A 121,896-nucleotide genomic window follows, 5' to 3' on the forward strand; every position below is an offset into this window, starting at 1 on the left:
AAATGTAATGAAATTAATTTTTTAAAAGAATTAAATAACAAAAGATTAATTAAATAAAAATGGTAAATAAAATAAAAAGACGAATTGAATAAAAAGGACAAATAAAATAAAATAAAAAAGATAAATACAAAAAATTAAATAGATGAAATAGATAAAAAAGATGGATTCAATAAAAATAAACTAATTTAATACAAATAGATGAATCAATAAAAAATAGTTGAATTAAATAGATATAGATTAATTAAATAAAAAGAGTTAAATAAAATTTTAAAAGATGAGTAAAACATAAATGGATATATAAAATCAAAATTGATCAATTAAATACAAATAGATACAAAAAATACCAATAGATTAACTAAATACAAATAGATAAATAAAGTAAAAATAGATAAACAAATCATAAATAAATCCTATATATGGAAAACATATCTGACAAGGCCTGTTGAGTGCTGTTTAAATCAACTAAAGAAATGTAAGACAAGAGGACTGTAACTTAGATATTAAAACAAACTATCTTAGTTTAGGTACAGAGCAGCCCCCCTAAACCCAGTCTGTCTTACAGAACAAGATGTTGAGAGTGCGCAGTATAACTATACTTAACCCTAACCCAGTTCAGGATTGAAACAAGTACCTCTTTCAGACCACAGGTCATACAACTCCAAATGACTCACAACATACTACAAGGGAAGCTGTAGGGATGAGAGGCCCAGCGATCCAGGTGATGGTTCTGGGCAGGCTTTAGAGCTGCTCTGGAAGGGGTCTCTTCTGATTGGGTGATCGTTTCATTGCAGCTGTGCACCAATCAGGTTTCCCTAGCCCAGGTGAATGGACTTAGGCTTAGAGGACTCACCACACACAAACACACACACTCGCAGAACGTTTCAAAATAGATTAAACCACACAGGAGGGGGGGGCGTGGATGTGGCTGTAACAGAAGGCTATTGTGGATTTGGGTTTCTTGTGGCTTATTCCTTTCTTTCTTTTCTTTTTTTACTCACTGTACGGAAGGAATTAATGGCTTTCTGATTTTTAGTTTCAGGAAAGAATGTTAACTCTGGCCTGATTAATCCTACTCACGTTATTAAGACAAATCTTCTTACTTTAGGAAAGGAAAGTTCCCCAAAAATATTTAAAGTAATTAAAGTTGTGACGCTTTCACAGTCTGTAAGAAACATGCCTTTAATATTAAGATGTCTCATAATGATGATGTGTTCTCTTTTAGGTACTTTGTTTGATCCCAGTGGCCTTTATGACGACGAGGTCCGTTCACCTGAAAGTTTACAAAAGTAAGTCTCATGCACACACACACACACACACACACACACACACACACACACACGCACGCACGCACGCACGCACGCACGCACACACACACACACGCACACACACACACACACACATTACATGGAGGTTTAACAGGAAGTGATAACATTCATTCTGTAATGTTTGTATGACTTGTATCACCCATGTTTGGACCCTGTGTGTCCTGTAAGCTGATCCTCATACCACTCCTGTGCCTCTCTTCCAGAGTGATGGAGAATGAGGAGGCAAGGAAGGAGTACCTGGTGTTCCCTCCCAGTAAAAGCCAGTGTCCTGCCAGCAGTCAGAAAGGGAGGAAGATCCCGCTGAAGGGTAACGGACGTAGGATCGACTACATCCTCTACAGTGACGAGCACCTGCAGCAGGACTGGAAGCAGGTATGGTTCAGTTGAGGACTGTGTCCTGCCAAAATTATCCCAAGTTACAACCACAACTTTAAATCTATTTACATTAACACCGGATTCCATGAGACAGCTCCAAACCGTGGGAAACATACTTGTGGCCGCAACATGCCTCAGGACAATGATTTGCTTGTTGAAAGGATTTAAAAAGAATTGAAATGTGATAAAAAAAATTATCCATAAACCAAAACAAAGAAGCAAAGAAGGAGGAGAATAGGGGCAGTACAGTCGAGGCATTTGTGTGTGTGATGGGCTGGTGAGGATGGAAAACCAAATCACATTATTTACAGAGCGTCTCTCCCTCAGCTCTGCCTGACTCGCTCAATCTGAAACTAAGCTATCTGATGCTCCCTTGTGCCAGAATACAGTTACTGCAATAACACTTTATTTCACTTGATGAGAGCAGACTCTCTTCAAACATTTATTTCACCATAATTCTCTGTGTTTAAACTTTTGACACACAGACGATAATGTACGCTGAGAGGTGATGATTATAAACAGTATCTTGACAGAGTTAGATGAGACGCCTCCTCTTGTGTGTGTGGATGGTTGGTACTCATTATTAATAACCATATTAACAGGGTTTAGACCAATCAGAATCAAGTGTTGAACACAGCCAGGGGATTTTGATTTTTGATGTCTTTATTTCAAACAAGTAAAAAATAAGAAATAACAAAAACACAAAATCGGTGAATTCCATCAGCTAGCACTGGAGCATTTTAATTTACATGTGCAGAGTTTATCTAATCCTACTCCTTTAGATTAGTAAGAAACTTGGTAATTATCTGGTTTTGTTGACAGTGTGATAATGCTGCCTGAGTAATGTTGGTTTTAAAACTATTTAACAATCACAATTTAATTTGATCATTTTTTGGTGTTAAAAAAAGTCATATTAAATTCAAGACGGACAATATACACTACCAGTCAAAGGTTTGGAAACACCTTCTCATTCAAGGGTTTGTATTTATTTTAATTATTGTAAACACTGTAGATTAATACTGAAGACATCAAACTATGAAAGAACATATTTGGAATTATTTAATGAATAAAAGTGTTAAACAAAGCAGAATATGTTTTATATTTTAGATTCTGTAAAGTAGCCCCCTTTTTCCTTCATGACAGCTTTGCACACTCTTGGTATTCTCTCAGTCTGCTTCATGAAGTGGTCTCCTGGAATGGTTTCTAATTAACATTCATTTGTAGAATGACTTGCCTTCTTAATGTGTTTGAGACCATCAGTTGTGTTGTTCAGAGGTAGGGTTAGTACACAATGGATAGCCCTATTTGACTACTATTGTAATCCAGATTATGACAACACCAGATTATTTCATAGTTTTGATGTCTTCAGTATTAATCTACAATGTTGAAAATAATTAAAATAAATAAAAACCATTGAATGAGAAGGTGTGTCCAAACTTTTGACTGGTAGTGTATCTTTACCTGCTTCAGCTGTAGTAGACGTGATGACAGAGGTCAGAGTAATACCAGTGTGTGTTTTTAATCATGAAGCCATGTAACGGGGACTGAGGTGTGTTATGTCTTTACACAGCTAATACACATTTCTTTAAGTTTAATGTTAACTTTCTTTTGCTGCTTCTTAGTTAAGATTGTAGTAGTAGTAGATAGTTAGATTATAACGTATCTTATTGTTGACGTTCCAGTCATCACTGCCATCTTCTGGTAAACACTGATAAATATAAACTGCCTGGTTGTTTGAGGCGTACAACCTCAGGTGGTTTCTGTGGTTGAAATTGGTTTTAAAAAGTCCCGTGGGTTCTAACAAAGGAGGATGTTAATTCCACAGAAAAGCCAGACAGAGTGAAAGACAACAGTGTGCTTGTTTCTTTTGTGGCCACAGTTTGTGGAAAGCCCTCTCCTGTGTTCACATGAAAATGCCCTGGAACTCCACTTCAGTGTGAAAATAACTTCCCCATAATAATCCACATTTCCATATAATTTAGAGGCAGTGAAGCAGCTGTCTGAGTGACAAGGAGACACTTATTGTCTGGATCACCTGTCTGCATATCTGGAGGCTTAAATTATCTATGAAGTTACTGCATAAATAAGCATAGCGCCTCTTTAAGGGAGAGTTATTCATCCAGTCTGCTGCAGTCAGATCACAGCAGGGGTCTAACAAATCCTAAATTACCTCCAACCCAGCCACTATCAATCAGGATCTTATGTTTGTGTCAAACATCTTGAGACATGACGCTTAGCTACTTACTTACTCCTTCTGTCCGAGGTGCATCCTAAACAGATGTCTGTTACAGTTTAAGCTACGCATCATCTTGTTCTCGATGGTTGTTTTAAATATCTTTGCATTTACCTTAAAGTCAAAGATTCATGGCGTGTCTTTAGGCACCATGACAGTAGCTGTAGCTTTAAGAGACTGCATGTAAACACAGGGGAACACGAGTCCCCACCTTACCTGGAAAGTGAAAAAATTATTAGGTCTCGTACAAAAAGATCGTCCAAAACAATAAAACAATCTTTATAATTAAGTAATTTAGGGCCTCCTCTCTGTCTTTGTTCGAATGCAGTTAATACTCAAGTCCAAGTTGAGACAAGAGTCCTGAAAAATAGGACTTGAGTCAGACTCAAATCCAAGTCCTGGACTACAGACCTAAAACACTGGTACACAACAGAAAACAACTAGATGACTCTAGAATCTAGAGTCTAGATGAATAAATATCAAGAACTGCAACAATTTAAAATAATTTAATGTTGACTTTCAGATGAAGACCATCATCAAGATACACTATTTGAATGTTTTTGGAGCAAGGACATCACACAACAACAACAAAAAACGAATGGCTCATCAAATTCATGACAACCAAGAAGGAGATTAAGAGAGAGAGAAATGACACTAGTAGTTGTAGCAGATGGAGTTTGGCACGTCCACAGCAGCAGAGATCCAGAGGAACCTACGAGACAAGGGAGCTCAGGGACTCCAGAAAGGTCTATGGTTAGTAACTTTAATGGGACAGGAAGAGTTAAAGTAAGAGACAGGCAGACAGGGGAGAGAGAGGAAAAGACAGGATCCCTGTGTGTCAGATCCACCGTCACTCTAAGCCTATAGCAGCATAACTAGGAGCTGGTCCAAGCCTGAGCCAGCTCTAACTATAAGCTTTATCAAAAAGGGAAGTTTGAAGCCTGCTCTTAAAAGTAGAGAGGGCTGTCTGCCTCCTGGACCCTGATCTAAAGATCTAATGACTGTTCTCCCTGCAGGAAGTCGAGGAGTTCAGCTTCGTCACCCAGCTGGCTGGCATCACTGACCACCTCTCTGTGGCCATGCGACTGGCCGTCTGCACCGGGGAAGAGGAGCCTTAGAGTGACACCCAGAGCTTTGTTTTTAAATACTGCCATGGAGGAATGACAGGGAACCAGGAGGAGAAGAAGGGATCAACTGTTTACAGATCGGGAGCTGCATGGGACGGACAAAATGCAGATCTGCAAGGAGACTGAAGGGTCAGCGAAATGGAGAGATGAATCATGGGAGGAGGGCTTTGTGGACTAATGAATATAAAGAAGGTAAAGGAGAGCAGCAGAGGAGGAGTGATGTGAAAGAGACAGACTCTGAGGGGAGAGATACGTTTAAAGAGCCAGACAGGTATTCAATGTGATGGGTAAACCAACCCAACACACACAGACACACACACAACCTAACACACAAACACAATCTATGGACAGTTTGACTGTTGAACGTGGCCTCTCCTCGCTCCTCCTCACACACTGCTGGACTGACTCCAGAGGGTTTATTTACAGTGAATTGTTTCATGTAGCCGTTTCACACTCACTCCTTTCATTGAGTTTGTTTTTTGTCATAGTAGAGTTAGTTTGATTTTTTATGATTCTACCTTCAGGGACAGTTGACCCCTCATTCTTCGATGTAGACCAAGGATCATCTAAATGAGGAGAGTGACGCAGACACGCCGGTGGACAGGCCTTTAAACTGGCCTTTACACTGACCACACGTGTCCTTGTGTTGTGCTCCTCCCTGAAAGGCCATCAGTCAGCTCTGCCGTCAGTCACTCACCTTGCTACGCTCACATCAGTCCCAGGAATCTCAACAAGTGTCTTTTTTTCTAAAGAAAATCAAACAGACTTTCTAAAGGAGAAAATAATATGATACAATTTCTATTGTTGCCACACCACTTTTTCTAAGGAGTTGAAATGCCTGTTTAATATTATATGTAGTATGTTTCTAATAATAGCTATTGTATAAAGAGATATGAAGTTGGAGAAAAGTTGTTTGTTTGATGCAATGCAATGCTTATAGCATGTTTTTCAGCCATGACTGTTGTTAATTAGTGACGTCCTTGGTGAACTAGAGGGAACGGAAGATTTGCTGATGCATGATGGGATACGGTACCAGTTTACAACATTAATATAGCAGCTTAATACTCCTTCTTGCTTGAGTCTGGCTGCCTTTTGCCCTAAAACACACACACACTGACTATTTGCCAGTGACACAACTGTGCATGTGAGACTTTACCATGCTACTCACACTAAACACACATTCAGAAACATGCAGAGGGTTTAAACAGAGCAGCATTTACACACCAGGTGATGTATGATCATACTGGAGGAGCTCTTATAAGAGAACTGGACTAACTCTGAGGGAGAAGTATTGATAGCTTGTGAGTGAACAAGCCACTGTAGCTTAATGGTTAGCAAGTAGTCACTGTCTTGTCAGCATGTCAGATTAGCGCACACTCTCTATGACATGCCAAGTTCTCAACACATTAGAAGCAGCAGGTAATAAGTTCAGACACCCTGAGTGAACTAACAAGACTGACAGGGGGCTTCACAGCTGCAGGTGTCAGACTGGAAACACAAACCAAATATAAGACGTGGGGAACAAATTCACTCCCCCATGAAGCACACAACATGTGGTACAGAGCATCCGCCTCAGTAATATAGATCCAGACATTAAAATGACGAACACAAGAAAAGACAAAGAAGAAGATCTGTAGGAGTTTAAAGGAAAACAAACCTGGGTGATGTTTTGGGATACATTATGTACTGTAAACCTTTTGCTAGATAGAGCTAATGCCCCTGCAGTTTCTTTGTATTCAATATAAACACAACTTTTGAGAGTGTGCTTCACTTCTTTGTAGACCTAAAGCATGGTGACAACAAGCCAACAATAAGTCACTTAAAGGCAGATAACTCATGAAGCAATGGACAGAAGATCTTTGAAAACGTGTTTACTTTGTCTCATTTTCAGACTTCAACAGATTCATTTAGAGACACACAGGTACACAGATATGCATCCTGCTCATTTTTAGTGCTAGCGTTTTCTAAAAACACAGATCGGCCTAACTCTGCTCTGAATGATAACATCAACAAACTCTCTGACCGACTGCAATTATGGAAGCACCAAGTGCACATGCAGCCATACATTTATTTAACTGTGTTGTACTGTGATTATTTAACGTGATATTTCGAGATAACACCATCAGTTCTCCCATGATCAGGAGTTAAATTCAGTTCAGATGTTTTCTGGAGATCTTGACTTATTTCCCTTGTTATCTTATCCAGCTTGTGTTTTTTATTTTTTATTAAATGGTATCATTTTCTGGTGACCTAGATCAGCGGCTCCCAAAGTCAGGGTTGCGAGACACAGATGGGGGGATGCAAAGTGCCTTCCAAAAAAACAGTAAAAACTCAGAATGAACTGAAGTTGCATATTTCACCCTGTGCTGTAAAAATAGGAACATAAGTTGTCCCTAAATTTGAGGTAAAAGCATGTAAATAAAAGACATCATCAATTTTCCTCTGGACTTTGTTGCTACATGACCCCTGAGGAAGCTGCTCTACCTTTACAAAGAAATATGTCAGTGTTTGGATTGGCCTGATTGGAGAGCGACGTGTAACCACCCAAGGACAGTCAGGGTCTCCAGTCTCTGGCGCTGTTATTTCAGGGGCCACCGGCTGAAATGTTTGGGAGCCTGTGAGCTAGATAACAAAAGGAATGGTTGACCCCACAAGCCATGTTGGTTAACGTTTTAAAAAAGTGCACGTAAATTAAAATGTATTGATGCATGTCTGCTTCGGGCCTCTGTTTTAAAAACTTTTAAAAAATGTTGCCCATCAACAAGTCAACACCTCTGTTGATTTACAACCAGGGCGTCTGCCTATCGGCCTCGGTGCTTCACAGTCACGTCAGCACAGTAATACTCCTCCTGAATCAGAGCTCAGCACAGATGAGAATCTATCAAAACCCAAATCCCATTCTCCTCTCTGTTGTTACTCAGCATGAGAATACACAACAACACACACACTGTTCTACTTTTAAACCCTCCTGTCCATGTTTGACCATAACGTGACATGTATAGGATGCAGGGTTTATGTTAACCGTAAATCTGATTTGTCCACTTTACTTCTGTTTGCTCCTGGGCAACAGTAGAAGCTGTGGATGCACAATTATCTAGTAAATCATGTAATTTACTTAAAATTGAATGACCAGTCTGCAACAGACCCGATTCAGACCCTGGTGTAAAACAGGCTCTGCTGAAACGTTCCTGGTGTCCCCTGCTGATCGTTGGCCGCGTTGCTCACTGTGATGCTATTATAAGTGACAGGCCATTACCTCAAATTTAGAAAGAAACATGCAGGCAGGTCTGAATCCAAACTCTCAGTGATTCTAAATGAGAAACAGCCAGGTATAGTTCTGTTTTGAAACAGTAGGTACAGTGACTTTGTTGGCTTGTGTTTTTTGCTTTAAGCGGTCATACAAAACAGCAACTAAGGTGACAGACGTCAAGTTTATTTCTACTGACTTCAACTGTAATGATTCATTTCAGGAAATGAGTTGGGTTTTTTATACTAATGTGTCACCAGGAACTCCAGATAGATCACTTGCCGAGCTGGAAACATGCGGAACTTGCTCGTGTACTCACAGTCAACATTGGATTACTACCTAAACAAGCTTTACATGAATTCAGGTGACTTGTGTAAAATCCCCAAATGAAGAAGCCTGTCTGTCTGGATGAAACATGCAGGAGTCGGGCTAACTTTTAAATCCTGTTTGATTTCCACAGTCTGCACACAAAACAATGTTTACAACCGTTTACATCTGACGGCCAGTTTAATCTCATTCTGTATACGTTTGTATGTTTGGGCAACTCACTATGTGATGTGTTTTTAATTACATGTGTGCTGTTTGGTGTTCCTCTAAACACACAGTAAGGTAACACGATGGATGGTACTGATGGGTCTGTTTCAGGAGGTATGGCTGAGTGAGTGCAGGACGTACACACTGTTATAATGTTTACCTGTCTCACCTGCTGCTTGAAGCTGCTCTGTCTCTGACACACACACATTTTCTTCTGGCTCAAACATTCTTCATTTTACCAAGAGGTGTATCTGTCATGATTAAACAAATTACAAGTACTTTGTGTTTTTTTGGAAACTCACCTCTTATTCATGAAAATTTGAATCAAGATGATTTGACGTTACGCTACATTTCATGCTTGGTCTATAAGTTATGTAAATACACGTAAGGTTCAAAGTGAGTTTGGAAAGTACCACAGTGTCCCTGAGATTCTGCTCTGAGTCATGGTTTTCAGAGGCCCGATGTGAACATGTATTTATACCACTACATTTATCAACTGTCCTCTCCTAACCTGTCATAACAGTTCATCAATAGGCGATGTGAGTCAGTGTGGCAGCATCCAAACACTTCAGTCATGCTACATCCACATGATGGGACGACACTTGCTTTTTAAACCTGGATATGTAGCTGAGTCTCTGTATTTGAAATATGTTTTTGGCCTTTTTCTTTTTCTGCTTTTTGTTATGTGTTTGTATATCTTTCTCATATTTTTCATGAATAGTTTAAGGACAGTGGTGAAGAAAGAAGCTTATTGTTTGATTCAAAGTAAAGGTGTAAAGTCAAAGATTTACTTTGTGTTGGTGTTGTATTTGCACGGTGAGCCCTTCGCTAAATAAAGGGAGATTGATGCTTTACATTATTCTTTAAGATTTTTTAAGATAAAAGAAAAGTGTGTGTTGTGGGAGCAGGTAACAGAACCCAGTTAACATGTTTCCATTAAAGCTGCTGTAACCTTTGTCTTGACTGAACGTGTAGCTCTCTATGGGGCGCTGTTTGTAAAGTTGTGTGCACTGAAAATAACAGCTACAAATCTAAAAAAAATGTGGTGTGAATTTTCAAAAGTCACTTTTTTTATTATATTTAGAGGAATATTTGTGATCTTCTTCACATTTAATTTTGTTGTGAAAAATATATTTAAGTTATAATCAATATTAAATATAAATGTTAAATATAAATATAAATGTTAAATATAATATAAATGTATACATTTTAAATAGATATGTTGAATATAAATGTTAAATGAGAAATATAAATGTTAAATATACATTTTAATTGTAAAATTTAACTGTTAAACGTTAAATATAAATATCGATTGTTAAATCTAAATATTAAATCTAAATATTTAATGTTAACTGTTGCTGCTAGGCGGCAGTGTGAATTTGCATATTAGCTAAATAGTTAGGATCGCAGAGCAACATTTAAAAATTTAGATTTAAAAATTTAACATTTATATTTAGCATTTGGAATTAACAGTGATTGTAACTTTATATATTTTTCACAACAAAATGAAATGTGAAGAAGATCACAAATACTCTTCTAAATGTAATTGAAAAAAAAAGGTTACTTTTAAAAATTAAAATGACCTTTATTGACGTTTGGAGCTAAATGTGGAGAATTGTACCTGTTATTTTCAGTGTGCACAACTTTACAAATGGTGCCCCATAGCTCTCTGCTCATAGCTGCTCAGGGTTCACTCAGTTCATTCAGTGACTACCTGCTAACTTAGTTGGGTTTTTCTGGCAGATTTCATGCTTAAAGTTTCTGTCTCCTGTGATACTTGACAGAATCTATAAAGTTAAGGGTCAAATCTATGTGCTTAGAAATGCTAAAAGATGCTAGAACACTCCTAAAAAATAGTGAACTTCAGATGCACCTAATTCCTTGTGTCACTCTTTATACAATACACGTTCACTCTTACACACAGTCTTAAAAAACGTTGATCAGTGCAGCTTTGATGAAGTACAAACTATGTCACATCGTTAACTATGTATAAAAAGTAAATGTAGTCCACCATGGTTTTTGGAACTTCTGCACAGGTTTCTATTCTAGTCAATGTGTTAACTTCCACTGGATCAGATACGCAAGACTTCTATTTTTTGCTGGATGCCGGAGCACGGCGCATCAATCTCAACAGAGCAGATGGAGCGGGACAGGAAGTCAGGTTTCACCAAAACAAAATGAAAACATCCGGTTAATTTTCAGAATAAAACACTCACTGTTATCACCAGATCGTATTTCACTTAACTACAACAACAAACGGTCATGATGAGCGGAGCCAGGCCTGGAGTCAACAGGTCAGAGGTTTTCAGAGGACCAGAAAGACAACATGGATGAGGAGAGGAGGAGGAGAATCCTTGATTCAGTGATTACCACGGGAAAACCTGGGTCCAATGACTTCAGCTGTCCGGTAGTCCTGATCCGTGCTGTATTCTTAAAACACAACCGGCGGGTGTTGATGGATGAGAGCCCATGGAGCAAAGACACGGTGTTAAACACGTGACTGGTCCACTTGACGGCATTGTATTTCCTGCATTTACAGCACTTCCGGAATCACCGTCCATCAGCCGTGTATTTCATCTCCTCCTCTCTATTCTTCATGTAATCATGTCTATATGATAAACATCAACATGTATCAGCTCTAAATCAACAGAACACGTTCTGAATCACTGTGAAAAAGACTATAAAAGAGTCTTTTATATCTACATAAGGAGCAGGTCCCCTTCTATGGAGGCCACTAGCTTGCACCGCCATGTTTCTAGAGTAACACGAAACAGACAAACTGGGAACATGCACGTATTTGTATTAAGTGGACAGAAGAGAGTGGTTGTAGGGGGCAAAATCATTTGTATTTATAGATGTTTTTGTTGATAAAAACTTGTCATATAGAGGATCATACTTATAATACATCACAGGAGCTTCTTGTCCCCGAAGGCCACCATAGCTTTACTGAAGAGAGGGATGAGCAAGGGAGCGTTTCGATCTAGATTCTGACATCTCTGAATATTTACATTTCTGCACACTGTGTCTTCAGCAAACCCTGCTTTATCTTCTGTTTCAGACTAAGAGGACTGTCATTTCAAAATGACCATTACGTCACATCAATCATTCAAGCTTTATTTATAGAACACCTTTCATACAAATCAAATGCAATTCAAAGAGCTTTACGGTGATTGAAAACAAAAATATCCATAACATAAAACGGAAATGGATTTAGAATTAGAGACTAATGCACAACAACTGCAATAAAATGTATTTAAATGAACGACAAAGGGAAATATTTAAGAGATAAGTAAATAAAAGATCAAACATAAATAGTTAAGACAATAAATAACGGTAAATTAAAGCACTGAAAATAGCAATAAAATGTGTGATAATAATACAAATTGAATAGTTAAGTAGGTATGGTGTTCTTGGAATGCAACTCAGCATTCTTCTTCCTCCAAACACGACGAGTTGAGTTTTTACCAAAAAGTTCTATTTTGGTTTCATCTGACCACATGATATTCTCCCAATCCTCTTCTGGATCATCTATATGCTCTCTGGCAAACTTCAGATGGGCCTGGACATGTACTGGCTTAAGCAGGGGGACACGCCTGGCGCTGCAGGATTTGAGTCCCTCTCGGCGTAGTGTGTTACTGATGGTAGCCTTTGTTACTTTGGTCCCAGCTCTCTGCAGGTCATTTACCAGGTCCCTCCATGTATTCCTGTACAGACGGTGGCAACAAATCTCCTTATTAATAGGACAAATAAAGATCTATCTATCTATCTATCTATCTATCTATCTATCTATCTATCTATCTATCTAGTTCTGGGCTTTTTGCTCACCGTTCTCATGATCATTTTGACCCCACGGGTTGAGATCTTGCGTGGGGCCCCAGATCGAGGGAGATAATCAATGGTCTTGTATGTCTTCCATTTTCTTACAATTGCTCCCACAGTTGATGAATTCACAACAACCTGCTTGCCTATTGTAGATTCACTCTTCCCAGCCTGGTGCAGGTCCACAATTTTCTTCCTGGTGTCCTTGGACAGCTCTTTGGTCTTGGCCATGGTTGAGTTTGGAGTCTGAGTGTTTGAGGCTGTGGACAGGTGTCTTTTATACAGATAACCAGTTCAAACAGGTGCCATTAATACAGGTAACGAGTGGAGGACAGAAGAGCTTCTTAAAGAAGAAGTTACAGGTCTGTGAGAGACAGAAATCTTGCTTTTTGTGGGTGACCAAATACTTATTTTCCACCATAATTTACACATAAATTCTTTAAAAATCCTACAATGTGATTTCCTGGATTTTTTTTCTCATTTTGTCTCTCATAGTTGAAGTGTACCTCAGACGAAAATTACAGACCTCTCTCATCTTTCTAAGTGGGAGAACTTGCAAAATCAGTGGCTGACTAAATATTTTTTTGCCCCACTGTATATGCAGTATATATATATATAAAAAAAAATATGTAAGTGCCCCTGCATACCCATGTAGTTCATTATGTTATGTTGATTTTGTAATATAATCAATAATATTGAAATAATAAGTTTTGTGTTTTCCTTTTTCAAAATTCAATTTCCAGCACAAATAGTCATATAAATATTCACCAGAATGCAGGAAATTAAGTGTTGGATTCTCAAAGTTTTCAAATCAATAGATTTTCACTCTTCACTTTGTTCTGATTTTTTTAAATAAGATTCTCTCTCTCTCTATCTCTCTCTCTCTCTCTCTCTCTCTCTCTCTCTATATATATCTCTCTCACTATATCTCTATCTCTCTCTCACTCTCTCTCTCTCTATCTCTCTCTCTCTCTCTCTCTCTCTCTCTCTCTCTAATTTATCTAAACTCTGTAGTTTCAGCAGATTATTATCACTAAAGCAGCTTCAGAGGGAGAGGGTTAGAGAGTTCATTTGGACAGGTGAGAGCGAGAGAGCGCTCCATTACACAAAGACAAGAAGCAAAGTCGATGTCTATAAATCTGCGTGTAAATCCTTTATGAAATGACTGTATCCCCACCCTGTCAATTATAAAACTATGAATCTGTCACAGACCACATGGGTATGGACCGTGGGATTTCTTTTGCTGGAAAAATGGTATGAATTGCTATTAAAAATTGAGACATATTGTAATAAGAAAAAATAAATCTGTGCTGCAAAAAGTATTTAATGCCACCACATAGACAGACTTTCTCTGAGCATCCCGAACTTTGACTGAAAAAAACCCAGCATCAACAGGCTAACTTCAGTAGAGCTGTCAGGATGACATTTCACACTCCCAGTGATTTGCAATGAATACTAGAGCCAATAAACTAAAATAAAACAAACTGAATTAAACTAAACCAAAATACGAAAAAAAAACAAAAACAAATGAAACTTAACTCAACTCAACTCAACTTAAATAAACTAAAATAAACCAAACTAAGAAAAAAACAGAAATTTATCTAAATTTAATAAATTAAATAAAACAAAATAAAATAAATCAAAATTAAATTAAATTCAAGTTATATTCTAAGCTGAGTAGTTTGGAAAAAGTGTGACTAAAAAAACTTTAAAAAAAACTTGGATTAGGATAATGGACAAGTAACCAATGAATAAAGTTTGCCATTTAGAAAGCAACCATAAAATAAACTGCTTATTATACGGTCCAACAAACACACAAACACACAGTCTCTTTCTCTCTCCCTCACACACACACGTACAGCCACGCACACTCACACACACACTCTCTCTCTCTCTTTGTCTCTCTCTCTCTCTCTCTCTCTCTCTCTCTCTCCCTCTCTCTCTCTCTCTCTCTCTCTCTCTCTCTCATGTTGTTATTTAAGCTGTGGGTTATCAGGGTCATTCACTTTGGCAAATGAAGTAAATAGAAGAAAATATCAACCCAGAGAATCAAAGCTCACACTAATGTTAGAACTACTGAGAGTGTGATGCAGTCTTTTTCAATCTACTCATGGAACATGATGTTACTCAAGTCTGGTTGGTATTCGATCCATTACGTCAAAAAAAGGGAAACAGTTTTTTATCTCTTAAAGGACACACAATGAAGAAGTGAAAGCAGCGTTTGGGTGTCTTTCTACTTTCGATGAACAAAGGGAGAAGTCTAAGACTAAACATGGACATAAGGTACTTTGTGAAGACACAGAACCTCCCCCTGAGACTAAAGTCAGATCCGCCTCACCAGCCACACACCAGATCATTCAGCCGAAACCTGACAGGGGGCTTTGAGAAGTTTCTGAAGAATCCCCATCATGTGCATTTGCATCTTTTAAATCTTCAATAACATCATGTACAGACAAAAATATGTCGACATCATTTGAACTGTACTCAAGTAAATATTTCTACATCAGGTATTATATTTCAGAAGTGAAATAGTTAAAGGACTGTGTTTATATAACACCTTCTCTCATCTTGTGATCACCTCAAAGTGCTTTTACATTACACCTCACATTCACCCATTCACACCACATTCACACACTGATGGCAGAAGCTGCTGTGTGAAACGATGTTTAGTTTTAACCAAGCTGTAACCTACGGTCCTAAAATATGAAGCCCATGCAGAAGTGTTAAAAACTTGCAGTTCATCGATTGGCACTTGAGGCTGAATGCAGAAACACCGGAAACCACATACACACACATTCAAAGAAGACGATCTTCACAGCAGAAATAAACATGTTTACAGTCTGGTACAAAAAACAGTGTATGTCTGGAGAGCTCATTTCTCTATCGGCTCACACTGTACGGGTGGTTAATGTTTTCATAACGCAGCAGCTCAGAAGATATTAAGATTACGAGTTTACCAAAATTAGAGGCACAGCTGACTTGATGGACAGGCGAGAACACCGTTGGCGAGGAGGCTCAAAGCCCGGCTCTGTACCTCACACTAGCTAACAGACGTTACATTCAGAAATATTTCCAAAATGGCAACCCGTGGGTGATCGGCTTCAAAACAGCGCTTCAGAAACAGATGGGCGCCGTCACATATTCTACGTCCATTCATTATACGGACTATGGATTTTACTAATTCCACACATAGATGACAAACACAAATGGCACAGCACTGGGGGCAGTTTTTGGGTTAAGTGTCTCACCCAAGGACACTTCGGAAGAGCATGAGCAGAGATCAAACCAACGACCTTCCGCTAGAGACACGACCGACTCCACCACTGAGCCACAGCCGCACCGTTTTGGTCATTTGTTTTTGGCATGTCACTATCCTACTGTCATACTCTAACCAAATTCAAGGAACCTGTTGACATGTCATTTATTTCAGATCTCAGTTTGAAACAACAGTGAAACAAATCAACTTGAGTTAAAAAGGATGTTTTTTAAATAACTGTAGTTGTTTTAAACCAGCAGGATCCACTTGTTAAGGTATTCTCAAACCCTGGGGTCATCATCCATCTTCATGAGGATGAAAGCCACAACATATAATCAATGAAGATAATATTTTCATATGAGAATGGTAATGCAGTCTCTGTGTTAACAGTGCAGCCTATTGATCTCCAGGTTCTCTCCCGTCTCGACTCTTTGCTCCTCACATTTCCTTTCTCTCCTCAGCGTCTAAAAAGACGGAACTCACAAAAAATGACACAAGAAACACTCAGCTTTCTTATTCTATCTACAGACCATTTTCCATTGAAGAAAGAATTATCAGGACTGCTTGGCTTTCGCTCACAACACTGACTGAATATTTCAGATCATCTCCTCACATCAGCTCTCTCAGGCTGCGAGACATGTTCACACATGGCTGGTCTGAACGTGGCTGGAGGAGTACAATGATGAGTAAATGATGACAGATACAGAGCGCTTTTATGACTCAGACCTACAGTAAGTCTCATACAGATAGTATTCTCACACAAAGCACACCTGTTACAGGTCAATTCATACACTCACAATGCATAGTGTGTTCACTGTTTGAAACTAAACTTAAAACACATCATCTCAGTCTTATTATTTGACTGTTTTCTACATAGGATGCAAATAAGGAAAGGATTAAGAACATGCTTCACAGGTTATGGCCTCAGTGTTACCTTGGATGGAGGATTGCACCTGCCAGGATAACTTATTCTTTATTTCTCACAGTGGTAAATTAACTTGTACTTCTATATCTCTTTTCTAGTCTTTCTGAGCACTCAAAGCTCTTTTACACTACTCGCCATATTCACCCTTTCACACCACATTCACTCACTAATGGTAGAGGCTGTTCTAGTCAGGGACCATCGATGTTAGCTGATCTCATTCATACACTCTGTCTCAGCAGATGTGTGTCCAACATGAGTTCCTGCTGGAGGTTTCTACCTGTTAAAGGAAGTTTGTCCTTGCCACTGTAACTTGCTAATTGCTGCAAAGTGCTCTGATCATGGTGGATTAAGATGAGATCAGACTGAGTCCTGTCTGTAAGATGGGACTGGATCTGATCCTGTCTTGATGTTGGGTCTTTGTTAATAATAGAACATAGAGTATGGTGTAGACCTGCTCTGTTTGGAAAGAGTCCTCAGACAATATTGTTGTGATTTGGCATTATATAAATAAAGATTAATTGATACACATTTATGTCTGTGAAGGTTCTCACTCATCCAGGTCATGGTATTTAAAAGCTTGATCTGAAAAGGGAAATGGTTTCGGACTCGATACCAGCTGAAGGGTATTTCCCCTACAGCGTGAAGCAACATGTGGCTTTTATTTTCAAGCTCTTCAGAATAGTTTCGGAGGAAAGGCGAAACAAACGTATTCAAGAATTTCTACCAAGTCCAGTTGCCTTTCTAGATAACATACATTTACACACTGCTTACCATGTCACTGGAGCAATTTGGGTTCAGCGTCTTGCCCAAGGAGACAAGTGACTGCAGGAGCTGGGATAGAACCCCTGACCTTCCGATAGATAATTGACTGACTCTACCCACTGAGCCGCAGCAGCCAGATGGCACTGCTTAAAATGTTTCTCTTATCCTTTTAAAGGGTCACCCCAAAGAGGTCACTGACTTGAGGTAAACTAAGGTCAGTTTATAATAGAAGCACTCATCATTTAAAACACCAGGTCATGTCTTTAATAACGTCTTTTGGAGTTTATGATTATAAATAAAATGAAACTAAATACCCTCTATGAAGATAAACGTTGTTGGTAAAAAAAATCATGTACCAGAATCTTGATAGGGCTTCTTTAAAGCTAGGGTTGGTAGTCACGGAAAATTAGCATGAATTTGAATGTAGCATTTTCTCAGGACTCTGTCTAACCCCCCCCTCCCCTCGGAGCTCCTCCAAAACGACGCCCCCGCTCACATGCACTAGCGCCGCTGATTCACAACCATGTGATGGTGACTGATTCAAAACCGGTCCTCAGCACATCGGTTGTGTTTTGCACTACGTCAACTCATGTCTCACTCAGCGGTAAGAAAACACCAAAACATTCTCATAGCGAAAGTTAAAAACACAAACAAACATGAAATGTACGCTTTGCAGGAGGCGGGCAGAACGGCAGGACGGGATTTGATTGGTTTCATCATTTGGCTCCTGATGGCAGGGATTGGTTGGTGTTTTCCCAGGTTTACTCCGGCTGTAGATAGCAGCTTTTTTTTACCTCTTTTTTAAGAACACATTATTTATTGTTTGCCATACATTAAACCTAAGTTATGAGAAGTGTCGTAAAGGACATGATTGAATCAGCTAGCATCAAATGATAGCAGCGACTTCACTGCTAAGGTGACCCTGACTGTAAAAGCATTAAGTCTGTCTGACCTGTTATTGTACAGCTGAGCTCAACCTGCTTTAAGGGGATCAGTAAACTCTTGTGACTGTAAAGAAGGGATTAAATATGGATCTTTAAGAGATACATTTTAGGCCATTATTGCTAAATCTGTACTTTTGCTAACGACAAAGCTTAAACTAGCTCAGTGGGACTTTTCCCTGATCAACATCAAACATTACAGATCTGTAGCAGCTTAAGCGTCAACCAATCACAGCAGGCAGACAAGCCTTTTAAAACTCCCAGGTGTTTCACCAAATTTCCCAAAGGAGGAAAGTACAATTGAACAAAGGTTTTGACTGTTAATAGTAGTTTCAGGGCTTTGGTGAATTTGAATGTTGGTCCAGGTTTGAAATGTAAGATGTTGAGCTCTGACCTTGTCAAAATCCCACTACAGATAAAGATCTACATATCCTGGCTGATTTATAACCATGAACAAAGGTTGTTCATGCCTGTTAAAGACCGGTTTTGTAAGGTTCCTGGCTGCGTGTTTCATATTTGTTGACAGGGAGCCAGTCGTTGCTTTGTGACAGAGAGATTGCCAAGATGCCGAATTTCAACATAAAAGTCTGTGTCATCTGCATAACAAATGTTTTGAGTTATTGTTACCATATAGACATTAAGATCTGGGTTTTTGCACCCCCATAAAAACAACTGTCTCTCTTTATTAAGTGAAATATGGACTGGTTGTTGCCACATCACACTGATAAACTTGCTCTCAAAGAATTATTATAGTCTCTTCTGTTTCGTCTGTCTGCGCAGACTTATCGTTGAATATTACCTTGAATATTAATGCAGTTTATGCACACAGACACTTATGATCAATCAAACACTGTGGTAAGCAGTAAGTACAGAGCTATTGCATTAGGCTGCTGCACCCACAAAGTGCACCTAATAGCTATAAGGGTCTGTGGTGCTTAGAAAAATACCCTGAGGCTGTGAGAGAGAGCGCGCTGTTGTCGTCATCATGAAAGTCTAATGCACTTGGAAACTACATTTTGCACACTTCCTCATAATAGCATTCAAAAGAGAATGTCAATCTATTTGAGGAAGTGTCACGTGAAAGACGAGTCTTGTTTGTAAACCCCCTATAGCCCCTGATAACACTGAAACGTCATCATCGAAAAAGCCCAATCTCAGGATCTCCCTGATGCTCCTGAACTGTATAAAAGTGAAGGAGGCTGGAGCTCAGACAGCAGAGTGCACAGGCTGATAACAGTTCACAGACTTCATCACACTGCTACACTGCAAGGGAAACCTACTCACTCACACACATCAGGATGGCTGCTCCTCGTCTCGCTCTGTCTGTGGTCGTGCTGCTGCTGGCTGTCATCACTCTGAGTGAAGGTAAGACTTATTACTCAACAATAATACACACAGTCAGGGAGTGACAAAGATTGTATAAGAAATGGATGTAGCAACTGGTTATAAAAGTCAATGCAGCTATGCCTTTAACCTGTTTTCTCAGCAAAGACCAGCAGGGGGTGAAACAGAGTCATACTGTGTAGGGTTCGAACAGAAAATGACCCTTCTTATTTAGTTAATATTTTCCCCCTTAAACATGTTCCTAAGGAGTTTATGGACTTAAGTGCTAGATTTAAGTCTTCAGTACAGCGTGATGTTCATATTGTTTCAATTAGAGCTAAATTGACAGTAACGCAGGGGATGTATTAAGACATGGCACCATTACCAAGTCATTACAACAGCCACCAGAATAGTGATGTGTGGAAGTGGCAATAGTGGCAAAGGGTAAAGTTATCCTCAGTAGGTTGATTCAGCATATAATCTCAACCTGTTTAATGTTTTATCACATTTTTTCCAAACATTTTTGTGAAAGGAACTTTAATTAAATATTAAAATAAACTTTCTGTCTGTAATGGAACAGCTGAACAGTGTCACAAACTAAAATAAGAAGTGTATCAGACTTGACCTCATGATGCAGGCCGACAGGACATGGAAAGGGGAACAGAAAAGGAACAATCAGATGATGTTTGTGAGCCTGAGTGTTTGTTGTATTCACTGTTCTTGTGGTTGGCAGGTATGCGTGGTGTTGGACCAAGTAAGTGCTGCTTCCTCTTTAAGGAGACCCCTATGGCTAAAGACAAAGTGGTGGACTATGTGAAGACCAGCCAGCGCTGCTCCAACCCTGCCATCCTGTGAGTAAACAAATCTAAAAAGTGACATCAGCAGCTTTAGTGTATCCACTCTAAAAGCTCTGAACCTGACCGTCTCTCTTTATGATTAGCCTGAAGACAATCCGAGGCCATCGGGTGTGTGTCAGACCTTCAGCCCCCTGGGTGAAGGAGCTCATCACCTACCTGGATGCCAAAGCAGTCCCAGGAGCTTCATCCCACCTGTAACTCTACAGCACCTTGTCCAAAACCTGAGCGTTCAGAGAACAAAAGCTGGCCAGTCATTCGTCATTTTGCTGCAACACTTTAACCTTTAACTTCTGAAAGTAGGCGATGCTTTCACCACAAATATGTTACATTCTTTTCTGCAGGGGGGGACCTTCAGCTGAAAGGCAGCTCTCTTTCTAGCATTGTCCAAAAAAGATTCAATATATAGAAAGAATGTAATGTTATGAATGTTTATGTGAATGTAACTTACAGAAAGGTTCAACAGTATAGTTCTGAGCTGACATTTGATACATATTTAACATTTTCTTTAAGTTTTTAAGATTGAAATGTTTGATTTTAGTCCATGTAACAGCATGGTATATATTTCTTTGTTTTGTCTGATCGGCATCACTGTGAACTATTGTTGCACTGTAATCAGCTGATTCAGAGAAACTACATTTAAAGAGCTATGTCTCCCAACTCCACTTGTTGTCATGAGTACAGTATAAGCTAAAGATGACCAGACTGTTTCTACACTGTCAGCTCTTTGTCTTATTTAAATATTAATTGACTTTTTTTTAATTCAAAAGTTATTTTTCAACCTGGTTACTATAGGGTTAATGATGTAATTTGATACAAATGTTTCTGTATGCTTCTATGACTAATCTGATTCTCCTGAATAAAAGCGAGACTACATAACAACGTCTGGTTGTGTTTTAGTTTTACTCTTGTCAGTTTCAGTGTAAATCAATCACAGGTTTCACTAATAAGAGTGAAACTTCTTGATCACATTCTTGAGCTGCTTCTTATCTCCTTCACCCCTCCTTCTCCTTCATGTGAGGTTCCTAGTCTCCTTCCCTCCCTTTTCCTCCTCTGCATCCCTTTCCCTGTGTGTTTGGCTGTTTTCGAAAACCGCCTACTATACTAGCAGTCTGTGCTGATTTGGCCAAATTCAGTAGTATGTGAACAAGAGATAAATCTGCAGTGTGCCAAAACTACCTATAACTATCCAGGAACGTTTCTCAGTATGCAGTATGTGAAAAAGAGCAAAATCTGCAGTACGCCATATTTACTGGAAGTAAATCAGTCTCATCAGATTTAGAGTTTTTTGAGCCTTTGAATTCCTAGCACTGAATTTTTTTGCATTGAAATAGATTTTTATTGCGTTGAAATTATGTATCTGAATTTTCTGTCATTGAATTTCGGTCTTCAAATTTTCAACAAGTATTTTTCAATCTAATTTTTCAATCTTCACAAATTCAGAGTTAAAAATTCAATGTATAAAAATTCAATGTATAAAAATTCAATGTATAAAAATTCAATGTATAAAAATTCAATGTATAAAAATTCTATTGATTTCAAATTAAAATCTATTTGCATCAAAGACTGGGGGCCTGGAACTTGGTTATACTGCACCCTCAGTCCCTTGGCTTGCAGAAGTGCCTTCACCATCTGATATCCAGAGTGAGGCTGCCTGGATTTAATCTCTCTCACACATTGGTCTAACTTCTCATCTATAATGGCACTGTACAGTGCCTTTACTGAGAAATTAGTCTCAGCCATGCGTCGGTACACTGTGTTTCTGGACATCCCCAAGAGTTTAGCTATGTATGGGACAGACAGATCAAGTTCCAGTAGGCTGCAAAGGTTGTCACAGTTATCACCTGCCACACCTGCTCAGCCTCTCAGCCCACTACATTTCCACTTCCCTTCGTTTCCTGAACCCCACTCTCCTCATTAAGCCAACACAAATCCCCTGTTTCTCATTACCTGCTGCCAGTATTTAAGTCCCGGTTTCAGCTCACTCAGTGCCAGATTGTTCTCTCTGCAAATGCAAGACTCTCCAGCACTTTTCCTCGGACTGATCTCCCGGTTTCGACCCTGCCTGTCCCCGACCTTCCTTCCTCGTTTCCAGCCTGATCCTCCACACAGCGAAACCAGCTTCTCAACAGACATTGTGTGACTGGGTTAGTAAAGACTGTTACCTGCTGTTTCCTCCGGGCTCCAGTGTGCTGCTTTTGGGTTCACCCTCACACCCGTAACAAAGGTAGTCTGAAGATATGGCATTCGTTGTCGCCCAGCTGGTCATTGTTCAAACTGCACAACTGCAGTGTGTTGCTTCCCTTTGTCTTTTTCTAAGTTGATAAGACTTAGTAGCTGTGTTAGTACATCTAAAATCTCTGGACAAACAGCTACATGACTGGAGACAGCATTTAAAAATACAAGTTCTTGTGTGCAAGCAAACTCCATGAAGTCAAGATCCATAGGCATGCGTCCTAGAATATGTTCCAATCGAGAGCGATACTCCAGAAATATTATCGAGCAATAGATCCTTGACAGAAAAAAAGTAATGATGTAAAACCTTCAACTAGAATTGCACATGAATGTAAAAACACTGAAATTGCAATAATAAAGCAAAAATGCAAAAAAAAAAAATTGTAAGGGAAGCTGAAGAGAGACAGGAAACGTAAGGGTCTTGAGGAAACTTGAGGAAACCTCTACTCACCAATGTAAAGTGGTTTGACCACTTTACATTAAAATAAAATCGCCAAACGGTCTCTGAATAGTCTGCTGCATGAACTCAGTCTGTGCAGTGTCGCCTCAGTTGCTCTCAGCTCCGGTGCTGCAGGCTGTCAGAGCGGCCCACCTGAGCTAGTCCTCGGCCCACTGGGTTCCGTATGGGGCAGTAGATGAAAAAGGAACGAACCATCGTGCTGACAGCAACCCGATTCTACTGACAATTTCAGAGTCGGGTGATGGCAACTTGTCAGATCGGGCCACTTTGATGAAAGCCTGTTCGCTAAAAGTTTTGCATAGATGTTGTCCAATAAATCTTGCTAAAGCACTACCTGTTACTGAATCTTACAAGCAAACCACACAAAAGCCAAATAAAAGAGTTAATACACTCACCGAAGCATTTCCATCTTGGCTAGCTGATGCCATTGTCGGCGCAGTGTGGCGCTACTCCTCCTTCTTCTTTGAGTCATTGGCATCACATGACCATTGGAGCGCGACTTCATTGGCCAGCGGTAGGGTTCAATGTGAGATGATCGATTGCTTTTCCATCGGTAAATCAGCTGTTTACATTGAATTTTTTAACACTGAATTTTTAACTCTGAATTTGTGAACATTGAAAAACAAAATTGAAAAATATTTGAAGTCTTAAATTCAACGACAGAAAAATTCAGATACATAATTTCAATGCAAAAAAATTCAGTGCTAGGAATTCAGAGGCATAAAAAATTCTAAATCTGATGAGACTGTTTTACTTCAATACCAAAGCTCCCTGGATGTCTGACTGATTCGGGAAAATTCCTCTGTATGCATGGGACTAGTCTCCCTTGCGTACTGTTTCCCATAATCCACTGCGCTGATTCCGCTTTTTCTTTTTCTTCTCTTTTCTTCTATTTTGACGGGGGGCACTCAGTTTTTAGGTGCTGTGAAAATCATTAAATTCCATATAAAACCCTTCTAAACTTTAAAATCATAAGTGATGCTAAAGAAGCAGTTTATCTATCAGCTTGGCCGTTGTTTACTTCAAAGACCATAGCCAGTCACTCACCATCCATAACGCACTCTGGAAACCTGAACTCTACCTGTAGCAAGTTATCTCATTAAAACCCTGTTTTCAAGACTTCATCCTGGCCTCCATTTGTGTCTGTACTGTGGTTCCTAACCTGGATTCGTTGCACCGGCTCAAGGTCTTCTCATGTGCCTTATCAGTTTTTCTGAAAGGGCTGCAAGCACTGAATGTGCATGATTCTGTATCTGTCAGATTACTCTGTATACCTCGGATAAAGTTGTGAGATTTTGCTTTTTGCACCAAAAGCTAATTTTCCTGAGGTTTAACTTTAACTTTGGAAGGAGAAATCAAACATTCCTCACTCACTTCTCTGGCATGAAAGCATAAACCACCTGGTTTTCTTCTTTGGGTTCTGGGCTTGTTTGGTCACTTGCAAATGTTGCAGATTTTGGCAAACTTTAGACATACCTGAGCAGTATAGGTTAGAGAGACAACAGAACCTGTTTAAAGACAATACTTCTGAAATAGTCCACTGATGTCAGCTGCTTCATTAACCACTAGAGAGCGCCAGTCAACCTTTGTGTATCTGAGCCAATGTACAGACCTACCCTGGGTTCAGAAGCACTTTGCTGCAGCCTCCTCGAGCCTCTGCCAAACTGGGAGTACAAACGGACCCGCCACGCAAAGTGGCGTTCCAACATGATGGTTCTTAGCTGCTGGAGGGCTGAGGATCGAGGAGAGAGGAGGAAATTGGAGGAGCGATGAGAGATGATACACTAGAACAGGGGTTCCCAAAGTGTGGGTCGGGACCCCCAGGAGGGGGGGGGACAAAACAGTAACCATCAACAAAAACATACAGCAAACATTTAAAACATTTTATAATATTTACATTTTTATATGCAGCCAGTTATCTCTCTCTCTCTCTCTCTCTCTCTCTCTCTCTCTCTCTCTCTCTCTCTCTCTCTCTCTCTCTCTCTCTCTCTCTCAAAAATTTGCTTTATTGGCATGAACAACGAGATATTATTGCCAAAGCACATAAATTCGCACAGTACATTATATATATTCACAACACACTACACTCACCATATATACATTAATCACACACCATATTCATTCCCTCTCCCTCTCTAGTAAATAGTGTTGGGTCTTATTTAAATCAGGAGGGATTATTTGAAGTAATCAGCCCCCCCTCACTGCTCTGAAGTCCATAACTTGCAGTCTTACTATCCCGCCGGACACAGAATCACAACTGATCTTGTCTTCACAGAAATGATCAATAATCGATTCATCTCAGAACTTCTTCCCAAGGATTAAGACTCACACAATGACCTCTTGACACCCCCACAGGGTGCCCGTATGCCCAACATCTAATAGATCCAATATCAGTTTAATTCCATAACGACATACCATGTCAGAAAATAACCAATTTAAAATGAGACATTAAACAAACACAAGCATTAAAACATAAAATATTTTAAAATCTAAAAGAAAGAGAGAAAGTAAAATTAGTTAAAATATTTCATTAAATCAGTTTGTTAAAATAAATTAAAAGAAAATCCTTAAAGTTTATAAAAAATGTAAAAAAAAAAATTTAGTTAAAGAAATAAAAAACAAGGTTTCAAAATGACTGCATCCATTATTGAGCAGTGTACAGTCATGGCCAAAAGTTGAGAACGACACAAATATTACATTTTCACAAAGTCTGCTGCTTCAGGGTTTTTAGGTGTTTTTGTCAGATGTTTCTATTGTATAATGAAATACAATTAGAAGCATTTCATAAGTATCAAAAGCTTTTATTGAGAATTACACAGAATTCATGCAATAAGTCAATATTTGCAGTGTTGACCCTTCTTTTTCAAGACCTCTGCAATTCTCCCTGGCATGCTGTCAATCAACTTCTGGACCAAATCCTGACTGATGGCAGTCCATTCTTGCATAATCAATGCTTGGAGTTTGTCAGAATTTGTGGGTTTTTGATTGTCCACCTGCCTCTTGAGGATTGACCACAAGTTCTCAATGGGATTAAGATCTGGGGAGTTTCCTGGCCAAGGGCCCAAAAGCTTAATGTTTTGTTCCCCGAGCCATTTTGTTATGACTTTTGCTTTATGGCAAGGTGCTCCATCATGCTGGAAAAGGCATTCTTCATCACCAAACTGCCCTTGGATGGTTGGGAGAAGTTGCTCTCGAAGGACGTTCTGGTACCATTCTTTATTCATGGCTGTGTTTTTAGGCAAGATTGTGAGAGAGCCCACTCCCTTGACCGAAAAGCAACCCCACACATGAATGGTGTCAGGATGCTACACTGTTGGCAAGAGACAGGACTGATGGTAGCGCTCACCTCGTCTTCTCCGAACAAGCCTTCCTCCAGATGCCCCAAACAATCGGAAAGGGGATTCATCAGAGAAAATGACTTTACCCCAGTCCTCAGCAGTCCAGTCCCTGTACCTTCTGCAGAATATCAGTCTGTCCCTGATGTTTTTACTGGAGAGAAGTGGCTTCTTTGCTGCCCTCCTTGACACCAGGCCTTCCTCCAAAAGTCTTTGCCTCACTGTGCGTGCAGATGCACTCACACCTGCCTGCTGCCATTCCTGAGCAAGCTCTCCACTGGTGGTGGCCCGATCCCGCAGCTGTAACACCTTCAGGAGACGGTCCTGGCGCTTGCTGGACTTTCTTGGGCGCCCTGGAGCCTGTTTGGCAACAATTGAACCTCTCCCCTTGAAGTTCTTGATAATTCGATAGACTGTTGACTGAGGTGCAATCTTACTCGCTGCTATAAACTTCCCTGTTAGGCCCTTTTTGTGCAATGCAATGATGGCTGCACATGTTTCCTTGCAGGTAACCATGGCTAACAGATGAGGAACAATGGTGTCATGCACCATCTTCCTTTTAAAGTGTCCAGTCACTCAATCATGACAGATTGATCGCCAGCCTTGTCCTCATCAACACCCACACCTGTGTTAATGTGTGTGACACCTGTGTGTCATTGAAATGATGTTAGCTGGTCCTTTTGTGGCAGGGCTGAAATGCAGTGGAAACGTGTTTTTGGTGATAAAGTTCATTTTCAAGGCAAAGAGGGACTTTGCAATTAATTGCAGTTAAGCTGATCACTCCTCATAACATTCTGGAGTATATGCAAATTGCCATTATAAAAACTGAAACAGTAGACTTTGTGAAAATTAATAGTTGTGTCATTCTCAAAACTTTTGGCCATGACTGTAAGCAGTAGTGTAAACAGAGTATCACTACTGAGGAGTAGAGTCTGTTTATCTGTTTGTTTGTTTTTTCAGATTCACCATAAAACGAAATATACTTATTATAATAATATAGCCTACTATAATAAACTGCTATCAGATAGAAGAGAAATTTTCATGATCAGTGTCTCCTTTCTTTATGAAGAGAGTAAGAGTCTGACGGAGTAGTCTCTGTTATCAAATAACACTTACTGTCCTGTGAATAAAGTTTCAAGACTCAGTATTCATGAGAGTCAGGTTTGAAAGTTGTTGCATGATTTCTACTTTCCCTTTTACTCCTAGTAAAGAACTAATATCCAGTGTTCCTGAGACATCATTAAAGTAGGCTATATTAATAAGATAAAGAGTTCAATGATTATAAATGGAAGTAATTAATAAATATTTAGTAATGAGACATTTAACAAGTCCAACAAACTGCTGGTGTTTCAAACTTTGTAGAATTATTACAGTGAACATGTTTGCAGACACAAACAGCTGCCATACCAGACTGATCCAGCAGTGATCAGTCACCTCGCACTCATCCCTTCAAGTGGCTCTCCGGAGGAAAGGATGTCTCATATCTCTTACAAATGTCCTCGTTCCTTCTCTCTCTCTCTTCATTTCCTTACATCTCTCCATGCATCTCTGGTGGGAGGGACTTAGACACAAGAGGGGGTGCAGGTGTGAAATAATGGGATTTGGGAAGCAGCCTTTAATAAATATGTCCTCTTCATTAGTTTGCTTACTGATTGATGGGCTTAAAGCTGCTGTTAGTAGTCATTATATAAACATCAGTTCGGAGAGAGATTTGGAATGTCAACACTACCCTCCCCTCTCTGCTCCCGTAACCCCGCCCACAAAAAAACGTTGTGCGTGTTCTATGCATAGACTGTATAAAATATGGACGTAGTATCCGTGACGTCACCCATCTGTTCCTGAGAGCTGTTTTGAAGCAAATTGACGGCAGCAGCCATATTGGTAATGCGGAACTCAACCAGGCAGAGTGTGACGTAGTGTATGCCTCTTAGCCAATGGCTGTGTGTTCCCGACCGGGAGTCACGTCAGTCATGTCCTTATTTGGGCAAAACTCGTAATCCTAATATCTTCTGAACCGTCACGTTAGAAAAAAATTCACTCCCCGTACAGTGTGTGCCATTAGAGGGATTAGCTTCATAGGGCCAAGCCGTTTTTTGAACCAGGCTGTAAACATGTTTATTAATGCTGCAAAGATCGTCTTTTTCCCATTCATATCTATGTAGTTTCCGGTGTTTCTGCAGCCAGCCTCAAGCGGATTCTCGATGTACTGCAGTTTATAGCACTTCCGCATTGGCTTCATCGTTTGAGACCGGAGTTTGCCGCTTGGTTCTATGAGGAAGTAGTGGCTTCCCAGCTAATCAGGGCGACGTAGAGGAGCCGCCACTCGACCAATCAGGACGGAGGATTGGAGATTAGCTATGATTGGTCCGTCATAACGGAAACGAGGGGAATAATAACATTGCTTGATACAAAGGCATTGGAAAACACAGAATTTTCGTGATAGTCTCAAATTACTCCACTTACCGATGAGTACTGATGGGCATTATGACCTTGTCTCCAAACCCAGCAGAAAAAAGTACAGTTTCTGACACCATTCATACCAGCAGCAGCTTTAAGAACAAGAAAAGTTAGCCAGCAGGTACTTTCATGGTGTTTCCTCTGACAACTTGTAGATCACCTCCAGGATAATCCTTCCCTCTCTTGAGATTTCCAGATCCTGACTTCAGCAGAAATCATCTTTTAAATACTTTACTGTTAGATGTGTTAAAGAAATACCCCCTTTGTCTTAAATGAACCCCAAATGTTATAACCAATCATTTTTCTCCAGTAAAAGTTTCCTTTTATTTGCCTTTTTTCAGAACATGTGTCACTTGGTTCAGTCAGAGTTACTGTCAAACATCATTACGTCTACCATGTAGTCATGTCGGTAACTGTTGAGTGACGCTCCTGAAAGGTACTGAAGTCTGTGAAGATAGTTGAAGTTTAGCCTCCAGCACATGAAGGCCTCACACGCACTTGCGTTCATACAAACACACGCGCACACAGGATGACGGACCAATAGGAAGGGGGATGCTGCTTGGCTACGGAGGCATCAAGCCAGCCAGACACAGGTAGAAGCAGACAGGAAACAGGTCATTCTTTCTAAATAAAAGCCCTAATTCCATACTGTTATTGTGACTTCAACTACATGATAATTCATAATCAATTCATGATAGGTGAATTCAGGTATATAACATACACCCAGGAGGCTGAAAAGCAATTATAACAGCAGCAGGTAGATAACAATAAGAAAGAGCCTCACTGCAGAGAACCATGAACACACATAATTACAGTCAAAAGCTCTTAAACTGGACCTCTTCTGACAATGTCCCAGAGCCCACTCAGACCCCAGTCAAAGTCTTTTAACAAACTAGCAGCTCTCTTCATATTGAGCAAGTCAAGGTAATCCCCCAGACATGCAGATTTAAACAAATACATCCATGCAAAACTTCCTGCTGCATTCTCAGCCTGAACTTATACAGCTTACTCTTCAAGTGTTAAAATTGATCTTTATATATCTTCTTGGTTTATTAACATGCCAATAGGCCGTAGTTGGTTTTCCCATTATTACAGATCTCATATCATCATATCATGATATTATCATCATTATGAGATATCATGATCATTTTACTTTCTATCCCTTTTTATTTTCCTTTAATTATTTTGCTCTCCTTATATCTAATTTACTGCCTTTATAGCTTTTATTCATCTTGATATTTTTATTTATTTTACTGCCCTTATCTGCTCATCCTTTTGTGATCAATTGGTTATTGGTTGTTTTACAGTGGCTTTGACATTGCAAAACAGAGACACTGAACTGTATGGCAGTGAACATAGGGTAGTAATAAAAGAGAACAGGGTCATATACACCTAAAGAAAAGAAGAAAAGGACCTTAACAGATAGTAAAATAATAATAATAACAATAATAATCATATTTAAAGAAAAGTATAGGTACAAGTATAAACATAATAGTAACAATAACAATCTATTATTAATCATGATGACATTGATAATAAACAGAAAAATAAAATATTAATAAAATTCCTATCCCTCCACCATCTGCATATCCTTAAATGCTTTACCTTTATTGATGATTTTATCTCTACTTTGCTTTTATTTGACTTAATTGCTTTGACCCCTCATTTAATGCTTTATTCATTTTTACTGCTTGTAGACCTTTTTATTCTTTCCTTTATTTTATATTTTAAATTGTCTTACTTTTTTGAGTTTTTATACATTTGAGGGGCATCCAGTGTGCACTTTTTCATGCATTTTTCATTGGAAGAACAACAGACAAGGCATTTTTTAAAATGTTTTATCTCCTAAAGTGTAATAGAAGAGGGCACTTTAGCACAGTTTTAGTGCGGTGGTCCCCCCCTTCCCCCCCTCTGAGTGCACCACTGCAGAAGACTACATTTTGATTTAGTTCCATAAAGCTTTGACTTGCTGTAACTAACTTGAAGCACAGTGACACTTTTCTTATTTATAAATGAAATCATCCATCTGTTCTTTATTTTTGGGCACCTTTTATTTACTTTTTTATCAGATTTGTTTTGATGCATTCCGTCTTATTTTGCAAGTCCTGACCGGAAGCTCGTCCACAATCCTAGCTGTCTGGTCGTGAAGAGATCCCGTTGAAGCGTTTTCTTCTTCCCTGAGCTACATCTGGTCGTAGTATCCGCGGCCATATGTAATTTAACCTCATTCATTCCAGCCGCTCTGTGCTCCTTCACTCTCGGTGACAGAGGACTGCATGTTCTGAGGGAGGAGAGCTGCCTGTGTCTCTCAGGGTCGTCGTGTTGTGGACGTGTGTTCGGAGTAGGCTCGGTGACTGTGTGGGCTGGGTGCTGACAGCACGATGATCGAACGACCAGAGACTGTGGTTCCCAGCATCGCTGTAAGTCCACCTATCTTTGAAATAAACACGGGCTAACTCTGTTTAATATTCCATACATGTATGTTTGACATCATCCTTTGAATTATCAGTTGAACGGTCTGAAGTGTAGCGGCTAGCTGCTGGTCCTTCTCGTTTAGCTGCACCAGAGAGCCGCACACAGAGCTCCGCGCTCAGGCTCTCTCCTGAGGACTGTTTGGATCCTCTCAAAGATTCAGGATTCAGTAAAACATCACTAATACCTTCCACTAATCCATGCTGAATCTGGCTTTAATTTATTGACTTAACTACATATATATAAGTAGATATTATTGGATGTATAATAAATCATGAATGAGCTATTTAAAGACATGATAAACAGTGAATTCAGGTTTTAATCTGTTTCCTCAGTGATCATGTTTGTTCATAGTGAAAGTATGCAGCTGACTCAAACTAGCTATTATAATCTGGATTAATGATTTAAGTATCAAGAGTCCAGATTAGATTTGCTCTGCTGTGGCTAATTCTTTAAACTAATCTCAAATTAATTAATTAAAACATTGCTGGGTGAGCTTTTAGTAAACATGACAATAGCTGCTGAAGTCCCCACCAGGTAAGCCCTGAGTGAACTGCATTATAACGGACTTCAGCGTGACTCTCCACAGGAGTCCACTCAACGTGAAGGACCCTGTTAGTTAACCACATCTGGCCTGCTTCATAATCAATAAATCAATCAATCAACCAATCAATCCTAAGGTTAAGAACACAATATATTCAAAAATAATAATAATGAAATAATAATAATAATACCAGTAATACAAATAATATAAATACATAATAATAATGATAATTATAATAATAATATAATAATAATAATTATTATTATAAATAAATAAATGATAAATAAAAAAGTATTTGCTGAATGAACTGAGGTGATGCTGTCATGATATCTTAATGAGGAAACACTGGAGGTAAAATAAGATGTTAAAACTCAACACAGGAAATTAAACTTAACAAAATAAAATAAATTACTAAGATAATAAAACACAAAAATATTAAACCACTAAAATGAGGTGTCTAAACTTACAAAAATAAAATATATTACTAAGATAGTAAAACACTTGAACATATTAAACCAGTAAAAGAAAATAAGAGGCTACGCTCTAAAAAAGTGACTACATCTGAACTAAATAATAAATATGTAAATAAAGTAAGATGGAATAAAACTCGTAAGAAGTGAGACTAAAAGGTCGGTCTTGAGTTTGCTTTTAAAAATGTTGATGCTCTGTGCAGCCCTCAGACCTTCAGGTAGGGTGTTCCACAAGCGCGGGCCGTGATGATAAAATGCTGCCTCACTGTAGGTCTTTCTTTTATTTTATGGTACCATTAAAGTTCACTACCTGAAGACCTGAGGGCTCTCACTGGCTCATGACTATTCTGATAAATAGGAAGGAGCAGGACCATTAAGAGATTTTAAAACCATAAAATAATCTTAAAATCTAAAAGATACTGGGAGATAGAAGTGTGTTTATGCTCTGACACTTACATTAACTCATCATTACAGCACATATAGCGTCTGTGTTGTATAGTGATGCAGTCTGAGCTGACTGACAGTAAGAGAGCATCAGCTGCTGTATGCATGAGGTGGGAGGACTTGGCGATCCAGATGATGTCAGTGAACCAGGCAGCTGCGTAGAGGGGGGGAGGGGTTAACTTTAACAGTATGAGTCAACTCGCCTTCCTTCTTCTCATCCCGGTCATGTCCTTTAAGTGCCCTGCTTATGGTCCCTCGGTTTGCCCAGTTATAAGCTACAGACACAAGGTCCCTGTTCACATCAGGGCTCTTCATCTGTGCCTACATGAAGCCATTACCTGATCCACACAGTCCCACCTACACAGCCTCACACAGCTGAACAGTGGACTCCTGCACTAATGGTTTTCAGTCTTCTATCACCTGCACCTCCTCCATCACAGCCGCTGGAGGATCCACGGACCACCAGAGTCTGCGTCTTATGTAACACATGCACATAAAGTAGTGTGTGGGTGGATCAAAGATGGAAACGGTGGAAAGTGCTTCAGGCTTGTTCAGAGTAGTTCTGCCTGCTGCGGAGCTGCATACATCAGAGTATTGACGAGGCAGATAGATCGTTTCCCTTTGTTTTCCAGCAATGTGTACGTCTGTTATTTCACCGCTGGAGTGGATGTGTAACATACATAAGAATCCTTTCAGGCTTCGTGTCAGGGTCTTGTCTCACCCTGTTGGGGTTCTATTGCCCATAACAACCTGCTAACCATACATTATCCCTCTTATTACCCGGCTACTAACTTAAAATACAAACACGTTGTTAAAAACATTAATTAAATATTTTATTGATTTAAATGATTTCTGTTTACAGTTTTTAAAAATAGTCCCAGTGATTCCTCGTCAGTGATCGTTCCATGGTGATGGATTCTTCTCTGCTTGTTGTGGTGGATTGAACATGAAACTGTCCTCATTCAGCTCTCCTTCTTCTCTGAGCTCTGAGGTTCACACACCTTTAAAAATAAACTAATGTCACAACTTTGAACCCTGCTGCTGTCATCACCACCGCTCATGGTTTAACTTTCTATGTTGTCAACAAGCAGAAGCTAAATGTGTCTGAACTCTTTTCTGTGGATTGATTCGACATGACGTGTGATCAGTTTGTCTCTGGTGTTGCTCATATTAGTGAAAGTTAATAACCATTGTCAAGGGGTTTTGACCAATCAGAATGAAGCATCTTAAACAACCAGAAGATCAGTAAGAGAGCCGTGTAATAAAGCTTTCTTAATGTCACACTCAATATCACAGAATGAGGAAACTCAACAAAGACATGCAGGAATGGACGTTTACTGAAGCACTAAAGTTACATTGGAGCTCGTCTGACACTAAAGTGATGTCTCTGTCACACCTTATTGACCGAGGCAGTTTCAGGGCTGGTTCGGAGCCGGCGCTCAATTGAGAAACGTTTTTTCGAGTGAACCGGCTCCTGGACGGGAAAACCGGTTCCAGAGGGGCTCCAACTCTTTGCTGGTCTAGAACCGCGAACTGCTTACGTCAGGGGTGAGGGGTAAGGGAAGGGGTTGCCGTGATCAAAAACCCAAACCAAACGTGTTTCAAAAAGTGCAGTTTTTCATCATTTAACGTGCCTGGTTGTTATACAGTTTTATCGCCAGATGGTGGCTACAGAGCGTCTTAAAGCTGTTTGTTAACCACATTAAGTAACAGAAGAAGAAGAAGAATGCTAACTGCATTAAATAGCAAAAGAAGAAGAAAACATTAGCGACCGTCTCTGTGATTTATTCCATTTCTGAATCTCACACTACTACACACGTATTTCCAGAGACTGAGCATGACTGTAAAATGTAAACACACACGCCACGCCGCGTCACAGAAACACAGACATAAAGATCGAGACAGACGCTGACAGTGCCCGATACAAGCAGTACCTCGTCCAGCTGCTGGTTAACATGACTGACACACAAACGGGCTGTTAATTCAAATGAATGCTGAATAGAAGCCAATGATTATGGAATAGTATTTTGGCTTGAAATGCCCATCCCTCGCCACAAACAGACATTAGCTCTGATGTTTGGAGTGACGTCAGGTGTTCTCTGTGTTTACGTTTCGTTTTCAGGTTACGTTCAAACCTCCATGTTTAGGCCACCGTCACAGGAGCTGACCAGAATAAAAACCACACTCCGTATGACCCAAACCCATGACAACCCAAGTCCCTCCTTACCCTGACTCTAGAGAGCCTGCATTCAGGATCTCCTCAGTGGTGTTCAGACTTGCAGAATGCGTGGTTCCTCTGGCTCCACTGATACCCCTTTTCAACTATCGCAAACCTGGTTCTAGTTCCAGGCGGGTGCCTGCGCTGGTTCGGAGCTGGTTGTCACCAGTTTGTTTGTCCACCCGCTCGAGCCTGTGGAAGACGCCAAGTCATGACTTCACTTCTACTTGCGCAAACTTTCAGATCTCTTCTGAAATGGATTTAGTCCTGGTCCATCCCTCCAGCTTGTTTTGGATCTCCTGCGAGGACCGAACCGCAAGGGGTCAGCTTGTGTCCTCGACCGACCACTGCTAAGACTTGGAATCTGTTAGCTTTGTCTTTGTATTTTTTTGCTGCACGAAAGTGGCAGAAACAGCAACCTCACCCCTCGCTCCTCGCCCCTGTCCCTCGCCCCTGACGTAAGCAGTTCGCGGTTCTAGGCCCTCAAAGAGTAGGTGCTGCCCTGGAACCTGTTTTCCTGGCTGGGAGCCAGTTCTCTCGCAGTAGAAACACCAAAAACTGGTTCTCAATTGAGCACCGGCTCCGACCCGGCCCTGAAACTGCCTCTGTGGAAAAGGGGTACTAAGAGAGCCTGCATTCAGGATCACCTCAGTGGTGTTCACGCCTTCAGAATGTGAGGTTCCTCTGGCTTCACTGAGTCTACTCTCACTTGGTATAAGCTAGTTGTTCGTTAGCATCAAATTCAACACCACAAATGAACAAACGTCATGTTTTCAGATGCTTCAACCACTTAGGAATTGTCCATTCATTGGATCTGACGTGGCCAGAGGGTCAGCCGCGGGTCCTTCTGTTTCAGTAGACCCGTGAACACCGAGCCGCACTCCTCCATCTGTCCTACGCATGACAGAGCCCGAGAGGCCACTCACAACCATGCCGGCCGGCCAGCAATCGATTGTGTTTGCCTCACGTAGCGTGCAGGACCGAGCACAGGGATTGGACGAGGCTGGTCTGTCTGACAACATGCTGGGAGATAGAGGGAGGCAGAGGGAGATGGAGAGGGGAGAAAGGTAAAGAGGGAGAGCAGCTGGAGAGCCCGGCCTGGCTGTGATCTGGTCTGAGAGCCGCTTCCTTCGCCATGATTCAACACGTAGGCACATTTTCTTTGGTCGCGTCCTCTCCTGCTGTAGAAATGATCGGCATCATTAAGTGTCTGAAACGCGTCTCTGCTTCGGTCTGCTGGTTTGGATCGGTTTTTGCAGGGTTGTCATCACGTCTTCTTTCCTCCCTGTTATTTCTGTCTCTCAGGCTGCCTCCCCTCACCTCTCTCTCCCTTTGAAACACCTTTCTTCCTCCTCTTGTAGTTATTATCTCAGCTGCACTTCAAAAGGGTTTCATCCCTGCAGGTCTGAAACAGGCTAATTGTAAGCTCGTGACTGTGTCTGAGTGCAGCTTCAAATGTTATTGCTGTGTGCTGACGGGGACTTATCCTATGTTTATGCTAGGCCCGGCCTTAGTCTGTGGTAAAGATACACGCTTCAGTGTGACAGCTTTTGTGGTATCATTTATTCTGGCTGTGTAACTCCTGAATTAACAAAAGGGATGTGTGTGTGTGTGTGTCTGTTTTTCCCTCAGCAGCGGAACCTGGAGGGCTATGTCGGCTTCGCTAACCTCCCCAACCAGGTGTATCGGAAGTCAGTCAAAAGAGGGTTTGAGTTCACGCTAATGGTTGTCGGTAAGTTTGAAGTGCTCATGTTTATTTGACTAATAGGTGATGAGGTGTGTGTGTGTGTGTTTTCTCCTGTTGTGTGTGTATATATGAACACCTGTGCATCAATCTCCGTCCTCTCACCTGAGTGTGTTCTCCTTGTTGTGTGATCGTGGGTTAAAGGAGTGAAGCATGCGCTGCATCCATCGCACTCAGCTGCTCAGGCTGACGGGTTGACAGTTAAAGTAGTGATCAGTCCGGAGCAGTGCTGCGCTGTCAGAACATCTGCACTGTTTTTCAGCAGGGAGGAATGTGCACATGTGGAACTGTTTCTTGTGACAGCTGGATTCCCACAGTGTCCCCCCGGGGAATGTCTTTGTAGCCCCGGGGCACACAAACACACATCTGTGTGTTTCACATCATTCAGTCTGCAAAGCGAGCTGCAGGATGGTTGACCCAGGCATGACTGACGTTTGATCTAAAAGGAGACTAACGGCTAGCGGAGGGAGGGATGTGGACGGACAGAGGGGTTAAGGAAGCATGGAGTTTGGCTGTCTTTAAAGACATTTATAAGTCATGTTAAAGGGAGCTTGGGTCATCAGCCTCCTGTAGCTCATTCAGCATATAAAAGATATGAATTGTGCTGCTCTTATTTCTAATCAACAACATCTTACAGTTCCTGGGTTGTATTTTCAGTGATTGTGTGATCAGGTGTGCGTGAGATCTCTGAATTGTGGATGAGAACCTGCAGGCTTCAGTCTCACGTGGGCTCATTATTGATGTATTGAGCCGTGCTCTGTGTTAATGTGAATGAAAGATATGGATTGCACTGTGGAGGTCCTACAGAGCTGTTCAGCTGTCAAACATCTCACGATTGAACTTCTCACTTCCATTTAATACTAGTGCTGGGCGATATTAAATATTATGTTATCAGGATAAAATATTTCATATCAGTTGATATCGATATTTATCACGATAAATATCAAATCATTATTTCATTTAAATGTAAAGTCAGATTTTGCTCCTAAGTGAAAGTTGAAGACAGTTTGTTAGCTTGTATATGGATTCAGTTTCTGATGAACTTCTTGAATCCATCATTTCTGACGGTGCTAACAGGAAGCAGGTCTTTAATATAAGATGAGATTTTTGTGAAGTTTTAGTTTGTAATTCTTATTTTTCTCAGGTTGAGATTATTTCAATAATTTGATTTAAATTTACAACAAATATATGTCAAATTGTGTACTGTGTATCAGTTTAGAGAGTATTGTTTTGAGTTGTGCTCTCCCCTTTAAGGTTACTAAGGGTTACAGGCAGAGTGATGTTGTTTCCCACAGTGCAGTGAATGCATCACAGTTGTTCGGTGTTCATTTGTCCTACGGTCGGGGTGGACATTAAACGTGTTCACAGCAGAAGTTGTCTCTGTGTTCTTCCTTTACCCACATCCTGAAAGTATATTTAATGAAGTGTATGAAGTTAATAGTTAAAGCAGAGTCGACTCAGTGTCAGACTAACGACTCTGCTTTGAGCTGCTAGGTTTTGAGTTGTCCTCAGTGTCGCTGTCACTCGTTTCAGCTTTGTTTACATTCTGCTCCGAACGTTAAGCCCCGCCTACCTCTCATCCCGTGACATGATTGGCTGTTCAATGCCGTCTTCTTCTTCTGTCAAATGTTGGGTGGCAACTAGTGTTCAAGGGTCATTAGCTTTTGGGGGTGTAATTACATGTTTATTTATATCACATTTATATCAAACATTTTTTATATTTATACAGAGAAAAATTGTATTGGGATGATTATCGCTATCGCATTATGGCCTAGCACTATTTAATACTCTGTAGTGTACATTGTGCACACTTAATACCCGACACAAAGTCTGATATTGAATCTGGACTCAGGATGTACTTCCTGGGACTCGAGCAGACACTTTTCATGTAACACATCGATATTAATCCTCTTGTCTCGCTCTGGAAAAGAGAACAAATACTGCTAAGTATTTTGGTTCTAATGCCCCAAAACTTTCCCTTTAGCTCTAAAAGCTCAACATTAAAACAAAGTGACATCCAGCCTCACTGTTTCAGGCTCCGATGTGAGCTTCCTGTTCAGTAAATAGCCTCTGTGAGAGAGTCGCAGTTGGCAGGCGAAGACAGCAGACTGATGGCTTTGGAGAGAAATCCACAATCAACTAGATCCTGTTTCAGGCCCTCTCACATATGGGCCTCTCTTTCTCTCTTCTTCCAGTGTTCTTGGCTCTCAGACCTGCATACCCCAGCTGATCCAAATTTTACTTCTAACAATTGTGAGGAGCAAAGCAGTGCTAAAGATGAGGATGAGGGGGAAGGGTCTTACATGGAGGCTGCTGGTCTCACCACTGAAGCTCTCAGTGGGTAGAGCTGTCAGGAAGTAACTTCATTAGCACTGTTTTTTCTCAACATAGATGAGACACGGATTGTTCAGCAGTCTCAAATCTCTCCATAAAGTCAATAGAAATATAGATTCATATTAATTAAAATGTTAATAGTAATAAGACTTATATAGCGCTTTTCTAGGTACTCAAAGATGCTTTACATGCAATTACAACATAAAAAAATAATATAACATGAAATAAAGATAAAAATTAATTTAAAAAAATCAAAATAAATTCATTAAAAAAATCGAAAAATTAGAAATGAATTAAAAATGAAATAAATTAAAAATAAATTAAATTTAAAATGCATTAACCTGTTTTTTTAATCTGATCAGAAAATGTGTTTGATGTTTTTTTAACCATTTTTTATTGAATTTTACAATTCTTTGAAAACAGGGCACAGACAAACAAAATTACAGTTCCGTACAATAACAACAGGGTCAATCGATTTTGTTGATGTTCTGTACATAACTAGAGAGGAGCCTAGCACTGGATTAGTTTCATTCCTTTTGTAAATATTTCGTCTGTGTTTGAATGATTTTAAAAAGAAAACATATCAACATTTTGGTGAGCTAATATGTTCTAGTAAAGTGTTTAGCTAACCTAAACAAGCACAAAATAAACTCACTGTTACCAGATAAAGTGACGTGACATTTACCCATTCACTGAATGTAGCGTCTGCCATTGACTCTCACGACGGTTAAGGGAAGCTCTATGAGTCCTGAAGTGTTGTTACATTTTCTGTCAGCGTTCCTCCTCTGTTATTAAAGAGCGCTGCAGGAGCTTGCATTTGTTAACAGAGCTGTCAGTCATGATGCTACATCACTTTTTTTTAACACCAAATAACTGACTGAAGCTAAACTTCTCAAAACAAAGGATTGCTCACAAATCAGCTCGATGAGGACTCACTTTGACCAAAACCATGTTTGAGAAAATGTTATTTGTAAGTTTCTTGTTTACTAATTTGATTTAGTTTGCTTCATCTGTTGTAACGGAGGAGGTGGACTTCATGACCCATACCTCAGCCGAACACCAATCAAGGAGGTCTAAATGTTCCACTTTTGGAGAGCTGTCGAGCCGTCCATCTCTTTATAAACAGTCAATGGCTTCTACACAGTTTACTGGTGCATTGCTCTAAATACCTTTCTGTTCTGTACACGGGGGCGTTCACTCTGCTCTGGTGTTTCTGTAAAGAGTCACTGACAGGGAAAGAGGAAAACCAGAGAGGAACCTGTTCACATCAAACCAGCCCCTGTTACTTGGCACTGTTGCTATCAAGACAATAAGCTTACAACGCCTCTCTTAAAAAGTGCTTGTACACTCACCCTCTGTCACACAGCTACCTACAAGCCATTCATGCTTTGTGGAACATTTCTATTCCAAAGGTAGAGGAAGTACTTGACTTCCTATGAGTGATTATTTTATCCAAAGTCAGCATATTTTTAATTCGTTGCAAAGGGTTGCACCACATATTTCACTAAGCTAGGTCTGCAACAGAGAAACCAGGCACTGAGAGACTGTTCTGTGCTGAGCCCTCCACATCTAGGCCTTTATTCCAGTCTGGTGGAATGTCATAATGGGGCGTCTATAAATCTATATATATATGTATATATTAAAACTCATTATTATTTTTAAAAACAGTAGGGTTAACTCAACTGTTGAATAGAATCGGCAACAAATAATAAGGACAAAGTTGATCATGTGTCTGTGACCCCTGGTGAAAAGGAGAGGTGACAGAGATTAAAGGACCTGTGAGTGAGGGAGAGAGAGAAAGAAAAGCTGATTATACTTTGATTTGAGAAGCAGCCAGCTGGATGTTCATCATGACACAGGCTAGAGGCTGCACACAACCCTGCTTTACTTGGCATCGTGGTGAGATGTGAAAGCTTGGCTGGACGTTGGGTCCAGTATTGTTCCGTGGTAGATTTGGAGAAGACAGATGGTGCAGTATGAGCTGACTGGGCAGATGCCTGCAGGTAACTCGTTCAAATTTGTACAGTGTTGCAGCCAGGAGAAGTGGTTCCTGTAGCCAGCAGAGCTCGACAGCGAGAGTGGAGTCACTTTGGATGACTTTATAATGTCTGTCCGGTTCTTATGGGGGCTTTTGAGCTCTTACAAATTAAGATATCAATATACCTTCCTGCTGCTTTGATCAGCTGGTTTAACTGTGAAAGACAATGACACTTTCAAAAAAAGGGCCAATCACGTCGTCCAGCCGTACCCTGATCCTTGTCTGACTTGGAGGCTGTTGTAACTGTAAACAGGACTGCAGTGCAGAGAAAGAGAGATAATGGAGGGGAGACTGGTAGAAATATGAGCTCTAATGTGTCACAGTGAGACACGACAGATGAATAGATTATAATGACACCCAGCTGTACTGCAGCATTTACTGCAACAGGCTGTGTGGGAAACTGTTCTCATATAATCAAACTCTTCATGACGGAAATATTTAGCAAACAGTCCAAGCAGATTGACCCAGACATCCCTCTCCCCAGCAACACTTTCCAGCTCCTCTTGGGGAATCCCTAGGCAATCCCAGACCAGGCGGGAGATATAATCCCTCCACCGAGTTCTGGGTCTACCCCGGGGCCCTCTCCCAGTTTGACTTGCCCAGAACACCTCTAAAAGGAGGCGTCCGGGAGGCATCCTTATCAGATGCCCGAACCACCTTAGCTGACTTCTTCGGACACGAAGGAGGAGCGTCTCTACTCCCAGCTCCCTCCGGATGTCTGAGCTCCTGACCCTCTCTCTTAGGCTGAGCCCAGACACCCTTCAGAGGAAACTCAGTTCAGCAGCTTGTATCCACTAAAGATGAACATATACGAAAACTTACCAAATTAATCTGGTTGTATAAACCAGAAGATCCCTGAGAGTTCTCTGTTACAGTTTCAGGGCCGGCGCTCAATTGAAAACCGTTTTTTCATGTGTCGACTGCGAGTGAACCGGCTCCCGGCTGGGAAAACTGGTTCTAGAGCGGCTTCAACTCTTTGCTGGTCTAGAACCGCAAACCTCTCACATCAGGGGTGAGGGGCGGGGTTGCTGTGATCAAAAACACAAACCAAACGTGTTTCCGCCATTTTCCTGCAGCGAAAAAATAAGAGACTAATGGATTCCAAGGCAAAGCAGTGGTCGGCCGAGGAGACAACCTGCCGTTGTCCACCATCGCTGTTGTTGTGAGGGAAAGTTGGCACTAGTGCTGCTGGGAAAAGTGGTCACGTAAATCTGATGTCACGACATGCCTCCTTCACGGGCTCGAGCAGGCAGAAAAACAAACATGAGTTCAAACGGCTCCGAACTAGCGCAAGCTTGACTGTTAGTCAAGTCAGTCATTGCCTTGTTTGGGCAAAACTCATAATCTTAATATCTTCTGAACCGTTGCGTTAGAAAAAATTCACCCCCCGTACAGTGTGTGGGTCTATGTAGCTAACCTCTATCAGCAAACAGTTTCTTGTACCAGGCTGTAAACATGTTTATTTCTGCTGTAAAGATCGTCTTCTTTCAATGGGTGTGTATGTGGTTTCTGGTGTTTCTGCACCCAGCCTCTAGTGGACACTTGATGAACTGCAGTTTATAACACTTTCTTATGGGCTTCATATTTTGAGACCGGAGGTTGCCGCTTGGGTAAAATACAGAAACACGATAGAAAGAATTGAAAGTAGTCGTAGTTGTAGTGTGAAAGCATGGCCATTCTACCCAGGCCTCCATCCAACAGGTGAAGTTTCAACTATATCCAGTGAGCGGGTGTTCTTGTTTACACCTTCTGTATTAAATCAGACTTTTCATGTCTTTATTTCAAACTGTGAATGCTCTCAGAATAATGATGAATGGAGCAGCCGTGCAGAGAACGGATTAATTGAAAGGATTTGTTGGTGATGACGAGCGGCATGTTGAGATACAATGTCGAACAGAGGGGGGCGAACATGTCATAACTTTTGAGTTAAGTCGTACAACTGTGTGTTCTCAGTGCTTTGTTGCCAGAAGACCATGTGGTTTGACTTAGTTGCCTCGTCTGACTGCTCTTCTGGTGGATTTCTTCTTTAGCTTCACTCCTCTTCTGTCCAAGTCTTCAATCCATCTCTCTCTTGGGTAAAAAAAAAGCTGCTTCCTGGTTCTTTTGTCCAACTGGCAGACTGAATAGAAACTCCAGGAAGGATCAGCGAGATCCAGCAGAAGTGCAGAGAGCTGAACAGAACTGAGTGTCAGATGAAAACTGAAGGGGGCTGGGAGGAGAGAGAGAGAGAGGAAGCGATGCCGGCTTCACGCTGCTTCTGCTGTGTAACAAGGCCAGTGCTTCACAGCCTCACTGCCTCTCTTTCCTAAAGCCACTCAGGAGGAGAGCACATCAGAGGTTTTAATGCGAGCAGAGCTGCATGAGGGACTCTGCTTCGGAGTCCATCTGACGCACATTCTTGTCAAGTTGCTCTGGCGTTCAGTAGTCGTGATGATTCATTCTGAGGTTATTTCCCAAGATTAGGTTTCCAGGAGGTTTATCCTTTGAGTCAGTGTTTGAAATAAGACTACAAGGTACGAGTGACCATTATCAAATTAAAGTGAGCTCTTTGAAAAACAGACTTAAAACATAAAACAGTCCCTCCAGGAAGTTGCGATATCACAATTATCAACGCAAATTCAACCATTCAGCGTGATTTCTGTGCGGCCTTGCAATTTTATACAATCAAACAAATTTGACCAATCACCTCAACCTCAGCCCCTGTACGTCATCGGTTTCCTCATCAATTTCACTTCCTTGTTAGCGGTTTACAAGATGAAGACATGTCCGACACGAAAAAAGCACATTTACCAACTAATATTGCCGTCTAAGTTCGTGCAAGTCAGTTTCCTAATGTTTTACATGACAGCAGGGGTAAACTGTTTTGCACGGCGTGCAACATCATGGTGGAACATCAATGTAAGTCCTCACTTGATCGGCACGGAGAACGGGTGAAAAGAGAGCAGTCAAGACAAGTGACGATGACAACTTTGTTATTTATAGATACTCAAATACACTTTTAGTATTAAGATAAGATGAGATCCCCCGGGGGGAAATTCAGTTGTTACAGCAAATTCAGTTGTTACAGCAAATTCAGTTGTTACAGCAGCATTAAAGGTGACATATCACGCTTTTTTCATCAATATATATTGGTCTAAGAGGTCCCCAAAACATGTCTTTAAAGTTTATGCTCAAAAAAACACTTTGAAATCAGATTTTGGTCTGCCTGAAAAACCCTCTTCTTCAGTCCTCCTCAGAACACTCTGTTTTCCCTCTGACCACGCCCCCTCCGGAAGTGGATGTGCCTCGGCTCTCCGGCACGTTGATCTAATGTTTACATGTTGGCTGAATATACACGGCTGCTCAGAGATCACGTTACTTCAACCCTCTGAATCTGATCCTGACGGAGAGGCGCCTGTAGCAGGACCTTTCTGAACGATTGGTCATAGATTTAGTGTTTCTTGTTGTTTTATTTGTCAGTATGTCGACGTGTGTCTTGGTACACAGCTACGAACATATAGCTATGTGGCTATGCTAACTAGCGCTAGCACTTATCCATGATAAACAAAAATCATCCACTAGATCTTCAAATCTGCAGACGTGGGGAGTAAAACCGACCTTTGTGTTTATTAAGACAGCCTACAACTAGCATGCCTCCCTCCTAAGCTCCTTGTTAGCACACATTTGTGCAGGTAATGAAAAACGGGGGAGGGATTCAGTATTATTTTATACAGTCTATAGGCTGAACAAGCTCCGAGCTCTGACTCCGTGACAGACCGGATATTGTTGTTACGTAACAAAAACACGGAAGTCTGAAACGGCTTGTTTCACACACATTTACAGAAAGGTGGAGAAATCAGAACAGGGGCAGAATGGATTTTTTTCATTCTCGGGGGGTTTGTAGACATGCCAGGGACACATATTTCAGGTAGAGAACCATTAAAAAGTCAAATTTGCATGATATGTCACCTTTAATAAGCTATAGTTGTATTTATTTACAATGTATTTTTTCTAGTGCAACAGTGTTTACAAAGTAGGGGGGAAATATGAATACAAACACTGAACAATCATTTGGAAATAGCACATATACAACACAGCATCTGTTGAAAACAGAATCTTTTCTTTGTTTTAGGAAAATGATTTGCCCAATTTGAATTTAAAGCAATTAATTAAAAAAAAGTTAGGAACGTGTCCTGTTTATTACTCAGTTTGAATTTACATAATATTGTTTTTAATAGTTTCACTAAATGCCAGTACAGTATTTCACAAAGTCTGGAAGATGAAGAGGGAGACTCTCTGTGATGTCACCTGTGCACAAACAAAGTATGTTTTTTTAAATAGTTGAAATCGGGGGGCTCTGGTGGCCTTGCGGTCTAGGTGCCCCACGTACAGAGGCTGTGGTCCTCGTCGCGGAGGTCGCCAGCTTGACTCCCAGCCGCGAACATGTCCTGCATGTCTTCCCTCTCTGCTCCCCACATTTCCTTTCTCTCTTCAGCTGTCCTAGCACAAAAAAAGGAAAAAATAGTTGAAATCTCAGCATTTCTTGGTGAGGCTACCAACAACACTGAAGACAACTGCCAATAATTCAGCATATTTACTTGCCCCTGAGATGTTATTGGGGAAAAAAGCTGAAAAAAAAATCAACTCAAAACTTTCACTGCAAATGTTTTCAAAAAGCTGTCGCAAAATCAGGCTTTTTGAGCTGCAACAATCACAAAAAAAAAAGCCACAAAACCCTGGAGGGAGTGATAAAACCATGAAAACAGTGATTATCTGTTTGGGTTGAAGATGCTCTGTATCAAGGGGAGTTTCACCCACTGAAGTCTGAGTCTCAGTTTATCATCCTCACAGGTCGGGTACACTTGAAGACTGTGTGCCTGTCCGCCCTGCTGTCCGTTCTGTTGTTGTTGTACCGTCCTAAGCCTCTGAGCTTTGTATGTGTGTGTGTGTGTGTGTGTGCGTGTTGTAACATTGTGCAGAGTGTGTGTTTCCAGATAAGACGGTCTGACAGGCTTAGGATTGACCGCCTTGCCTAGTGACCTTACAGAAGGGAGTGAGTGAAGGAAGGCTTTGGTCTAGTTAATCTGCCAGCTTAACCAGATGCATTAATACACACCACATATACACATTTACTCACGCTCACACACACATACACACACACATTCTTTCTGCGTGTGCAGGGAAAAGTACCTCACTCTTCTTCTTCCCGTAGTCTTCATCAGTCTCATTAAGACTTTATCAGGAGGACTCTGAATGAAGATTTCTCCAATCACAGCCAGGAAATGAACACGCTGTGGTTGTTAATGTGACCGAGAGGCCGATGAATCATCAGACACGACCGCAGTCACAGAACATGACGTGTGTTAATATTTGGTGGATAACTAGTTCCTCATTCTGAATTTCACTTCTCTCAAACATTCCTCGCTCTCCTTGAATCAATAAACTCTGTCCTGTTTGTAACTCGGTCTGTAAGGTCCCAAAGCCCGCTCAAAGATATAACCAAGGATGCACCAATCCAACTTATGAAGTCCTGGTCCAAGGCTTTGGTATCTGCTGATGCTGAGATCAATCCAGTCTGATAATATACCTGGAATCAGAATCAGAATCAGAAATACTGTATTTATCCCAGGGGGAAATTCAGTTTATTACAGTTGCTCTGAACACAATAAGTGTGACTGTAAACAAAAAGCAGGAAGGTGAAACCAATGTTAGCGTGACCAAAAGGTTTGCCTGTAATTATAAATGTAGGAAACAGCCTCAATCAGCCTGAATGTATTTATATATTTATAGTTGTATGATTAGGCAGTATGTGTGGTAAGAGACTGGATCACATGGCAGTAAGTCACTCAGTCCCTTAAGTGTCTTGAATTTGAGGAAAGTAAAAAACTGTGCAATGAAACGTCCTGACTCTGCTAAGGTGAGCTACATGATGTCATGCAGGTTACATGTGAAGTCACAAAGTGCTGTCCAGTTCACAGTTCTACACTTCGAGTCCTTAGAGCCTCCTGCCCTCAATCACTTTACAGGTGACGTCAATGAAGTCAAGGAGGGCTCAGGGTTTAGGGAGGACATTGAGATTGGGCCTATATACACACACTGGTTCACAAGTTAGGGGGGTACAAGTGAGACCAACAAGGCTCAGGTGAAGACGATCACAAAGGAGGGAAAACACAGGAAGTAAAACTGAACTTAACACACAGGGAGATTATTCTAAAACAAGACGCACAAGACAAAAACACAGAGAAGGAATACACAGACATGAGCAAATATCAAAAGGGAAGTGAACACATGAAACAAAAGACCCTAGAAACTCAGTACACCTGAACAGGGACCAGAATAACCAAAAACCACTAAAAGAAAACAAAGAGCAGACCAAAACATGACAGAATATTATTTACTAACACGTTTCTAAATGTGCACTTGCAGTTTGTTAAACAAAATCTCCAAATTGGTCGCCGGTCATTCAGATACAAAGCTCCATTCATTTGGAATAATCATAATAAATAATAATAATAATGCATTTTATTTAAAGGTACCTTTCTGAGCACTCAAGGTCACCGTACAGGGAAGAGTATTTAACAAAGAACAATTTAAAAATTAGGCTGAGAAAATCGACAAGTCATGACTGAGAAAAATAAGTAAAGTGAACAGGATAAGATGAAGTGCAGTGAAGAGGTGTAATCAGAGTGAGTATGACAGTTTAAAAAGATTTGTTTTGAGATGTGATTTGAAAATGCAAAGAGAGGTGGTGTTACGGATGTCTGGAGGGAGGGACATCAAGAGGCAGGAAGCAGAGCGGCTGAAGGCTCTGGACCCCATGGTGATTAAGCGGGCGGGTGGTGTAGTGAGGTGAATGGAAGAAGAAGACCTGAGAGTGCGGCTGGGTGTGTTGATGTGGAGAAGTTCAGAGAGGTATGGAGGAGCGAGGTTATGGAGGGCCTTAAAGGTGAGGAGCAGGATCTTGAAACTAGTAATCGGTAACCAGTGAAGCTGCTGAAGGACGGGAGGGATGTGATTAATGGACGGGGATCATCACCTTCTTCCACTGCTTTAAGTCCAATGTATTCACTTATTTAAAAACCATCAGTTCCTGCTCCTGACTTTGTTTGTTAAAGTGCTTTATTGCTGCTTTTTCATACCGTTGATGTTGTTCCTTGTCCAGATTTAGTTGAACAGCTGGGTGCTGCGGATGAGGTGGGTGTGAGAGTGAGGGAGAGCTGTCTGTGTTGGTGTAAGTGTGTTAGTTGGTAAATTCAAAGTTACAGGGCTTGCAGTTCATCCATAAACCTGTAAACACAGCTGTGGATTATTTAATCAGTAATTATATAATCTGCACCAAATGAGAAAGGAATGAAAAATGTGAACTTTAAATCCCAACTGTGTCATACCACCGGTCACGCCTTTCCTAGATGTCCGTCTACATTGAGTCACTGGTGTGTGATCCGTGGAAGATTTAAGCTTATAGCACTGCGCTGTGTTGCGTGTCACTCGTGTCTGAACAGTCTATTGTTAGGCTTAAGAGTGACAACAGGCGAATGTCAAAGCTCCAGGTCAGCTCCGGCTCAACACTGTCAAATCTATGAACACTGTTGATAAGTGTTTGCACACTTTTTGATCAGGCAGAGCGGTGTCGTGAAAATACGTGCGTGATGGTAAACTGGTTCAAAGTGTTCAACCAGACCACAAAATCCCTCTTTTTCCTTCAGACATGGGGGTTGCTTGTCCAGACCAAGTAGCGACCTCCGGATGCGAGAATTGAAGCCAATGCTTAAGTGTTAAAAACTGCAGTTCATCGAGTGTCCACTAGAGGCTGGATCCAGAAAGGGCAGAAACCACAAACACACTCATTCAATGAGCCGATCTTTACAACAGAAATAAACATGTTTACAGCCTGATACAAAATACAAGTGTAGTCTGGATAGCTCATGTTTTGATCGGCACACACTGTACGGGGGGTGATTTATTCATAACGTGGCAATTTCAAAGATATGAAGATTACAAGTTTTCCATTATGAGAGGCACAGCTGACTTGATTGACAGGCGGGAACACTGTCGGCCCGCCTCTTTTCCTCACACTAGCTGAACAGACATTAGGTTGAGTTCAGCATTTCCAATATGGCTCCCGTTGACGATCGGCTTCAAAACAGCGCTTCAGGAACAGATGGGTGATGTCACGGATACTACGTCCACGTATTATACAGTCTGTGGTCCAGACCAATGAATCCTGTTATTCTTCTCAATACAGCCAATAGCATGAAATGCTTAAGGCTGATGTATACTTCTGCGTCTCCCCTACGCAGCAGGGGCTGATGCAGACATGAGCCCCACATACTTGTGCGTTGGTGTGTCCGTGTCACGCAGCAATTCTCCGCCGAAACGCCTGAGGGCAGTGCGGTCTCTCTGATAGCCGGCCGCCTGCTTCCGGTCCCGCTACGATCTCTGTTTACTTTTCCACAGAGTTTCAGAGCGTGTTATGTTAATCTACAGCTGATACATGTTGCTGTTTATCATACAGACATGATTACATGAAGAATAGAGAGGAGGAGATGAAACACACGGCCGATGTGCGGCCGATGTCCGGGATCCCGGAAGTGTTGTAAATGCGGGAAAGACAAAGCCACTGAACAGACCAATCACAGAGCTTGCGGTCCGCGCCGGCTCTACGGGGAGTTACATTTTGGAGGAGGTGCGCGTCAGCTACGTGCGTAGGTACGGGAGCTACGCGGACCCCCGGCGTAGGCTACGCCGTTGATTTAACGCAGAAGTTCAAATCAGCCTTTAGTCTCAGCTCCTGTTTCTGTTTGGTTGAATTCTTTGTATTCTTTGACGTGACCATTCTTGAGATGTTTGATAGAATTAGTTGTGTTACAACTTGTTATGCTACCACCCCTCGGAAGATTAGCGCTGCACATTTTGCAAGTTGCCGTTGGAGTTGTTGGTGCAACAAGTGTGAAATACCTTCAGACTGTGGAGCCTCCTTAGCTAGCTCCCACTATGCTAGCATAATATGCGTGGATGACGCGCACATGGAATAGCATAGAACAGAGGAGCATAGATTGGCTTCGTGGATTGGCCTTTGTCCCGATACCTGGTCTATCTAACTTTTTCAGTAAGTGTCTGACTGACACCAGATAACAGGACCAGATCAGTGCATGCAGACAGTTAAAAGGGAACCACAGTTCCTTTAAAAGTGGACCTGATTTTTCAGACACCACAGGGTAGAGATGACTTATTGTAATTGTTCAGTAGATCTTTGAACAGGCAGCCATTAAACAGGCTGCATTCAGTAAGATAGTCCCTCAAGGAAAATGTGTTTTCTGTACCACTCAGATTTGTATCATCATGGTGGATCGTGTTGAGAATGGAATTTGGAATGATTATCTGAAAATGAAAGGAGAAGCATGTACGTGCCTTTGTAGGAAAGACAGGTGCATTCTGCCATCATGAGCAGGGTTTCCCTCAGGTGTGTCAAGTCCAGTGCGATGGATGTCCCCGGCATGGTTTACTTGGACAGTTCATTGGAAAGGAGCCATTGTTAATGTCATTAGTTCCATCTGTGCTTCTCCTGTCATGACAAGTTAAAGTGTTCTCTGTGAAGGACTGTGAGAGAAGAGAGGAGCGATCGAGCCGTACTGAACATCAGCTGACTGAACCTCAGGATCAAAATGTAGATATCACATCTTTACATATCTTCTGAGTTGAACACTCAGTTTAGTAAAACACTGACGGTGGTTATTCTGAAATCAAAATGTACCACTATGTTATTTCAGAGTTTGCCGCTCTCCGCTCTCAATTTGTCCGGTATTGTTGCCCCTACGAGTGAGCCTCACTGGAAAGGAAGCTTACGTTCACCATTCAGTGTCATTCCACCCCTGGTATAAGGCCTGAGATCACATACTGGGAACATTATCTGGCAAGTCCACTGTGGAGATGAACCCTTGGCAAACCCAGAGCATGCTAAAAGGATTAGTCCCATACTGCCTGTGAGTGTCCCTGCATCGCTCCAGAGGAGTTGGACTAGGTGGCTACACGCAACAACATATGGGCTACTTTGCTGTGCCACCCATAGGTGTAGAAAATACATGACTGCACGAATGGACCGTTGGGTACACTGTTCTGTCAACACCCTTTGTAATACTAAACACTGCTTCATTTCAAAGTCTGGACCATAGAGTGTATAAATAATGGATGTAGTATCTGTGACGTTACCCATCTGTTCCTTAGTGCTGTTTTGAAGCCAGTCGGCGTTGGCAGCCATATTGGAAATGTGGAACTCAACCAGGCAGAGTGTGACGGAAAGAGGCGGAGTTTGAGCCTCCTAGCAAACAGCTACGTGTTCCCGTCCGGCAGTCAAGTCAGTCATGTCCTTATTTGGGCAAAAACTTGTAATCTTAATATCTTCTGAGCCGTTGCTTAGAAAAAAATTCACCCCCCGCACAGTGAGTGCCGATAGAGAAATTAGCTTCATAGAGTCAAGTCGTTTTTCTAACCAGGCTGTAAACATGTTTATTTCTGCTGCAAAGATCGTCTTCTTTGAATTGGTGTGTATGTGGTTTCTGGTGTTTCTGCAGCCAGCCTCAAGCGGATGCTCTATGAATTACAGTTTATAATACCCCAAACTCCTTAAAGGGAACTTTGGCCACATTGATGTTGTCTCAAGTCTGTGTAGGTTGTAAGTAGAGCCAGTTGTTGGTTGCATTTACTCAGTCTGTTGTAACTGATCCAGAGTCCTGAGGTCTTTCACTTGCAGAGTCATGCTGGCAGCGCCTACACGCACTATGATGCATTAAAAGTGAGCAGCCTCAATCCCCACTGCCTTTTTATCTCTGTAGGCTTGTGCACCATTATCTGTAACATGCATTGCTTCAACTTTGTATTACATATAGCTGGTTATGTTACAAAGTGAGGGCAGTGATTAAAAATGGAAACTTCTTCCCTAACTGCACTGTACATGCCTGCACCACAGGGACACAGGGACACAGCCCATTGGCAACAACTGCAGTGCTTTTCCTTTATAAACTTGGTTTAGAGAGAGATGAGCTTGTAGAAGGGGATCAGCATCAGATGGACCCTTTATATCTACAATCAGAACCAGAATCAGAAATACTTTATTCATCCTGGGGAGGGAAATCCGGATCTGGATGTTTTATAGCTCCTACATGTTAACCTTGTTCTGGTCTCCAAACAGGTCAGCTAAAAGTGTGCTCAGCATCTTCCAGTCTGCACCCTCTCCTACATCTGCGCTCAGTTTAGTATGCATGAAACCCTCCATGCCTCTTTGTTATTGCAGGACAGAAGCCTGTTTACAAATCCTCTCCACAAAGACCGCTCATTGCCTCCGGGCACCACACTCAGTACAGGCCACTCTGTCAGTGTGCACGTGCATGTATGGATGGGGTCGTGCACATGTGCATGTTCATGCTTGCTCAGTCAGACCACTGAAGGCGAGTCTCTCCCTCTTTTTACTCATTCTTCCTCTCAGTTCTGCTCCGCTTCTCGGCATCTCTATTTTGAGATGCACATGTCTGCCGTGACCCAGCACGTGCTGATTCTGTCAGATTTAGTCTCAGGCTCGGTGGATCGCAGCAGAACACCATCTCTTTAATTTAACTAAAATAAACACCAGTGGAAAGTGGGTTGTGTCCCTTAGCTGGCCCAATATGACCTCGGCTCACGGATGGAGCGCTGACACAGTTTAGGTTGGATTCTGACTTGTCTATGGACTCTGCTGGACTTGCAGATCCTTATCTTTGGCCAAACACTGACCTTTGCCCCCCTGCCTCAGCCATTTAGCCTCAACAATGGAGAATTATCTTCTGTAACAACCAAACACAACTTCTCTCACATCCAGCGTTTGTTTGTCTGTCACTCGGTCTGTGCTGAACTCTCTTTTCATGCCTGTATGTTCCCCAGATGTCTCATCTCACACTCTCTGGTCCAGGCCTCACACATGCCTGTGATGTGGGTGTACTGTGTGTGTGGGTGGGTGTGTGTGTTTGTGTTTTTTTTGTTGGGTGCTAGTTTGTAGGCTTGTCAGGATGTGAGGGGGCCAGCTGCTGCCCTCAGGGCAGTGAGAGAGAAGAGGGGGGAGGCAGAATTGAAGGAAAGAGAGGGAGGAATGTGAGGAATCTCAAGGGAAGACCACTCCGACCGTTTGTATGTTTGTTTGTCTCTTTGAACTAAGCTCCATACAGCTCTTTCAATCTTTCTATTCCATATGCAACATTTGAAATCTGAAGATTACACTTTCCGTTTGAAACCCTCAGACTGTGTAATACATGAACATAGTCTCTGTGACGTCACCTGTCTGTTTCTGAAGCAGAGTTTTGAAGCCTATCGTCGGCAGGAGCCATATTGGAAATGCTGACTCAACCTAACTGTGGAGTATCTAGTATGATGCAAAGACAAGGGCTGTTTCCGAAACGGCCTCCTACATACTACCTACTAATGTAGTAGGCAGTAGGTACATACTGTGTTTGGATTTAGTCTGTAGTATGACTGTTCTGTTGGATCTGGTCTGCAGGATGCTGGGTCAGGTGTTGCTGGATTTCTGGTTTCAGAAAGCGGAAGTAAACAACGATCAAGCTGATAGATAAACTGCTTCTTTAGCATCACTTATGATTTAAAAAGTAAAGGAGTGATTTATATGGAATTTAGTCATTTTCATAGCACCTAAAAACTGAGTGCCCCCGTCATATATGGAAAAAAGGAAAACACTGTGCGTTGTGGGAAACCGATTGCGAGGAAGACTGGTCCGATGCATACTGAGACATGTTCCTGAATCAGTACAACATCCAGGGAGTTTTGGCATACTGCAGATTTTGCTCTTGTTAGCATGCTGTATACTGAATTTAAATCAGTACACACTGCTAGTTGAGTAGGCGGTTTCGAAAACAGAGAGGTAGTTGAGGCAGGCCGTTAGCCTCCTTGCGATCAGCTACAATATCCCCGCCTGTCAATCAAGTCAGCCATGTCCTTATTTGGGCAAAACTCGTAAGTTTAATATCTTCAACAATAACCAAAATCTCCCCCTAAAGTGTGTGCTGATAGAGAAATGAGCTTTCCTCCTGCTGGGTGACCTGCGGGTCGCCCTGGGTGCCCCGGCGGTACCTGTTTGCTTCCGGTCTGGGTCCTTGGCTTGTCCCCTGGCCTGGGTCTCCCGTGGCGCGTTGGGTCCTTTGGTCTGACTGCTCTCGCGGCCCGGGTGCTGGGCTGAACCGCTCGGCTGGTCTGACCCAGGTGGTATCATCTGCACCAGTGGTGTTCTTGTTACACAAATAGAACACAGCACGGCGGCAACCCTCTGCGACCCAAGCTTCAGTAATGATTGTGGACACTAAGGGTTGCTTAATCATTAGTATCACCGCACAGAGTTTTTTGGCGTCATGGTGAGATGGTCCCTCTCCATCTAAGTGTCTTAGGTCTCTCTCTCCTTCTCTTTCCCTGTCCCTTTGTATATCCTTATGTAATCTTTCTTTCACTTTCTTTTTTTTTTTTTGGTCCACCTAGGTGTGCACGCCCTCTTTTACAGAACATGATATTAGCTGTCAGTAAAAGATAGGCCAGAGTTCTAAGAGGGATGGTGATGGTCACACGCACACAGTCACAAGCACAGAAGAATTAATATTTGACAGTTTGTGACAAACATGACACAAACCAGAAACATATGCAGACACGTTTTTTGAACCAGGCTGAAAACATGTTTATTTCTGCTGTAAAGATTGTCTTCTTTGAATTGGTGTGTATGTGGTTTCCGGTGTTTCTGCAGCCAGCCTCAAGTGGACGCGCGATGAACTGCAGTTTATAGCACTTCCACATGGGCTTCATATTTTAAGACTGGAGGTTGCTGCTTGTTGAAACCTCACGTCAATGAGAGAGCATTGGTAAACTAGCAAGGTATCTGATGCTCTGGTTGTAGCTTGTTGAGTTGATTTGTGCATACAGTAGTTTTTCTACTCATCATACTGATTAGTACTCATGCCATGATATGTATTATCTATTTGGGATATCGTTGGGATTGTATGAGACACCTAACACTGGATTACATAACACCCTCATGCACGTGTTAAAGCAGGCAGACTGTTCCAGAAGATATAAGTCAGCTAACGTCTGCAAGTAGGCCAGAGCCAAATGAGTGTCTCTGCTGTGACTACCTATCAGAGCCAGTCTCTATCCACATCCAAACCCTGAGAATGATGATCCAGTGACCCTTCATGTAGACTGTGTCAACAAAAACACACAAGCACAAACAGTGATTTTCAGTTACTCTGTTCTTACTTATCTGGTCATTTTATTCTATGGTCGTCATCATGAGCAGAGGTTTCTGCAGGCTGGGACTGTGAGGACTACCCCCTGTCGTCTCTTCATGATCCCCACACACAAAATGAAAGGGTTGAAATACAGAAGTGTAGCAGCAGAGAAATAGGACAGACTGGAATGTGGTTAGAGGCTGAGTGACGATCAGACGGAGAGAGAGGAAGAGACACAGCAGGGGTTTGCTGGAAGGGTCAGCTATCCATCCCATCCATCCCATCCATCCCATCCATCATCGACGTTCATGTCATTAGTCTATTTACAGACTACGCTTCCACATGTCGTGTGGAACCAATATTTAATTAAAGCTGAACTCGGGAGGCTAATTGGGACAAAGCTGCCCTCAGGGGTTCAGACGACTGCAGTGACAGAGTGAAGCATCATCACAGTGTGGGACTCTGTCAGACAAACCTTCACTTTAAACACGCATTCTTCATTCAGCTGCACAAACACGACTAAGAAAGAGCCATGCAGCATTTATTTAAACCTCTAGAGAGGGTTTATCTGTGATCTGTATAAATAGAGGTCAAAATGCTGCAGAATAACGCCTCCTTCCCTCCTCCCTGTGCTGTTTGTGAAACAGTTAGAGCCTCTAACACGATGTTTGCTGATGATCCACTGCCATTTGTTGGCAGTAGGGAGGACTTGGGACCTCTGAAAACCTCTGACCTGTAGACTCCAGGCCTGGCTTCGCTCAAATTGACATGTTGTCATAGTTAAGTTAAAAAGGATGTAACGATAACACAGTGTTTTATTCTGAAAATTAACCGGATGTTTTTATTTTGTTTTGGTGCCTGACTTCCTGTCCCGCTCCATCTGCTCTGTTGAGATTGATGCGTCGTGCTCCGGCATCCGGCAAAAACAGAAGTCTGGCATATCTCATCTGTTATGTTCCGACCTGCCGGATCAGAGACGCAGCCGAAACGCAACGGAGCGGATCCAGTGGAAGTTAACACATTGACTAGAATACTGACCTATCAGATCTGGTGATGTGACGGATCAGAGACGTATCTCCTGGAATGTGGCCTTGAAGTTGTCTGTTTGTTTTGAGTCCTCGGCCTGGGCGACACATCTGCTCCTCAGGCAAGACAGGGCACGCCTGGCTCAGCTCAACCACAGGTAGAGTCTGTCAGGAACTGAAACTGAAACCTGAAACCTTTGACCCATGACATTCTGTCCTAAACCCTGTGGGGACGCTGCGTTCACACAGGTGAAGTGAGACAGAGAGGGAGACTCAGACGTGTCAGGAGGAGACAGAACAAAGATGTCAGGGTGTAGGGCAGTCTGAAGTCAAGCGGGCGGCGTGATATCAAATGATTAGTAAAATACAAGAAGGCCAAGCTCTGGACCGTCCTGTGACCCCCATGCCTCTGCCTGATCCTTCACTTCACTCACTGCTGTCTGTTTAGTAGACTTCACATCAGCAGCTACACCAACACACCAACACACACTCACTCAGTCACTCAGTCAGTCCCTCTCCTCTCACGTTTAGTTAACCTTCTCTCCTCTGCAGTGCTGGGATTACTTTGGATTGAGGAGGGGAGCTGCTCATACATCTGTGCTGTCCCGCCATGTAACTGCCTCTGTGTGTGTGTAAGTGTGTGTGTTTGTGTGCATGCTTGACCTCAACTCCACACAGTCCATCAAACGGGGGTCATCTGTCGTCTGTCTCAGTGTCTCCTGCAGTGTGTGTGTGTGCGTGTGCCGGTGTTTTCATAACTCACTGGGAGAGAATATCATCCATAACTGGACAAACACACACAGGGGGCGGAGTGAGAGGTTAAGGAGGGGTAAAGACTGGATTCCAGCGGGTCTTCTCACCACGCTGTCACTGACTGACGAGAAACACAGATGTCCCGTTGATGAGAAAGAATGAAACTGTTCTTCTAGTGAGTGTTCACCCTCAGCAGGTGGCTGACGTTGAAAGGGATAAAAACAGAGTTGGTATTTATATTCAGTCAGGGGCGTAGAGATTCTGGTTTTTGACCAATCACATTTTAGCATGTTTGGTTGCAGGGAAACGGCAGGATCGGCCAAGCTGTAATCCAGGAGCCTTTCAACCTCCATCTGACTAATGTGGCCTTTGATTAACCCCACACACAGCTGTGATAACAGATATCAGTTCATTACAAGAGTTACACTCCAAACAGACATTCAATCTGATAAACGTGTTCTTGCATCTCCAGCTGTGAGACAGATCTTGGAAATCTGCTGCTCAGGCTGCACACAGGTTCTGTATGAACTAGTGAACTAGTGAACCCCCCCCCCCCCCCCCCCCACACACACACACACACACACACACACACACACACACACACACACACACACACACACACACACACACACACACACACACACACACACACACACACACATAGACCTGTTCCATTAACAGCCCGTTTGTGTGGCAGTCACATTAGCCAGCAGCAGGACAAGGTGCTGTTAGTAGCAGGCACTGACAGCGTCTGTCTCGGTCTTTATGTCGGTGTTTCTGTGACGCGGCGTGGCGTGTATTACAACCAGGCAGCGGTAGAAACGAGGAAAAATTGTACTTTTATATATTCAAAGTAACTCTTTGCTTTTTACAAAGTGAGCGAATATTAAAACATTTGAAACTCATTGCCCATCCCTAGTGGAGAGCTGTCACTCAGCCGCAGCCGCCAGCTGAGCGTCTCCGCTGTTTGCAACACCTTCAGTCAGCTGATTCTGAAACATGCTTTAAACTTGAAACACCTCCTTGATAGATGAACCTAGTATGAGCGCAATACATCTCTACTCCAGCAGCACTACAGACAGCCTCCTGACACAGACTGATTACAGTTAGTCAAAGTCTGTGATCGGAGCTGAATCCAGAGCAAAGGTGTGCTCTCAAGAAATAACAGACCGATCAATATCAAGTCATGTAACTCAGCTGTGTAATGAAGCCCATAATACAGAAGTGTGATTGATGCAAACCTGCTCTTCCTTCCTCTCTGACATCACTGCAGTCATATTCAGTCACGTTTGCTCACTCCACTCGGTTTTCTGTTGTTTTAGGAAAGCAGAACACGTCAGCCCAGATCAGTCCAGTCTGATGTATCTGATAGTGTTTAAGATAAGATGTCCACTTAAACATTTTCCATCTGTGTAACTTAATGATGATAAAGTATGAGACAGAACTTCTGTCTGAGAAGCTCTGTGATGGTGAGTCAGTCAGAGGTCCAGCTCGGACAAGCAGCCCTCCAACCCAACACTCCTCTGTGTCCTCTCCTGAGACACGGGCCAGATGCTCAGCCATTAATCACTGCAGTGTGTGTGTGCATGTGTGTGTGTGTGTGTGTGTACTCCTTGACGAGTTAATGTTAATTTACGGCTGCCCTGAACGTCAGCACTGGAGCAAGGCATGAAAAGTTTGCACAATAAGAGAGAGAGGGAGACGTACACATGGGGGAATCCTTTATTTAAAGGGACGGGGGAGTGGACGTGTGTGTGTGTGTGTGTGTTTGGGGAGCGAGTGAGCAGGAGGTGGAGAGGAAATGTTTTATTCCCTCGATCTGAAAGCTTTTGTCGCTGGCAGACGAGCTGCTGACCTTTTCCCCCACAGACAATAAATCGACTTTATTTTCTCCGCTCCAGCTCAGTCCCTCCAGGCCCTGAGTGTGTGTGCGTGTGTGTGAGAGTGTGTGTGCAATGCAGGCACACACATGTACATGTTAATCAGGGTGTGTTTGCTATTGGGTGAATCTGTGCCTGAGCTCAACATGTGTCCAATAGGCTCTCTGTTAGTTCTGTGTGTTTATGTCAGATACAATATGAACTGTTGGGTATTTGAGAATGAGAATGACTCCTCTGTGTGGTGTTGGTCTGTGTGTCCTCAGGTGAATCCGGTCTGGGGAAATCAACACTCATTAACTCTCTGTTCCTGACTGATCTGTACTCCAAGGACTACCCTGGACCCTCCCAGCGCATCAAGAAGACCGTGCAGGTGAGCAAGTTGAACAGACTTTTTCTGCAGTGCTCCAGATTTTAATTTAAATTTTTTAATTTGTATTTTTAGTTTTTTATTGTGGAAGAAATGTGCTTTACAAGAAGAGGGTGACCAAGTGATGGTAGACAGAATAACAAAGTGACAAGTAACAAGGCACGAATATGAACAACATAAAAAGCTGACAAACAAAGAAGTTGTAAAAATAATAACAAAAACAATAACAATAATAATAATAAGAGGAAAACCAGGGCAAGAACAACAACAACAAAATAAAAAATAGAATTAATGTTTATTAAAAAAAAGCAGAAATAAAAAATAAGCATTGAAAGGAAAAAGGAAAAAAAATTGAAAGTGAATATTATATTAATAATGATAATGAAACAGATAAGGCTGAATGATATTTTTCTAATTATTAATTCAAGGGATTAATATAACATTAAAAAACAAAAGAAATATCCTATATTAATACAAATATATAAACATGTATAATGCTCCAGATTTTCAAGTTACGTCCATTTATTACAAAATAATGATAGGCTGTAATAAAGTCATAGCTCATATATATTGTCCAACTCATTTGGACTGTTAGCTTCTCTATCTCTTACAAATATACTCTCAAGACCATGTTGTAATGATCGGAGGAAGAACATGTGTCATGATTTTTCTATGATTTTTCTATGACTTCTGAAACATGTGAACGCTAAGCAGTTCAAAGGAACAGTCTCGCTTGCTTTCTGTCTGCAGCTGAACATTTTGAGACACCAGGGTCCCCACCGGAGTTAGAAGAGAGCTTGCAAGTTTTGTTTTTAGAGATAGTTATAGAGAAGTTGGGTGTTTTAGAAATGTGTATTGAAAGTCTCCTTACAAAGCAGCATTCTCTGATTTTTAACAACCCACACAGAGCTGAATTTGGTAAATCATGCTGATTACAACGCTATGAAGTGAACTATGCAGCAGTGATTGTGTCTGGACAGCCAGTGGGATCATCTTGCAAACATCCTAAAACATTGGGTTGATGAAGACTAATATAGAAGTTGTGATTGGGAGTCATTCATTGCTAACCACTTTGAAAACAGAGAGTTTATCCTTTGTTCCCAGACGCAGATATCGTCGTCAATAGCCAAATGGTTCTCAAATGATCTCTTGGACAATGCTAAGCCCACCTTAACTTGCTCTCTCATTTCACCACAGATTCCAAACCCAGGTGTAGAAATGATGAGCTCTAAGATATCTCCAAACATTTCAGTATCGTGCGTTCCTGGATACCAAGTGTCTTTAAGAAAGCAAACAGGATCCGACGCTACCTTTGTCTGAACTCTGAGTGAAGTTAACTAAAGGTCATGAGTCAGGGTGGAGGGGTGAAGGAGTCAGAGACAAGGTATCTTTCTCTGTCTCTATAACTCATCCAACCATACTGATCCTCATATATACATAGATGTTGTCGAGCAATATATCTATGTGTCTGAGGATTCTCTTCTGCCTTTGGGTCATTATATTGTTGAGATGTACCATAACTCTAAAACTGAAACCTGATCTCTACTGTATGAAGCTGGTCCTGACCTGTGTGTGACTTAGTGCAGACTGCTACATGACCCCATCACGCAGAGGTGAGTTGACCAAGGGAGAACTCACTTACATGATTGTTATGGGAAGAAGCTGCTTTACATGAAACCATGGACTTGGTGTCTACATGAGCTCTTAAGTTGACCTTTTCCATCCCAAAATATCACCAAGCTTCACAGCTCCGTCTCCTCAGCCAGCTTTGTTTGTGATGCTGGGGTGAAAGACTTAAGCACATCAAGGAGGGAGGAGGATGGAGGCAAGAGATGAGATTATTCTGCAGATGAGGAAGAGAGAGAGAGATGGAGTGTGGTGGAAAAGGAGAGCAGGAAAGAAAAGCAGAAGAACTAAGTGGTACAGGACAAGGCCACAGGGCCTGCTTTTGTCCTTTTATGGTCATGACAAACTAAGGAGGAAGAGGAGGAAGAGGGAGGCTGCATCTGGAGCAGCAGTGGGGTGCAGAGGACAGAGGAAGCGAGGGAAAGCTGTTTGGAAGAAGTGAGAAGGATTGCTCAGGAGGAGGGAAGGAAGAGGGCGGTAAATGGGACTACTTAAGGATCGAGGAGTCGGTTTGTGAGGGACGTGTGTGTGACAGGAGTGTGTCTGAAGACTGAGACAGGAGGGACAAAGAGAAGCAGGGACCAGGAGGACAGACCCTGCTCTGCCCCCCGGGCCTGAAAGGGTCAACAGTGCAGGAATGTTCCACTGAAATACAACACACACAGACACAGACAGACAGACAGACAGACAGACAGACAGACAGACAGACAGACAGACAGACAGACAGACAGACAGACACACACACACACACACACACACACACACACACACACACACTGTGTAAATGATTACACCCCACACACACACACTGTGTAAATGATTACACCCCACACATACTTTTATTGTGCCAAATCATCTCTAGCAGGTTATTGCTCCAACCCACGCTGAACATGGTCGACTTTATATGATGTGAACACAAGCATCACCCACGCATCCTCAACTACAGTTTTCCTAGAAGCCAGCTATTAAATCTGCCAGCCAGCCAACCAGAAGTGCTACTGTGTAGGCAGGGCGCTGAGAAAATCCACTTCAAATTCAGAGCTAAACAAAAGGACTCTTAAAGGTGAATGATTTCATCCTGCTTTGAATTATTGGTACGAGTTTGGTTTATTTTCAGATACCAGCTTGTAGCTCCTTTTTTTCTTCCACCATAAAATAATGGAAGTGAATATTTCATTCAACAAGTTGACCAGTTCTTCCATCAGCAGTTTTCATCTGAACTACTGCACTTTAAAGGACATCTTTTTTTTTTATATAGATTTCAAATGTGATTTTTCATTCCTCTGAGTGCTTCAAATTAAATTTTATTTACGTTGCGTAACAATAGTTACAGCCAAATTCCACCAGATCCATGTCCTGTCAGTCTCCAATCCATCACAGCACCGGATCTTATAGGTTTCTATTCTAGTCTGTGTTAACTTCTACTGGATCCGCTCCGTTGCGTTCCGGCTGCGTCTCTGATCCGGCAGGTCGGAGTCCTCCAAGACTTCTATTTTTGCCGGATTCCGGAGCACAACACATCAATCTCAACAGAGCAGATGGAGCGGGACAGGAAGTCAGGCACCAAAACAAAATGAAAACATCTGGTTAATTTTCAGAATAAAACACTCTGTGTTATCACCAGATCGTATTTCACTTAACTACAACAACAAACAGTCATGATGAGCGGAGCCAGGCTTGGAGTCAACAGGTCAGAGGTTTTCAGAGGACCAGAAAGACAACATGGATGAGGAGAGGAGGAGGAGAATCCTTGATTCAGTAGTTACCGCGGGAAAACCTTGGTCACATGACTCCAGCTGTCCGGTCGTCCTGCTCCGTGCTGCGTTCCGAAAACGCAACCGGTGGGTGTTGATGGACGAGAGAGCACAGAGCCGGACCGCAGTGGATCAGAGACGGACCGGACACAGATCTGTTGGAAGTTCGTGTCAGCCTAAGGCCTCTATGCTCCAGCAGGAATAAATACAGCCCAATATAGGGCATCTAAACAAGGTACCTGTCTGCAGATCAGTACCTCATATAATGTGTTCACAAAGTATGATACACAGATATGGTATCTGGTGGAAGTCCCGTGTTAGCTACCTTTACAGCGCTGACCTTCAAGAGACAGAAAGCTGAAGAGGAAGGATCAATAGAACTAACTAGCTCTGTGTCATTGTCCACTTTTATCAATCAATCAATCAATCAATCAATCTTTATTTCTATAGCAACAAATCACAACAAATGTTCTCCTCAGACTCTTTCCAAACAGAGCAGGTCTAGACAGGATCAGATCCAGTCCCCTCTTACAGTCAGGACTCAGTCTGATCTCATCGTAATCCACCATGAGCAGAGCACTTTGCAGCATTTAGCAAGTTACAGTGGCAAGGACAAACTTCCTTTAACAGGCAGAAACCTCCAGCAGGACCAGACTCATGTTAGACACACATCTGCTGAGACCGTGTTGGAGAGAGGGAGAGAGAGAGATGATAGTGGTGAGTTGGATAGTAGTAGTTGTAGCAGCTGGAGTCTGGTACGTCCACAGCAGCAGAGATCCAGAGGAACCTACGAGACAAGGGAGCTCAGGGACTCCAGAAAGGTCTATGGTTAGTAACTTTAATGGGACAGGAAGAGTTAAAGTAAGTGATGGGGGGTGAGATAGGTGTGTCAGTTCCCCCGGCAGTCTAAGTCTATAGCAGCATAACTAAGAGCTGGTCCAAGCCTGATCCAGCTCTAATTATAAGCTTTATCATAAAGGAAAGTTTGAAGCCTACACTTAAAAGAAGAGAGAGTGTCTGCCTCCTGGACCCTGACTGGTAGATGATTCCAAAGGAGAGGGGCCTGATAACTGAAGGTTCTACCTCCCATACTACTTTTAGAGACTTTAGGTACGACCAGCAGGCCTGCATGTTGGGAGTTAGTGTTCTAGAGGGGTAATAGGGCACTCTGAGCTCTTTAATATACGAAGGTGTCTGACCATTAAGAGCTTTGTAGGGAATCAGAAAATAGGGATGAGACAACCCAATGACAGAAGCTGCACACATCAGGCAGAGACGACTGTGATTCAGGAAGTGAGGCACCAACATTGGGTGCGATTTTCCTCTGCTAAATGTAATGAGACGAATTCAAAGTCTTGGTTTTGGTATCAGTCTTAAATGTATCCTCAGTCTTAGACACAAACAGGGTGTTATAATTCAGTCTTAATATGAGAGTTCATAAATCCTACTTGAGATGTTTGTGTCCCCAGCAGCTCTGTACTCTACTCTCCTGTGATTATTTGTATCTGTCCTCAGTGTAGCTCAAATAAATCTGCCTGCAGGGGTTCAGTGATTTAGTATCCCGGGCAGTGAAAATCAGTGTGAGATTTGTAATCTGAAATCCTTTCCCTCATGCATGTGTCCTCATTCATTGTAGAAACAATCACACTGTGCTGCTGCATCTCTCCATGACTTCAGCACAGAGCTAAACTTACCCTGTTTTGACGAGACTAAAAACATTCAGAATCTACGTGCTCCTTTTTTTGGTTTGTCCCTAAAAAGCAAACCTCAAGTGAACCCCGTGAGCGCAGTGTGGGCATGCATGCTCTTCTGCAAGTAGCAGTTAGTGTGTGTGAGAGTGTTCACCCTGGGTGCTGTGGTCTGAGGCTGAGGGAGAGAGACGGGGTCAGAGTATTTATATTCCAGAACAATCTCTCGTGTTCTGTCGCTCGCTCACATTTCCTCGGCTTGGATTTCTTTTAAATGATGGTGTTCGGACTGACGGCATTTTTGAGGTTTTCTCCCAATCTGTTTTTCTTCATGGAAACGGTGAAAATAGCAGATTCGGTTTTGAGATGGCGGACATGTCATGCACATGCACTTATAGAGCAGTGGTTCCCAAAGCGGGGGTCGGGACCCCTTGGGGGGTCGCGAGACACTGATTGGGGGGGTCGCAAGATGCCTTCCAAAAATCAGTAAAAAAATGATCTAAAATTGCATATTTTATCCTTTTGTTGTAAAAAAACATATACAAAATGTAAATATTAAACATCCTCAGTTTTTCTTCTTTACTTTGTTGCCACATGACCCCTAAAGAAATGATCCTGTGATAGCCTTCTTTAAATAACAAAGCTATCTGTAGTCTTTTGGATCGGCCTACTTGTTCTGTGAGCAACATTTAACTACATCTGGACAGTGGGGGTCTCCGGTCTCTGGCACTCGTACACATTTTAACACATGCTGGATGCACAATGAAACTCCGATATGTCAAATGTATGCTCAGCTGTGAAGTCGTTCACATCATCCGAAGGTTTGTGGAAGCTGAGGAATGTTTGTGTTAGAGCGAGAGGGCTGTAGTTTGAGTTAAAGGGGGATCCTAAAATAACTCAATGGCCTTGTGAAAGTATGCGGCAAAGCGAGGGAACGACAGACGAGCTGCAGGAAATGATGGATCTGTGGAGCTGAATGTGAATATATGTGACTGTGAGGTTGCATGGTTTCCCGCTCTGCTTTTTCAGTTTCCAACAAAAGCAACACGCAGAGATCCTATCAGGCGGTCATTCCCAGAACAACAGTACGTTGGCTCTTGAATCACTTCAGCACCTTCGCTGTAGCCCAGAAAATACACAGCTCGGTTGTTATTCCAGGCCGATATGGGTCTAACATCAATTGACAAGGAATGACTCGTTTTAATCACAGTATACACTCTTAAAAAATGAACACAATCAAGTCTGTGGGTTTGGGGCGGGATGGCGGGTGGATCTCCATTCTTTTCTCTCAGTTAATGTACATTTTGAAGAGATTTGTTTCCACAGCTGTGTGATTTGTGACTGTATTGAAAAGATGAAAAGCAAACATTTATATTTTTTGCGTTACCCTTTTTCCTTGAGCCTAACACTATCACTCGTATGTAGTGGTGCAACGGATCATCGTTGATCCGTGATCCGTACGGATGCCTCTCCACGGTTCGGCACGGACGTGGTCCGCGGATCGGTTGATGAAGAAAAAAAAAGGTTGCGCGTCAACTCACTCGTCAAGCGCAGTGGTAGTCATGGCAAGTGAAGGAGCAGAGGAACATTATAACCCTCCTGCATCTTGGAAGTCACATGTATTGGAGCATTTTGGTTTCCCTGTGAAATACAGTGAATGCTGAATGTGCTTGAGCCACGTTATGAAATTCCGTCGCGCACCCACTAGACCAGAGGCCGTCAATACGCGGGCCGCATCCGGCCGCCTATTTGTGGTCCCCGAACTGTTATTCCTTCACTCTGTGTTTTGATCGGGTCACCGTGTGTTTACCGGGACTTGTCTCCATGTCAACGATACGCAGACAGCCTGTTACTGGGTCACTTAGAGTCCAATGCTGCGAGTGCAATTTTTAACTTTCACTTTCGTTTATGGAGCAGTTTGCATGTTGGCACTTTGCCAACTGTAGGACCCTAGAATAATACGGTGTGTTCACAGTTTGCAGCTCAAAGAAAAGTGGACGGTGAAAATCAGCAAATGAAAGAAGAATAGAGTGAAACTTTTAAAGTTCCTCTTCTCCTTCACTTGCCATGCCATGAAATGCAGTGAATGAGGCAGGACTAGGCCCACAGATGCTTTGCACATGCAGTAAATTTTGAGTTGAATGTTGTTTTTATTTAATGGGCAAAAGTGTTTTACAAAATAAATAGAGGGACAAAGTTGTATTTGTCTTGTCGTCTTTCTTTTTTTTTTTTTTTTGTTGATCCGAAAAATGATCCGATCCGTGACTCAAATCCGTGATACGATCCGAACCGTGAGTTTTTTGATCCGTTGCACCCCTACTCGTATGTGTCATTTTGAATCTCTTTAATGGATACTATATAACGCTGAGGAAAGTATGAAAATCAACAGGAGAGATTAAAGTGTAATCCTATCGTCACTTCAACATTTCAACACATCCCCTTCCATTGAATCTCATAAGCTTCACATAGAGACACACCTCTACCTCTGCAGTTACCTCACAGCCATGACACTTCCACCTCCAAAGCATACGCACTGAACTTAGTTGAACTGCACTCACACATTAGCATGAATAAGCCGCTTTCTGTCAACTCAGTGGTGGAGTTTTTCGAGTCACCAGCCGGGCAAACGTGACAGAAAAGCCATTTCTCTCATTAAAGCTGGAGTAAGTAGCTTTAGCGAAAGCAGCCAGAGAAAGCTCTATTTTTCAGGAACACCATTAGAAAAACATTCCACTAAACCAAGCGGCAACCTCCCAAGCCCATGCTGAGGTGTTATAAACTGCAATTTACTTGAGGCTGGCTGCAGAAACACCAGAAACCACATACACACCCATTCAAAGAGGACGATCTTTACAGCATTAATAAACATGTTTACAGCCTGGTTCAAAAAACGGCTTGGCTCTACGTAGCTCATTTCTCTATCAGCACACACTGTACAGGGGTGAATTTATTTTGAATGCAACCGTTCAGAAGATTTTCAGATTAGGAGTTTTGCCCATTTAATGACTTGACTGACTTGACTGACAAGCGGGAACACATAGTTGTTGGCTAGGAGGCTCAAACCCCGCCCCTTTCCGTCACACTAAGTTATGTTGAGTTCCGAGTTACCAATATGGCTCCCACCCACGATTGGCTTCAAAACAGCGCTTCAGAAACAGATGTGTGACGTCACGGATACTACGTCTATATTTTATACAGTCTTTGCACTAAACATACACTGCCTCCTCATTGTCTCTGCATGAGAGCTCTGTAAGCAGTGAGGAGAAAACACTGTCGTTGTCGCAGGCTATATCAAATTGCCTGTCTCTGCCGATCTTCAGAGGATGTTAGTTAGAACAGCAAGCCTCTCTACTGCTAATGTTAGCTCGTAAGGACTCCTCTACATACGATTTGATTCGTATCATGATTTGTGGTTGCCGATACGATTAAAGGACAGTATTGGTTCATTTAGAACGATACGATCTGAAACAATTCAGTGACTTGAAATCGATTCAGTAACTTTTCAGCCAAAAATTCAACCATAGTGACTGTGAGATAAATCCCCTGATACTGGACAGTCCTAGATTCCTGTTGTTGCTGTGATGTTTTTGGCCCGAGCCGAGTTTTGTCCTCATCTCTGATTTAACCTGCTGGAGAGGCCTGAGGCTTCTGCAGAGCTGATGTTACCTTGATGAACGCTGCAAGAGGTGCCTGGATGGTCAGCGTTGTGTGAAATCCCATGGCGCCTTAGTAGGTGGTTGGATAGATTTGTGGTGTTGCCGTGGTTCTTTACTTGACCTTTACATATCCTACAAACAGCGAGCGACTTATTTAGAACATCTCCGTCTTTGCAAAAGCCAAAGTGTTTCCACACGCTGGACCGCAATGGTGGCTTGATCATTTCTGGCTCGCTCGCTTCTCCTCTGCCGTCCGCCATGCTATGTTTAGTTATCTGCTGGCGAGTGGCGATGACGTCACAGACAGGCAGCCTGAATTGAGTAACGTTTAACGTCTTTATCATTGAAAGTACAAAAAAAACACATCCATATAAAGTCTGCCGTGCTTAAATCCAATGTGTTATTTTCTAGTATGGATACAATGGATTTATTACCTTTTAAAACGATGTTAGATCAATATATGTCGTCTGGAAGGCCAACTTGCCGAGCACAGATCAATGTAGTCGGATCATAGGAATATCGATACACCGGTGTGGTAGATGAATCGTTACACCCCTAGTACATATACATATAAAAATGTGTGCATATTTTCATCACTGTTATCAGAAGGGTGCTGAATATCTGCTAACATTGGAGTGTAGTTATTATATACAGTGGAGGTGACGATCATCCATCAGGTCCTTCATCTAACGCCATCACTGCTGTTTGAGACGGTTTGAGACTCCTCACACGTACACCCAGCAGACACTGTAGTCTCTGTCCCTCCCCTGTGTGGGAACACTTACAGCCTGGTGATGTATCATCCGTGCTCTGAGTGGGGGGAGAAAGTGTCACACAGTAAAACATGTTGGCAGATGTGTGTGGGAACATTTGTTTTGCAGAAAGTGTATTCTGAAGCGTATTAACAAAGTGTTGAATCTGCACAAACACAGAAAGGATTATCATAACACTGAAACAACTGTTTGTTTTTCCAATCGTGCTGAACCTCGTGCATGTTGTTGTGTTTCAGGTGGAGCAGTCCAAAGTGCTGATTAAAGAAGGTGGAGTCCAGCTGACACTCACCATCGTTGACACACCAGGGTTCGGAGATGCTGTTGATAATAGCAACTGGTGAGGGGAGCCGGCACACACCCTGATCCACATGTGCACATTCAAATCTTATCAAATGATAACATGTTCTTATTGTATTTATTTCCCTCCTCTTTATCTCCTAGTTGGCAGCCGGTCATAAACTACATTGACAGTAAGTGTGAGGACTTTCTGAATGCAGAGTCGAGGGTGAACCGCAGATCAATGCCAGACAACAGAGTCCACTGCTGCCTTTATTTCATCGCACCCTCTGGACACGGGTAGGTCTGCATGAGACTCAAGTATATGAATCCACATCACTCCTACATTCAGTTAGTTTGATGCAGAAACACATCGTACAAACAATGATAAAGGCAGTCTGCAGGCCAGGGAAGAGACTGACAGTCCTGTCCAGAGGTGCATTTCGACCAAGAGTTCCCGGTCTTTCAGCCCCCTGCACTACTTTACCCTAGCTAAAAGGTTCCTATGCCCCCATTGTTGTCTGCGTTCGACCGTGAGCTGAGGTCCCGGGTAGATTGTGCAAATCAGGCCAGTGACGTATGGATGAAAAAAAAGTAAATGCACTACACCACCAGACCAGTAGAGGGCAGTAAAACAAAGACGAATGCCATTCATCACAGATGACACCATAGAAGCAGATGGACAGGCAGGTATCATTATGAGCAACACAACAGTTAGCCTGTTAGCATGAAGAGACTCAGCTGGTGCTGTTTTAGATGGTGCTATATTTCATCACAGATGGATTCACTGAATCAACACGTGAGAGGAGATAAGCGCGAGTAGCAAAGACGTTTCAACACGGCTTTAAAATCCTTTTGAACTCAAAAAGCCGTGGCAGAGATCGAACGGTGTTTTGGTTTAAACAGCGACCCTGTTAACTGGAGACTTTCAGCCGGATGCATCCCTCATAAACGTCTTTAGAGGATCATTAAATATCTGATGAGGATATTTTGAAATCTTAATAAACAAAAAACTAGTTTGCATTCCCAGGAACTCCCTCTGTGTTTCAACAGCTGTGTGAACTCCACAAACACTGACACGTTCAGCTGAAGGTCTCCAGTTTACAGGGTCACTTTTAAAACCGTAACACCGGGAGAGACTCATTCACGGTGGGCTGAGAGAAGTCTACTGTTACAAGCTGCTAAATCAAGAGAATCACAGCTTCTTCTTTTGAAAAGTACACACACATACAAAAAAGATAGAACAAATCAAAACTAATGAAAGCAAGAGAAATCAAGTGAATCACAGATGTGTGTGATGTTATTGTGGACGGAGGGCGGAATAAAAACACTGCAGGTAATCTACCAATCAGACACGTTCAGCATTGCAGGCCCTGCCCCCCAAAAGCCTAAATTTAGACCCTGGTTCCACCGGTCCAAACGCATGTAGTTCCGGGGGTAAAGTTCCTCTGGTCGAAAACGCCTCAGGTCTGCTTTATAGCCTCCAGAGCCCAGCCTGCTCAGGTGTGCTGCTTTAATGACAACAGCTTTCTCAAGACTCCGCCCACTCTGGAGCCAGTAAAGAGGAAATCAGAACACGGGTAGAGAGGCACACCCTGAGGCCGCAACAGCCAGTGTTGGTCTGGACTGGGTCAAAGGACGGTGCTGTGCCGACGGATGTAATGAACTGATGCAGAGCATAGAGGGAGATAAGAACACAACATGCGTGCCCTCTCTTTGGCGTGGAGGACGCTGCTTGGAAGAGAATCCACCTTTTTATCCAGCTTCCTCTCCAAGCTGAAGCCAGAGCAAAAGGAAGTGCATGTGTGTGTGTGTGTTTTTGTGTGTGTGTGAGTGTGTGTGTGTGTGTGTGTGTGTGGGGCAGCCAATTTTTGTGACCCACAAAGCTTATATAACCCACTTCTGCTCATGCTCAGTAGAGTTCTGCTCTCATCACTGAGTCAGCCAATCAGAGGGGAGGCTGGGAGCAGCTCATTGAGGCAGGCCTCTCATCTCAGACAAACACACTCTGTCTCCTCTCATCCTGTAGTCCCTCTGATGGCGTGTGCGTTTGTGTGGGAACATTTCTCTCCCTCAGTAAGGCTGCAGCACCGTCACTGAGAGAAAGCCATCCCTCCACTCAGGCTTAGTGAAGGCTGAATTTAAAAAACACAAATATTTTAATCATATCTGAGTTGTTGAAATCTTCTGATGCTAATTTAATTAGCATGCAAACCTTTTCTCAAAGCAGCAAATACAAAGAATGTGAACACGTTGGTGTCGTTTCTGTTGAAGCCAGCCTCTAAATCTTGTATCATCAATCTCTTTCCCTAATTCTAATAATTGAACCTCCTCCTGACACCAAGAGTTTCATACACACTCATGACCTTTTTTTAAAGTGGAAATCAAGATATATCGCCTAACCCACATTTTAAGTGCTACTTGAAGTATACCTTCATGCTTCATCTTAAAGGTCTAAATCCAAAGATATGAATGGAACGCTCCATGTGACAGGAAATGCCTCCAGTATCACTAGATGTAACGATTAGTCGTCACTTTTGGAATGTTTTTTTTAAGTAGTTGTTTTGCCGATCTTTCTGTCGATGTGTAAATCAAAACCAGCCTAGCTTACAATTCATTTGAATGTCGCTATCTTGAGATAACAAAGCTCATTTCTCATGAAAGCAGTTTCAATTATCTCATTATCACAAAGACAAAAGGCAGATCTCTCGATATAACAAGATAATTTGTCACAAGCAAATGGCTGCAGAGCTGGATTAATGACCAAACAGTACGTTAAGGCATTGATGGGAAAGTTTTGTTCCCTGTAATTACAACAGATGAGGTTGACCAACCATCTCTCTGCTTCAGCTGGCTGCAGTTTAAATCAAGCTATTTATTAATGCAGAGGAGAAAACATTAACTTTTTTGTACCATGTCTTATCTCATCAGTAATGAGATTAATGGCTTTGTTTCTGATGATGGGACGTTGATTATCTGAATATCTCATGAGACAAAGGAAGCTCTTTGAGGAAACCAAATAATTACCTCACAAATCAACCTAAGAGCATGAAACAATCATTATTACAAGCTGAGTCATGCTGTGCTTCTAACTGTCTTCCACAATCTTTAAGGGACAATGTTGAGTTCATGCTGAACATTAAGATCAGTCTCAGCTGTACACTGTGTTTAACATTGACCAGCAAGTCTTAAAATGCTCAATGACAGTTGTGAAGTAGAGTATTTATTAAACATTTGAAGTGTATTAAGTAGTGTAATGTGGCTGGTATTATGTAGATGTTAGCATTTAGCTCAAAACACTTCTGTCACCAGATTAGCTTGCATGGATTTACAGTGACGCTTTTTGAAAATCTATAATCTTTGTTTTTGACAATATTTCACGTGAATAATCTCCCCTTTAATCTCAAATCATCTTGAAATAATCTCATTTTCTTTTATCATTTAACATTTTATTCTGCAGGGGGTTTGTGTCTAATTCCTCTGCTTAACATTTTGCTGCAGCAGTCTTTATTTTATTGTGAAGTGTTAAAGGTTATAGAATTCTTACCATGTCAAACTGAGCAGATTTCTCTTTTGACTTTAACATTTCAGGACTTTGGCACCTTACTTAACCTAACATAGTAATCATTTCTGAAAAGCACCTAAACCTGATCTATGCTGCAAAAGAAATGGACCATCTCTACATCCCAACGCTTTTCAATGATATTTCCTCAGTTGGTGGTTCTTGGTTGAAACAAAAGTAGTTACAAACGTTTCATTTTGAGGAGCACCCCAAAGTTCAATGCTTGGAGAGAGGAAGGGAAATCTGAGTAAGGATAAATAAGAGCGACTTCAGTGAAGTATTGTATTCAAAAACTGTCAACACAAAATAACCATTGAGTCAACAACAACAGTAGAAGTTTGTTAAGTTGCTCACATATCGATAAATTGTCCTCTTTCTTCTTCTTTTTGTAATTCTCTTTTATTTGAGATATCTTGTCATTGTAACATGTTTCAATACATCTTAAAAACATGATATTTACTTTCTTTTTTAATAATAAAACAAAATACATATAAAGTAAAAACAAATGTCCTCTTTCTTCTGCACTATAGGAAAGGGCCGGGCTATAATTAATAAGCAGTCTTCAAATTCAGCTGCAGTTTGCATGAATCTGCCAACTCCCAACCATGTGGCTGTACAGCTTGAAATCACATAAAATGTACATTACAAAATAGGGATGGGCATTTCAAGCCAAAATACTATTCCATAATCATTGGCATCTATTCAACGATTATTCAAATAACCCCCCCCCCACACACACACACACACACACACATATACACACAACTCTCCCGTTAACAGCCCTATTGTGTAGCAGTCTCGTTAACCAGCAGCAGGATGAGGTGCTGTTAATAGCGAGCACTGACAGCGTCTATCTCAATCTTCACGCCAGTGTTTCTGTGACACAGCGTTTTACAGCCACGCTCAGTCTCTGGAAATACTTCTGTTGTGTAAAAACGCCAACCTCCGGTCTAAAAATATGAGGCAAATGCGCAAGTGGTAAAAACTGCAGTTCATCGAGGATCCACCTGAGGCTGGCTACTGAAGTACCGGAAACCACATACACACCAATTCAAAGAAGCCGATCTTTACTGCAGAAATAAACATGTTTACAGCCTGGTCCAAAAGACGAGTGTAGTCTGGAAAGCTCATTTCTCGATTGGCACACACTGTACAGGGGGACATTTTTTCTAACGCTGCAATTTCGAAGATATTGAGATTACGAGTCTTCCAATGAGAGACACAGCTGACTTGATTGACAGGCGGGAACACTGTAGCATTGACAAGGAGGCTCAAAGCCCGCCTCTTTAAGTCACAATCGCTTGACTGCAGCATTATGGCTGCCGCTGACGATTAGCCTCAAAACAGCTCTTCAGAAACAGATGGGTGACGTCACACATTTTATGGTATGAGATTCAGAAACGGAGAAAAATCGCTGCAACTGTCACAAATGTTTTCTTCTTCTTTTGCTATTTAATGCAGTTAGCATTCTTCTTCTTCTGTCTGCTAATGTGGTTAGCAAACAGCTTTAAGACGCTCTGTATTCACTGTCTGGTGGGAATACTGTATTACAACTAGGCACTGGTGAAAACACTGAAAAATTTACTTTTAAAATGAGAAAATATATAATATAAGTAACTCTTTGATTTTTACAAAGTGAACGAATATTCAAAAATCATTGCCAATCCCTATTACAAAATAAAGCATGCTCATGTTCTCAGACTAGTTTGTCTGTGATGTTTTTTTCCCTAAGAGGAAAAGGTCCAGCACTGACGTCTGCTCATTTGATAACATAACTCCATCTGTGAGTTTCTGTTTTAAGACTGAGAAGAAAAACATTTTTAGATCACAGAAGCTTAAACAGTCAGCATCTCCTGCTGCTATCAAGACTCCTCAGTTAAGACCAGACTCTCTGACTACTGTTTCATCTGAGATTGCATTTGCTCCATGACTTTTATTCTGCTGCTTCACATCTTTAAGGACAACTCTTTAAAAACACTCTTTAAACACCATGTTCGTGTTTCTCATGCAGGGTTTGAATATACGTGAATAGAAATGACATACAGGCCCAACGGTAGTCAACAATGTACTGTTATGTTTCCCTGTGGATTTTCTCTCATTATGCAGAGCAAACTCACTTTCCACATACACTGCCCACTCTCACGGAGCGACACCAGCCAGCGCTCTCTGTTTCAGGGCTCAGCAGAATGTGAGTTCCTCTTGTCAGTCAGAGACAGAGAGCCTGCAGCAGGATTACAAAGACAATCCCTCATCAGCCCAGCAAGACAAAACCATCAGTTGTTACCAGAGAAAAGAACATATAAGACAAAGTCACACTCAGCTGCCTCCTTTGTGTCTTTGCTGTGGGCGACAGGAGAACGTCTGGCTTTGGTGGCCCTCTGCTGGTGACCCACTGAACAACTTCCCCCCCATGCAGAGGGGGATTGTATTTCTATTCTCTCTGAATGACCTCTTCCTTCTCAGGAAATGTCACAAAGATTTACACACTACTGATTATGTAATCATTGCACTAAACCACAGCCCTGTTTAGGTTTCTCACTGTTTGTTTTCTGGAAGTGTTTTCTTAATGAAAGTGTTCGGGCTGAGTTGAGCTGTGGGCATGTGGATGTGGATTAAGATAAACCCATTGCGTGGAGGGCACACGGGCCAGTTCTTGCTCAGCTGGGTAACAAATAAGAAGCTTTGTCTCGACTTGTTTTTCAATTGAATCACATTTTGAAAATGCAGTAGCTTCTAGTTCTTACAGTTTTTTTCTGTCTGTGTTCCAGGCTGAAGCCGCTGGACATCGAGTTCATGAAGAGACTTCATGACAAAGTCAATGTAATCCCTCTTATTGCCAAAGCTGACACTTTAACTCCAGAGGAGTGCCAGCTCTTTAAGAAACAGGTACGAGATTGTGTATGTTTCACGTTTATGGAAACTGAGACTAAATTACACAGACGTCTGATGAATCAGTGTTAATCTATATAGTTAAAAAATGAGCTTCAATTAGATCAGATCAAACTTTATTGTTAATCTACAAGTGCAAGTACTACAATAGATCCATTATACAACAAATATATCTCTCTCAACTCTCTTTTATTATATTGTTGTGTTGTTTTTCTGTTTATGTACACGTTGAAAGAACAAAAGACTGTGCTATTGGTCAACATCGTTTTAAACTTTCACCAGAGCTAGGTGTCAGGTGCTTAGCAAATAGACTTCTGGCTCTAGTTATATCAATCAATCAATCAATCAATCAATCAATCAATCAATCAATCAATCAATCAATCAGACTTTATTTATAAAGCTCTTTTCATACAATGACATTGGAACACAAAGTGCTGTACATAAAACAACTTCAAATAGAATAAATCAAAAGAAAGAAAGATATATATATAGAAGTAAAAAGACCCCCCCCATCCTAATCCCAACCCCAACCCTGACTCCAAACCCACCCCACAATCCTAAGGTTAAGAACACAATTCATGCAACAATAATAATAACCACAATAATAATAAAAACAGTAGAAGTAATAAATAAGAAGTTGCTGAACGAACCGAGTAAACACTCTCATGATATCTTCATGAGGAACACTGGAGGTAAAATAAGATGTTAAAACTCAACACAGGAAATTAAACTCAACAAAATAAAATAAATGTCTAAGATAATAAAACACTAAATGGGAATCCATTAAAAGACAATAAGATGCTATACTTATAATATATGTATATATGAATAAGTAAATCAAATAAGTAAAAAGTCACTCAAATTTGAACTAGAAAATAAATACCCAAAATAAAATACATTTCTAAGATAATAAAACACTGAAATATTAAACCATTAAAATGAAATGAGATGCTATACTTAAAACGAATTAATAAAATAAATAAAAAGTGACTAAAATTTGAACTATATAATAAGTAAATAAATTGATAAAATAAATAATAAGTCACTACAATTTGAACTAGATAATAAACATATAAAGTAAGTAAGGTGAAATAAAACTGTTATAAGAATCAGTCTTTTGTTTGCTTCTTAAAATATTGATTCTCTGTGCAGCCCTCAGATCTTAATGCAGGGTGTTCCACAGGCGTGGGCCGTGATGATAATAAGCTGCCTCACCGTGGGTCTTTGTTCTAGCTTTTGGTACAATTAAAAGTCCACTACCTTATCCATATGCCTCACACATCAATGTGTATGTGGAGTCAGTCTCACTTACAGGAAAAGAATCAGATTTCACAAAAGCACAAAATGTCAGATTTTCACTTGAAGCTTCAATGACTGTGAATCAAAGAGAGAAATGATCATCTCTGTTGAGCTGTGGTTGTATGAGAGAGATACTGACTTCATCCTGATCACTTCTTCTCTTCCTCAGATAATGAAAGAGATTCAGGAACACAAAATAAAAATTTATGAATTCCCAGATACGAAGGATGACGAGGACAACAAGCTCATCCGAAAGATCAAGGTAAGAGAGAACGCAGACTCGTTAGTTATTCCAAACTGTATGTAAAGACCTCTGATTGAACCCAGGCAGAAAAACAGATTCAAAAATACTCCAGTCTGTTTTTTGGTTCGTATCCAGCCCCTGCAGCAGCTGCCTTTATCCCATTTCCCCATGCCTGGTACTCTGATTACACAACTGATCATAAGCTGTAAAGACAAGGCCTTTACCAGAGACAAGGTCACAGCAGCATTTGGAACAAAGATGTCTCAAGTATTTGATCATCTCATCGTTTTTCAGTTTTTTAAATGTTTTCTTAGCAGCTCAGGTTTCCACAGCCAGCACTGCTAGTATTCCTTCCTCCCCGTACCTGAAGCTTCTCTTATTCTGGGACACATTTCTGTGTGGCACAGGACGGTACTCCATACAGGAAGATCTGGATTCAACAGTTCAATCAAAGTAAAAGTCTCTTCCTTTCCACTCCAGGAGAAGATGCCTCTGGCAGTGGTCGGCAGCAATGTGGTTGTTGAAGTGAATGGAAAGAAGGTCAGAGGTCGTCAGTACCCATGGGGCGTGGCAGAAGGTAGGAAAGACGGACTTCTGTGTTGTGATGAAATTGAAATGGGCCTTGAAAGTAAACGTGAATAGAAGTGTGAACATGTAAAGTTTTTGTGGTTGAAGAAAGACGAATGATGCACAGGATGTATTTGCACACCAGTCAGACAGAGGCAGATGTGGGCGAGAGGCTGACGGGTGTTTTCCTCTGAAGGTTGATATGATTGAGAATATTCAGCAGTTTTCTTTCTATGATTGAGAATGATTTATCTGAGAGTGTGAAACAGTGCATGTTCTCCATAATGAACCCTGTATCCAATGAATGTATTAACTTCCAGATAATGGAGCGACTTGTCAAAATAAGTCTCAAAACATCTTTAAACTGTGTCTAATAATGTTAGACACAGTGTTTGAACCGTGTTGTCAGTAAGGTCATGCTCAGTCAGCCTTCTGTAAACGCATCAGAAGACAAATGTAGTCAAGATGCTTCTCCGTATATATGCCATGTTTGTCCGGCTAGCTTGAAGGAAAATTTTATGTTGATGTCTAATTAACCATGATGACAAACTGAAAGCTATGTCACCATGCTTACAGAGCTCTGCTAACAGGATAAATGATGCAGGAGCAGCTGCAGTCTCTGCTCCGCTCCACTTTATCCCCTCACGGACTAATTCCACCAGATCCGTGTCCGGTCCATCTACGATCCTCACAGCACCGGATCTGACAGGTTTCTATTCCAGTCAATGTGTTAAAGCTAGGGTTGGTAGTCACGGAAAACTAGCATGAATTTGAATCTAGCATTTCCTCAGGGCTCCGTCTACCCCCCCCCCCCCCTCCCCTCGGAGCTCAGCGCCGCTGATTCGCGACCATATGATGGTGACTGATTCAAAACCGGTCCTCAGCACATGGTTTGTGTTTTGCACTACGTCAACTCATGTCTCACTCAGCGGTAAGAAAACACCAAAACATTCTCATAGTGCAAGTTAAAAACACAAACAAACATGAAATGTACGCTTTGCAGGAGGCGGGAATAACGGCAGGATGGGATTTGATTGGTTTCATCATTTGGCTCCTGATGGCAGGGATTGGTTGGTGTTCTCCCAGGTTTACTCCGGCTGTAGATAGCAGCTTTTTTTACCTCTTTTTTAAGAACACATTATGTATTGATTACCATCGGGACATAAAGATCATTTTAACCAGTATAACAAAAAGTGGATCTAAATCTGACTACCAACCCCAGCTTTAACTTCCACTGGATCCACTCCGTTGGGTTCCAGCTGTGTCTCTGATCCGGCAGGTTGGAGTCCTCCAGATCAGATATGCAAGACTTCTATTTTTGCTGGATGCCGGAGCACGACGCATCAATCTCAACAGAGCAGATGGAGCCGGACAGGAAGTCAGGCACCAAAACAAAATGAAAACATCCGGTTAATTTTCAGAATAAAACACTCTGTGTTATCACCAGATCGAATTTCACTTAACTACAACAACAAACCGTCATGATGAGCGGAGCCAGACCTGGAGTCAACAGGTCAGAGGTTTTCAGAGGACCAGAAAGACAACATGGATGAGGAGAGGAGGAGGAGAATCCTTAATTCAGTGATTATCACGGGGAAACCTCAGTCACATGACTCAAGCAGTCCGGCAATCCTGTGGGTGTTGACAGATGAGAGAGCACGGAGCCGGACCACAGCGGATCGGAGACATACCGCACACGGATCTGGTGGAAGTCCCATGTCAGCCTAAGGCCTCCATGCTCTAGCAGGAATAAATACAGCCTAATATAGAGCATCTAAACAGGGTACGAGGGTACCTGTCTGCAGATCAGTACCTCACATAATGTGTTCACAAAGTATGATACACAGATGTATTCAAAAGGTAAAGTTAGAACTGGCACATGTGATCACTTGGATCACTGAGTGCGTGATGTTTTCCACATTTTGACAAGTTTGAAGTTCTCTGGCAGTTTCTACATTCCTACCATACACACCTATCTGTCCTCCCCTCCACACAAACAAGCTTACATGCACAGAGTCCTCTGGGTGATGTTCGTCTTGACCCTGACAGGGATTCTGGAAAAGGGGAAAATATTCAAGGCCCCATGTCACACTTGGCACACGAGGTCCCTGGCATTTCTAGTTTTTCACATTGTATAAAAAACAAATGTGCAAATCACATTTTCTGTACTCAGGCGCATTGTTGCTACAGTGCTACCAACAAAGAACCTCTTCACCAGTCATCAGCACAGGATTTTCATTTTATTATTATGTTCTCATAATTTGTGTCGTACGCAAGGACAGATCTCCTGACACCCTTTTAATGCTTTTGTCATCTCGGGCCCAGCATCATGGGGTGCTACCAGAACACGAGGACACGCTCATCAATACCTTCCCCCATGCATTTCTCCTCTTAGGCAGCCTCGGTGGAGTCCTGCCCCACCCACAGATGGTCTTTCTTCAGACTTTTACTTCACTTCAACAACTTACTGAATCTTTTATAGTTATATATTTTTGGGGCTTTTTCGTATGTGGGGCGCTTAGACCGCTAGGCCACGAGCGCCCCCAACTTTCTGAATCTTGCATATTAATGTTAATGCTCCTGTTCCAGGCAGTATTTCTATGGGAATGAGAGATCAGACTCTGCTGGTTTCACCTTTTTTGGATTCTTTAGAGTCTTTAAAGAACCTGCAGCACCCTGGACTTTGCACCACGATTATGCATCATTTAACTAGTAAAAGCAGAGTTGGACATGAAAGCCACTTTCACCATGCACTTCAGATTAGTATCACAACAAGCACCGCAGTCATCAGACACACTAGTTTCCCCACAGACCCGGTGCACTGTTTATCACTCTCCCTGGTGTGTGAGCTTTCCTTTGTTGTTCTGAAAGATGACGACTGTATATATATCTATAAAGTAATATACCGTTGATGCTCTGTGGTTGACCGTTTATCAGTCTTTCACTTTTCATTCTTTCTTTTCTCTCTGTTTTTTCTTTTTTTCTTTGTCTATTCTTTTCCATGACTGACAGAGGGCATTTTTGGTAAACAAAACCATCTTACACTTAATTTCAAGTCCATTTCCCGCCCTACTGCTCCTCCTCCCTCAGAGTGTTCCCCAAACTCTCCAGCCCTCGTTTCCCTCCACTTTTCTTTTGCTGTCCTGTCTCATCATTAGGCTGATGGTCAAACCAATGCTCTGATCAGACTTGGGCTGAATACTTACTAAAACTGTACTGACATACATCATATTATGAAAACTAAGGAGAAAATACATTCATTCAAATGTGAACAAATCTGTTGGAACTGAAAAGAACACACACCAAAGTCGTCCATGTGTCCTCAGTAGATCATTGGCCCCTCAGCTCCTTGATGTCATCTTTCACTTATTTTAGTTCACTGCTAAACTTTTAAAATTAGCTGTTTTTAAGCCGATCTCACCAGCTGCTTTAATTCTCCTTCAGACTACGTGATGTCAATTTGGAAAATCATTGTTCCATTTACATTGAAGCAGACAATACAACAAGGTACACCTCAGGGTCAGACTACTCCTGATTGGCAAGGTGTTCAGATTGTTGTTGCTCCAAATTAGAAAATCATATTGCCGAAGAATCTTTCAAACATTTCTACTATTACCTTTAAAAAACGTTTTTGGTCCCACTTTTTTGTTGATGTTTCCAACTAGAGCGGGGCGATATTAAAAATGATTTATTAGAACAATAATGTTTTTCACATCAGTCGGTATCGATAATTATCATGATAAATATCAATCATTATTTCCTTTGAATTTAAAGCCCCAGAGTAAACGTTGAGGACGGTTTATTAGTTTGTATCTGGATTCAGTTTTCTGATAAACTTCTTGAATCCATCATTTCTGACGGTGCTAACAGGAAGCAGGTCTTTAATGTAAGATGAGATTTTTGTGAACTTTAAGTTTGTAGATTTTATTTTTTTTGAGGTTGAGATAATTTGCATAATCAGATTTATTAACCCACATCCTGTATTTAATGAAGTTTGTTAAGTTAATTGATAACTCAGAGTGGACACAGTGTCAGACTAACGACTCTGCTTTCAGCTGATAGGTTTTAGCGTCGCTGTCGCTCGTTTCAGCTGTGTCTATATTCCACTCCAAACATCTTTAAGCCTGCCTACCTCTCACCCTGCGACATGATTGGCTGCTCAATGTCTACTTCTTCTTCTGTCTAATGTTGGGTGGCAACTAGCATTTAAGACACACTCCCTTTCCAGTGGGCGGGGGGCGCTATTACAAGTTAAAATTTGTATCAAACATTTGTTATATTTATATTGAGAAAAATTATATCACGATCGAATTGTCGTCCAGCCCTAGTTGCAAATCAACATCAAGACACGAGGTCCCAAAACTGATCAATTCTTTATACAATACCAATATTTAAAGCCTCTGCTTTTCTCCGCATCATTGAGGCATGAAGGTCAGTGATCTACGAGGCACAAGAATGATGACTTGATACCTGTTGAGACAATCCATCCAAACATTACTCAGTGTTTGAATAATTCCAGTTTATTACAACCATGGTTTGATTTTGATATTTTGCTCATGTTAAAGCATTCCTTGAAAGACTTGTGATCAAAGGTACAAAAATCAAGCCAAGGTTGTAATAAACTGGATCAATCCTGCAAGGTGCTGAGGTCCAATTGAAAACATGATTTAAGGTTACAAATCTGACTAATCTGGAGTTGAAAGCTCTCACACACTCACTGGTTTTAGTCCCAGGTCTGATTCTGTGAATAGTCATGGAGAAATCTAGAGGCTGTTTGGTGCTGAAGCTACTTTTGCAGATAAAACACGTCACTCTAATACTGTGGATCCCTTCTTTGCTCCAATGGTATCACAAACAGTAACACTCCTGGTTTACGGCCCTGCCTCACCACATGGTTCTGCTGGTCTCACTGTGAGTCAGTCATGTTGGTGCAGGGTGTAAATAGTGTGCAGGGTCGGTCTTATCGCTGGACCAAGGACTGGGATCCACCATCCTAATGCATTGCTTCTAAGTTAAGTATAGATTTATCAGATGTTAGCGGACAGTGTTTTCTAAATGAGCATGTAGCAGCTTAATGAAGTCATCCAGGTAACATGGCTTGGTCTCATGATCTCTCACTCATTAGCATACATGGAGTTAAGAATTTAACATTGAAATACGCTGTTTGCACACACACACACTTATGCATGTTTGCAGTACACAGCTAAATGCTTTTACTTCATTACACCAATGGACTGTAGCTCATCATCATGGCCTAAATACACACTGCCTATAGATGTAACACTCAGGCTCAAAACACCTGATGGACTGACACAATGTTTCATGACAGTCTGTGATTGAGAAATGAAAAGGCTGAACAGACTTGATTAAATATAAACATGAAGTATACATCAGGTATTTTCTGCCATTCATCAACAACAAGATCTGCAAACTATCAGTGACAAGCTCTTTTTTTTACCCCCATGATCCTTGACCCGATCTAGCTCCTCCACTTATTCCCTCATAAAGACTTGTCCTTCTGGCTGGTCATGCATAGATCCCCCAAAACAACCCTTTCCCTCCAACTACCACGCTCCCTTTACAAGCCAATCAGCTTGGACACATGCAGGTTATGGTGTTGATCCGGGCCAAATCTGGGCTGAATCTGGGCCAAACAAAGGCCGATTCTGGGCTCCAACCGGGCCAAGTCTAAGGCATACTAAACCCAGCTGCTCCAGACCCAGATTTAGCCCCGCTGGGCGCAGACAGTAACTGAAAAACCGTACCCCTCCCCTTCGTCAGAGTTCCCTCCTCTAGAAGAGCCAGGAGGTCAATGGCTGGCTTTGGAGGCAGAGGGACGGGGCTGCTTAAGTTTCATCAATGGTAAGGTGTCCTCCTTATTCGTTCCCCTGATGATGACTGACTGCCAGTGGGGTGGAGGCAATAAGGAGCAGCATATTTGATGAGGAAGAGGAGGCTGCAGGTCCATCACAGACATCCTGAGCAGCAGTTTATCTGCAGTCCTTTTCCAGAATCCCCTCTGATCATATAACCATGTGTTGGTGTTGATGAATAATCCTGATGATTTCACTTTACCAATGTCAAACAATGTTTCATGTTGTCTGTCCAAGGACTCTTGTTTGTTCTAACAAAGTGGCCGTGATCAGATAGGAGGCCTACTGTTAACAACAGAGCTAAATGCTACACAGACAGTTAGCATGGGTGGATTAGATACAAGGTCAATGCATAGATGTAAATAGATGGGAAACTGTGCAGGGCAACCACAACCCTGTGAACTTGTCATTTTTGAATTTGTATGATGCTGTGTTGTAAAGGCCTCCCACCGTTGAGGTTCTCTCCTGATGGTGCATTTCGACCAAGAGTTCCAGGTCTTTTAGCCCCCAGAACTACTTTCCCCGTAACTAAAAGGTTCCTGTGCCCCCATTGTTGTCTGCGTTTCGACCACGGGCTGAAGTCCCGGGTAGATTGTGCAAATCAGGCCAGTGACGTATGGAGAAAAAAAAAGTAAATGCACTACACCACCAGACCAGTAGAGGGCAGTAAAACAAAGACGAATGCCATTCATCACAGATGACACCATAGAAGCAGACGGACACGCAGGTATCATTATGAGCAACACAACAGTTAGCCTGTTAGCATGAAGAGACTCAGCTGGCGCTGTTTTAGATGGTGCTATATTTCATCACAGATGGATTCACTGAATCAACACGTGAGAGGAGATAAGCGCGAGTAGCAAAGACGTTTCAACACGGCTTTAAAATCCTTTTGAACTCAAAAAGCCGTGGCAGAGATCGACCGGTGTTTTGGTTAAAACAGCGACCCTGTTAACTGCCGACTTTCAGCCGGATGCATCCCTCCTTAGAAAATAATTTATTACTTAACTGATGAGGATATTTTGAAATCTTAATAAAAAATTTTTTTGCATTCCCAGGAACTCCCTCTGTGTTTCAACAGCTGTGTAAACTCCACAAACACTGACATATTCAGCTGAAGGTCTTCAGTTTACAGGGTCACTTTTAAAACTGTAACACCGGGAGAGACTCATTCACAGTGGGCTGAGAGAAGACTACTGTTACAAGCTGCTAAATCAAGAGAATCACAGCTTCTTCTTTTGAAAAGTACACACACATACAAAAAAGATAGAACAAATAAAAACTAATGAAAGAAAAAGAAATCAAGTGAATCACAGATGTGTGTGATGTTATTGTGGACGGAGGGCAGAATAAAAACACTCAATTAATCTACCAATCAGACAAGTTCAACATTGCAGGCCCTGCCCCCCAAAAGCCCTGGGACCTTTAAAAGTATTACCCCCCTAGTAGGGTCTTTTTAGGGGGTAGATTATCTTCCCCTGAACTAAATTTAGACCCTGGGTCCACCGGTCGAAACGCACGTAGTTCTGGGGGTAAAGTTGCTCTTGTCGAAAAACGCCTTTAGATTCCATCATACGTGGGTTTAACTAGACAACTGTTTACCAACAGTAACAACAACAAAGCTGCGTCCGCCCATTTTAGACTACCTCCTTGTTACCAACCAGCAGACAGACAAAGTTAGCACCTGGAGAATGTATCCATTAAAGGGGGGGGGGTCTCAGCCTCAGGAGCTAAAGGGAGCATAGACAGTGTACAGCGTAATAAGGGGATGTAGCTCATCCGAGGTCACCCAGGTAGAGGAGTTAGGAGAGTTGGCCTTCATATTGAAAGGTGAGGTGACCTCATTTAGACGGGATAATAGAGGATGAGGTTAACAAACACTGAAGAATCAGATAATACTAGTTCACCTTTGTTAGCAAGGTTAACTCAGAGTTCATCACCCAACTGTTATTAGTGATGGAGGACAAAAACAATGTGCATCTCAATAAATCAAGTTTGCTTTTTTTTTCGATTTTTGATTGTGCAGTCTTTTGCTTCAACTCCCCGAGTCCTTAAAGGCCTTCATGACTTTTCTAAACATCCTCTTTTTTTGTGATTGGAAACCGAACCTGATGTAAAACAGAATAAAAGCCATCTTCTGGTGTTAGAACCGTCCTATGTGATCATGGCCTGTTGTTCTTCTGTCCTTTGTTTCCTGTCGATGTGCTACTACCACTGATACTGTACGATGTCACTTTGAACGCTCCTCCTTCTTTCTCTTCATGTACCCTCCCCTGTTCCCTGATGAATGTTAGACAGACTGAGAGAAGTGTTTCTGATATGAGGTCTGCTGAATTCATTTCACTTGCTTTTGTTTTGAACCTGTTTTTTTCTGTTATCACTAAATTGTTTTGTCATGTAAATAACAGTCAATACAGTGTTGTTGAGCTCACTCACACAGATGATAATGAGATGTTTAACTGATCAGACCTATGAGTGAAATCACCCACTGCCTAAATGAACCAGCTGAGTTCCACTCATTACAACTGATCTAATGCAGCTTCTTAGCATCCATCCTTAAGGCTGCGAATATTACGCTTCATGCTTGTGATGTAATTCTATCTTAGCGTCTCTTTAGACCACACGTGATTACTGTGATTATAACTGTAAGAAGTGTTGATGTGTTTTAATTTGGATATGTGTGTCTCTCTCTCTCTCCCTCTCTGTCTCTCTTTCTCCCTGTGTGTTTCAGTGGAGAACGGAGAACACTGTGACTTCACTGTGCTGCGAAACATGCTGATCAGGTGAGACGCAGCGACCTGTCCCAAACATCCTGTCATGGATGCAGCTTGATTTTCACCTCTTTGTTAAAATGAAGCAATGTTGGTCATTCTTGTTGAACCTGACCTCAGGAGGCTAACACAGCTACCCATGAGATGTGTTTTATAAGATGGTTACATTGCAACTAGGGATGTCAATTTTAAGTATGTTTAAATGTTAACGATCAATTATCGATTCATCATTATAAGAAACATAGATTTTTCTTAAGTCAAAAACGAAGCCAAATACGTTGTTTTTCCACTAAATTTCCTGACACTGATTATCCACAATCAGGCTCATAAAAATATTCTCCACGGACACAGTCTTATAAAGTGAAGGCTCATAATACTAACAGAAAAGTACTTCAGACTCACAGTGTCCAGTTTTCTGTCTACTGGTTCTTATTGAGAAAAATAAACATGTACATGGTCAGGTGTCAGCCGAGAGCGCAACCGGGTCATAATCAGCAGCGGCAGAAGAGCCCTGATGGCTCTGATGTTACTGGTCTGCAAACACAGCGTTCTATTATTACGCTCTTTTTCATCAATATATATTGGTCTAAGAGGTCCCCAAAACATGTCTTTAAAGTTTGGCTGAATATACATGGCTGCTCACAGACCCGCGTTACTTCAACCCTCTGAATCTGATCCAGAATCTGATCCTGACGGAGAGGCGCCTGCAGCAGGACCTTTCTGAACGATTGGTCACAGATTTAGTGTTTCTTGTTGTTTTATTTATCAGTATGTAGACGTGTGTCTTGGTACACAGCGACGAACATGTAGCTATGTGGCTATGCTAACTAGCGCTAGCACTTTTCCATGATAAATAAAAATCATCTACTAGATCTTCAAATCTGCAGACGTGGGGAGTAAAACCGACCTTTGTGTTTATTAAGACAGCCTACAACTAGCATGCCTCCCTCCTAAGCTCCTTGTTAGCACACACGTGTGCAGGTAATGAAAAACAGAGGAGGAGTTGAGTTGTATTTTATACAGTCTATGGGCTGAACAAGCTCCGATCTCTGACTTCCGTTATAGACCGGATATTGTTGTTGCGTAACAAAAACACAGAAATCTGAAACGGCTCGTTTCAGCACACATTTACAGAAAGGTGGAGAAATTGATTTTTTTTTTTCATTTTCGGGGGGTTTGTAGACATGCCAGGGAAACATATTTCAGGTAGAGAACCATTAAAAAGTCGATTTTGCATGATATGTCACCTTTAAAAAGCGCTCGTGGAGACCTGTCACTCAGCCGCAGCCGCCAGCTGAACATCTCCGCTGTGTGCAACACCTTTAACAGCTGATTCACATCAAAACATGTATCATGTATCATAACTATATATTAGGGGTGCAACGATACACAAAATTCATGGTTCGGTTCGTTTAGATACGTTTTTGTCACGGTTCAATACTTTTCGATTCAAAATAGATGAAGAGAGAGAGAGATGATAGTGGAGAGACGGATAGTAGTAGTTGTAGCAGCTGGAGTCTGGCACGTCCACAGCAGCAGGCCGTCTATGGCAGAGACCCAGTGTTTCCCTAAAGTTGTGAAAGGTCTCAAAGCAAGCTGCTCTGTTTGTTCCACTCTCTGAAAGCATGCCAAGCATTCAATCCCATACGAACAGAGCAGAGAAGAGAATGATTCTTAACTATGAATCAACGCTTTCAGCACAGACTAAGAAACAACTCTTATTAAAGCACATATTTAAAGCTGAAGTGGTTGATTCTTTCCTCTTGATTTTGTTCGTACTCTCGATTATTCAGTCCAATCTAAATTCCTCTTGACTTACCCTAACAGACTCCTTTTCTCTCCCCACCTCCTGTAGGACACACATGCAGGATCTAAAAGACGTCACCAACAACATGCACTACGAAAACTATCGTAGCAAGAAACTTGCTGCCGTCACCTGTAATGGAGTGGACTTGACCAAGACCAAGGGACAGCTCACCAAGTACGGCATGACAAAGGGCTGCATGATCCCAAAGAGAGAGCACACAGCTGTAGATGTGGCATATCTTTCAGTTTGTCACTACAGCTTTTATTTTGTTCTGTTGGTTTTTAATATAAAACTTCTTCATGTAAGATAAATGACAGTTCAGGTTATTTTCACAGCCTTTAATATTCTGTTGAATTTTAAAAGACAACATAACACAATAGAGTTAACAAATATCCTCTGCTGCGATCAACAGGAGTCCCCTGGCCCAGATGGAGGAGGAGCGCAGGGAGCATGTGATGAAGATGAAGAAAATGGAAGCAGAAATGGAGCAGGTCTTTGAAATGAAGGTGAAGGAGAAGAAGCAGAAACTGAAGGACTCAGAGGCTGAGGTGAGTTTATGGATCTGTGTGTGTGAGAAAGAGAAGATTTTGTGCAGTTAAATGATGAGGGCTGAAGATAAATAGAAGTGTTAAAAAAAAAAGAGCACAAATAACTTTGGGGTAAATGTGACAGTTCTAGAGGACGGATGTGAGCTTCTCCTTCTTAAGTAGGACAAAGATTGTCTGTTCATTGAGAGCTCAGACATGTGGGAATTATATAAGAGGCAAAACTCAGGACAAGAGAAACCAAATGTACAGTTCACACTCATGAGTTTTCTGTGTTTGATCCTCTGAGCGTGAACGTGTTTGTTGTTTTGACCCTCAGCTGGAACGACGCCATGAACAGATGAAGAGGAACTTGGAGGCGCAGTACAAAGAGCTGGAGGAGAAGAGACGGGTTTATGAGGACGAGAAGGTCAACTGGGAGGCTCAGCAGAGAATCCTGGAGCAGCAGAAACTGGATGCCTCCAAGTCAGTAACACTATTAGAAGATATGAGTGTTTAAATGAAGAATGATCTGGAGTCTGCTCAGGGAGACATGTTCTTTAGATGCAGAATGAAATGAGTCCACTCCAGAGTAGGGATGTAAGGATACACTTAACCCACGATTCAATTGGAATCCTGATTTTTGGTTCACGATACGATTCACTCACGATTATATGGAATTTACTTATTTTCAAAGCACATAAAATCTGAGTGCTCCCTATAATATACGGAAAAAAGAAGAAGAACATTAGTGGGAAACAGTACGTGAAGGAGACTGGTCCGTTGCATACTGAGACATGTTCCTGAATATTTATAAGTAGTTTTGGTATACTGCAGATTTTGCTCTTGTTCACATATTACATACTGAATTTAGGTCAAATCAGTATGTACTGCTAGTATAGTAGGAGGTTTCAAAAACAGCCTCAGAGAGACAGAATACAACAGAAATAGAGAAAAGTAATATGAAATATTTCAAAATAAAATCAATAAAATAAGATCAGAGAAATACCAGAAAAATAATGTAAAATGTAATAACATAAAATAAGATAGAACAGTAATAAGGGTAATAATTCCATCGAGGGCTAAAAAGAAGTGACTCCGAGTTAAAAGTTTAAAAACACCCTTTGAAGATACCTTCATAAAAAAACAACTAATGTGTACCAAAAGAGGAAGCCATTTTGGAAGAATACTCCAAAGTGTCATGATGAAGATATGGATTACTTATCAGTTAGCCTGATAAGTTTGTTTCACCTTTGTTGTATGAATATTGTGAAGCACTAACTTTTCTTCTCTCCCTCACAGGACGATGGAGAAGAACAAGAAGAAAGGAAAAATCTTTTGAAGAGAATCCCGAGCCGCTCCTTCAGTTTTATATAAGCTCGTTTTCTCTTCCTCTGGAGTTCACATCTACTGTGACCCATGTAACATACACACATCAACAGATTTAACTCAACACATCCCACAGAGTTCTTCTGAGATAACATTCACCCATGTGACATGAACATCATACACACACACACACATTAAAATGCCAATGTGCTCGTCTGTCTGCATCTGTTGAAATCTCTTTCTTTCCATGGAGAATGCATGTTTTTGTGAAATTCTATTTTCCTATATTTCCTGACAAAGAGGAGAAGCTCGAGTTCCTCTGAGCGACAGTATGGCAGGGACCATGCAAAGCCATTTGTACACATGTAGTAGTTATTGTATGTTCTCTACATATTCCATAGATATGCAGGTAGACGTTCTATCCCTCTCCTCAGTGCTCTTTTCTTTTACTGTTCTCAGAAAAGTAACACAAGTGTCCACACATAAAACACTCTCATGAAGACCTGAGTGAGAGTAGAAGAAGAAGAAGGGGGAGCGTATGTGAGTGAAGATATCAGATCAGGCGACAGCTGTGGCTGCAGAATCCAAAAGGACATGAGGCCCGCTCACACTATAGAAATGGCACGGGGAAATTTGTCTTCTTATGCAAGCTTGTTGGTCATCTGAGAGCTAACTGCTAACATGTGAGCTAGCTGGAAACATGCTAGTCCTAATGAGTCACAGTGACCTCTTCAGCTGTGGTTCATGTTTGGCTTGAGTTATTATGTTTGGAGTAAGAAAGGCTGAAAAAAGCTCAGACAAGGAGCTCCCCAGATGCTAGTCTGCCAACTAGTTAGCCCGGTCATTGGTACAAATAAGGCTTTGATGAAATCATTGAGTTCTCCTTGTCTCACTTTCTTCTTCACTTCAAAATGTTATTTAGTAACAAAAAATAACAAGTTTCTGGTTTGCAAACATTTTGAATACGATAATTAGATCAGCTGTGAATCTTTTTTGCAAATTCTAAATATATATTTGTACTGTCGGCTCCTGTTTCGTAACCGTCAACTACGACCTTTTATTACTACGACAGAAGAGATCACACCACATAGCAAAGAAGCTAACATAGCCTCCTCTGTTTTAGACTCTTTAATGCGCAGTATCCTTTAAAGCTTGGGGTTGGTAGTCAGATTTAGATCCACTTTTTGTTATACTGGTTAAAATGATCTTTATGTCTCGATGGCAATCAATACATAATGTGTTCTTAAAAAAGAGGTAAAAAAAGCTGCTATCTACAGCCGGAGTAAACCTGGGAAAACACCAACCAATCCCTGCCATCAGGAGCCAAATTATGACACCAATCAGATCCCGTCCTGCCGTTCTGCCCGTCTCCTGCAAAGCGTATATTTCATGTTTGTTTGTGTTTTTAACTTTCACTGTGAGAATGTTTTGGTGTTTTCTTACCGCTGAGTGAGACATGAGTTGACGTAGTGCAAAACACAAACCATGTGCTGAGGACCGATTTTGAATCAGTCACCATCATATGGTCGTGAATCAGCAGCGCTCGTGCATGTGAGCGGGGGCGTCGTTTTGGAGGAGCTCCAAGGGGAGGGGGGGAGGGGTTAGACAGAGTCCTGAGAAAATGCTACATTCAAATTCATGCTAGTTTTCTGTGACTACCAACCCTAGCTTTAAGACAGCTCAACAGAGTCAATTTGTGCTCGAAGTCTCACCATAGCAGGAAAGAATCTGCCATTGAAGTGATAGTGTGAGTGGGCTTTAAGACGGGGTTGTGCCTCACTGCAGAGGCAGGTGTGGGGTGTGAGTGTATAAGCAGGTGGTGTTTCATGAAGGCTGTGTCTGAGGTTAAAGAGACTGTGAGGTCTGAACCAGACGGTAGAGGAATGCAGATAGAAATGTTGTTTAACAGCTGCCATAATTTCATCATTGCAGTGTCTCCTATTGAATTAGAAAACAATATGCAACAGCTGACAGTGATTTATAAAGGTGTTTTATATTGTGAAGTAAGTGATGGATGTTGTCATAGAACCCTGATCCCTGCAGTCCAGCTTTGTGTGAGATTGTCCCTTCTGTGTGTAAATCCGCCAAAGGGAGAATTCATCAGATAGCTGAACTACTCCTTTAACCCTCTCTGAAGTTTGCCAATTCAGCCATAGCTTTGGCTCTGACTGTACTGTGCAGTGTTACACACAATGCTTCCACACATGGTGACACAATAATCCCTCTGCTGCTCTCCAAATATTGAAGTCCAGAGTCAGGAGCACTGAGCTGCAACACTTTTGAACCTTTGATATACATTTCCCAGAGTGGTCACATTTTATTTTCATATGATAATGATATTAACATTACTTTATGTATGTTTAAAATGACTCCTCTGATCCCGAGTAAGGACTCTTAGATGAACCTGTTATTTTGGTGTAGTTTTTCAGGCTGCCTGCATTTAAAGCAAACCCTAATGAGACACACCTCTCCCTGTCAGCACATAGAACATGACCTATATGGAAATGCATATATAGTGTACATACTGGAGGCTGCTTGGTGGCCTTTTTCTTTTTTTTTTTTTCTTTCAAGATTATTAGATGCCAGGTAAAAAAAAAGAGAACCTGTTAAACATGTCTTAAGAATCCATGGATACATTTCCTTCATATACACACGAATATATACTGTGTGCATCTATGCCAATGAGTACAACTTCTCAGGACCGCTCTGTTGTGACATTTTCTCTTTAGGTCCAGAGGAAAGCATTACAAGAAAAAAAAAAGATGTGATTGATTTTATTCTTTGAATTATTCTAAACCACTCGCCCTTCTAATAACACCAACTTAAGATAGACAGAAGTGAAGGTGGCTTTTTGTAATAGTTTCTTTTTTATATGTACACTGTTTTCTGCTTCTTTTCTTTGTTTTATTATATGTTCTATCTCTAACTGTACATGGTTAATATTAAAGTTGACAAGGTTATGCTTTAATCCCCACTGTGTGCCTGTAGTCTTTGTGAGTGTTGACACAGACTGTTGAAAAGGAGAGGACATGGACCTGTGATGTCACTCAATAGTTTTTGGACTGCCATTTCAAGCATCAAGCTCTGCATCATGGCCGACTCTCTCAGGTGTTTGGAGCTCGAAGGAACCTCAGTTGGACACTTGGGTGGAGGTGAGGGGTTAATAAAGTTCAACACGTAAACTAAACTGACCATACCCAAAGAGGTTTCTAAACCGGTCAACGGGAATGTCAGCAACAGTGTTTGCAAAGAATACGATTCTGGTGTTGTTAAAACCACCTCACATGTCAAAGAGCATCATCAGGTAAACAATGTGGGAACTTAAAGGTGCAGTGTGTAGTTTAGGGGCATTAAGCAGCTTGGTAGAATATATGAAATATGATATTCATAGTATGTTTGAATTAGCAGATAATCACCTGTGTATAAAAATAATTGTGTTTTTGTTCAGTCAGAAGTCGGAGCAGGTCTCCTTCCAAGGCGGCTGCCATCTTGCACCGCCATGTTTCTACAGCAGCACAGAACAGACCAACTAGTAACATACACGTTTCTGTATTTAGTGAGCGTCTGCACGAAATGAATCGATTTAACATTATTGTCTGAACTAGTCATGTTTTATCTTTTATTTACTTATTTCTGAACTATGTCCCTTATGCATTTTATTTATATACATTTTATTAATATGGGTGTGCATTAGTCTCTACTTCTAAATCCAAATCCATCCTCTCCAATGACAGCAAGTGTGGTGGTGTAGGACAGGTGCACACAGAGGGACAGAGAGAAGGGGGGGGTCCGGATTTAAATGCAAGCGTGCCAGGAAAAGGTGAAGAAATGAGCGCAAACCGAAAAAGAAGAGATACAGACGACTGCAAAGCTGAGTGCAAGAACATCCCATCCGTCTGTGCTGCAAGAGTAACTGGGTTTTTTGTAACGAAAAAATTGGATATAAATAAATCTTTTATGAAAACACTGAATTAAAAATTGCTTGCCAAAACACAAACCATTCACAATTTCTAAATTAGGCTTAAATAGAAGGAACAAGTGATACTAAATGAAGAGCCGTTTGAGAGCCGTAAGAGCCGAGCCAAAAGAGACTAATCTTTGAAAAGAGCTGTGCTTCCCTTACATGGCAGTTACTTTGTGACTTGGCACCAGTGGTGGACAAAGTCCACATCTTCATTACTGAAGTCAAAGTTTAGATCCTCCTGGTCAAACATTACTCTAATACAAGTGAAAGTTGTTCAGTCAGATTCTGACTTGAGTTAAAGTCCTGGAGTACTTGATTTTAAAAATACTGAAGTATTCAAAGTACTTTTTAAAATATCACTAAACATTTTTTCACAAAGCATGAGGTCAGTCAAGAATGCATGGGTGAACATTCTGCTCCGTTCTGTTTATCTAGAAAACATGATTTCATATCTAAAAAGTCTACCATGAAATCTAAACTAAGTTACTACAAGCACAGACAAGTTTACAATGTTCCTCTGGAATCAAAGCAGTGTGTTAGCTCCAGACCTCCACATGCTGTCTCAGGTTAGATGCTGATGTTACCATCACTAAATGAACAGACTGGTCTGAATAACATTTGATCTGCATTTGATCTACGCTCAACCAAGGTACTGCTACACCACTGAGACTAGAGCACTGATAGAAATGTAGAGGAGTCAAAAGGATGATATTTGTCTTCAAATGGAGTAAAAGTAATAAGTACCCCCCCCAAAATAAATAATACTCAAGTTAAGTACAGATACTCAAAAACTTTACTTAAGTATAGTGCTCAAGTAAATTTACTTTGTTACTGTCCACCACTGCTTGGCACTATATATCTGCCTTCCTTTGTCATTGTTTATGATTCACACCTATTTTATACAGTCTATGATTCACACCCACAAACTACTGTAACCATCTCACATCTGAATCGTGCTGTTTCATACTGTGTATGTTTTAATTAACCTGGTGCAATTTCATCTGTGCAATAACTTACCTTACTATCTATTCATAAGATAGAAGTGTATATATCTGTAATATTTTATATATTTTATTTTGTTTTATTTTATTATATTTTATTTTGTTTTTTAATTATTATTATTATTATTATTATTATTATTATTATTATTATTATTATTATTATTATTATTATCATGATTATCATTAATATTATTATTAGATTTTTTACTATGTAAGTACAATTGTTGTCCCGTGTTGTAAACTGCTGGAACATAATCTATTCCCATCACCAGTATGATGTGTTGGAATTTTGATATGCGCGTTTCCTCTGTCACTTACGGTAAAATGACTCACCCGCGTCATCAGCTCAGCAGACAGACCTGGGATCAGATTTAAAACTCTTCAGCGCTGAGTGAACCATAGGAGTGAGCGTGACCTGCTTCCTGTGCGCTGACTCTGGATCAGCTCTCTCAGAGAGATTACGGTACTTCAGCTGTGTGCTCTGCTAACGTCAGAAACCAGAAGACCCGCTGAAATTCAAAGTCTGAGGAGGAGACTGAAACTTAAAACAAACACGGAGGTTGTTTTCTGCTTTCTGTCAGTTGGGTTTCAACTGTTTCACACAGACTGGACTTTCAGCTCTTCAGGTGAGACATCCACAGGCTCACTCTGTGCACGGTACTTCGGATAATTCTTATTAATCAGGCAGTTTGTTCGACTAAAGTTAGCTTGTCAGAAGCTAGGCTAACGTTAAGCTAACCTGATAAAACAGGTTGAAGTGAGCTAACAAGACTCTGAGGGCAGTGTTCTTAAAATGAGTTAATGAAGCTGCTTTAGTGTCAAATGTTTGTTTTTTAACATAATGTGTGTTAACAGTGTCAGCGAGTTGAAGTTGTGCGATTAACCGACCAGTTAATATCACAAATAAACTAGCATGTCAACGCCCTGCTGCTTTATTGGGGTTAACACTCACGTGTTTTAATCCAACACAGTGTTTTATCTATGAAAGGTAACTATCTTTAACCATTCTGACCAAATAACACGACACATTACTGCTTTAACTTTCCTTCTGCCTGGAGAAACACCTAACAGCTATGTAACAACTGCCCTGTCTTGATTTTATAAGATAGCTGTCACCTCCAAATGTATTTCTAATAGGGTTGCAAAATTCTGGGAATATTCAAAGTTGGAAACTTTCCATGGGAATTAAGGTTAATGTATGGGAATAAACAGGAAGTTAATAAATTGAAGGTTGGCTCTTAATAAGGAACTTAAATATAGTTGTGGAAAATATATTTTAGCATAATCCTGACTAAAACAACCAGATTTCATGCAAGTACAGTTGAATATCTCTGCTATTCCTCAATCACATGCACATAGCACACTGCTTACTGCAGGGCTATTGAGACCACGCCCCCTTCATGCACTGTGCATTCCTCCATCACATGAAGCACACATGATCTCTAGAATCCTGCAGAGGCTAGGCTTGGCGAGGGAGGATGCTTTTTTTTTTTTGCATGTTGAATGGGACTTTGTTGGAGGCAGAGCGGCTCTTTTCATTTAACATTTTGAATGGGACTTTGTTGGGATTGCATTGTTGTTAATTTTTGAATGGGTTGGGTTGAGGGGGATGAGTAATATTTAACTCAACATTCATGTTTTTGTTCTTCAATGAAAGAATTGATTGTTCAATAAAATATTTAACACCAGATAAAGTTCTACTCACAAATAAATCTGTTTTAATTGTATTATTTTGGATGGATTTTTGCTTATAACAAAACATGTTTATGCTTGGATATGATACCTTTCCATGAAATTACCCTCAATTCACAGTTAATTCCCATAAATTCCCATAATTCCCATGGAAATTTACCGGAAATGTTCCACCCCATTGCAACCCTAATATCTAATGTGTGACCTCTCTGTGTTTGTAGTTCATCATGGAAGCTGGCGAGGAAAACAGTGGCAACAACAACTTGAAGAGACAGAGAGTACCTCTGTCAGATTCAGAAGATAATGTCTTCACTCAGTCAGGTTTGTTTCTGCCTTTTATTAGCAGCACAGTCACATCAGTGCTCACAGTTGTGTTCGTATGTTTGACTTCTCCTGTCCAATGTCTCAGAGGACAAAGATGGCCAGAAGCGGCGGCGTCTGGAGGCAGCCGGTCAGGAGAACCGGAGTCCTAAACCATCCACTTCTGGACGCAGAGCAGAGCTAGAGGCAAAGGCGGACACACCGATCGTCCCCTCGGTCCGGTCCCGACTCCACTTGCTCACGCAGAGACAAGAAGGTCAGTTTTTGAAAGTACCGCACATACAAAAACTGAATCAATGGACTACTGTTTGAATCCTGTGGCTTCAAAAATGCTGCAAGGTTGCATTCATACCACCAAATCAGACTCAACCCTCGTTAGCAGGAGGTTCATTCCAGTCTGTTTATGTAGACTGCATTCCTCTTTACTTGAATGGAGCTCAGACGAGTTACTGCTTATACATGTGTACATATGTGTACATGCAATAGTACTTCACTGTATTTTAGCAGGATTTTTGGTTCTACTCAAAGTGAGTAACAGCATTGATGTCAGATGAATACTGTAGTTTGTAACAGCCAATGTTTGTTGTTTTAGGGATCGCTCCTCTGGCCCAGCGCTGCCTGTCTGATCCTGGTGCTGTCAGCTCATCCATCATCATCCCAGATAAAGGCTTCAGAGAGCCTCTCCTTGGTGAGGATGCTTACAGTAAATTGTTGTGACCAGTGAAAGGTGAACTCCAATACAGACTGTCACTTTACTGACACTTTGTATCTGTATTGTTGTGCCCACTCTACTGTAAAGAATAAACTACAACTTCACATACAGGGAATGACATGGGAAGTCCATTTAAGATAAGATTTTCTCGAGACACAGTGTAGAAGTTTTACAGGAGCATACAAGAGAAGCTGGTGGTCAGTAACTCATGGTTTTTGTAGTGGAAACGGAGAGAGTGGGTGTGACGTACACACTGCCTGACCAATGTGGATAATTGAGACCACTTCCATATGTGGCCTGAGTGATGAGGTTTCAATCCATACTCAGACTCAGACCACTTCCATATGTGGCCTGAGTGATGAGGTTTCAATCCATCCTCAGGACACTTGGTCTGATCACCCAGGATGTATACTAACACCCAATATAAACATGGACATAAGCACATTCAGAAACCTCTGAGAGTGAATGAGCGGTCACTGGAGAATACAGTCATACCTGTCTATTTTCAAATCCTTTAAAACAAAAACAAAAAAGTCTGATATTGTTGGTCTGAAAAAATAAAACATAAGATTTAAAATCTATCAAATTTTAAAATGTAACATTTGTAGGAACCCTGAGCTGTGACACAGGTTCAGATTCATTAGTGATGTGGCTGGCAAAGTATTTTGAGTCATTAAAAATAACTAATAATGTTAGAAAGAGTGAGAGAACCACATTTTAATCACTTAGCTTACATTTTTAATGAATGTTTTGTAGATATTTGGTTGACAAAACTGAATATTGATTTAATTTTGATAAAAAAAACAGCGAAATATATTTTATTATCAATGTACAACAAAGTTAGCTAACCTTACCACATTAAGGCCACAGTGAAGCCATTCAGTGATTTCTACAGAGACTCATTCTAACATTATATTATAATATTAATTTGTGTTTACTATCGATCATGTTTGACAGTTCATTGTTGTAAATGCTGTCCCTCCAGGTGAGGGGGAATTTAATCAGCGATTGGAGCGCTTCAAAGTGCCGGTCTTCCAGGCCAGCCCGACTCCCTTGCAGAGCTCTACCAACCCCGGTCTCAGGACCTGCTCCAACTTTGTGTCTGGCATTCAAAACAAACTCCAGGGCAGCACAACACCGAGCTCCAAGCAGGCTGTCCGCATGCGCCAGGTTGGTTCAGATTTTTCTTATACCATCAGTGGCACTGTGTCAAACGTAGAGGTCCACTGATATTCACCAGCTGATCACAATAACTACAGAGCAGGTCGACTCATGGATGATATATATTGCAGATATCACGTTGCTAGGGATGTAAGGATACACTCAACCCTCGATTCAATTTGAATCCCGATTTTTTGGTTCACGATACGATTCACTCACGATTCTCTAACGATTGTCAAGAAAATTTCATTCATTGAACTCAAAATTTAAATAACTATCATTTTATGTCAATTCTCAGATATGGACAGTTGGGGTATATATTTTTTCTCTTATATTTCTTTGTAAACAAAGTAATCCTTTCTCATTTTTAAGGTGTTGTAACTCAAATAAAACCACTGCACACTTTTTTTTCAGCACCTTGCAAAAAAACTAAAATCACCATACAAAAATACCTTGATGGAAAATTTCAGAACATTTCTAAAAAAATGGAAAGTGAACAATTCCCAAATGAAAAATATTAAAACAAATAAGTTAAATCTTTTTAATTTAGGGATGTAAGTTTCAAGTGTTTTCCGTGATTGATCTTTGGAAATGTTAACGATCAAGTATCATTTAATCATTCAAAAAATGTGAACGTTTTCCGTCAAAAATAATGCCAAATGCGTTTTTTCCCCTAAATCAAGTTTTCCTTCAGGACACAGTGTATATAACTGACGGTATTAAACAGCTACGGATCATATTGAGTTGTTCAAAATGTTAACATGCTGAATATCAACGTGAGGAGCAGGCATATAAATAATCTCTGTGGACGCATGGTCATAGAGTGAAGACTCAGACTACAACATGTGGATTTACTGCAACAGGACAACTGAACAGAACTCTGAAGGAAAATACTCAGAAAACATCGTGGCTCCAAAAGATTGGAGCTTTTTGAATACGGCCACAGAAGTGATTTAAGAAGTGATCGCCCTTTATCCAAGATTTGACTTTGATATGGTTTCCCTGATCAGGAACGAGAGCAGGAGTTGAACCAGTTGCCGTTTCAACCAATCAGTGAGAATGCCTGGCTGAAAAGGAGCAGCTCTGATCCCTCTTTAACTCAGGTGGGTCTGTCATCATGGCTTACACTGATCAAATATCCATATAGCTCTCAGTAATGTCTTTCCTATTTCATTTTGTGTCAAGTATATTTAGACGTTTGTCATCAGTCTCTTGCCTCGTGCATGACGAGGAAAAAGTGTGTATGGTTGGACTGATCTCAGGATTTATTTGATGCTAATAAAGGTTATGCTCACAGTGTTTGATTACAAGGTATAACAGTTAGGGATGTGCTAGTTAAGTCAACTGAAAGATGAATTAGTTAGTCGGCACCAGAATAACCAGCTGATTAAAACCATTATTAACGAAGGCCTGACAGGCTGGTCATATGTTGTGTCTGAGCTGCAGCACAGCAACTCACCAATAACTGGGGCCTAGCTCAAGTAATTAATGGCTACCACCGTGATGCTCAACTACCTGCATGTATACAAGCACAGGTGACAGGTGGCATCTCGTAGGCTGTGTCTGGTTAAAGTGGCATTTCACTACTCAACCAGCGCAATGTGTAACCAGCACAGGCATGTGGATGTTAACCTGTAGGGAGGACCTGAGGCCAGTGATGCCAGCTCTGCTAGTGTTAGCCAGACTAAGCAAACTGACGTGACATTGTTTATAACCAGACTCTGATCCTGTGTTGACTCTTACCTGAGTTTTTCCTTCCTCAAGACTTGTTGGGTAGTCAGAGCTTGAATTTCTGTTCACACTACTAGAAAATGAGTTTCCCCAGAACATCCCTAGTTCCTGTCCTGCTTTTTGTTTAGGAAGTGTTTTTTCTAACGCGGCAATTTCAAAGATATTAAGATTATGAGTTTCCCATAATTAGAGGCACAGCTGACTTGATTGACAGGTGGGAACACTGTAGCTGTTGGCTAGGAGGCTCAAAGCCCGCCTCTTTACGTCACAATTGCTTGACAGCAGCAGTATGGCTCCCGCCGACGATTGGCCTCAAAACAGCGCTTCAGAAACAGATGGGTGACGTTTATAAAGTCTATGATCTGTACCTTCCAATGACAGAATCATCTTCCATCATGCTTTTATTAATTAATTAATTCATCAATGAAACGTTTCTCCGGATGATTTGAGAATGATTTGACACACTGGCTTATCTAAACCTTATCAGGGAAGGACCCCTCCTGGACCCTCATATCCTCCCTGCTGGGTCCCCAGGTCTATCAGGGGAGTTTGTTGGCCTCCCATGAAACCCTGGGATGTGAGTGTGTGACCACCCAACTCTTACTTTTCCTTTTTGGACACACGGGTGATACTTTGAGATAAAGAATGGAATGAACAAGGGCGTCATCAGCATAGAGGCGTACAATGAGGACAGATTCCCCCGTTCATGTGGCTCTAGTCTGGGATCAAAGTAAACACTGGCTCTTCTTCTCATTGCACTTATTGAGTTGGGTTTTCTTTGGTGCTGTGGCCAGCTTACATCAAATACTGGTCCTCACTCCAGAGCTTTTCAACTGGATTTTTATTCTCACCACAAGTTTCTCTGGTTGCACAAAACCTTAAGCCTGATCACAACTGTAACATGCTCCTTTTTGTGTCTCTCAGTTTATGGATTTACTTTCATGATTAAACTTGAACGCAGCTCTCCGTTACTGCTTCTCATTTTTGTCTCCTGCTCCTGATGTGGCTTCCAGCAGGCTGCTGATAATGCAGAGATGAAAGACGACAGCTTCACTGACGCTACAACATCGAGCGCCAAGAAGCAGTGTTCAGATGAGACAGGTACGACCCCGTTCTATGTTTATGGATATAATAAGTCAATGCTGTCCCGGTTTTATCGGAAATAGACCAGAGCTACTAGGGTTGGACACGTCCCAAACTACTCTTTTACAAATCAGTGATGAAGCACTCTGATTGGGTTTGTTTTAGCGCCAAGAATCAAAGCTGTTGTTTAGGACGTGAACATCACCTTATATATATATATAGAGCAGTTTAAAGGTTCATTTCGACCAAGAGTTTCAGGGTCTTTTAGCCCCCAGAACTACTTTACCCTGAACTAAAAGATTCTGTGACCCCAAATCACACAACTCACGTTTCTGTAATCTTTCACTGATACTCCGTCATCACAACAGGAGATCTGCGCGTGAACGAGGCACGTTCATGACGAAACGTTCCGCAACGATCCAAAACTAAGATAGTGCAGAAGGACATCCACAGCAACCAGCTGCACATAACTTTAGAAACAGCGGTATGAGAAGGTTTATATTTAACATGAAATGTTGCAATGCATGATGCATGGTGGGACCTCTCTCTCTTCCACCTGCAGAGCATCCGTTAGGAGCTGCAGGTCATCAGACAAAGCAGGGGCAGAGAGTGACAAGAGAGTGTTTCAATCATTGATAACGGATGGTGATTTTTACCAATAAAAGAACAGAAAGAAAGTAAATAAAAGTGGTCTGTGATTCTACTTCGGTGGTCAGAAATATAACTTTGGCACCCCGCCACGGTATCATTTGTGTGCGGGAAACACATTAGAATTAGAATCATGACACAAAGTAATGCAAAGGAGCTGACGTGTTCAGGGAGGCTGGGGTTCAGGCAGAGCAGTGTCAGAAACATTATTGTGCTAAACCAGAGGCTGGAATCCCTTTATTTCTAGGATCAGGAACAATTAAATCCAATAACCTGTCTGTTTTTTCACACTTTGAATCCATTAAATGAAGGTTTCTTCCTTCTTTGCAGTCGGCTACAGCTGACGTAAACTTCCTCCTTTGGTCTTCCATTATGTTTTTCAGTGCGACTGCCATCCGTAGAAACATTAGCGCTGCACATGTTGCAAGTTTCTGGCGGAGTTGTATGTAATAGAAGCGTGACATGCAGCTAAACTGCAGAGTCTCTGTAGTTATCCTCCATCATGCTCCGCCGGGCAAAAATGCACAGACCGGCCGGCGCTGATGACGTAGGAGACGCACATGGCTGTTGTAAACACAGAAAAGCATAGAACTGAGATGAACAGATCTGCCATATGGATCGGCCCTTTGTCATCAATATCTGATCTAGCTTTTTGAGTCCGATCTAGCCGATGTCTGATACCAGGATCGGATCGGTGCATCCCTAATTTTTATTTGAATGAAGAGAATTCAAATACATTCATAGCGGTCACAGAGAGAATGTTTTTATTTGACTTTTTAACAGAGACAGGCTGAATTATTAAACTTAAGATATTACAAACAAAAGTAATACAGAGTGACATGTCGACGATTTTCACTCTTGGTACAACCCTGATACCATCACCTGATCGACTACATGAATTATTTTAAAGAGAGAAAATATTTTTGGCAAAAATCAAAGACTCAAATGTGACTAAAACTAACGGGCATTTTCATCTAAAGACTGAGACTGAGACTAAATCTAAAATAGCTGCCAAAATTAACACTGCTTCTATCTGTACATATCTGCAGTTTCCTAAAGTACAGGATGTTGAAAGTAGAAGTTGGCACAACCACTTGATGTGAATCAGATTTTCTATTGGGGATGCACCGAAATGAAAATTATTGGCCGAAACCGAAAGACATTATTATGCCAGCTATTAGTATCATTGCATTTCTGGTTCTGACTGTGTATTAACCTCACTAACATCAAGGATCTCATTGAACATATCAGACAACCAGGGTGCGTGTCCCTCATCTGGGTCAGAGAGACCAGTCCTTTTTTCTGTTCTCCTGTGCTGTGCACTTCTCAGTCTCCAAGCGGGTTCTCTGCATCCATCGCGGCCTGGATCATTTCTCGTGCACGCTGCTTTATTCCCACATCCAAGTAATGATCTTTATAATGTGGATCAAGTACAGTCGTGATGAAGTGCAGAAGATCCGAATAGATCTCAGTGAAACGTGTGCTGACAGACTCTAAGAGTGTACTTTTCATTGTTTTCACTCCGTGGTCCGTCTCAACCTCTTTGCTTAGAAGACAATTTAGTGCTGCAATTAGAGGAAGAACGGATGCAGACATGTTGGCCCTTATCCTTTCTTGCTTGCTTGCGTCATCACAACATTCTGTTGGCCGTGTTGTTTCAGTGATAAAAGTCTTTCGGTGGCTGAATTTTCAGTGCATCCAGACGTATTTCCTAATGTTGATTTCTTATATTACATTTTTACAAACCCTACAACGGTCAGGTAGCCTTTTGTTAAGATGTGAGACAACTTTCTCTACAGGTAAGAGGCCACGCTGTGACTCTGATGTCCCGGCAGCACCTGCAGGGCCTGAAAACTCCAATGATCAGCTCAAAATCGAACAAATGGAACAAAATACTCCTCTGAGAGAAGAAGTAGGGGAAGAGATGGGCTGCAAGGCTTCATTTGGAAGTGAAACCCATTTAATGCCCCCAAAATCCCAAACCCAGACTGTGTTGATGCTTTCTTTTAGCGAGGATCAGAGTTTCTCCGGCGTGCCTCTTGGCGAGGAGCAGAACGTGTCAGAGTTGCCTACAGGAGAGAGCATGCTAGAGTGTGCTTCTATAGAGGAGTTCAACACAAAGAGAGCCGTCAAGATTTGTGGAGAACATGAAAAGGCGAGGTCTGAGGTGGTTTCATTTGAAGAAGTAGAAAATAACTGTTCTTCACACCATGAAGAAAGGATGGAGATGTCAACAGATGAGGAGACGCGGTCGTGGAGATATCCTGCAGAGTGCAAGGAGGAGTCTATTGTAGCTCAACAACAGGAAGGAGGAGATGTGTGTGCTGAAGAGGAGGAGGAAGAAGAGAGAGGAGGTAGAGTTGTAGATGACAGAGAGCCCTCGGACCTCCTGTATGGTGAAGGGGATTTAGGGAGCGTCTCTGCTGAGATTGCAGATTCATCTGAAATGATGGAAGATGAGGAAGAGGAGGGAGACATACTGGAGTCAGAGAGCTGTGGAGGTGACCAGTGTACAGAAAATATGGAGTCCGGCTCAGACTGCAGTGAGGGAGACATCAAAGGAGATACCTTTACAACAGGACCAGACAAGAACAACACAGAAGCGTGTACTGATGAGGAGGAAGTTAGAGTACAGTCAAACGAGGAGCAGACAGTTGTTGATGTAGAGTCAGACAACTTGAGCAGTGAAGTGAAACACACCCAGAGTCAGAGAGAGGTCCAGGCTTCAGACATCTGCGTGGAGACAGAGGAAACTGAGCGAGCTGAGATGGATGAAAGGCAGGGTGATGAAGAAGAAGAGGAAGAGGAGGGAGGGAGCAGCTCAAAGAAAGTCTCCTTTATCCTGGAGCATAAGCTGATCAGTGACCCGACCCCCTCTGAGGCTGACACCTCCACAGAGTCCAGGATAGAGAGGAGTACATCAGGTGAGAACAGTTAGAAGGTGGAGGTGTGGGCACCTGAGGACACCTTTGGAGCGGTGGAACACACGGGTGGAGTTTATCTTAATGTTCGGGATAAATCACTGGTGATCACTGCACTTAATGGGTTAGGTCAGCACAAAAGGAACAGTTCACAAAATGTACAACCCAGGGTGTCCAAAGGTTTGAACATGTGTTACGATCATGCAGTGTGCAACTGTGGATTACATACACTACCAGTCAAAAGTTTGGGCACATCCTCATATTAAATGCTTTTGATCTATTTAAATTATTTTCAACATTGTAGATTAATACTGAAGACATCAAAACTATGAAATAATCTGGTTTTACAAGTCATCCAGAACAGAAACTGTCGTCTCTATTTGTTTGAATGTTGTCTTTTTTTTCAGATTCTGAACAGAGCTCTCACGATGAGACCAACACCGCCGAAATAATTGACCAGATGTTTGAAGAAGTGCTGGAATACGCTGGAAGGATTGAGGAGGAGAGGATAAATCATGAAGACATCGAGGACCGTGACAGTGGCATTGGAGCCTGCTCCAGTGATAACATGAAGGAGTCAGAGAAGGAGAAGAGTGAAGCACAGGACGAGGTCAAAGCGGAAGAAGAGAGTGAAGATGAAGATGACATGCTGACTCTTCCTCCCAGTGCTATCCTCTCACCTCTCAGCAAGTCTGTGGAGGCTGTGGTCACCCCTCTGGTAGGATTCATTCACAACTTAATGCAAGTTAAATTTGTAGAGAAATCTAGATTCAGTGCTTCAGGGAGGCTGCTACGTTTTTAGAAAGAGAAGAAAACTTTTCTTTTCTGAACCACCAACAGAGAATGGTGGAGAGCCAGGAGTCCAACCCTCCATCTCTACTCCTGACCCCAGAGGACACCACCACCCCACCTGTTGAATCTGCTCTTCTGTACAGGTCATCACAGCAGACACAGATTCAAACCATTACACTCACACTCAGTTTTTATTCATCTGTGTTTTCCCAGATAACAGGTTTAAGAAGAAAGAGGCTTAATGTTGTATGTTTAAAAATAAACATACACATGTTCCCACGCCACACGCCACACTAGTCTGTTGTTATCGAACAAGGTTGAGCTCGCGGACAGTGAATTTGGAAGCTAGTTATGCTAAAGGGGGCAGAGCTAACTTCCTACTACAACCGATAGCTGACAGACAAAGTTTTTCACAACTCACCAGATAATCCTCTTCACTCTCTGTCCTCACAGTGAGCTCCTGTTGATTCTTGATCCCATAAAAACAGGTAGAGTCACAGAGTTCAGGGAAGCTGCACAGAGATGGAATCGAAGTGTCCCATATATTCCAGATGAGTGAATCTCAGCTGGTCCATACGTCATACCTCACGTCTGATTGGCTAGAAATTTCCACTCTTGCGAATGAATTCGCTTCATTCGCACAAATTAATTCGCATAAACGCAGCTCCAGACCACTACTCACGTCTTTTCACGTCTCATTCACATTGACTTTACATGTAATTCATTCACACGACTGATCTTATTCGCGTTTGGTGTGAACACCCCATTAGAGGCGTACAAAGTGTTAATATCAGCGTGTGAAGCAGAGTCATAAAAATGATCTGTGGATCTACTGCAACAAGAGAACTGAACAGAGACATGTTTCAGACTCACAGAGTCCAGTTTTCTGCCTCCTGGTTGTTATTGATAAAAAAAGGATGTGTACATGGTAGGGCTGAACGATTTTGGAAAATAATCTAATTGCGATTATTTTTCCTTAATATTGCGATTGCGATTTAATATGCGATTATTTTTTCAAGGTCCTCTTCTCGTGTATTTTTCAACAAACACAAGCAATAAATCAATCTATATTATAATAAACATTATCAGATTTATTATACACAAACTGTTCTTTCTCATAGGCTAGACTTATGTTAGGATAAAGGCAAATGAAGCATGCATTAATATGAAAGACGGTTTATTTATCTACTTGAATAACAGTTATAAACTTACTAAATACTTTGACTTGCAGTCTTGTAAGTGTTCACCACAACTACCTAACAAAAGTCTGCCAAACAAGTGTTTGAAGTTTAAAGCATGATTGGATGTGAATCAGCTGACCGAAGGTGTTGCACACAGCAGAGACGCTCAGCTGGGGGCTGCAGCTGAGAGACAGGTCTCTTTTTTTCTCCGCTGCAGGACTGATTATGACTCAGTTGTGCTCCTGGCTGACACCTGACCACGTAAACATGCTATTTTTCTCAATAAGAACCAGTAGACAGAAAACTGGACACTGTGAGTCTGAAATATGATTCTGTTCAGTTGTCCTGTTGCAGTAAATCCACATGTTGTCTGAGTCTTCACTGACTCTGCGTCTGCAGAGATTATTTATAAGCCTGCTCCACATGTTGATATTCAGCGTGTTGATTATTTTGTATGCCTCAATATGATCGGTTCTTCTGCTGAGGTCATTTTTAAAGATGTCAACAACAAAACAACAAATCCAAACTTAGCTTGGCTGAAGATGTTTTCTTCATCCCCTCTCGCACGTATCTCGTTTTTCTGAGATTTTTTGCCGTCGGCAAACCAGCTGAAAGGTTCATTATAGCCACCTACCGCATGCATGTCACGTGAGGTTGTGTCTGTGTACATGAAACTCTTTTTAATTTTTTTATCGCAGCTTTTGCGATTTGATAATTGCATTCTATTACATTGCGATGTTTGAATTCGATTAATCGTTCAGCCCTAGTACACGGTCAGCTGTCAGTCCAGAATGCAGCCAGGTTCCAGCTGAGTGTCTGTGCAATACCTTTAGCCGCTGATTCACATTGAAACATGTTTTAAATGTAAAACTTCCCTGTTAGCTGAATGAAATATGAGACCACGTGTCATATCTCTAAATGTGTCATTATCATGGTTTTGTTTAGATCAGTCCGAACAAGATCATGCAAACAACAATCTTCCACTGTCGGGATGTGTACACCTGTTCATTGTGATCCCATTTTCAGATGCACAGACATGATATGATAGTGTCATAAACCAAAGAACAACATGAGGACCTGAAAGAGAACACTCTCCACTGCACAAAGACATTTGGCTCTAGCTATTTACATTTTGGATCAGCTCAAACATGATTTTATGATTGAGAGTCAAAGTTTGTCTCTTTTGTCTCTAACTTGAAGTTTTTATTTTTTTGTGTTTTACAGTATTGATGCCTACCGCACACAAAGACAGAGCAAGCCATCCACTGTTCAGAACGTCACTCCTGAGGTTCAGAGACAAGCCCCGGAGAAATCCCAACTTCAGCCCTCCGTCAACTTCAAAGAGAAACTCAAGGTAGCTCTACTAAACATGTTCTTAACTCAGTATTCAGGTGAAGATCCAACTATAACCCCCCCCTATACTATACTACCTTCATCATCTGCATTACAACTACTGAAAGCATCCTCTCCTGGATTAAACGAAACACAGTGTGATAAGTTTTGAGTGACTTGTGTTTGTGCAGGATCTAAATGAAGAAGCGGGGAAGCTGCAGACCGTGATCAGCCAGACGCTGCAGGCTCTGAGCTGCTGCACCGATGAAGAGCACGGACAAGGCTCGCTGGTGGAGGCCGAGGCTGAGAAACTTCTGTTGGTGTCCTGTGAGTACATTTGAGTACTTTTAGTTTTTTAACAGTTGCACCGAAAGGGATTTAGATACAACAGTACGACCTCGAAGAGGATTTGTGAAAGAGCCTTTAACAACCCAGCAGTAACCATGTCATCAATCAATCTTTATTTATAAAGCATCTAATCCCAACAAATGTTATCTGAAGACTCTTTCCAAACAGAGCAGATCTAGACCATACTGATGGCACCCTTTTTTGGGGGGTACAGCGTCACCATGCATGCTGATGAATAGTTGTCTTAATTGGCATACCGTAGTTTCGTATGAAGTAAAGATTGACAGGGACTCGAGTTATGATATTTGTAAAATATTTGACTGTGAATATGAAGTTTGTCTGCAACAAGCAGTGACTGACAGAACAGGTCAGATTCTTTTATATAATTGTAGAAGAAGACATAACAAAAATGTTGAAAGCAAAGCTTCTTTTTTTTAAGCTATTGTGGGTGATGCATTGGTCCCCACAGGTTTGGTGTGTCTTACTGTGTAACTTCAAAGTTTCAAGTTTAAACTGTGTTGACCTGGTAACAAGTTTAGAGTTGTCTGAAACAGACGGGCCACACTGTCGACAATAAACACACAACATAGCTTTCTCCTCGTACCGCAACCACGGGTACTGCGTAAGCCATTGTGGTGGAAAGCAGTATTTTTTTTCATCACCTGCTGCTCGGCCGGTGTCTCCCTGTCCTTTTCATCATCAGTACCGCCTGATTTGGCACTTTTTGCTGGCTCTCCCTCACCACCAGCCTCCTCCTCTCTCTCCTCATCTTGTTTTTTTAAATACCGCTTCATTTGTTCAAATAGCGAAACGCTTGTTATCGTGAAGTTCTGTCTGTCTTTGGTGTGTGATGCGTGTATGCGCTGCGACTGCGCTCTCTCTTCAGAACAGGAGAGAGTGCTGGTGGAGAAGACTGACTAAGCCAGTGAAAAAGAGGGCGACTTTCAAACACAATGTCTAACACAGTGCCTGTGTTAGAGGGAGCATTAAAACAGCACTCGCATGAACGCGACCAGATGAAATTCTTCCTCGCACACGCTGAAAAAAAGGTTGTATATGCAACCATTTTGGTTGCAGTCTCAAGCCCTGGTTAGTGACTTTAACGGGACAGGAAGAGTTAAAGTAAAGGACAGGCAGACAGAGGAGAGAGAGGGAAAGACAGGATCCCAGTGTGTCAGTCTAAGCCTATAGTGGCATAACTTAGAGCTGGTCCAAGCCTGAGCCATGTGTTAGATCGTGAGTCACAGCTAAGGGCATGGCGGAAATGTTTGACTTTGTGTTCTTTTCATGATGTGAAACCAACAGATCCCTCTAGTTCTATCTCTAATGTTGGTAACATGCAGAGATTTTATTCAACCTGCATGATGATAATGCTTTGCCTCAGATTTCTTCATCGTGCTGTGTGACTATCTTGTGATTGAACTGTGTTTCAGGTGAGAAGCGCTCTGCCCTGCTGGCAGAAATGGCCAGGCTGAGGGAGGAGAGGAACTCAGGGTCAGGAGAGAACAAGGACTCTATTTCCCAGATGCCCTGCAGAGGGACTGTCAGCATCACAAACATCCGGCTGCCTCTGAAGGTGGAATATGTGTGCTCTTCACTCAACCGCTCAGGTAGCAAGAAAACAATCACTTAATTCACTTAAATATGTTGCGGCCTCATACAATTCATTAACACAAATGAAGTGGCTGACGTCCTCTTGAACTGACTTGTTAATTTACCATGCAGGGCGGCCGAGTCATTATTTCTTCATCCTGATCCGCTATGGACCCTGCAACATCGTCGCCACACCGTTGGCCACGGCTTCTGACGCCAAGAACGGAGACACAATCTCCTTCCCCACTTCTGTCACACTGTAAGCTGCAGCTCTTCTGATAGCTTCTTCCTCTATATGACACTTTTCTGACACTTTCAGTGTCTTTGAGTTTTTGAAAAAGCGCTATATAAATAAAATGTATTATTATTATTATTATTTTGTGTTTCTTTTTCTGAATGAAAGATTTGTTTGTTATATTAATGTTACTGCTCTGTATTAAATGCTCCGTCTCTTGTCATTTCAGGAAGGATATTCGCTCAACCTTTGAGATTGATGTGGAGGTCTACAGCCTGGTGAGACGCAGCTCTTTGATGTGTCGTTACTCTTCGTTACTTCATTTGTTAAATTCCTATTCATCAAAGTAAAATGTTCAAAAACAACGCTGTAGTTTGAGCTGCGAGGTCAAGTAGCATATTATCCCATTATGAATTTGAAAGGGAAATCTGTTTACCGGAACAGATGTTATGGACTTAAAGGTATATAATGCTGCCAGGTATCGTAAGGGTAGAACTCAAGGATGCCTTCAAGGGTAGATAGTGGTTGCAGCTTAAGGCTGGTTTATACGTCTGCGGCGCCCCTACACAACAGTGGCCAACGTGGACATGAGCACCACATACTTGTGCAATTTGTTGCCGAGACGATTGAGGGCAGTGCGGTCTCTCTGATAGTCAGGTCGACTGTTTCCAGTCTCGCTACGATCTCGGTTTGCTTTTTTACAACAATTCAGAACATATCTTGTTAATCTAGAACGCGTACACGTTACTGTGTATTATACAGACATGATTACAGGAAGAATAGAGAGGACATGTCGGAGGAGATGAAAAACACAGCTGATGTACAGAAGTTCTGTATATTCTGGAAATACAAGCCGCCGAGCAGACCAATCAGAGGGCTTGCGACGCCGTCGATTCGACGCAGAAGTATGAATCAGGCTTTAAGCTCAGCTGATGCGTTGGTGCATCGTTTCCGGTACATGTGTAAAACTAGAGGAGCTGGATGTGTCGAGTGGTAGAACAGTGATTCCCAAATACTAAAAATTTGTAATGATCTGAAATTTCATTTTTATCCATTGTTATAAAAATATATAATAGAAATTTTGAAGCTAAATTTTGGACAGGGATTTGACGTAATGGTTAAGTTGCGCGCCCATATAGTGGGCGGCCCCCTTCCCACATGTTATTCCCCCACTCTCTCACAGTGTCCTGCTCTATCCACTGTCCTCTCCTGTCTGAATAAAGGTGTAAAAGCCCCAAAATCTAACAAAAAAGAAAGCTGCTATATTCAAGATAAAACCATTTAATTAAAAACAGCAGCAATTTTCTTCTTTCTTTTTGACCCATGAGGACATTTTGCTATATTACCTTTTTAAATCACAAACTAATATGCAGGTTTTTGGACTGGCCTGTTAGTTCTTTGATGCAGCTGTGAGCAACATTTACCTCGGACTAAAAAGTTAAAGCTGAGGGTTGGTAGTTCTGGAAAACTAGCATGAATTTGAATGTAGCATTTCCTCAGGACTCCGTCTAACCCCTCCCCCCGTCCCCTCTGAGCTCCTCCAAAACAAAGCCCCCCCTCACATGCACGAGCGCCGCTGATTCGCGACCATATGATGGTGACTGATTCAAAACCGGTCCTCAACACATTGTTTGTGTTTTGCACTACGTCAACTCATGTCTCACTCAGCGGTAAGAAAACACCAAAACATTCTCATAGTGAAAGTTAAAAACACAAACAAACATGAAAGGTACGCTTTGCAGGAGGCGGGCAGAACAGGATTTGATTGGTTTCATCATTTGTCTCCTGATGGCAGAGATTGGTTGGTGTTTTCCCAGGTTTACTCCGGCTGTAGATAGAGGCTTTTTTTACCTCTTTTTTAAGAACACATTATGTATTGATTGCCATCGGGACATAAAGATCATTTTAACCAGTATAACAAAAAATGGATCTAAATCTGACTACCAACCCCAGCTTTAATAAACCCCTGCTGTGGTAGTCAAATGAACATCACTCTTAATCTGTTGTATTTAGGGATTATTAATTTGCCTTTTATTTACCATGTAGTCAAACAGCTCGGGTAACAACTGCACCATGGACCGGCCCACCACCAAGTCACGGGTAAGTTAGTGAGCAACATAACAAGGCATCACTGTGTCTCTATGACCAACAGTCTAATGATGTCTTTTACATCTTCAGGTCACGCCGAGAAAGCTGCTGAACACCATCACGGTGAGTTCAAGGTTTTCATTCAGGTCTATGTTTTCTCACCTCGTTAAAAAGAAAAATAGGCTTAACCTTTTCTTTTGTTTCCACAGAGATCCAGCAACAGTCTGACAAGTACGTCTGAGTTGATTTTTTCAGTTTTGTTCAATGGACGATCAATGGATAACCTCTTGTCACAAAGCTTCTGCATCCTTGTGTTAAACGTTGTGCTTCTTCGTGTTTCAGCTGCTGCTCCTCCTGCACTCAGCACTCGCCATTCCAGTAACTTCAGTCTGGTTGGGTCTCATAAGATCTCCTTGGCTTCATTGGGTCACAGCAAGTTCCCTCTTGATAAGGTAATCTGTCTAAATATAGGACCTGTTGTTATTTTCTGTATCCTAGGATTTAAAAGATTGATGTGATGTAGATTATTTCTTAGGTTTAGTCATGTAAATTCTTTCTGAAATAATGACATTGAAGAAGTGAAGCGATGCACATGTTACACACACAAACACACACACACACACACAAACACACACACACACACACACACACACAGTCACCAGGTGTTGCACTCTTCTGTGTTTCATTCTTAAACACGCTGTTACTCTGTTAGAGTTTCTACACGTTGGTGGGCTCACTGGTGATGAAATATGTCTCCCCCCTCCCCTCTCTGTCTCGCTTCCTTCACTCAGATGAAACTTGAAGGCAAAATCAGACGGCTGCTGGGAGATGAATTTCAGGAAAAGGTTTCACTCAGAACACGGCACTGCCATCTCTTCACCACTCTGTTTTCACTCTGCAAGAACTAACCCAACCTGCAGCTCTTCATTTCCAGTCATACGAATTAACTCCCCTCTCAGTAGAATAATGTTTGTTGTTAGATTTCAGAACTTAAATCAAGTCACTGTGACATCTCACCTCTTAAACTTAGTAGCAGTAAACTTGTTTGTGAACCGTCTGATCATACACGATTAATTTCCCTCCAACATGCAGTTTAAAATATCTCCAAACATCTGATGAGCAGCATGTTGGTGTAAATGTTTCTGTTTTTTACTCGTCTTGCTCAGCTCAACAGTATGTCATCTCTTCTCTCTCTGAATTGCAGGTGCCTTTTCTCTCTCCTCTAGAGGGCAACATCTACCTCAGCCTGGACATTAAAAGTCACTCTGATGTTCAGCATCAAGGCTTCCTGGTCAGTCCTGGGATGAGCCTTATTTTTTAAACACCATACACATGTCAGCCCATTAAAGAAATGTTGTTTAAAAAAAACATGATGCAATACTTTCAAATTCTCTGTTTAAGATGCACTTTAATACATTTTTGTCATCTAGAAAGTGATCTGTGTCCTATACTATACATGCGTGGGACCAATATGTATATGCTTCAGGGTCTTGTCTCACCCTGTCGGGATTCTTTTTCCCATTACAACCTACTAATCATACATTATCCTGCATAATACGTGGGGGTAATAGATGGTACTAGAAAGAGCTGCGCAGCTGCTTAGAAACTGCACGTTGCGTAATGCACTTGAAGTCTTCACACAGGAACCCAGACTAAACCTTTTACCCCCTGAGAGTCTTTCACTCTGTAGAAGTGTTTCCACAGAGTTCAGTTGTAATGTACTCTTCTCTTTTGTGATTCTGTTTCAGACCATGTTTGAGATGATCGGTGGGTTTGGGGTCTGGCATCGCCGATATTTTGTCCTGGAGGGATGTGACATGTTCTACTGGAACCACCCAAACGACAGAGAAGCGAAGGTAAACCAGTGATTGACAGACACAGTCGTCATGTTACCTTTACTCTATGTTGAACTCTGATTTCTGAGTGTTGTTTGTTTTCTTACAGGGAGCAGAGGGCAGCGTTTCTCTGTCCAGCTCCCACATTCAGTGTGTCAGGCCTGTCAAGAGGGACTCGTGTGCCAGACCCTTCACCTTTGACCTGGTTAGCAACGCCCCGCAGCAGCAGCAGGACAACAGCCAGCAAGCTTTGGCCAAGTAAGATTAGATATAACTCAAACATCTTGAAAAAGTGAATGAAGTGTTTCTATCGTCTTAGGGTTTTTGTACATCACTTCTTTCTTCACTCTCGCGGCTCTGAGGATGTTTTACTTATCTTTGTAGTTCAGACATTTCACAATAAAAGTCCTCGGAGCAGAGTCGGGTTTTTGGCTTGTAATTCGGTGAGCTCTTTCCAGAACGGGAGTCGGTACATCCAAATTGTCCACGATCCATTTCTCCATGTAAGAGCGTGGGTCAGAGCCTTCCTCTTTCTCAGGTATACCCAAGCGAGCCGGATGCGACCCTGGTGGTGAAGCTTTCATCAGTGTGTCTGCCCCCTGGTGGCTGGCTGCAGTATAACTCAAAAAATCCATCTCCCCATTCATTTAAATGGGGGGAGCAGTCAAACTTAAAAAAATAAATACATGTCGTACGAATGTTTCTCACATCCGTAAGCTGTGGTGATATGTAGTTAGTATTTGAGTGTTTTGTGTTCAAGGCCTCTTTTTTCTGAAAAGTTTCTTTTTCGTTAGTTATTAGAGTTTAAAAAAACGGGGTTTTACTTCTGGGTTTCCTTTGATTCACAGCCGCTGTAGAGAGAAACTTCAAAGGACACACAGCGTCTTCTGACGCTACGCTGTAGGGCGGAGCTTATTACAGTGGCTTCACAGGCTCTGGCTGCACAATGGCGGCGCCCAGGAGCGGGATTTTTTGGCTTCAGAACTGTACAACGGGAAGAGGCGGAGCAACGCTGTCCATTTTTACAGTCTATGGGTACACCCATAGACTATAAATAATGGACGTAGTATCCGTGCCGTCACCCATCTGTTCCTGAAGCGCAGTGAAGCAAATCGTTGGTGGGTGCTATATTGAAAATGCTGAGCTCAACCAGGCAGAGAGTGGGGCGTAAAGAGGCGGGCTTTGAGCCTCCTAGCCAACAGCTATGTGTTCCCATCCAGGAGTCAAGTCAGTCATGTCCTTATTTGGGAAGAAACTCGTAATCTAAATATCTTCTGAACCGTTGTGTTAGAAAATAAATTCACCCCCCGTACAGTGTGTGCCGATAGAGAGATTAGCTGCGTAGAGGCAACCGTTTTTTGAACCAGGCTGTAAACATGTATATTTCTGCTGTAAAGATCGTCTTCTTTGAATGGGTGTGTATGTGGTTTCTGGTGTTTCAAGCAGATTCTCGATGAATTACAGTTTATAACACTTCAGCATGGGCTTCATATTTTGAGACCTGAGGTTGCCGCTTGGGTATACGCAGTATACGAACGTTGTTGCGCCGGCTCCTGCACTCCAAATCCTTGACCTTGGTGGAGAGAAATATATCTTTCTCCTCAACACTTTGCAGCGCGTGAATCTCATCTTCAGCGGTAGAAATGTTTTCGGAGTTATCGTTGTTACCTGCCTCTGCAAGTCTTGCAGCGCCGTCTTCTTCAAAGTTAGCTTTGGACACGTTCTCTTCACTCATCCATTTACACTTGTTCTTAGTTATTTTCTTTGGCATATTTACTTATGACACACATGTGCTATCGAGATGACGCACTTTAACAGTGAATGTGATTGTTTCAGTAATATTCTTTTCGTTATTAGCAACAGAGCAGGATGAGCCACGACTGTTCAGCACGCCGCCATAACCAGAAGCCTTTCTGTCTTAGGGTTTTTAGTCTTTTGCATCAACATGCTCTCTATGTTGTAATCCCAGACTCCTCCCAGACACACACAGTGCCTGATTTCTTTTATTGTGTTATATTCAAAAGTATTTAACCAGGAAAGCCTCATTGAGATTTAAAAATCCCTTTATATCAGGGTATCCTGACCGAGATCCACAACACAACGACTTCATTCTCATATCAACAAATCCTGGATCACATAATAGAACATCCTCACTCAGAGCATCGACAACCTGATGCTGCATATCCCTCCGCGCCTTCCTGCTCCAGTTTAGTTGAGACCTTTGTTTACAGTAAGCATGATGCTGCTCTGGCTGCAGCCAACACGTGACGTCAGGGAGGGTGTTTACTTTTGGCAGCTGATGGGAAACTCCTTTTGTGACATCAGAGACCGGGTTGTTTCCACAAAGTTATTTGAGACTGCAAAATGACTTCAAGAAAAAAAAATAAACACCATCCACGTCTCTACTTTCTCTTGTGCCAAATGTCCCGGTGTGAGCCACTGGATTTTATCCCAAGGTGGAATCCGTTTTTTTAAACCTGGGCCCTATTTTCATATATTTAGTGATCCAAAGTAAAAGTTTATTTTTTACAGTGGACGTCTTTAAAGGGAGGGTAAAATTTACTTTAACTGTGTCATCCAAGTCCGTCCACTGAAGTTCTAGCCAATCCATATCTGGATCGTCTCCGATCCGCTGCGGTCCGGCTCCATGCTCTCTCAACCGTCAACACCCACTGTTTGTGTTTTCGGAACGCAGCACGGAGCAGGACCGCCGGACAGCTGGAGTCATGTGACCGAGGTTTCCCCGCTGTAATCACTGAATGAAGGATTCTCCTCCTCCTCTCCTCATCCATGTTGTCTTTCTGGTCCTCTGAAAACCTCTGACCTGTTGACTCCAGGCCTGGCTCCGCTAATCATGACTTTGGTTTGTTGTTGTAGTTAAGTGAAATACGATCTGGTGATAACACAGAGTGTTTTATTCTGAAAATTAACCAGATGTTTTCATTTTGTTTTGGTGCCTGACTTCCTGTCCCGCTCCATCTGCTCTGTTGAGATTGATGCGTCGTGCTTAAGCGGCAACCTCTGGTCTAAAAATATGAGTCCAATGTGCAAGTGGTAAAAACTGCAGTTCCTGGAGGATCCGCTTGAGGCTGGCTCCGGAAGTACCGGAAACCACATACACACCAATTCAAAAAAGCTGATCTTTACAGCAGAAATAAACATGTTTACAGACTGGTACAAAAGACAAGGGTAGTCTGGATAGCTGATTTCTCGATCGGCACACTATGGTCGTGCTCCGGCATCCGGCAAAATAGAAGTCTTGTGTATCTGATCCGGAGGGCTCCGACCTGCTGGATCAGAGACGGAGCCATAACGCAACGGAGCAGATCCAGTGGAAGTTAACACATTGACTTGAATAGAAACCAATTAGATCTGGTGCTATGACGGATCGGAGACGTACCGGACATGGATCAGGTGGAATTTTGCGTTAAAAGCACCTTACTCCCAAACAAAAAAAAAGACTGCCTCCTTAAATTATTTTGAAGAAAATAAATCTGAGCCTGTCTGTGGCACAAAATAACAAAAGGGAAATACTGCAGCCGGTTCTGAGGCTGGGAACTTGAAGCTTGAAGGCCCAGGATACAGAGCACCTGAATTCCCTTTCATCAGGCGGCAACCTCCAGTCTCAAAATATGAAGCCCATGCTGAAGTGTTATAAACTGCAATTCATCCAGAATCCACTAGAGGCTGGCTGCAGAAACACCGGAAACCACATACACACCAATTCAAAGAAGACGATCTTTACAGCAGAATAAACATGTTTACAGCCTGGTTCAAAAAACGACTTGGCTCTACGGCGCTCATTTCTCTATCGGCACACACTGTGAATTTTTTTCTAATGCGACGGTTCAGAAGATATTAAGATTACGAGTTTTTTTCTGAACAGCACTTCAGGAACAGATAGGTGACGTCACGGTTACTACATCCATTATTTCTACAGTCTATGGTTTCCATGTGAAGAAACAGTAGGATGAGCAGCTTGTGTGCTCTGAAGTTTAGTTTAACAGATGTTAAAACAGTCTAAACAAAGACACCGATCAAAACACTTTAATGATCAGTCATCAATACTCTGGATGTTGTTCTTGTTCAGGTGCTGGTTTTCAGCTGACACCAAACAGGAGAGACTGGACTGGATGGAGAAACTCAACCAAGTTCTGTTGGACTATCACACATGGACCCGCGCTTCAGAGAGTCAGCAGTGGACAGAGTCCAGCAGTGGGAACCTGAGGGAGAGCATACTGTAACTCCATCAATGGGCTGATGGTTTAAATGTGATGTCTTACAGCTTCTGACACAAGAACTATTCTGTCTCAGAGCTGGTCGTGCTTTTCTGCTGAAGTGATTCTTAACAAACGGCGAAGCATCACGTTATATTCTCTTGATTTATCTTCATCCTTTCTTCTAACATGAACTGCTAAGCTTCTGTTAGAGATATTATTTGCTCCCTCACAGACGTGAAAGCAGAACTCTTGTAGCCTATGTACACACACATTTAGAGTCGATGTGTTTTTGAGTTGTTTGAACTGGAAGGATGAACAAGTTTGTGTAGACTCACTAATGAATGTTGATTGTGAAGGAGATCTCTAACAGAGCAATTTAGAGTAAGAATGTATGAAACACTACAGTTTATTCAAATATAGAAGGATTTCTTGATTTCTGACAAACACAGTGTCTGTCTCTGTGGATGTGGAGCAATGCCTTTGAGATGTTTGTGATTTGATCTAACAACATCTCTGTCTTTATAATATTATAATTTGTCTCTGTCCCTCTTGATGGTGAAACATGTCACCAGTGCCTTGGGGATACTTTGTGTCACTGCACATGAACATAGCATATATTTACATGATTAGAGGTATATATATTGTGTGTGTGGTATGGTGGATGAGATACTGGTTAGGTAAAAGAGGGAAGTGTAAAGGTGCTGCTATAATTCCTGAAGTCTGTACTGTTTGATATCCTGTTCTTTTCTTTCTTTGTGTATTTCCACCTGTCAGTCTATCCCTTTGTTTCTCATGTCAGCTCTAACTCTATGCACCTGAGAGAAGGTAGCTATTAAATAAATGGATTGAAATGGCTACAAAAACTGTTTCCGTTGGTTGACTTGGGTTTGCATGCAAAACTGCATTTTTTAATGGTTCTCTACCTGAAATATGTTTCCCTGGCATGTCTACAAACCCCCCGAGAATGAAAAAAATCCCTTCTGCCCCTGTTCTGATTTCTCCACCTTTCTGTAAATGTGTGCTGAAACGAGCCGTTTCAGTTTTCAGTGTTTTTCATACGTCACAACGACATCTGGTCTTTAACAGAAGTCAGAGCTCGGAGCTTGTTCAGCCCATAGACTGTATAAAATACAACTCAACTCCTCCTCCGTTTTTCATTACCTGCACAAATGTGTGCTAACAAGGAGCTTAGGAGGGAGGCATGCTAGTTGTAGGCTGTCTTAATAAACACAAAGGTCGGTTTTACTCCCCACGTCTGCAGATTTGAAGATCTAGTGGATGATTTTTATTTTTCATGGAAAAGTCCTAGCGCTAGTTAGCATAGCCACATAGCTACATGTTCGTAGCTGTAGCTGTGTACCAAGACACATGTCAACATTCTGACAAATAAAACAACAAGAAACACAAAATCTATGACCAATGGTTCAGAAAGGTCCTGCTACAGGTGCCTCTCCGTCAGGATAAGATTCTGGATCAGATTCAGAGGGTTGAAGTAACGCGGGTCTGTGAGCAGCCATGTATATTCAGCCAACATGTAAACATTAGATCAACGTGCTGGAGAGTCGAGGCCACATCCACTTCCTGAGGGGGCGTGGTCAGAGAGCTCATTCTCATTTAAAGACACAGAAAACAGCCTGTTCTGAACAGGGCTGAAAAAGAGGGGTTTAGAGGCAGACCAAAATCTAATTTCAAAGTGTTTTTTTGAGCATAAACTTTAAAGCCATGTTTTGGGGAACTCTTAGACCAATATATATTGATGAAAAAGAGCGTGATATGTCACCTTTAAGTCCTCCTGGTCAAACATTACTCTAATACAAGTGAAAGTTGTTCACTCAGATCCTGACTTGAGTTAAAGTCCTGGAGTACTTGCTTTTAAAAATACTGAAGTATTCAAAGTACTTTTTAAAATATCTCTGAACGTATTTTCACAAAGCATGAGGTCAGTCAAGAATGCATGGGTGAACATTCTGCTCCGTTCTGTTGATCTAGAAAACATGATTTCATATCTAAAAAGTCTACCATGAAATCTAAACTAAGTTACTACAAGCACAGACAAGTTTACAATGTTCCTCTGGAATCAAAGCAGTGTGTTAGCTCCAGACCTCCACATGCTTTCTCAGGTTAGATGCTGATGTTTTGTAGGCTGTGATGAAGTTTGTGTGGTAAACAGATCAGAGATTTACAACAATACAAACAATCATTCTTTATTTCAAAACCTCAAACGTGGGTTTAAAATATGGCCGTGGTGCTCAGGTAGAGAATCATCATCCTTCTCAGTCATAGCCATCATCACCACGACTAAATGAACGACTGATCTGAAGAACGTTTGATCTACGCTCAACCCAGGTACGGCTACACCACTGAGACAAACCAATCACAAGAACACCAACAGTTTACAGTCTTTGGGATCTGATTTCAGAAAAGAAGACTCATCAGCTGACTTCAAAGATAAAGTAGTGAGTGACTAGAGCACTGATAGAAATGTAGAGGAGTCAAAAGGATGATATTTGTCTTTAAATGGAGTAAAAGTAATAAGTACCCCCAAAAATAATGCTCTATGTTCTATTATTAACAAAGGCCCAACATCAAGACAGGATAAGATCCAGTCCGATCTTACAGACAGGACTCAGTCTGATCTCATCTTAATCCACCATGAGCAGAGCACTTTGCAGCAT

General features: G+C 41.7%; 4 protein-coding genes across 13 annotated transcripts in view; all 4 read left to right on the plus strand.

The window, feature by feature from the left end:
• The window catches only part of smpd3 (sphingomyelin phosphodiesterase 3), a 93,234-nt gene extending 84,115 nt beyond the window's left edge, over nt 1-9,119 (plus strand). Inside the window, exons 8-10 of one of the 2 annotated variants that reach the window (XM_034686541.1) lie at nt 1,223-1,286; nt 1,529-1,697; nt 4,950-9,119. In XM_034686541.1, coding sequence (XP_034542432.1) covers nt 1,223-1,286; nt 1,529-1,697; nt 4,950-5,051 — 335 coding nt within the window. In that variant the 3' untranslated portion in view covers nt 5,052-9,119. Of the gene's footprint in view, nt 1-848; nt 1,135-1,222; nt 1,287-1,528; nt 1,698-4,949 lie in introns of those variants that run through there. The other variant, XR_004631672.1, reaches the window with a different exon arrangement.
• A 10,605-nt stretch (nt 9,120-19,724) lies between these two features.
• Nucleotides 19,725-21,603, plus strand: ccl35.1 (chemokine (C-C motif) ligand 35, duplicate 1). Its single transcript, XM_034685771.1, has 3 exons — nt 19,725-19,909; nt 20,601-20,718; nt 20,808-21,603. The coding sequence occupies exons 1-3, from the start codon at nt 19,843-19,845 to the stop codon at nt 20,920-20,922; spliced, it is 300 nt and encodes a 99-aa protein (XP_034541662.1). The 5' UTR covers nt 19,725-19,842; the 3' UTR covers nt 20,923-21,603.
• Nucleotides 21,604-31,327: 9,724 nt separating this feature from the next.
• On the plus strand, nt 31,328-93,331 carry LOC117814759 (septin-7-like). Of its 2 annotated transcripts, none has more exons than XM_034686254.1 (13): nt 31,328-31,628; nt 36,992-37,088; nt 59,622-59,728; nt 69,459-69,559; nt 69,664-69,798; nt 75,829-75,946; nt 77,418-77,510; nt 77,973-78,069; nt 86,664-86,715; nt 88,559-88,684; nt 88,923-89,058; nt 89,375-89,520; nt 90,337-90,587. In XM_034686254.1, exons 1-13 carry the CDS (start codon nt 31,590-31,592, stop codon nt 90,374-90,376), a joined length of 1,287 nt encoding a protein of 428 aa, XP_034542145.1. In that variant the 5' UTR covers nt 31,328-31,589; the 3' UTR covers nt 90,377-90,587. The 2 variants fall into 2 exon arrangements, with proteins under 2 accessions (XP_034542145.1, XP_034542144.1); XM_034686253.1 differs by having other exon boundaries at nt 31,330-31,628; nt 36,989-37,088; nt 90,337-93,331.
• Nucleotides 93,332-95,640: 2,309 nt separating this feature from the next.
• si:dkey-30c15.10 (uncharacterized protein LOC559353 homolog) lies at nt 95,641-120,084 on the plus strand. Of its 8 annotated transcripts, none has more exons than XM_034685546.1 (25): nt 95,728-95,985; nt 97,242-97,341; nt 97,430-97,597; nt 97,934-98,029; nt 99,039-99,223; nt 100,225-100,317; nt 101,433-101,522; nt 101,959-102,046; nt 104,476-105,600; nt 106,005-106,315; nt 106,438-106,532; nt 108,795-108,924; nt 109,094-109,229; nt 110,684-110,860; nt 110,976-111,102; nt 111,308-111,356; nt 113,125-113,178; nt 113,257-113,289; nt 113,376-113,397; nt 113,509-113,618; nt 113,958-114,011; nt 114,371-114,457; nt 114,915-115,022; nt 115,111-115,259; nt 119,092-120,084. In XM_034685546.1, the coding sequence occupies exons 2-25, from the start codon at nt 97,248-97,250 to the stop codon at nt 119,243-119,245; spliced, it is 3,735 nt and encodes a 1,244-aa protein (XP_034541437.1). In that variant the 5' UTR covers nt 95,728-95,985; nt 97,242-97,247; the 3' UTR covers nt 119,246-120,084. The 8 variants fall into 8 exon arrangements, with proteins under 8 accessions (XP_034541441.1, XP_034541442.1, XP_034541437.1 ...); XM_034685545.1 differs by having other exon boundaries at nt 95,728-95,954; XM_034685547.1 differs by having other exon boundaries at nt 95,728-95,954; nt 101,962-102,046.
• The last annotated feature ends 1,812 nt before the right edge of the window (nt 120,085-121,896 follow it).

Source organism: Notolabrus celidotus, chromosome 6, assembly GCF_009762535.1.
Source record: "Notolabrus celidotus isolate fNotCel1 chromosome 6, fNotCel1.pri, whole genome shotgun sequence".
Lineage (NCBI taxonomy): Eukaryota > Metazoa > Chordata > Actinopteri > Labriformes > Labridae > Notolabrus > Notolabrus celidotus.

Coding starts and splice junctions, on each gene's coding strand:
- ccl35.1 (XM_034685771.1), top strand. CDS start 19,843: ATGGCTGCTCCTCGTCTCGCTCTGTCTGTGGTCGTGCTGCTGCTGGCT. Junction 19,910..20,600: donor TGTCATCACTCTGAGTGAAG/GTAAGACTTATT, acceptor TGTGGTTGGCAG/GTATGCGTGGTGTTGGACCA. Junction 20,719..20,807: donor TGCTCCAACCCTGCCATCCT/GTGAGTAAACAA, acceptor CTTTATGATTAG/CCTGAAGACAATCCGAGGCC.
- LOC117814759 (XM_034686253.1), top strand. CDS start 31,590: ATGATCGAACGACCAGAGACTGTGGTTCCCAGCATCGCT. Junction 69,560..69,663: donor GCTGTTGATAATAGCAACTG/GTGAGGGGAGCC, acceptor TTTATCTCCTAG/TTGGCAGCCGGTCATAAACT. Junction 89,521..90,336: donor CAGAAACTGGATGCCTCCAA/GTCAGTAACACT, acceptor TCTCCCTCACAG/GACGATGGAGAAGAACAAGA.
- si:dkey-30c15.10 (XM_034685546.1), top strand. CDS start 97,248: ATGGAAGCTGGCGAGGAAAACAGTGGCAACAACAACTTGAAGAGACAG. Junction 102,047..104,475: donor GCAGTGTTCAGATGAGACAG/GTACGACCCCGT, acceptor CTTTCTCTACAG/GTAAGAGGCCACGCTGTGAC. Junction 106,533..108,794: donor GAATCTGCTCTTCTGTACAG/GTCATCACAGCA, acceptor TGTGTTTTACAG/TATTGATGCCTACCGCACAC.